This window comes from Haliotis rubra, unplaced genomic scaffold, assembly GCF_003918875.1.
Source record: "Haliotis rubra isolate DU_JTF1 unplaced genomic scaffold, ASM391887v1 Scf212, whole genome shotgun sequence".
NCBI classification, from domain to species: domain Eukaryota; kingdom Metazoa; phylum Mollusca; class Gastropoda; order Lepetellida; family Haliotidae; genus Haliotis; species Haliotis rubra.
In genome coordinates this window covers 466,670-590,408 of record NW_025766137.1, presented here as the reverse complement: position 1 = coordinate 590,408, position 123,739 = coordinate 466,670, and the positions used below count along the sequence as shown (strand labels likewise).

Genomic DNA, 123,739 nt, shown 5'->3' with positions numbered 1-123,739 from the left:
GATAGGCTCTATGCGTCGTCGATGCACTGCTGTTCTCAATGCCGATGGTGGACATACCCGTTATTGAGCTTGTGACATGGTCGTTTGACCCCTGTCCCGCTTGTGGACTCGTGGCGTCATTGTGATTGACTTTTCAATTGAAATTCTCCCGACTTGTTATGGTCTCATGATCCCTCCATTAAAGTTTATATGTACCTTTGACATTGTTATCGTACTTATCAACTGGGATAATATTTTGACAATGCACAGTTTCTTTATGTGGCTAGTATAGACGAGCCAGCGCTTTAACCCTAGGCTACCCCACCGCCCCCAGTTGGTTTGGAGATATGCGTTGGGTGAGGAGAGAGTCAGAGGAGGATCTGAGACTTACAACTCATATCTGGCGAGATTCTCATGTGTGACTCAGTACCATGGATTCGTTGAGTGAAGAAGAAATACTAGCATTAATGTCAGTTTATATATCGTTTCTTCTCTGGTAAGGCCAGACCAATTTTATTTCTTGTTTTACGGATTTTTGTCCCCAGAAAACCTAAAGGCAGGAGGAAAAAAAATCACCAATCAAAGTAATATTCCTTCTAAATACTAAAAGTATTTTAATTTTGGCAATTTATGAAGTGCATATGGGGCAAAAATCAATCTTAAAAAATTCTTGTAAGTTTACATTTTTGGCCAATAAAAACATTACCATTTTATATTTTGAGCGGGGAAAATTAATTATTTATTTTTTTCATTTTCTTGAAAAAATACGACGGGCAGATCCGTAAAACAAGAAATAAAACTGATCTGACCTAAGGTTGATTTTTTTTCAGTTGTTTCTCCGACATGATGTCAACATGAACAAGTGTTTGCCACTGATATGGCAATGTCCCCCGCCGCTAAAGAATGGAATATCTATATTTACTACTTTTTATTTTGGGGTCACATACAAGATGCCTCAAATGACTGGTGTCTGCATAATCACAGAAAGTAGGCTGTCAACATACTTGAAACATTGGGTGCAATGTTTTATGATATATCGCCTTTAAAAAGCGGTCAAAGTATCGTGGTGACCTTGAAGATAAGGTCAAGGTCACCCAAATAAACTGGTGTCTGTGTAATACCCCAATGTAAACTGTCACCAAACTTGAAGACATTGGGTACAACAGTCCATGAGATATCGCATTAACAAGAGTTAAAAGTGTGAAAAGTGTTGTGGTGACCTTGAAGATAAGGTCAAGGTCACCCAAATCAACTCTGGTCTGCGTAATCCCCCAATGTATGCTGTCACCAACAGTCCATGAGATGCCGTGTTAAGAAGAGTTTGAAAAGTGTTCAAAGTGTCGTGGTGACCTTGAAAATAAGGTCAAGGTCACCTAAATGAACTGGTGTCTGCGTAATCCCCCAATGTAGGCTGTCACCAAATTTGAAGACATTGGGTACAACATTTCATGAGATATCACGTTAACAAGAGTTTGAAAAGTGGTCAAAGTGTCGTGGTGACCTTGAAAATAAGGTCAAGGTCACCCAAATCGACTGGTGTCTGCATAATCTCCCAATGTAGACTGTCACCAAATTTGAAGACATTGGGTACAACATTTCATGAGATATCACGTTAAAGAAAGTTTGAAAAGTGGTCAAAGCGTCGTGCTGACCTTGAAAATAAGGTCAAGGTCACCCAAATTGACTGGTGTCTGCGTAATCTCCCAATGTAGGCTGTCACCAAATTTGAAGACATTGGGTACATAATTTCATGAGATATCGCGTTAAAAGAATCGGGACGTACGTAACGGACGCCGCTGAATACATAGTCCCCCGGTGGGGGACAATAAAAGTTAGGTCTCTCTGAGATGGACAAAGATCTACCTGATTTGATTGGTCGAGAACTTGCGACTCGTAGCAATTAGGACAAATCCCACGTCTTACAACTCGGCTGCGACTAGTTGTATACGATCTTAAATCGTTACGATTTGGGTGTTCTCACTTTGCAACTGTGTTGGTTTCTGCATGGTTTCCTAAACCGAAGCAGAAGGCACTGCCATCACCACTGCCAGCTAAAGTTTATGTGCTCCTTGACATATATGATCAAGCCTCTGCTGGCTCTACCGGGATGATCTGTGTGTTTTACCATTCTGGCAGCCTTCATGTCAGTGTTTCAAAGGCTTAAGCATGGTCTTGGTTATGATTTTATTACAGAAAATGTAGATTGAACACATGCAGTCATTTAAGCAGATTCAAACAGCTCCATTTTATACTTTCAGATGTACTTTTTGGTATATTGTATCACAAATCATAGGCAACAAAGACATAATATAGAGGAAGAAGTGGTATAGAAAGTGTGTAGATTATTATGTAAAATATTGCTACTGTCTCTGTAACTCACCTGAATTTTCCTGAATAATAATCAGATAAGACAAGTTATACAAGGTTAAAGAGTGATAAAGAACAAAACACTTCTAAACAACAAACATACTCACTGGCGCCCGTAACTGGCTATGCAGAGAGTCAATAATGCATATTCATCACCAGTCAATATGACTGTCGGTCAACACATGACAAAGTATTCTCATATAACAAAATTACTCTGCATAACTCTAATTCAGAATTGGATAAACTATGGTCAAAATTGATTTTTTATGATAGTCATGGGATCACAATAATTTTTCATAAGACCAAAGGTTTCTGAGGAAATGTCAAAGCAGTCACAATAGACAGATTAGGGTATGTCAATGCAGTCACAATAGACAGATGAGGGTATGTCAAAGCAGTCACAATAGACAGATGAGGGTATGTCAAAGCAGTCACAATAGACAGATGAGGGTATGTCAATACAGTCACAATAGACAGATTAGGGTATGTCAATGCAGTCACAATAGACAGATGAGGGTATGTCAATGCAGTCACAATAGACAGATGAGGGCATGTCAATGCAGTCACAATAGACAGATGAGGGTATGTCAAAGCAGTCACAATAGACAGATGAGGGTATGTCAAAGCAGTCACAATAGACAGATGAGGGTATGTCAAAGCAGTCACAATAGACAGATGAGGGTATGTCAATGCAGTAGATGAATGTTAATTTGAAAAGCAAACAAAATGATACTTGCAAAAATGCCTCCATAATAGGGTAAAACGTATTACCTTCTATCATTCTGACTATTACTAAAAATACAAGGCCAATGAAGCTGTAACTTTGCATGAATAATCCCAGGTATCATTTGCACAAAGCTATAGCTTTATGATCATCGTCATATCATATAAGCCAGGTAGTTTTAGTCGTAACTGACAATGTAAAAGGGTCACTACTGGGTGGAAGCACAATGGAGGATGGACAAGATGCCACAGCATACACTCACTTGACTTTCAGTCAGGTGATCTAGACAGATAAACATGTGTGCTCATTTTCATCTAACATACAGTTCAGTGGTACACCTGTATGTCTTGCACAAGACTCAGCACAAACAAATGTCTCAAATGATGATCAGAGCAAACACATATACATGTATATCACATGATGCTCAGCGCAAACATGTCTCAAATGATGATCAGAGCAAACAAATGTGTCTCAAATGATGATCACGGCAAACACAAATGTCTCAAATGATGATCAGAGCAAATATTTGTCTGACATAATAATGATGTTCAGAGCAAACGTATGTATGACATGATGTTCAGCACAAACACGTTTCACATGATGCTCCTTGCAAACAATAATGTTTCACATACAGCTCAGGGTTCAATTTTATGTCTTTCATAATGTGCAGAACAATCATTTCTGTCTCACATACAGCTCAGAGTTCAATATTGTCTTACATGATGTGCAGTGCAAACATTTATGTCTCACATAGGGCTGAGTGCACACTATTTCTTGAGATGTTTTCACATACACATCTCAGAACATGATCAGTGCTTCCATTTTGTCTCGCATGAACTTCCATGAGTCCTGCTTGACCACCGTTGTGTGACACTGTGTCTAGGTAACATGTTTGGTAAAATACATCCACAGATGGTCACATTTTCTGTGTAATCAAGTTATAATCTTGGTTAGATACACAATAAAGCTATGTCTCTATAGTTGACCTTGTAGTGACCAAGCTGCCTACTTAACAAATGGCTGATATCTTACAAATATCTTGTGGAATATTGCAGGTAAAATGCTGAGATGAACAAATGCAGCATTACAGCTGCCAACTAATGGTGTGTTGCCATCAGATGCCATCTGTCTCATAACGACGTGGACTCAGAATGGGGAAACAGGTCACTGTAGTCTGGAGGCTCCACTGTCTGTCCACATTCATATATCAACTTCTCCCCACCTGAGATTGTTATTGCATTGTCCTGTAATCAATGGAAAAGGCATAATTAACTTTGTGAAAAATAATGTATTATTTATTATCACATTTGTGATTGTTGTTTAATGCCATGGTCACACCCAGGTAACTAAATATCACAGCCAACTAACAGTGGCCCCTAATATCCCAGCTAAATACCCAGAGGCACCTAATATCCCAGCTAAATAACAGAGGCACCTAATATCCCAGATAAATAACAGAGGCACCTAATATCCCAGCCAACTAACAGCGGCCCCTAATATCAGAGCCAACTAACAGTGGCCCCTAATATCCCAGATAAATAACCAGAGGCACCTAATATCTCAGCTAAATAACAGAGGCACCTAATATCCCAGCTAAATAACCAGAGGCACCTAATATACCAGCTAAATAACAGAGGCACCTAATATCACAGCCAACTAACAGAGGCACCTAATATCCCAGATAAATAACCAGAGGCACCTAATATCCCAGCTAAATAACACAGGCACCTAATATCACAGCCAACTAACAGCGGCCCCTAATATCACAGCTAAATAACAGAGGCACCTAATACCACAGCTAAATAACAGAGGCACCCAATATCCCAGATAAATAACACAGGCACCTAATATCCCAGCTAAATAACAGAGGCACCTAATATCCCAGCAAAATAACAGAGGCACCTAATATCTCAGCTAAATAACAGAGGCACCTAATACCACAGCTAAATAACAGAGGCACCTAATATCCCAGCTAAATAACAGAGGCACCTAATATCCCAGCTAAATAACAGAGGTACCTAATATCACAGCTAAATAACAGAGGCCCCTAATATCACAGCAAAATAACAGAGGCACCTAATACCACAGCTAAATAACAGAGGCACCTAATATCTTACCTAAATAACAGAGGCACCTAATATCCCAGCTAAATAACAGTGGTACCTAATATCCCAGCTAAATAACAGAGGCCCCTAATATCACAGCTAAATAACCAGAGGCACCTAATATCCCAGATAAATAACAGAGGCACCTAATATCACAGCCAACTAACAGCGGCCCCTAATATCCCAGCTAAATAACAGAGGCACCTAATATCCCAGCTAAATAACAGAGGCACCTAATATCCCAGCAAAATAACAGAGGCACCTAATATCTCAGCTAAATAACAGAGGCACCTAATACCACAGCTAAATAACAGAGGTACCTAATATCCCAGCTAAATAACAGTGGTACCTTATATCCCAGCTAAATAACAGAGGCCCCTAATATCACAGCAAAATAACAGAGGCACCTAATATCACTTAGGAGGTGTGGTGAAAGGGGTTTAATGTCATACTTGAGAATATTTCGCTCATATGACGACGTGCATGCGTGTGTGTGTGTGTGGCTGCTTGTACTAGCCCAGGCTTAAGCTGGTTTTATAGTGCTAGCTCACTGAGATACCATGCCGCATTTAAGCATGAATACCCCACTCAGACACATTATACTCCGAGCCGACCAGTCCTTGTTGTACCCATTAATGCCGAGTGCCAGGCAGGGACCAAGAACCATGTTTTATTGTCTTTCTCCGGGAAGATGCTCTAACCACTACATCACGGAAGTGGTCATATACTGTATCACTTAAGAGAAAAAGTGCTGTGTTTGAAAATTAGAGTAATGTTAGAGCAAATTGATATGCTCTAAATTTCATTTGAAACCGAAAGTGTAGCAGTGTTCAGATTTGACAGTCAGTCCAGTATCTTCCTCCACTGTCGCTTTCAGTTTCATTTGTGCAAAATGTAAAAATTAACTAGTTCAAATTGCCAATCGCGCCATGCCGGATTATGCAGTGTCTTCTGCGGAACAAAATAAGCACAATTTCGAAGCAGTTATGGTAGAATGGAGATAAACTTACTGTATTTGAAAATTAGAGTAATGTTAGGCCGAGTTGATAGTCTCCAAATTTCATTTGAAACCTTAGGCGTAGGTGAATTGAACAATCAAAAACGACAGAAACGACCAGTCTACTGTCGTGGTACTTTACCCTCCTACCATCACAATAATGGAATGGTCTGACCTACTTATTTTCTTGGAAGTAGTTGTTTACAGTTAAGCAACAGTAGTCAGTTTTTACATTTTGCACAAGGTTGAAATTTGAAGTGACAGTGAGGATACTGGACCGACTGTCAAATCTGAACCCAGGAGAATTGAAGAATAGTACTTTTCCTGATCAACAAACAAGTCAGTGATGTAACTCATAAAAGACTATTGATTCTTATGACCAGTGAGTTTCATGATTTCACGTGCCTGAGACGAAAGCGTGACAGTGGTGAGTGACAGTGGTGGCTCTAACGCAATGATTTGTGTAAATGCGACTTCTAATTCCCTGGAATTTATTTTTCATAATTTTACTAACATTTTGCAGTTAATTTTGTATAAAAGGGATGCATTTTTTGCGGCAGTGTTGTATACGTGCACAGTGAAGTAGTGCGGCAGTGTTGTATACGTGCACAGTGAAGTAGTGAGACAGTGTTGTATACGTGCACAGTGAAGTAGTGCGGCAGCATTGTATACGTGCACAGTGAAGTAGTGCGGCAGTGTTGTATACGTGCACAGTGAAGTAGTGCGGCAGCATTGTAAACGTGCACAGTGAAGTAGTGCGGCAGTGTTGTATACGTGCACAGTGAAGTAGTGCGACAGTGTTGTATACGTGCACAGTGAAGTAGTGCGGCAGCATTGTATACATGCACAGTGAAGTAGTGCGGCAGTGTTGTATATGTGCACAGTGAAGTAGTGCGGCAGTGTTGTATACGTGCACAGTGAAGTAGTGCGGCAGTGTTGTATACGTGCACAGTGAATTAGTGCGGCAATGTTGTATACGTGCACAGTGAAGTAGTGCGGGAGCGTTGTATACGTGCACAGTGAAGTAGTGCGGCAGAGTTGTATACGTGCACAGTGAAGTAGTGCGGCAGCGTTGTATACGTGCACAGTGAAGTAGTGCGGCAGTGTTGTATACGTGCACAGTGAAGTAGTGCGGCAGTGTTGTATACGTGCACAGTGAAGTAGTGCGGCAGAGTTGTATACGTGCACAGTGAAGTAGTGCGGCAGTGTTGTATACGTGCACAGTGAAGTAGTGCGGCAGTGTTGTATACGTGCACAGTGAAGTGAAGCGGCAGTGTGTTGTATACGTGCACAGTGAAGTAGTGCGGGAGCGTTGTATACGTGCACAGGGAAGTAGTGCGGCAGTGTTGTATACGTGCACAGTGAAGTAGTGCAGCAATGTTGTATACGTGCACAGTGAAGCAGTCATAAACTCAGACACATTTTCACATTTACACTTAATTGATTGTCCAATCAAATTTGAGTGTTTCACTTTGTTATGGTAGAATGCTAAATAACAGTGGCCCCTAATATTACTGCTAAAAAACAAAGGCACCATCTGTATAACAAGTGCCTGTAGTCAGCAGTATCACAGCTGTATAACAACTGCCTGTAGTCAGCAGTATCACAGCTGTATAACAACTGACTGTAGTCAACAGTATCACAGCTGTATAACAACTGACTGTAGTCAACAGTATCACAGCTGTATAACAAGTGCCTGTAGTCAACAGTATCACAGCTGTATAACAAGTGCCTGTAGTCAGCAGTATCACAGCTGTATAACAAGTGCCTGTAGTCAACAGTATCACAGCTGTATAACAACTGCCTGTAGTCAACACTATCACAGCTGTATAACAAGTGCCTGTAGTCAACAGTATCACAGCTGTATAACAACTGACTGTAGTCAACAGTATCACAGCTGTATAACAACTGACTGTAGTCAACAGTATCACAGCTGTATAACAACTGACTGTAGTCAACAGTATCACAGCTGTATAACAACTGACTGTAGTCAACAGTATCACAGCTGTATAACAACTGACTGTAGTCAACAGTATCACAGCTGTATAACAACTGACTGTAGTCAACAGTATCACAGCTGTATAACAACTGACTGTAGTCAACAGTATCACAGCTGTATAACAACTGACTGTAGTCAACAGTATCACAGCTGTATAACAAGTGCCTGTAGTCAACAGTATCACAGCTGTATAACAACTGACTGTAGTCAACAGTATCACAGCTGTATAACAACTGACTGTAGTCAGCAGTATCACAGTTGTATAACAAGTGCCTGTAGTCAACAGTATCACAGTTGTATAACAACTGACTGTAGTCAGCAGTATCACAGCTGTATAACAAGTGCCTGTTGTCAGCAGTATCACAGCTGTATAACAACTGACTGTAGTCAACAGTATCACAGCTGTATGACAAGTGCCTGTAGTCAGCAGTATCAGAGCTGTATAACAACTGACTGTAGTCAGGAGTTTCAAAGCTGTATAACAAGTGCCTGTAGTCAGCAGTATCACAGCTGTATAACAAGTGCCTGTAGTCAGCAGTATCACAGCTGTATAACAAGTGCCTGTAGTCAGCAGTATCACAGCTGTATAACAAGTGCCTGTAGTCAGCAGTATCACAGCTGTATGACAAGTGCCTGTAGTCAGCAGTATCACAGCTGTATAACAACCGCCTGTAGTCAGCAGTATCACAGTTGTATAACAACCGCCTGTAGTCAACAGTATCACAGTTGTATAACAACTGACTGTAGTCAGCAGTATCACAGCTGTATAACAACTGACTGTAGTCAGCAGTATCACAGCTGTATAACAACCGCCTGTAGTCAACAGTATCACAGCTGTATAACAAGTGCCTGTAGTCAGCAGTATCAGTTGTATAACAAGTGCCTGTAGTCAGCAGTATCACAGCTGTATAACAAGTGCCTGTAGTCAGCAGTATCACAGCTGTATAACAACTGACTGTAGTCAACAGTATCACAGCTGTATAACAAGTGCCTGTAGTCAACAGTATCACAGCTGTATAACAAGTGCCTGTAGTCAGCAGTATCACAGCTGTATAACAAGTGCCTGTAGTCAGCAGTATCACAGCTGTATAACAACTGACTGTAGTCAACAGTATCACAGCTGTATAACAAGTGCCTGTAGTCAACAGTATCACAGCTGTATAACAAGTGCCTGTAGTCAACAGTATCACAGCTGTATAACAAGTGCCTGTAGTCAACAGTATCACAGTTGTATAACAACTGACTGTAGTCAGCAGTATCACAGTTGTATAACAAGTGCCTGTAGTCAACAGTATCACAGCTGTATAACACAGTCTGTATATCACAACAAGTGCCAACCGCCTGTAGTCAACAGTATCACAGCTGTATAACAAGATGGTTGTTGATGTTTGATAACAGAGGCTTTATGAAGGTTTGAAGTTGCGTAAAAACTGGAGCCTGCCTAAAGGACTTGGGTTGCCTGTAAGCGGTGGTGTCTTGCGAAACGGAAAGTGTGGTAGTCTTCTGAGATGCCTGCATGCATTTCTCGATGTCATCTTATATTGAAGAAGTGTCCATGAACCATGTTATGGATGTTGCCAACAGCTTCATGGATGACTCCTAGTCTTCTTCAACTCATGGCATCTGCACAAAGAACTAAGGCTGTACACTTCTTTTTCCTTACCTCTTCTCCCCATCGCCAAAAGAAACATTTTCATATTTTTATCCCAGTCAACTGAGTATACTTCAACTCATTCAACATAGCCTTGTTAATAGCACAAGACATGGCCAGTCAAAACAATGCTTTGTCTGGAAGTAGTATCTAGTGATCTTCTACCCTATAAGCCCTAGACTTCATATCTCTCATGAGTGAGTAGTCTTCATCAAGCTCTGGTGCTTTGCAGGAAGCTTCCATGTTATGTAGCGGAAACTTCTTTGGGCTGAAATGATGTGTAGGCATCAATTGAGCCTTTGTGGTCTTAGTGAAGGATGCTTCAAGATTCCTCACAATCTGTGAATTCGGCTTCATCAGAGGTAAAGTCAGTGTCTCAGTGTCTTCACCTTTGATATGGTAGATAATCCCTTGAAGGCGAAGCTATGGGTAAACCATCCGCAATCCATGTCAGTAGCTCATGGTCATTTTAAATGGGAAAGATTATCTTCCTCCTGTGAAGAATTTCTGTTGAATGACAATTCAATATTAGGTTCATCTTGAATGAAACAGGATGCATTTAAATTCCATGCCATCAAACACTCACGAAGCCGGTGAAGACTGCGTTTTATGGTTCGTCAGCCCTTGCTGCTTATGCTGTTGTTGTTGACTTAGAAGATAAAGCTACTCTCTTTTCAATTTGGAGGTCCTTTATCGTTGATTTAAAATGGCTAAATGTAATTTAAAAAACGAACGCATTAGCGTGAAGGGGCCTTTTTCCTCAAAATCGCTTGGAATCGTCCAGTCGAGGGACAGGTTGTGTAATGTACAAAATAAGACATAAATGCTTTATTTCAGGAACCAATATGCTTGTATTTGTAACAAGTAGCATACATAGATAAAAAATACAGTTTATATTGTGAGCAATTACAATTATTTGATTTTTCTCAAGCGAATTATTGCTCTCCCCTACTGTATGACAATTGACTCGCCCCAACTCGCTAAATTTAGTCGCTGCTAACTTTATTCGTGGAAATAATTGTTGGTAACCACCCTATTCATAATTTGGAAAAGACCTGACATGCCAGCTTTTATGTGGGAAACATGGACAGTGGAAGTGGAAGCACTGAGATTTTACGGCTGGGACGGAAACAGACAAGTAAGGACATGTGGGCCGACGTGTGTTGTCGACGTCATGCCCGCTAGATCTAGACCCAGTTTGAAGTATGGCAGAATACTGCCTCTTTTGTGCTGCTGACAAATTTTCCAGCTTCGTAGTATCTTCACTGGGATTAGGGTCAAGAAATTCTTCAAACCAGTCGCTTTTTACTTAAAAAACATCAAAGATGCTGCCGAGGTAGAAATCGCTGATGTCCAACATGTTTGTTGACAAACAAAAGTGTCAACGAGTTCATTGTATTCATACGTGGTGAATTGGTCACTTTTATTAGTACAGAGTTTTCATGAGCTCTTAGCCAATCAGAATCGGGTATCACACAATGTCGTGCTAGAATAGCAAGTAGTGTTTGCCTAGTGACACTTGCTATTCATCGGGTTGATTAGCAAACTGTAAACCTCCTTGTGTAATGCATAACAGCTGCACAAAGGCATAAGATTGCATGAAGGTCTGATCCTGCATGAAGGTCTGAGGCTGCATGAAGGTCTGAGGCTGTGTGGAGGTCTGAGGCTGTTTGGAGGTCTGAGGCTGCATGAAGGTCTGTGAGGTCTGCACGAAGGTCTGAGGCTGCATGAAGGTCTGATCCTGCATGGAGGTCTGATCCTGCATGGAGGTCTGATCCTGCATGAAGGTCTGAGGCTGCTTGAAGGTTTGAGGCTGCGTGAAGGCCTGAGGCTGTGTGGAGGTCTGAGGCTGCATGAAGGTCTGAGGCTGTGTGGAGGTCTGAGGCTGCTTGAAGGTCTGAGACTGCTTGAAGGTCTGAGGCTGCTTGAAGGTCTGAGGCTGTGTGGAGGTCTGAGGCTGCTTGAAGGTCTGAGGCTGCTTGAAGGTCTGAGGCTGCATGGAGGTCTGAGGCTGCATGAAGGTCTGAGGCTGCATGAAGGTCTGAGGCTGTTTGAAGGTCTGAGGCTGCATGGAGGCTTGAGGCTGCTTGAAGGTCTGAGGCTGCTTGAAGGTCTGAGGCTGTGTGGAGGTCTGAGGCTGCTTGAAGGTCTGAGGCTGTGTGGAGGTCTGAGGCTGTTTGGAGGTCAGAGACTGCTTGAAGGTCTGAGGCTGCTTGAAGGTCTGAGGCTGTGTGGAGGTCTGAGGCTGCTTGAAGGTCTGAGGCTGCATGAAGGTCTGAGGCTGCATGAAGGTCTGAGGCTGCGTGGAGGTCTGAGGCTGTGTGGAGGTCTGAGGCTGCATGAAGGTCTGAGGCTGCATGAAGGTCTGAGGCTGCTTGAAGGTTTGAGGCTGTTTGGAGGTCTGAGGTTGTGTGGAGGTCTGAGGCTGCTTGAAGGTCTGAGGCTGTGTGGAGGTCTGAGGCTGTTTGGAGGTCTGAGACTGCTTGAAGGTCTGAGGCTGCATGAAGGTCTGAGGCTGTGTGGAGGTCTGAGGCTGCTTGAAGGTCTGAGGCTGCTTGAAGGTCTGAGGCTGTGTGGAGGTCTGAGGCTGCTTGAAGGTCTGAGGCTGTGTGGAGGTCTGAGGCTGTTTGGAGGTCTGAGACTGCTTGAAGGTCTGAGGCTGCTTGAAAGTCTGAGGCTGTGTGGAGGTCTGAGGCTGCATGAAGGTCTGAGGCTGCTTGAAGGTCTGAGGCTGCATGAATGTCTGAGGCTGCATGGAGGTCTGAGGCTGCTTGAAGGTCTGAGGCTGCTTGAAGGTCTGAGACTGCTTGAAGGTCTGAGGCTGATTGAAGGTCTGAGGCTGTGTGGAGGTCTGAGGCTGCTTGAAGGTCTGAGGCTGTGTGGAGGTCTGAGGCTGCTTGAAGGTCTGAGGCTGTGTGGAGGTCTGAGGCTGTTTGGAGGTCTGAGACTGCTTGAAGGTCTGAGGCTGCTTGAAGGTCTGAGGCTGTGTGGAGGTCTGAGGCTGCTTGAAGGTCTGAGGCTGCATGAATGTCTGAGGCTGCATGGAGGTCTGAGGCTGCTTGAAGGTCTGAGGCTGTGTGGAGGTCTGAGGCTGCTTGAAGGTCTGAGGCTGCATGAAGGTCTAAGGCTGCTTGAAGGTCTGAGGTTGCATGGAGGTCTGAGGCTGCATGAAGGTCTGAGGCTGCATGAAGGTTTGAGGCTGCTGGAAGGTCTGAGGCTGTGTGGAGGTCTGAGGCTGCTTGAAGGTCTGAGGCTGCATGAAGGTTTGAGGCTGCATGAAGGTCTGAGGCTGTGTGGAGGTCTGAGGCTGCATGAAGGTTTGAGACTGCTTGAAGGTCTGAGGCTGCTTGAAGGTCTGAAGCTGTGTGGAGGTCGGAGGCTGCTTGAAGGTCTGAGGCTGCATGGAGGTTTGAGGCTGCATGAAGGTCTGAGGCTGCTTGAAGGTCTGAGGCTGTGTGGAGGTCTGAGGCTGCTTGAAGGTCTGAGGCTGTGTGGAGGTCTGAGGCTGTTTGGAGGTCTGAGACTGTGTGGAGGTCTGAGGCTGCTTGAAGGTCTGAGGCTGTGTGGAGGTCTGAGGCTGCTTGAAGGTCTGAGGCTGCATGAAGGTCTGAGGCTCTGATGAACAGCATAGATAGCTGGCATGATGATGCTAACAATGAATAACCTTCTATTATTTCTGGTTGTAAAACCACAATTGGAGTCTTTATGCAGGATATATCTTCTGCATCTGGTGATGCAATAATCTTCTTAGAATCCTGCCTGCTGGTGTCAAAGTCAAAGTAACAGTTGCAGACAGCTTCACAGAAGCAGATCTTTTCTTCTCCATTGTTCTTCAACTTTGCTTGTTTCTGAAGATTCTTCTGTTCTTTGGTTGATGATTTCCTCTTGTTATGTATGATGTGACTGCCGCAGTAGCCTTTTAGGAGTCATCATGACTCCCTGGCGAGTCATGGACATGTTCTGGGGATTCAACTTCAGTTTGGAACTTTCATCAAGACATCAACTGTGATAGTTTAATAGCGACAAAAAACAAGGCAGCACTGAGCAGTTACCTGGCCAACATTTAGTTTTAGAAACTTAGATTATCTGAAAAAAGGGCCCAGTAGCATTGCATCAAGAATGACACAAGCGTCTAAATTCACTGTGTATTTCAGATAATTTGTGCATCATATACACAGGTTTTCTGCGTCACGGCAAACACTGCTCCCACCCCCGCAAATTTAAAAGAACAAATCATCTGACAGTTACTTAAAAGTCCAACTAAATGAGAGAATTTCTGTCTAATCTGTCTGCCTGTATACAAGAGTGGTTATTGAGCTATCAAAACAGTAACATGGAATTGGGATACCTAACTTTGTACTACTGTGTCAGGTACACACCAATATCAAAATCAAAGGAAAAAATATAAATTTTAAAAATCCCTTACAGCAAAATGCAGCAATTGACAATATTTGGTTTGTTTGCGCACAGTCTTGTGAAAGAATACCATAGAGATATGGTCCTGACAAACACAACACTATGAATCAAAATCAAACTTACAGCCATGGAAACAGTGAGTGATTGAGTGAGTTTAGTTTTACGTTGCTGAAGTAATATTCCAGAAATATCACGGCGGGGGACACCAGAAATGGGTTTCACACATTGTACCCATGTGGGGATCTTTGGCGTGACGAGCGCACACTTTAACCACTAGGCTACCCCACCGCCCCACCATGGAAACAGATAAAACATAACCCGGTCTTTGCGTGTGCATAGTTTCATGAAAGAATACCTATTAGTTTTAGAGATATGGTCCGGACAAACACACCACTAAAAACAAAGTCAAAGTCAAACTTGTTGCCATGGAAACAGAAACAAATTCATTTTCCTAAATAGCATAAGTCACCACTTCAGCCCTTGGTTAATACTGTACCCAGTTTGGATGAAAGGTGTCTCATGGTTCTTGAGTGGTGCTCTGGAAACGAAATCCACCCTCCTCCCTCCAAATCGTTTCCCATGGAAATCGAGAAAAAATAAATGCCCCAAATCCGCAAATAGCAAAAGGCACCACCGCAGGATCTATTTCATATGGTTTCTGAGTTATGCCCCAGAAACGAAATCCACCCTTTTTTGTGACTAAGTTCAAATTGTTTCAATGAAAATTGACAAAAATATGAATGCCCAAAATCTAGGAACGACACCTACTTCCATTTTAAGTCTAACTTGTTGCCATGTAACAGGGAAAAATCAAATTTTGAAAAATTCCTAAATAGCAAAAGGCACCACTTCAGCCCTTGGTTAATACATGTACCAGGTTTGGAAGAAAAATCTTTCATGGTTTTCAAGTTGTGCTCCGGAAACGAAATCCACCCCCTCCTTTTGAAACCAAGTGCACATTGTTTCCTTGGAAATCAAGAAAAAGAAAAATGCTAAAAATCTGAAAGTATCAGAGGCAATACTTCAGGGTCTGTTTGATATATCTGCCAAGTTCTGTTGATAGATATTGAGCGGTTTTTTTAGTTATCCTCCGGAAACGAAATCCACCCCTTTTTGAGACTAAGTCCAAATTGTTTCCATGAAAATCGAGAAAAATATAAATGCCATAAATCTGTAAATAGTAAAATGCATCACTTTAGGTTCTGTTCGATATATGTACCAATTCTTCTTGAAAAATATTGAATGGTTTCTCAGTTATGCTTTGGAAATTAAATGATTACGGATGGATAGGCAGACGGACATACAGACAGACGGGAAGATGAACGAGGCATTGACTATATCCCCTGCATTTTGTGCCAGGGGCATAAATATAATCTATAGATGCATAAATGGACGAAAAAGATAATCCAAGCTGACATTTATTTTTAAATGTTAAATCTTGATAAGATGGCTTGGATTAAAAACATAGACAATTTCACCAACCATCACGTTCGGCAGAAATAGATGACGGGTGACGTGGAGAGACGGTGCTCATGCGCAGTGGAGGGGGGTTTGGGTGAGATGTTTTTACTGTTGTTGGTGAACATATGAGTGAGTGAGTGAGTTTAGTTTTACGCCCAACTCAGCAATATTCCAGCTATATGGCGGCGGTCTGTAAAATAATCGAGTCTGGACCAGAAAATCCAGTGATCAACAGCATGAGCATCGATCTGCACAATTGGGAACCGATGACAGGTGTCAACTAAGCCAGCGAGCCTGACCACCCGATCCCGTTAGTTGTCTCTTACGACAAGCATGGGTTACTGAAGGCTCATTCTAACCCGAAACCTTCACGGGTGAACATATCACAGAGTGTTTCCACCATGTCTCGGGCTAAGGAGAGCGAAGCCATTAATATGAGCAAGGATAAGAAAACTATGGAGTCTTAACGTAGTAATCCAGTGACCGATATTGTGAACAACAATCCACTCTATTTGGGAATGAGTCGAGTAACTTAGTCAGATGACCCTATCTTTTCTACCTCTTATAAGGGGACCTATTCTAACACTGAACCCCCATATTTTAAATCATAATCCCAGATGACTTTGATGTCGGAGAGAAAATTTGTGCCTCAAGATGTGCAACCTCTCAAGCCATTTCTCTCATCTGTATGATGAGTCAAAGAAGACTCCAACTAACTGTTCTTACCTTGTGGAAACCAACGAGATCTGCCAGTGATGAATGCTGGATCTGGCTTGCCCCAAGAAACTGGTAGCCTCCATCGGTAGTGTCCACCAGGAAGTGTTTCACACGGTCCTCCCCACGATATGAAATGGTGTAACCCCAAACCCGCTCGCTAACACGCACAAGGAAGCTGCCTACTGGCCTGTCACTCAACTGTCTCTCAGAGTCTGACCTAGTTATTATCCCTACAATAGATAGTAAGTGGGTTAAACAAGGTTATATAGTAGTTCATTGTCAAAGGGTGTAAATATAAGAAAGAGAAATTTTTTTTGAATGAACATCATCATTATCAAATGACTTGAACATTATATAGTGCTAAAATAAGTGGTTGAAATAAACACGATACTTTAACTCTCAAAAGTGCAAAACTAGATATGTTAACTTAGCACAGTACACTGTCATCGGCATCTGTAGGTGCCAATATCTACAGATATTTTAGTATTGCTAAAACTGCTGCTTTTGTATGGACATGACTTCTTGTTTCATATGATCTGATTTGATCTTGTAGAAATTGACAGGATTTCTTGGGCTATTCTGTTCACTTACTGGTAGGTGTCAGAAGCTCATTATCATTTAGAAAAAAGTCAGTTTGAGGTTAGCTATTACATCTCTTGCCTTTAGGAGAGCTATGATAGATAATTGATCAAACTGCAATTCTGGCTTTAACAGAGACCAGGCTAGCTATTCTCGAAATGTTTTAACCCTACAAACTTCTTAAACCCATTCTTAACACATTGGCTACGATCAAAGTTAAGAATTCTTAGGGCTACGAACATTTCGAGAATAAGGGCCCAGGCTTGGGCAAGTGAACACTGGATTCAGTCTGACTGCAAGATATACACACTGGGTGTCCTCTACATTGTTACAACTTTTCACAGGCATAGCTTCATGACTACATGAATCAGAACAAGTCAACATATTTTAAATGCAGACAGTTCCTGTTGGTAACCGAGCTGCAGCAAAATTGTATTTTTTATGATAAAATTGATATTTCATGCTCATCCTGACTCATACGTTATTGCTTTATCTCCCTTTCTTCCGAGGAACAGTGGAAACCTCTGTACTATTGTTCACTAATGAACAGTCTAAAAATAGCTCACCCCAAATGGGCATCTCCAACCTCCCACGCCAGTGTCCCACGTGACCACAGACTGCATGTCACTCTCTCCATTATAATGCCAAAGTTATCTTGACCGAAGCCAAATAGTGGAGAGTGGGGACGGCTGGGAGGGCCCTTAAGACTATGAGTAGGGAAAAGTATAAAATATCAATTTTATCATAAAAATTACATATTTTTCCTTATCCTGGCTCATATGTTATTGCTTGAATCCAACAGATAGGTGGTGGGTCAGCCATTAATTTGGATTCTGATAACTGTTTGATCCACCCCCTGGGAACTCTTCAATCTTCTGACACTGTGGCTATAAGATGGGGGACCACCTTCTTTTAATTAAAAAAGAAGTAAATCATGAGATTTTGAGAATTTTAAGACTCGAAGAAAATTAGATTCTCACTTGCCTTGGTTTGATCCATATGTTAAGAATAGGTTGTAAACTTAACTGAATCATATCACTCATGCACGGCTTTATCTTGTAAAGCAGGGGAACATGGACTCTCAGTCGGTGGTTATGGAGCAATAACCTGGTGTCTATGAGTCTATGTGATTATGAGTGGGTAATTAATGCCCTGCTGGAACTGTCAACTGCTGTGCCACAACTAGAGGGCCGAACTGAAGGATACAAGAAACATTTTCCATGGCAACGTCCCTGAGATAGTGGTTGGCGAAGATAGAGTCCGATCTCCAGAAGCATCCTTCTATAATGGACAAAATGGAGCAGTTGACATGTAGAGCTCATGTGGACGCAATGGCTCTAACTTCATGATGATTGGAGGCTCTGGGTGGATCCAGTACTGTTGCCTTGTAAGCCCTCAGGATTTCTGCTTTAGCCAGAAGGAGATACTGTAAATCAAAATGTTTGCGAGCATGATATTTTCACGAAAATTGTGAATGACTTGAGCTTGCTGGTCAAACGCAATAAACAATCAACAAATAACGTGTCTCATTATCTCTTTATTATTCACCAGTTCATATAATCAACAACAGATTAGACAATACATCAATTAAGCAATGACAACTTGGGGGGAAGACTAATTACTAGTACTCACATGTCACATGTCAAACAAGGGATACTCGAACAAAAGTTACTCAATCAGTACGTCTGATAGTCCAGACAGGCGCTAACAATGCAACCACTCTTTAGAGACCGTTTGATAGGCTGACACCATCAAACGGGCGTCTGTAGCTTTCATCACTGTTAACCGGAGATCAACAGCTTTGGTGATGTCATTGTCAACAATTTAATAGAAGCATTCCAATTAATATAATCCCTTTGAACTGTTTTAAGCTTATCTGGCATGTGCAGCGTGTGCTGTTCTAAGGAAAACATCACTGACTGCACACACACAGAAGTTCTCTACTGAGCTCAGTTCAAGATTAGTGGCAACCTTTAAATATGTGATTGGATTTACTTTAGGTAGAACTTTCGGATGCAAATTTTTTAGAATTGGGCAAGTCGCAAAAATATCCTGACGCAAAAACGTCTGTTGGTCACCACTCGCAAAAATATTGTGACGCAAACATTTCGTGATTTACAGTAGTCGTTCTGGAGACTTCGGTAGATGTAGCGGGTGATAATGGGATGAAGAGTCTCCTAATTCTTCTTCTCCTCACAGCAGTTTTGTGCAGATAGATCTTACTGGGCATAAGGACAAGTCCTCAGTGTTGTCCGATCCAAGGATGGATGATAACGCAGCGATGTGGAACTGTCTATCTGGGCCCGGTTGTTCAATACTTGGTTATCTTAACAGCCAGTTAACTCCTAATGGCTGATTAAATCCTTAACCAGTCGTTAGCTAACCAAACGTTAAATATGTGTTGTTCAAAACATGGTTAGTCATGCCGTTAGCTAACCGTCACCGTCAAAGTTTAACAGTATGGTTAACGTCACTGGTTAGCTTCCATATATCCATATTGACATGATGCGTGACTGGGTAAGTTTTGAAGGTGTAATTTTCAATAAATCATCAAACAATAAAAGATGAATTTTACTTTGACAAAAATACAGTTTTTGTCAATTTATATAGCATTTTTAAAAGATGATTTGATTCAATAGAAAATCAAAGAATCATAAAGAAATTAAGGTCTATTGCTGAAATGATTAGTAAAAATATAATTAAAATCCATCCATGGGAAGGGATGCCAGACGAACATATCAAAACAAAATCGGATAATTACTCGGAGTATTGAATATCAGAAATAGCTTATTAATTATCACTGATATCCGTTTTTCATGAAATCACTAGTGATAATTCTGAAACGTTGCCAATGAATCTGGAATAGTGTTTAGATGTTTTCATAAAATACACTAACACGAACGCCCTAGTGCGCTTTGCTCCATATTGTATAGGTTACAAAATCATGTTTTGCAAAGGCTGGTATTGATACGCCAATTACATCACTTATATTTCATATTCAGCGGCGACAGATGCATCACTGAATTCCTTATACATATTAGAATCTAATTACAACTGGTCTTTGTCACCAATACCAAGTGTCTAGATAAACTGAAACAAAAGATACTGGGGTGGAAACGAACGCTGTGCTTGAAAGACAAAACCTGTTCGAAAGGTAAACAAAGAAAAATTCAGACTTTACACTGTGTAGCATTTTCTCAAATTTTCAAACACCTATTTGCATGGAAAGAGCATCGTGGCAAGAAATAGCAAATTGAAAATAGATACAATACAGGAATGTGATGTGTTTATACAAAACTGTCAAGTTTCTGTGCAGCGTGATGCCAGCGTGACGCCATGGTCAGCTGAATAAGAGTAATGATCAGCATTTCTGGCTTCTTCTTTTTCTTACAATGAAAACGATAAAAACATATAACAATACACAGATAGTCAGAATCATTCTGATTACTTACATCACATATTTATGTACAAACGATCCCTGATTCAAGGGAAGGGTCATCGCAAAATCCTGCGTACCAATGTCAGCCGCCATTTTTTAAGAAATTGGTCATCGGTAGTGATGTCATACGTCAACATTGTTGTACATATTTGGCAATTTCTCTGAGGTGAAGGTCAGTTGAATAAGAGTAAACACAATCACCATATCAAGCAGATTACACCTTCAGTATTATTATGTAATCCTTCGGATATTTTTCATGAAACTAATTTAATTATCTACATTTAGCCTTGTTCAATATCATATCGTACGTGGGTATAGGGTGTACATGTTTTATTCTTTGAAAGTGTTTGTTTGAATGATATTTACAGAAGAAATTGACATATTTAGTGTAGTAAATCTTTACACAAGTGTACTTCTACAACATGTATTTTAGTTCTTATGATGTGTAATATTTAATATTGGGACCAATATTACAGTTTTATATGTACCTCTTCGCCAGAATAATTCCCAATATCAAAGTCTAGTCCATGATACACCCTAACTAGCATCATGAAAGTAGCGTTAGCCAAGAATGCCATTTGCGAGTTAACCACACTGTTAAAAAGTTAGTGGTGGTCCTTAGGTGTGTAAACTTAACGTCACGTTAACAACCTCTTGAAAGTTTTGAACAACAAGATAACCCTATGTTATTAGTTAACAGTCAATTAAATGTACTAAACGGCTGGTTAAAAGATAACTGAGTTTTGAACAACTGGGCCCTGGTTGTCCTGTTTGCTGGTTCTTCATGATGAAGTCCCATCTAAGCCCGAGATGAAATGCTGGATGGTCACCTGTATCGAACCTAGTTCGACTGTAGTCCAAGGCATGGATTTCTGACATCCTAGCATCTGTAGCAATTGCAAGGAGGAACAGCTTCTTCTGAGTGAGCAGCTCAAAGTCTTCTTGAAGTAATGTTTTATATTCATTGCTGGTCTTCTAGATTAAAAGATCTCAGCAGTGTGACGAGTTCTGGAACCTTGGTTAGGGCCGAGCTGATGGCTGTTAGGTACGTAGACAAGGTAGACCCCTTTAAATGTCAGGTAGCTCTCATATGATACAATCATTCCACCACTTGAGGATGCGTAGCCTTGGTTGCTGCAAACCCTTTCTGAGGTGCAAACTGGTCAAAGCTCTTTAACTTGTGATCATAGAGATTTCTAAGGTCCAAGAGCTAAGGTGACGGCCCTGGCTGCTTGAGCAGAGTACCCTCTTCTGGTGAGGCAATTCGTAATACGTTCCATGCGTGTAACTGGAAGCCCTCATGAGTGGCGTGAGACTGTCTTGTGTGCGGATGAATCAGTAGATTGGGCCAGTTTGGAAGTTTTAGACTTGGCTCTCTGATGAGTTTTGGAAACCATGTTCTCGATGGCCAGTACGCCGCTACCAAAATCAATTGCAGGATCTTCGTCTGGGCGATCTTCCGTATGACTTGTGGCAGCAGTAGGGGAGGCGGGAATGCGTATGCGTGGAGACCTTCCCAAGATATTGACAGGGTGTCTAGGGATCCGGCTAGCGGATCTGGAACCAGTGAGACGAAGGTGGTTATGTGATCATTTAATCTCGTAGCCAACAAGTCTATTGCAGGCAGCCCTGGTTCCGGTTTGCCAATTGGAACGCTTCTGGATGTAACATCCATTCTGTTGGGGATGGTTTCTTTGGCCTGAACAACACATCTGCTGGCACGTTTGTGGCTCCTGGCATGTGTTTTGCCTTATTCTAGGTTGAGATTCTCCGTCGACGCGCAGAGTCGAAATGACAGCTCTAGCAGGGATGCTGAACTTGACGTGCCTTGCAGGTTCATGTAGAAGGCCACTGCTGCATTGTCTGTGTGTATCATCAAAAACTTGTTTCTGAGTAGATGGGACCAGTGAGTTATGGCTCTTGTGACTGCCTCCAGTTGGTTGATGTGAAGAAATTCTTCTTCTTGAGCAGAAATCTTCTTATTGAAGAAATCTGGACTCGACAGAGAAAATCTGAAGAACTATAGACCATGTCTTTCAGTGGCATTTAGAAGTTGTACATTGATGTCCAAGATATTTTTATGGATTAAACTTCTTTTTTAATTTCTCTCACAACATTTCGAGACCATTCCAGGTCCCTTCATCACCTGATGAAGGGACCTGGAATGGTCTCGAAACGTTGTGAGAGAAATTAAAAAAGAAGTTTAATCCATAAAAATATCTTGGACAACTATAGACCAGTCTCCAATCTGTCTTTTGTATCAAAACTTGTTGAGAAGGCTGTGAGCTGTCGTCTGTCTGAACATCTCAGCAAGCACAATCTCCATGAACCCTTTCAGTCGGCTTATAGACCTCGCCATAGCACTGAAACTGCCTTGTTGAAAGTTCTGAATGACATACGTTGTGGTGTGGACAATGGTGATGTTGCTCTTCTAATTCTTCTTGATCTATGTGCAGCTTTTGACACGATTGATCATAACAACCTTTTGACACGTCTTAACTCAGAATTCGGAATTAGGGGATCGGCACTGAAGTGGATTCAATCCTACTTGACAGATAGAACACAGAAAGTAGTCATCAATGGAATTTCATCTAGTCCTGTTCAACTTCAATGCGGTGTCCTGCAAGGATCGGTTTTGGGACCAACACTGTTCAGTCTTTACACCAGACCTCTAGGCAACATCAGCAGCAAACGTAATCTCCTACACCACTTGTATGCTGATGACACTCAGCTGTGTAATCTTTTCACACCAAGTCTTTCTGCAGCTGCCATGGCTATCTCCCAAACATCCGATTGTTGTGAAGAAATCAAACTTTGGATGACCAACAATAAGCTACAGCTGAACGCTGAGAAAACTGAAGCAATTCTCATTGGTCCATCACAGAGGCGTCAGAAATGCCAAATTCACTCGATGAAAGTGAACAATTCTACCATACCTCTGTCATCCCATGTGAAAGACCTTGGGGTTGTCATCGATTCTGATCTTAGCCTGGACAAGCAAATCAGTCAACTCTCTAAAGTCTGCCACCTACAATTAAGGAACATTGGCAAGATCAGACCCTGTCTCACCAAAGAAGCTACAAAATCGCTGACTTTCTCTCTTATCATTTCTCGCCTTGACTATTGTAATAGTCTTCTCGCCAACTCTCCAAATATCAACCTAAACAGACTCCAGAGGATTCAAAATAAAGCTGCTCGCCTTGTCTCTCTGTCACCATGTCGAACTACATCACACCAATCCTCCAAGAACTCCACTGGCTTCCAGTAAAACAACGAATCGACTTTAAGCTCCTTTATCTGGCATTCCAATGCTACTCTCAAACAGCCCCACAGTATCTCTGTGACTTACTTCCATTGTACTGTCCCAGCAGAACCCTTCGGTCTGAATTCAAACATCTGTTTATTGTTCCAAAAGTGAAACTCTCTAGTTATGGGAAGAAATCATTTGCATATGCTGCAGCCACTGCCTGGAACAATCTTCCCCTTGATGTTCGCCAGTGTCAAACCTCTTCTGCCTTCAAAACAGCTATCAAAACCCATCTTTTCCGTCAAGCTTTCTTCTGATCAAATCTCACTGCGCTTTGAGCATAATATCCAAGTATGGAAAAGCGCAATACAAATCCACTATTATTATTATTATTATTATTATTATTCAGACCAGGTCCCTGCTGTTACTTCTGAGTTGAAGTGACCTCCCCAGCCTTGGTGTGAGGCATCTATAAACAGATGCAGATTGTACTCTGGCTCTTGTCTTCTGATGAATGGGTATGTGTAGATTCGCATCTTGTAGATCATTGCTTGCCAGATGGTCCATGCCAATAGCGTCTCTCATGCTGGTGGACCACTTCAGAATTCTAAACTACTTCTGTAATTGATGAGAAAGCAGTTTATGGCCGATGCCCATTTGCCGTAGAGTAACAACATGCTAAGGCAGGGTCACTGTCTTGCTGTCTCGTTATAATACTGCCTGGCTCCAGCTTCACTGCTCTCTTCATAAGTATAGTTGCCCTCTGTTGAAGTTTAACATCAATGAAGAGGAGATGAAAACTATGTGTGGGATGTCAATATGTCGTGATGATGCACCATTCTTCTCTTTTTGTAAGCCATCAATCTCTGTTCGATCCGGGAAGACCACCTGTGTATACTTCCATTGCAGCGAAGCTATAGTTTGGCATGAAATGCATATGGACCCGTTTTTTTGTAAATATCTCTTCATCCAATGATCCAATCGATCTCAAACTGTGCAAGTGGATGTTTTGTCAGACAACCTAATCACATTGTAAATCACCGATTTTATGCATTTGTATTAAAGAATCTGTCTATGTAACTGTCAACAAAATAAATAGCAGAACGCAGACTGCTTGCAGAGGGAGTGACCTGTAACAGCGGCAGTTGTTCAACATTAACCACAAAACCCATTAGTGAGAATTATTCTGTAGGTTAAAATCTTTAAATTTGTAATGTTAATGTCATATTTTGTTTATGCAGTACCTAAGTGGAAATGCATTTAAAGAACACAGAAAGTATATTTACACTAAATCATTAATCGGACCACCTATGGTTAGAACTCAACAACTGTTAAAGCCCCATTCCCTCGGACACAAGCACACACAATCATGCACACTCACTGAAGAAAAGATAGAATGAAGACAAAAGTGTTATGTTTTGATGTCGTTCACATTCCAAATTAAGCAATGCATTTCTAATAGCTTTAAGCATATAGATAGTTAACATTTATATTTTCATGATAATTTAATGTGAAATGAGTGTTTCATGTTACACTATAAGTCGTTGGAATTAGTCAGTGCTGTCATTGTTAAAAGAAGTTATATTTCTTTGAGCATATCTGCCTGGATACTATTATTATCTGTAAATATAATAACAGAATTAAACTTCATCAAGTTCACTCCATTCTTCCACAGAGGAGTCATCAGTGTCCAGACGAATGACAACTGGATTAACTGTTTGCTCCTTCAAGCCATCTTTGAGCCAGTACTCTTTCTCCACCTTCTTGACATGTTCAACACATGCATGCCAGCGTGCAATGTCAATGTCACATATAGCAGTGTTGACAATGTGGTTGACATCATTCAACTTTAATGATTGATTTTTCCGGGCCACTGTACTTTTAAGGTCTCCCCAGATAAGTTCGATTGGGTTGAGATCACAGTGGTACGGTGGTAATCTCAAGACCTTATGGCCGTGTTGGCGTAGCATGTTGTCAATGTTGTTTGTGGGTGGAGGTTTGTTAGGTTTAATCAAAGAGTACAACTGTGGTTTAGTGGCCTTAATTGAAAATTGTATATTGTTATTTGTTAGCCATTGCTGCATATCTGACTTCTTTGTATTGGAAGTTGGGCACCTATTGTTTGGATCTCGAACACTGTGATAGGGAGCATTGTCCATGACAAGAAGACTTTTGTAAGGCAGAGCTGGCAACAATTGTTCCTCAACAAACTGTGTGAAAACCGTTGTGTTCATTTCTGTATGATAGTCCCTACCATCTGTGCTCTTTGACCGAAATACCAGATCACACCCAGGTAGGAAGCCTCGGTGGGAACCAGCATGAAGAACGATTAAACGTTCACCTTTGCCTGTTGTTTTTTTCCTACCATCACTGGGATCAGTGGGTAGCCACTGTCTGGCAGCAGTATGGTTTGCATTGACCCTGGTCTCATCCAGATATATAAGTTCGAACCCATCCTCTCTTGCCTGCTTCATTTCTCTCAGATAGTTACACCTTATTTTCACAATATCAGATCTCTCACACATTACAAGTTTCTGGTTTGCTACCTTCTTGTACTTGTATCCAAATTTGAGCAGTAGTTTGCTTAGCATACACCTAGAAACATTAATGTCGTGATCCTCCGCAAGGATTTGTTTTAACTTTCTTGTGGACAGGTTTTCATTTCTAGCAAATAGCCGGCGAATGACATCTCTGATGACCCTGATGTCAAAAGAATCTAACCTTGGATGCCTACCTTTTTGTACAAGGTTTTGTTTCTTGGTTGTTGGTTTATTTTTCACAATTTTTAGCAGGATGTTCTTTTCATGCCAAGAGCAAAAGCTGTACGTTTCATGTAATCCGACACCTTATAAATCGGTTTGCTACGTTTGCTCTCTTTTTTCAAAAAATTCAACACATTTCTAATTAAACGTTTAGCATCATCTGAATAAGCTTTCATGATGACAGCTAGAAGTAGTCAATGTGAATGATCCAAACGGTCTATCACTGTGCAGTGCACAGGTAACTATCATGAACTGCACGTGCATTGACCTTTATGACCCAACACTGCCGCTGTTACAGGTCATTGGCTCCTTCCCTCTGCAAGCAGTCTGCGGAGGTTCCAGATAATGTTTGTTGAACCGAGACAGATTGTGGATCATCCTGAACTTGTTGGAGTCCTTTATGGGAACCAAAAACACTGGGGAATAAAAACCTGGTGTCAATGTCAGCCCCTGAACCACCTCTATGGCATTCTTTTGGAACAAAATGTTTATATTGTTCAATAAGAAGTGATGTTGGTTGGGGGGGTAGACATCCGTTCGGGGTGAGATGGTTAATGGTGGATTGTCTATCAGAGGAAGTCGATAACCACGCCGGAGAATATTGGTGATGAACGGGTCCCCTAGTAAACGCCAATTCATCCAATAACAGCCCAGTCTCCGACCTACTGGGGTGTCTGTGACCGGAACGACTGGGGTTGGGAGTTCCCAGTCGTCGAGGTCCCGCACTTCATTGCTTGCCCCTCTGGTACCTCCCCCTACCGAAACCCTTGTCACGGCGGGGCTGGTAATTCCCAGACTGTCTCCCTCTTTCACGACCTCTACCCCGAAAGGGCTGGCTGGACTGGGGCTTGAGAGAGGCACGCCAAGGTTGGTAGTTTCCTACCCGAAGATTATTTAACGCTGAATTCTTGGAAACCTGTTCCAGGGCCTTGAGGGTCGTGTCATCACGGGTGAAAGCAAAGACACGGGAGTGTGTACTAGAAACTTCATCATTAAATAGGGAGGAAGCAGACCACGGCTGACGTAACAAACGGCGTTTAAATTCAGAGTCCCAGTCTGAAAGAGCCAAATATCCCAGGCGTCTAGTAGATGTGATTTCAACTAAAGCCGCCTTCAAATGATTACTCATATGCTCAATCTGCCTCTGTTTAAAAGTCATCACAGTGCGGAGATGGTCAATACGATTCGGATCGTTTTCTGATAAATCCTGAGTAATCGCCCTCGAAGAGGAAACCAATGCTGACAAAGGTTTAAGGGAGCGACGAATTTCCGTCTCAACAAAGGCTAAATGAGTGTCCAGCATACAAAGCGTTGCAGGTTTAGAGGAGCCCGTCATACGATGTAAGTCCTCATCAAGCGAGTGAGGCAAAACTGCCACCTCAAGCGCATGAACAGGAAAAACATGCCTATGAAAATGTGGCGCCTTAATGGATGGAGTGCCGTTATCAAATCCTTAATCAGCAGATCCGGAGGGATAGAAGTTGGGTCTGACCAAATAGTGTCCCTCTTGTCAATGCCCGGACCTGGGGAGGAGCCACTTCAGACAATCGATCCGCCATCCAATCCGCAACTTGTCGAAGTCCTAAATGAGTATTTAATTCCAGAGATGAGTCCTCAGAGTCCGGAATGAACGCGCCTTCCGATGAATCCGTAAGACCTCCGGACTGGAGAACGACTCCTTGATCGGCGCTTCTGTTTAGAGGATTTCCTGCTATGGCGTGAACTGGTGCCTGGTGAAGCCCAATCGCGATAAGAGGTAGCCCTAGAAGTAGAGCCTCGCTAACCGTAACTGTTGAAGGCACCACATGCGTCGGTGGAGTCGAAGGAGACCCAGATGAAGGAGGCGCCGGAAGTACCAATGGCATGGCAGGTACAAGTGGTGCTGACTGTGTAGTTGGTAATAGAGGTACGGCATGCCGTAGGAAGAGGCACCCCAGTCGCCAGAGGCAGTACAACCGCCAAATGTGGAGTAAATGGAGGGATCCCCGAAGGCGCCATCCTCTGTTGAAACATAGACTGTATAAAAGACTGCATCCAACCTGGATCCATGTAAGGGGTCGTAGGCGCACCCTGGTCGGCAGGTAAAGTAGGAGGCGCCACAGACGCTGAAGTAGACATCACAGATGACACCAAGGGCCCCGGGAACGTAGACGGAGTCAGAGTAACCAGTGTCGATGCCATAGCAGACGGAGTCACAGACGCAGTGGAAGGTGTCGACAATCCCCTAAAAGACGCTGAGGAAGACAAACCAGACATTGCCGTGAGTCGGGGTGGGGGTGGGGGTTTGGGGTGTTGTTGTGTTGTTTTTTTTGGTGACGTCTCCTGTGAAGAACCCTGCACTTCCACAGGAGCAGGGGAAATAGTCCTGAGAAGCCGACATCCTACGCCAATATGCCTGTAGCGTGAGTCGTTTCCTAGCAATCTACCTAAAAGAAATAATTCCTCAGTTCGTGGGTTCCAGGAGTCAATATAATCTAAGAAATTCAGGCAATATCTGCTTGCCAAGAACAAGAATAAAACATTCTCATGAGTTGTTCTTCCCATCGACTATAAGATTGTTGAACAATTTATCTACAGATGTAAGAAATTGTACTTCACTATCAAAGTTTAAATCGAGCATAATAACATCATATAACTCAGCTCCACTGTACTTTTCTTACGGTATTAGAAAATTTAACATATTACATACTCAACTACATCATGAAGCTAGTAGATTAAGTTACGATCTGTACAGAGTAGGGCTAATCATTGATCCATCCTGCACATGTGGAAACCCGTACGAAAATGCTCACCACTATTTCTTAGAATGTTCTTTATACAATCAACATAGAAAGATCATGCTTAAAGCTATTCAAGATGTATGTGGTAGTAATTCTGTGATTACATTATCTGTTATTTTAAACGGCATTGCAGATCTGACAAATCATAAAAATGAAATTATATTCAAAAATGTACACCAATATATATGCAAATCTAAACTATTCCAGTAGTCTTCTCTCTATACACCTTTTGTATTATAGCATTTCCCCCTGTTATCTTTCAGTCTTTCTCTGTCTCTGTTTCTAATAATTGCTTGTGATGTAATTAGTTATTGTAAATATCTTTGGAGAGGGGTTTAATAAGTTGTAAGAACTTGTCCCCGATGCTCTTCACATTGTGAATAAAATATGTTTAAACTAAAAAACTACAACGTAGCATAAATCTGCAACCTAAGCAGAAGCCCAAAACCAATAAAATGTGTAAGAAAAACACACACAAATAAAGAGACAACCATTATTTCCCGCCTACCAAACACATGGGTAAGGGAAAACTACATGCTTGTAACAATATACTAAATAAGTTAAAAATACAATGTAGTAACTAATATTGTAGTATATAAACAGAACATAGGTAAAGTAGCTTTATAAAAAGACTACCAAGGAATAAAACCTGCAAAACCAGAGCGGAACACGAGGCCGTGTTCGCGTGCACTGAATGCAACATGGTTAAATGGAACAATCAGAAGCACGATATAAACATGAAGCAAATAAATAACGTGCAGACCAGGGAAAGACACAATTACACTTCTCTTCAAATAAATAGTCACAAACCGTTTCTTGAAGAAACTATCAAAAAGGAAAAAACGACAAAAGAAAAACACAGAAAAACGTGTTAAGTTGCAAGTTAAATCCCAGCAAAAAAATCGCACAGCCTGTCAGGCTGGTGACAAGCAGTAATGTGAAGATATGTGACGTCAGCACTTTCCGGGTCATGTGGGCACAGTGCAATGGCAGTATGGCGACTCGCTTAGTTGGAACAACTCCTCTTCGATGATTCCATCGCACAGCTTCGTCTTGTCAAAGGAAAGCAGTAAATGCATTAAGGAGTAATGCAGGATAAGGTACAAAATATGTCTATGTATGGGCGTTGCATTCTGTCTTAGTCCAATGAGCTCCCTGGATGCCTGTGATGTCACTGGTGCACTATGTGGTTGGCCCCCATGATATTTGGCGCAATGGACGATTTTACGCCGCTTCCACAATCTTCCAACACCGCTTGATTTCTATCCTCCACTCAGTAAAATTTCGTCTTCTGAGCCACTTGCATTGAAGGTTGCGGCTGTGTGAAGGTCTGCAGTTGAGTGAAGGTCTGGGCCTGCTGCAGGTCGTCTCCTGAGTCGTCAGCATTGAAGGCTGCGGCTGTGTTAAGGTCTGCGGCTGTGTTAAGGTCTGTGGCTGTGTTAAGGTCTGCGGCTGAGTGCAGGTCATCTTCTGAACAGTCTGTGTTGAGGCTGCGGTTGTGTGAAGGTCTGCAGTTGAGTGAAGGTCAGGGCCTGCTGCAGGTCGTCAGCGTTGAAGGCTGCGGCTGTGTTAACGTCTGCGGCTGAGTGCAGGTCATCTTCTGAACAGTCTGTGTTGAGGCTGCGGTTGTGTGAAGGTCTGCAGTTGAGTGAAGGTCTGGGCCTGCTGCAGGTCGTCAGCATTGAAGGCTGCGGCTGTGTTAAGGTCTGCTGCTGAGTGCAGGTCATCTTCTGAACAGTCTGTGTTGAGGCTGCGGTTGTGTGAAGGTCTGCAGTTGAGTGAAGGTCTGGGCCTGCTGCAGGTCATCAGCGTTGAAGGCTGCGGCAGTGTTAAGGTCTGCGGCTGAGTGCAGGTCATCTTCTGAACACTCTGTGTTGATGCTGCGGTTGTGTGAAGGTCTGCAGTTGAGTGAAGGTCTGGGCCTGCTGCAGGTCGCCAGCGTTGAAGGCTGCGGCTGTGTTAAGGTCTGGGCCTGGTGCAGGTCGTCTTCTGAGTCGTCTGCGTTGAAAGTTGTGCCTGTGTGAAGGTCTGGGTCTGCATCTGCATGCAGGTCATCTTCTGAGCTGTCTGATTTGAGGCTGTGGTTGAGTGAAGGTCTGCAGTTGAATGAAGGTCTGGGTCACTCGCGCCAGTCATCTTCTGAGCCATCTGCGTTGGAGGCGACTGTAGTACCACCACTTCAGGTTTTAAAACCGATGGACTCTCGGTGAATGATAGATCATCTGCTTCATATGAAGAAATCTTCGACTTCCACACAGGCAGCAGTAACCTTCCCCAAGGACTTCCTAATGGACGTCTTCTTCTGCTTAGCAAGCTTCAGCAGGCTGGATATCTCCCCGAAGGGAACTTTCTCTACAATTAGCTGCACTTTGTTACAACATCTTTGTTGACAAAATCAACATGAGAATCCCGTGAGGGAAACACAACAGTCAACTAAAAATAATCCACATTAATATTAAGTGAAAGTATATTGTCTTCAGGGGACTCTAAAGGAACGAACTCATGTTCAGCCACGTGCTTGATTGCCTTAACTTTAGGTGAGACAGCCTGGGACAACTTCCTGGATTTTCCTGCCTTTTTCGCCCATCATTTACACTGTAAGGCCAGTACACAATTGGTAAATTCTAAATCCCCTAAGTGGGCACAGAACTTACACCTAAAGTTTGATTGCAATTATGTTTAACACATGAAAAGCACACAAGGTGTGGGTAATGAACAGAGATTCTGTATCTATACACAGAACACACTGCTCTGACAAAGTCGGAATTAAGAATTAAATAGCCGCACTTTAATAATGATAACCCATGGTTATGATGTAAAAAGGATATAGGAAGAATATACAAGCATAAATTTGGATATATGGCCGAAGAAAACCGAGCGGTAGCTTGTGTAAGGATGAGAGGAAATCCACCCAACTGTCCGGTTGGGCGAAAATAGAGAGAGTGACATGCAGTCTGTGGTCATGTGGGACATTGGCGCCAGAGGCTGGACAGGCCCATTGGGGATGAGCTATTTTTAGACTGTTCATTAGGGAACAGAGGTTTCCACTGAACCTCGAAAGAAAGGGAGATAAAGCAATAACATTGAGTCAGGATAAGGAAAAATCTATTAAATCTGGTCCCTGTGATCCCATCAAGTTTTGGTGCCGATTAATGTTCGTACTGACCATGAAACCATGTTGCTACTCTGTTGTTTGTGTCAAGACCTGCACCACGGGGCTTTTCCTCCTGCTGGAACCAGGCAACAACTGCTGCACGACCAGGTGGTCGAGAGGGTCGGTTGGTCCATCTCTTTATAGACGATCTGTTTGTTAGGTGCTTTCTGTAACATCATACAAAAGCAAATACATCTTATCTAGTACCCATATAACATATAGGGCATGCTGCTGTAGGAAATGTCCTGTTGTTGTATTTCTTGACATGCCAAGTGGAAACCTGTTACTTTCCAAACATGTCCATAACACTGTTATTTAAATTATATCATGAATGAGTCATGAGGAGGTATTGTCATTATGTTTGTCATTTTGTTTTCAAAATGTAAACAGTGACCTATACAAATAAGTCTTAAGCCTGATGAGGTAGCTAGCTATCTGTAATATTGTTTCTTCAACCGAAACAATTGTGAGACTACACTCAACTTTGTCACTTACACTAGTCAACATTACCTGTTGCACTGCATAGACAGTCTAAATAAACTTAGTATTATTTGTTACACTGCTATACTGAGTCTTACAAACCCTAGTAGAAGGTCGCTTCAGCTAACCTTTGAGCGACCTATGACCGTCCAATCAAACACAAGATGTCCGAACTGGTTTAACCAATCAGACGACTACTTGCTAGGGTTCGGCGGGACTTACAAAACGTCTTTTTGATTTTCTCTTCCCTGGTCGCTTACACTGATATATCAACAAACGAAAATCCGCGAAAAAACCACACATATTTGACCTGCAGTATATATGCTTTGGGGTTTCTAATGACATGGTTACTATTAGCTTATATTTCCATAAGACATCCTTGAATATTGACAAAAACGCTATTTTCAGTGACTGTTTACTCATTGTGTCCTCCATGCGTATCACTCGGAAGCGATCGTGCAGAAAATAGTATTCAGAATCGTTCGAGTTTTCTAGGTAAAGGCTCAAACAGTATGCGCGAATGTTAAGTTTCGCGATTTGGTAAGCTGTGTTCTGACTCCGTATAGCAGTGTAACGAATACTCCTGAGCCTAAGTTTACTTAGACTGCTGCATAGAGAACATATAAACTTGTCTCATAACATTCCCGTGCTTTGTGTCTGTAAGTTCATGGTTAGTGCGACCAATTAATGTGTGAAATACTCTGCAGATGGACCCTGTTTCACAAATAAAACCACTGTAGTGATTCATTTCCCATGTTTAGTGTTTACAACAAACTGCAGACTGCAAGGGTCTGTTGAAATATAAACCTATCAGCCACGGAACATATCTGCCAGCCTTGGGCCCACTCAATGGTGGTAAAGTAGCTAAAAGCAACAGCAGAAGGCACCATTGCAGCAGTGTGAGGCAATGAAGTTGCCATAGAAAAATAGGTGACTTCATTGTGTAGGCTTAGCAGTGGTGACTGCCATCAGGAAGGTGAAAATGGTCCAGATGACAGCAACTTGATAAAGCTCTGTGCAAATACTGGATGAACATCCACTAGTCACCACAGTGGCGTGGAACAGCTATGGTTCTAACTATTCTTCTTCACTTTTATAACTTAGTCTTCTGGAAATGTGAAAATGTGAAAATGTTGACATTGCAAAGGGGAAAAAAATAAGACAGAAAACCATGTTTTGGGCTCTGTGTTAATGTGATCATACAAAGGCAGGGAATTGGCAATTTGTAGAACAAGAATAAGTGGCATTTACTTTGGAGGTACAGGTGGTCTTTCAGTGTGACTGACTGCTTTACCACTTTCTGAAAATGCTCTTGCTGCCTGTAAGAGTTGATTTGTCCTCTTCAATGATTCCTTATATTCTTGACGAGCCTTGCGTGCTAATTCACGCATCTTTTGTTCAGCCTCTTTTGATTTTTTTTCTGAAACAAACAATAATAAATGGCATGATGTGTCAAATATATCCAATCAGGACAATACACAAAAAGTAAACTAGACTGGCACTGCTCTTATGTCAACAATTTGACATCCCAGTCAAAAACAGTCCTCAAAGTAATGCTACAACTATTATACTACAATAACTTTGTCTTCATCTTGCGCCTCTCAGAACCATCACACATTAACAGGACCTATAATAAGGCATCAACACGTACTATTTATATATATATCCATTTTTGAAGTGCTACTAAATTTTACCAAACCCAAACTTATAATGACACAATCTTCACATCAGTTACCATTTACTTACTGAAGCTAAAGTCTTTAACCCAGTTGATGCCCATTTTTTTTTTCTAATGTCATGAAATTACTGATCAAATGACACCAGTTTAAATGATGTCATGGCTTGTTTAAAGACATAAGTCAGACTAAGATGACATTAGTATGCCGGTTACTATACATCTATCCTAATGTTTTTTTCCGTTCAAAATATACAAAATCTCAATTTGTCAGTCAAATTTTGAGGCTCCTTTGACAGAGCATGAAATGACTGGTTTTACCACTTGAATAATGACCTGAACAGATAAACAATTATGTAGTTTTACTGCGTATCTAAATTTGGACAACACATGCATTTGTTGGGCATTAGTATAACTAACGTAAACCAAAAAGACTATTTCAAAACAAGCAAATATATTGCAAGCATAGGACTTTTCCCTGCTCACTATTATCTGACTATTTCTCTTGATAATTATACAATGAAAGATGAAAATAAATTGCTGCTTTTATACAGAACAATCAGATTAATGGTGTATGGTTTCACCAAAGAAGGAGATTGTATGGGTTAGATTTTTTGGTGTATTTCCTGCAGAAATAACGTTAACAGTTTAATGCTCTGTCACCACAATATATAATTTTTGTTAATATAAATTTATTTTATCATAGAAGAAAAGACGAGTAAATCATTAAATGTGTATGAAAAACATGCACCTAGCAAATATTCTATGATGAAGACAATTCTTAATAATAATGTGTGCATATACATTTAATAATAAATACATGTATTTATCACTTTCTGAAAGTGTCTTTTTTTACTCTGAGCTGTGTGTGGATTCTCAAGTTGACAGTTTGTGCAAGACCTGTTTTTATCATCCCAGATGTGTTAGTCAACTTTGTCATCTGATATCACTTGATGCAGCCAAGACATTAGTACAGAATCGTTACACATGCTTCAAAGTACTCTCACATTACGCCGATACTGAAGTCTTTACACTGGCTTCCAGTTGAGGTGAGGACAGTGTTTAAAGCCACTACTTCACACACTTCTCTAAAAATAAATAATGCATTTCTCTCAATAATACTAAATGTCAGCCCTCAGGGAAGCTACCATATAATTTATTCGCCCCTAAAATATGAAGTTTGAATGAATTAATGAAACATCGCATTAAATCGACTCTCGTGCCTTCTACCGACCGAACATTATTTCAAGAGAGCCCCATAGAGTTATGTCCCTTGGAGCCCTCTTTACGAATATCCTATGACTCCTTTGGAGACAGAACTCAGTCCTAGACAAAATGGCGCCGAATGTTTACAAATACGGTAGAGGTAGGCCTGCTTTACTTTCACATACACGCGCAACTTGTGATTGAAACCAATTCGGCAAACACCTACAACACCACGTGCAACAGTTTTCGATGTACGGAGCAACTGGTTACATTCCATATAAGGCAAGTGTAATCTCTTTGGAAGCTGTTTGCCACAAAGTTTTAATTATCAATTTCAGGCAAGTCGTAAGGGATAATAAGTCTTTTATTTCATCAACAGGAAGCTGAAGTGAGTGCATATGCCCAATATATATAATATAGGCCAAAATATTATCGAAAATGTGTGACATTGTGCCTTTTAAGTACTCTGTATCACATACAAGATTCTAAAGAGCATGACACCAGAATATCTAAGTGAACTGCTAACCACTCTCAACCACCCAGACAACTGCGATCTAAAAGCAAATTCTTATTGAAAACTCATTCTTATAGACTGGCCTCTTATGGAAAGCGTTCTTTCAGTGCTTGTGCTCCATCGCTGTGGAATGAACTGCCCCTTGCCTTAAAACTGTCTCCATCTTTTGCTGTGTTCAAATCCAACTCCAAATTCAACATTACTTTGGATAAGCGTTTTGAGTACCCATTTAGTGGTTGCATTAAGCGCCATATTAATTCTCATTATTATTAATGTCGTGCTTGATTTTGCATCAGTGTTGTCACAACCCCTAGTGTACGGTACACAATCCTGAGCACTTAAAAGAACCCACGAATCCGTTGGTATATGACCAGATGGTGGCCACATGAATACGTGCAAACACCCAGTTGCGGGTACAGCAACGTGCAGTAAACATGGACAAAGTACTGTGACTATGTGTCCCAGTCCACCCAGCTGTAAATGGGTACCTCGTAAGGATGGGAATGCCACACTAACTCGGTGCGCCTAGAGGCTGCAAGAGTTGTATGATCCCCAGGGAGTTGAGATTGACAATACGATGTGCCGTTGAGATTGACATCCAGTGAACGAGGGAAAAACAAAGCGCCTTTGAGCAGCTGAGCTGAGCTGGATATCGGCACTATACAAATGTTAGTATGTATGTATGTATGTATCAGACATGGCATCACACAGTACAGAAACTGTGACAATTTCATTTGAATTGTTCCAAATCATTGTATTGTATCTCATATAAAATTCCTAATTTATGCTACAATACTCTTTCCATGCATATTCTAAAAGTATTGAGCCAATGTCTGTAACAAATGGATAAATGGCTCTCTAAAAATTTGATAAAATGCTACTGTCTTAAATCTCAAGTATTCTTCGTTTACATTTCAAACAAGTGCAGTCTTCTTAACACAGCACTTGTTTTCAAACCTAATATCTTTTGTTTCACCTAGACACTTGACACTGGAGACAAAAAAACATTTGCTATTTTATTGAAAAATTCATGTGCTGATGCTGTACACGAAATGTGAAGGTCATTTATGCAACATATGAATTTTGTCAAGTCATACTTATCGGGATTTTTTACAACAAATGTGTAGCAGGTTATACTGAGAAACAAGGTTCAACTACATTGTAATTGTGAAATAAACAGTCACGGACAAATTATGTCAATTATCCCCTACATATAATATTTACTGTGTTCAAATACGATTTAAAGAGTGGAAATCACTGTAATCTATCTGTTTGGGTATCTGTAAGGGTTTATGGTGCATTATGTATAAAATGATTGTATGGATGAATGGTGGATACCTATTGCAAACTTCTACAATGACTGGATTTTAATTACGATAAAGTAAGGATATATACTATTTATAAAAAGGTGAACTTCATTTTTAATTTACTTTTGAAAAAATTAGGATATACATTAGAGTCAATCAATGTTGATATGATAATAATGAATGCTTTGAGAGTGCATCGCCACTTGTACTTCCTTATGACCATAGTTGTTTGTACAGTAATCGCTCTTGAAAGTGGTTGGTGTATGACGTGAAAATTTGCATGTGTACGATTTTAATTTCCAAACAAAAAAATGGCTAGAAACAAACACTAACAACTGTGTGAGGAAAGATGATTGTCAAAATTAATAGTCTACAGCAATTTATCGACCTTCTTGAAAAACGTCAAAATCAAGAATGACACCCCATGGGCTACTGCTTACAGCACATGCATCCCATGCGATGTGTTAAAGAGTGGTGATAAAGAGAAATGGTGGTGCATTCATAAGATGTCAGTCTTCGAAAAGTTTGTTAACACTTATTCTTCCTATCCAAATTGAAAGTTCATGCTCCACTACTTTTTTTTAAAATTTATAAAATTTGAATAGAAGAAAATATGTAATTTTCTGAATAAAATTGATATTTTATACTTATCCGGACTCATGCTTATTTGCTTGTCTCCTTCCTCTTGCGAACGTTAGTGGAACACTTGCATCTCCTATTGAAGCTCCCCTTCAATAAAAAAGAGACGCAAAATCACCACTCACCAAGAGTTATCTGTCTGGCCGTTTTGGCGGGAAAGCGGCACCACCGTACTCCCATGCTTCACTCTCTCCGAATTATGAGCCCGACACTTGAATTTACAGGGAAATCCAAAGTGTCTAGCGGGGAGGTTGGGAGGGCTTACTTCATGAGTCAGGATAACTATAAAATATCAATTTTATTCAGAAAATTACATATTTTCCCTTATCCTGACTCATGCTTATTTGCTTGTAGAATCCGACGGATTTGGTGGTGGGTCAAGCCACTTCTGGATTCCATGTAGTGATTTACGTCTTACATACCCCCTATGGGAACTTCCTGGTAGCACTTCTTTTACTGCTAGGCTCTGCTGCTGCTGTAACCCTTCACTTCCAGCTTTCTCTGATGGGGGGACCACAATTGTTAACTTTTGGTCCTTGCTTCTGTTAATATTTTATGTGGATTTTGCAACTCCATCTCTTGATGCGCGAGCACCAAGTGGAGAAGTTTACCCTTTCCTGTAAAGTATGTCCTTACAAGTACTGAGTCATATCACTTATGCTAGTCTGTCCTAGACGCGTGCATGACTCTAAAGCTGAACTCTCCTGAGTGTAGGCTTTTGCAAGTCATGTGATAAAGGGCTTAGACTGCCTCAGCTTTGTCGGACTGTCAATTGTTGTGCTACAACAAGTGGGCCAAATGGTGAATGCCAGAGACGCCCTCGGTGACGATGTCCCTCAGGTAGTGGTTGGCAAACAGTATGTCCCATTTCCAGAAGCAGCCCTCCATTATGTCCTGATAGAGCAATTCCCATGTAGAGCGAAAGTGTTGACGCCAGAGCTCTAACTTCATGTGGGTTGGAGGCTCTTGGAGGATCAAGTTCTGCTGCTTTGTAGGCCCGTAGTATGACAGTTCTGATCCAGATTGATATCTTAGTGCGGAAGACCTCCGTCTGTGTCGCTGTCGATATCGGGACGAAAAGACGCTTGAATTTCCGTCTCCTGGACCTGGATCTTGTAGGCAGACTTGCAATGCTCTCACTGGGCACAAGGATAGGTCCTGTGTATCCTGTGGTCCAAGGACTGATGATAGTATTGGGACGTGGAACTGTCTGTCTGGATGACCTGGCAGTTGATTCTTGCTATGAAGTCCCATCTCAGTCCCATATGCACAATGTTTTGATTTCCATCAAATCGTGTTCTCTCGAAGTCCAGAGCATAGATTTCCGACTTCCTTGCTGCTGTTGCTAAGGCGATCAGGCACAGCGTCTTCTGCGTCAAGAACTCGAAGGATGTCCTCTCTAATGGTTTGTAGATGTCACTGGTGAGATGTTGTAGAACTACGTTGAGGTCCCACACCGGAGCTTTAAATCTCTATTGTTGGTCCTCCAATTTATAAGAGCGTAGTAAGGCCAGTAACTCTGGTACTTTCGTCAGTTGCACTCGTCCTCATGACGATAACTGAGCTCGATGCCGCTAGGTATGTTGGGAGTGTTGACCCTTTTCGTTTGTCTAGGTGACAAAAGTAGTCCGCCACTTGAGGATGTGTCGCTTTTATGGCTGTGAAGCCGGTCCTCGAAGCGTACGTCTCGAAGCGTCGCCACTTGTCGTTGTACAAGTTGCGTGTAGACTTGCGTAAAGCTAGTGTGACTGCTTTCGCTGCCCTGGCGGAATATCCTCTCTTGTTCAAGCCTGCCTTGATACAGTCCACACGTGTAACCGGAACACCTCTGGGTTGCCGTGCACCTGCTTTGTGTGAGGGTGTACTAGTAGATTCGTCCACTCTGGTAGTTGCAGTTGAGGCAGTCCTAGGTCTTGTATGAGAATAGGGAATCATATTCTCGCTGGCCAGTAAGGCGCGACCAAAATCAGTTGTAGGTCCTTCGTCTGACTGATTTTCTGCAACACCCTCGGTATTAGAGCTGGTGGTGGAAACGCGTAAGCATTTAGTCCTTGCCAGGAGATGCTTAGAGCGTCCGATGCCCATGCTCGTGGATCTGGAATTGGTGAGACGAATGTTATCAGTTGACCCTTGTGGCGAAGAGGTCTATTAGTGGTGCTCACATCTCTGGTATGATCTGCTTGAAGATCTCTGGATGTAGCATCCATTCTGTTGAGGATGGCTGCGTTGGACGGGATAGTGCATCTGCTATCACATTCTTGGCTCCTGTAATGTGGCATGCTCTTATGTGGATGTTCAGGTTGTCTGTTATGCTGTCCAGTTGAAAGCAGAGGTCCAGAAAGTTCGCCGATCTTGTTGATCCTTCTGTGTATGTAGAACGCCACTGTGAAGTTGACTGTATGTACCGTCAGATGAGCATTCTTCAAAATGCTGGTCCAGTAGAGTATGGCGTTTATCACTGCTTTCATTTCCAGCATGTTGATGTGCAGATCTTTCTCTTCTATGGTCCATATCCCAGCTGACACTTTGTTGTCGAGGTGTGCTCCCCAACCTTGGAGAGATGCGTCCACATAGAGATGCGTCTTGCACTCCGGCTCTGCTAAATAGGTGCGTCTGCGACCATCCGATCAATGAGTCCACCATATTAGATATGGTTTTAGTCTGTCCGGGAGTCCGAAGGGGTCCGGATCGTACAGTTGTACATTCACGAAGACCTGTAGTAGGCGTAGTTGTAGACTCCCTCTGCGTATCATGTCCTGTGCTGACGTGAGAAGACCCAACAGACTCTGCCACTTCGTAGTAATAACGGAGAGAGTAGTGCTTGTCCGACTCTGTCACTGCCATCGTTGTGAAGTCGATATAAGGTAGTCTGGCTGCCGTCACCCAAAGTCTGTTCAACGTATGAATGATGAATCGTCTTCAATGTTGACAGGGAAGGTATCTAACCCCGTGAAGGCAGCCAAATCACGTAGGTCCCGTCTAACTGGACTGTAATTGAGGCCTTCCTCTCTCGTTGACACGTTGTTGTCACTTGTAACCCATTTCCTGACATGTGAAATACGTCCGACCTCTGCGCAGGGCGTTGTCTCTCATGGTCCAATCAAAATAAAGCATTTTGATTCCTTTGGCTTGCCGCGATGTGACGTCACCGGTGTAGCAGGAAAAAGGTCTTTGTAGAATCTAGTGCCGCCGTTGATATCTTATCACCACTCGGTCTTGTCCGTAGCCTTCCGGAGTTACACAAGTGACCACGTGTATCGAGGGTTGAATGGTAAACGCGCGAAATATTTCGCCGCGTAATACCGATGTAGGTAGGCTGTTTTCCTGGCTGCTGTGACTGTTACTTCGGTCCTGAAGATAATGCAGTCGCCCTTTTATACAGATGATCAGCTGAAATCTTCACGTCCTCAGTGCTGCTATTGTAGACTGCATACATCGCTTTTATCTCAATCAAGCGTCGTAATTGTAGAGTTGATGCTGAACTTTGTTGTAAATTCTACCCAGGGTCGTTGACGATTTTGTAGTTTCCTAGCCTTAGCAAGGCTGCTGCTGAACCACGCCAGTGTGAATATCTGCAGATCTGTACGGAAGTGAAGATCTCTATATGGCTATGAGTCTTCTGATGTAGATATATCAATCTATGTGAATCCCGTCGTGGATTCAGTCTGAAGGTCTGTGCCGGTGATGAATTCGACAAGAGTACCCCTCTTGAACTTCATTACATGTCCCTCAGTCTTTGTGCCGGGCGAAGATCTTTCCCTTCTAGGGTGACGCTTAGGTCCAGTCCGCCATCGCGGTCCTGGTTGAATATCCTTGGAGATCTGCGAAGCGATCTGCATGGCGGTCTGCGTGGTGCGTCTGTATGGCGCCCTGTGTGTAGGTGATCGTCTTGTAGTCCGGGATTGCCTTCCTGGCAATGTATTCCTAAGTGGGGATTCCCGTGATGATCTGCGAGGCGTTGTTGATGCCCTTGAGGTAGGTAGTCGGCGTGAAGGTCCTTTATTAGGCTCATCATCTCTTGACAGTCTCTGAAGATTGCGCCGTCCTGCGCGCAGGTTGCTGACGGCATGTAGCGTTCTGTTGAGAGACTAAGTACTGCGACGTCTCTGCGTTGTAGATGGCCTGCACGAATGCCTTCGCGCAAGCTTGTTGACGGCATGTAGCGTTCAGTTGAGAGACTAAGTACTGCGATGTCTCTGCTTCGCTGGGGATCTGCATGGAGACCTGCGTGGAGACCTGCGTGAAGACCTTCATGGATACCTGCGCGGAGGTGAGCGTCTCTTGGTTCACGAATGTCTCGGTGAATCCCTCGACGATCTATGCGATGTTGAAGATGTCTTTGAGGCTGTGTCCGAAGTCCTTCGCGAGTGCCTTCGCGAATGCTGATCATCTGATTCGGCAACTGGGAATAGGTATGTCGTCCTTCGCAAGTGCCTTCGCGAATGCTGATCATCTGATTCGGCATCTGGGGATAGGCGTGTCGGCCTTCGCGCAGGCTGGTTGACGTCCTGAAGCGTAGATCTGTTCCCGGTCGTCACGTAGCTGGAGTGCCTCTCTGAAGCATAGTCTGCGTTGGAACCTTCGCGAAGGTCCGGGTCCGTTCTGCGGGCTGGTTGTTGATCATGCGATGCCCTTTCCAGTGTGAAGCGCCTCTCCATCATCTCCAGGATCTGCTGTGAGAACTGCTGCATGAAGTCCCCCGGGTTGAATGTCTGCGGTGAGAGATGAGCTGCCCACTCTGCGTTGGTAGCGATATGGCCCAGGGATCGCTCATCTGCCGTCAGTGTAGATACCTCGGACTGCGTAGACAACTGCGCTGACGTTACCGCTGCTGAGGCCCGCTTCTACCCGGTGATATATTCGGGATGATGAGCAGCGCTCATCATAGAGTCCTCTTTCCGTCATCGGGACAATCTCGGCCGAGAAAGTCCTTGTAGTCTGCGCAGACGTCCCCGTAGAGATGGTCGTCATCTTAGGGGTGTGTAGCCTTCTCTGGGTAGAGGATGGCTTCTTTTTCTTCGTCTGCGATGATTGTAGAGCTGCCCTCTCTGCGTTGATAGCGATTTTTGGTCCAGGGATCGCTCATCTGCCGCCCTCGGACTGCATGCTGTATCTCTGGGATGATCAGCAGCTGATCATCATGAAGTCATCTCACTTCCATCGGGACGATGTCTGCCGAAAGGTCCCTGTAGTCTGCGCAGAAGTCCCCGTAGAGCTGCTAGGCGTCTTAGGGGTGTGAGGCTTCATTCTGCTTAGAGGATGGCTTCTTCTTCTACATCTGCGTTGAGGGGTTGTCCGATGTAGAAGCCAACTTCTTCGAAGTAATGGCGGACAACATCCCATGCCCATCCTCCGAGGACACCTCCGGCAGGTCACTGGATGGTAGTAAGTCGTCTGACAGCAGTAGACAGCTCGTGAGGGACTCAGCCAGTTTATCCATGACTTGTAAAGTCACTTGGATTGTCGGTAGTACGTCTAAGTACAGAGAAAAATTATTTATTAAATTGAATTTCTGTTAAATGCTGATAAAGATTACATCGATAGCTGGAAGTACATGTTGTTGTGCAGCTAGGGCACAGTCAATGCGGGTTTGCAGCAGCGAACCTAAACCTACAACGAAAATAGGTTTTCATTAAATGTAAACAACTGAACAAACACGGACAAACCGTGAATAAACAGTGCAAAATACGAATAATTTTTAACCCATATTGTTGTAAGAAACTTCCTAAACCTCTATAAAAGTAAAATAGAGGGTAATAACTAATTAATAAAAGGATATAGTGCCGTATAGGAGACACAGGCGTTCTACCAACCGCTCACTAGGGCGAAGAAGGAGAGAGTGAAGAATGGGAGTACGGTGGCGCCGCTTTCCCGCCAAAACGGCCAGACAGATAACTCTTGGTGAGTGGTGATTTTACGTTTCTTTTTTATTGAAGGGAGCTTCAATAGGAGATACAAGTGTTCCACTAACGTTCGCAAGAGGAAGGAGACAAGCAAATAAGCATGAGTTTAGGATAAGGGAAAATAATATTTTTTCAGACACTGAATAAGCTATACTAGTTTAAGTACATACTCAAGGCTACTTTCCGACTTCACTTTTCATCATATAAATCAACAGAATACATTACTAATTTCACTCTCTAAACTGCCACTGTTAAGCATTGTAAGCATCAAATGAGCTACATTTTACTGACTTGCAGTGTCTATTGCAGTTTGCCTTCACAATGATCAGATAAATATAACTGTCATGAAAAAGGGATATTTTTATTAGACCTAGCTTTTTATGTTTCCTTGATGTAAACTGAATTTTCAAATTCTCACACACAAAATAAATCAATAATGTCTTTGTTTCTCTTTACATTAATAGATATCTGCATTGTACTATGTTGTAGTTTTATCTGTATGATAGTGCATGTGTACACATGTACTTTTATATTACATTACACATGCATTTTAATTTTTAGCAATCGATATATATAATGATAATCTGTTAGATGTGTAAAAAATATAAATAAATGCATAAGCATATCTACATGGAATGATTATGGGGTAAAATTTAAATCACACAATTTGATTTGGAACAAAATTTCTTTGGCATAGGTTGCCCTAACAAACAGACATAATGCTAATTGTCTTTGAATATTGTTGAAACAAATTCAGGATATTAAAAGTTACCATGTGTTCGCAAGTTTGATATGATGAGTGAGTGAGTGAGTGTAGTTTTACGCCACTTTTAGCAATATTCCAGGAATATCTGGGCAGGGGACACCACACACCCATGTGGGGAATCAAACCCGGGTCTTAGGCGTGACAATTTTATATCGTAAACTGAAATAAGGTCTAAATACAATGATTCTCTAAGTTCTGGAAGTTAACAGCCTTTCAACGTAGTCTCGCGAGAAAAAACGAGATCTCGTCCTCATTTCTCTGGCTTCCAAAAGTGTTACACTTCCGTTTTAGCCTATACGAAGGTTTTATTTCGTATTTACGTAAGTTTTTAGGTTTTTTCTTGTTGGGGAAGTGTCCCTTTACAGTTTTGGGTACTTGGTTTGCTCGTACCGTTAGTGTTCGCTGTTGGTCGAACTGTGATTATGCCTAAACCCAGACGGGCTAAGTTGGACAGCCAAAATGGCGACCGACCTGGGGAAAGCCAAATGGCGGGCTACCCTGATCATGAAACTAGCCAAGAGGCACCACAATCTAGCCAAGAGGCAGAACAATCAAGCCAAGAGGCAGAAAACAGTGTTCAAATCACGGCAGATGATTCCTTTGAGGAAGAATCGAACCGCGGTCGTAAGAGAAAACGAGAGGACTGGAAAGGTTTCACGATACCGAAGAAACATGATCAGGCGTAGTCCGTTTCGAGGTCATCTAGCAGTGATGATTCAGATTCATACGATTCGAGCAGTGTTTTGTCAGATTTGTCGAGTACTTTATTTTCCAGTGATTCAGACTCTAGTGTTGAAATCATCGAAAAGAAATCAGAATCGAAAAAGAAGAAAAAGCGACACTCTCGGAAAACATCACGTGACACGAGATCCAAAATGGCGGATGAGTCCGTCAACTACGAAAGTGAGTCCTACCATTGCTGATGACATGGTTGATTATGCTTCGAAACTATTTACTACCTATGAGAAAGACGAGGTGTTAGAAACCTCGATTCTTGAGGAAAACCCAGTGCCCAAAGGTTTTCGGGTCCAGAAATTGGACGATGAATGGCAAGACATGCTAGAAGAAGGCAAATGCTTTCCTGTCAAGGCCACTGAAGCTGCCCTAAAGCATATTCAGACGCAAATCATGAACGTCATGGGGCCCCTAACTAAAATATGGGCTATTATGGAGAATGTTAGGAAACATGGAAGTGAGAAATTAGAAGTCCATGATTTTCTGGCCCTAATACAGAAATCTGTGTGTTTGCTCGGACAAGCAAATGTTGTGACTGTTTTTCACAGGAGACTTAACAACTTGGCTAAAATAATGAAGAATCAGAAGAAAGCCCAGCGATTCTTGACTAAGAATGCTAAACATCTGTCTTCAAAGAAATTGTTTGGGAAGACATTCTACAAGAAATTGGATAAAGTATCCAAAGAACGCAAGAAGCGAAAGTCGACTGAAAACCAGTTCACCTTTTCTCATAAGAGACCGAAGCCAGACAGAGAGGTGACCTTTCAAGCACCCTTTCAAGGGAGGCCTCCCTTCAAGAACAGAGGCGGAGGCTGATTTCCTTATGCCACCCAAGTCACTTACAGAGGACAGCGCAGCAGAGACCGCCTCAACAGTTATAACAGAGGCAGAAGTTCAGGAAACAACGCCATGCCCAACAGCAATCAAACCAAAAGGTATGTAACTTTCATTATCAAATCCACAAATACTGCAAGCTCAGCCTCTGAAAAATCACATGAATGTCCCAATGTCCCAGATCCACCCTCAAATAGATCAGTTAACCCTTCTAGACATACACGCAACAGAAATGGGGGGGGGGAGGGCGCATCAGACATTTTGTAACATTAACATAGAGCAGAATACCTCCCAGGTAAGGAGAATCAGATGGCAGACTGGGAATCCAGGCATTTCACGGATACCAGCAACTGGATGCTGAAGAAGTCAGTCTTCGATCAGATCAATCAGTTATGGGGACCGTTGCAAATCGATCTATTTGCAGACAAATTATATTACCAACTCGACATTTACGCCAGTTGGAGACCAGACCCCCACTCTGCCATAGTAGATGCTTCTTTGATTCCTTGGATAGACAAGCAAGCCTATGCTTTCCCTCCATTTTGCATGATAGGGAGATGCTTAGCGAAGGTATGCAAAGAAAAATCAACAAGAAGACAGTCATCAATACCCCCCGCAATGGCAAAATACTCTTCATGATTATGTCTCCGAGTTATGATTATGTCAAATATTTAGGTGTGTATATAGAAAAGTGGAAGGAGAGTATTGAAAGGTTTTTAAAGTTCTGCTCCAGAAAGGAGCACTGTCACCAATTTCAAACTTGTTGCCATTAATGCCAAAAATATTTTATTCCGAAATCCAAAACTACCAACAGGCACCAGTACACCACCAGATCTATGTATGTGCAATGTCTAATATGCATTTGTGTCCTATGCATTTGTGTCCTGTGAAGAAACATTTAACGGTTTTAGAGATCTGCTCCGGAAAAGTGCACTACCGCTAATAACTGTTTTAGTCAAACTTGTTGCCACGGAAAATCCAAAAATATTCTATTCAGAATTCCAAAACTAAGAAAAGGCACCAGTACACCACCAGATCTATCTATGTGCCAAGTTTGGTGAAGAAATAGTGAACAGTTTTAGAGTTCTGCTCCGGAAAAGAGCACTACCACCAATTTCAGGCTAAGTCAAACTTGTTGCCCCGGAAACGCCAATTTTTTTTATTCAGAATTCCCAAACTACCAAAAGGCACCAGTACACCACCAGATCTATCTATGTGCCAAGTTTGAGGAAGAAATAGTGAACGGTTTTAGAGTTCTGCTCCGGAAAAGAGCACTACCACTAATTTCAGTCTAAGTCGAACTTGTTGCCATGGAAACGCCAAAAATATTCTACTGTCATAAACATCATTTTAATTGTATTATTTGTTTGCATGATAATACATGATGGCAGAGATATGGATATTAATCAAACTTTCTGCCTCTTTCCAGTTAAGACGTGGATGCTCCTTCCACAGAGAAAACTAACTGGACCCTTGCCAGGCCGGCAACAAACAGATATAAGTGTCATTCATGGAGCTAGTACCCAGATGATCCTTCAGTTGAGTATGCCTTCAGTGCCATTCTGTGACGACCCTGCAGTCGTTGTTTGAGAGACTATGTCAAGTGCCCACTTAACGGACTTTCAATTAACTGCAATACTTTTTGGTGATTTAGTATCTAGTCATATCTCAGTTTGAGCATATATGTCTTTATATTCAAGATTATGCTTTGTTTGAGATTTAGTAAACTGTTGATTGTGAGTAAAATTCTTGTGTTATTTTTTGTCAGAAATGAGGACAAGATCTCGTTTTTTCTCGCGAGACTACGTTGAAAGGCTGTTAACTTCCGGAAGTTAGAGAAACATCGTATTTAGACTTTATTTCAGTTTACTCACAAAATTATAATATCATTTCGCATGCTTATAAAATTCTGAATTAAAAGCCTTAACCATTAGGCTACCCCACTGCCCCAGTTTGATATAGAGATTTATCATGTGTCCGAGTTATACGTATATCAAACGAGAACAAAGTTTGACATTTAACTCGGACACATGATAAATCTCCATATCAAACTCACTGACACATGCTAACGAATTTATCCTGACAAGCACCCTCACTAAATGCTTTACATCTGGACTGAAAGAATGAGACAGTCAAAATGGTTGCTGAGTGTGTTCGTATAACTTTTTTACTTGTGAACTTCCAATTTCTTAGTTCATACCATTGCATTCAGCAGAAAAATAAATGATTAGCACCGTGAAACAGACTGAAATAAAGGATTTATACAAATTAAGCAGAACAGTAGCTGAAATGGTGAGTTCTTATATGCATTGGAGTGAGTGAGTGAGTTTAGTTTTACGCCGCCCTCAGCAACATTCCAGCTATATGTCGGTTGTCTGTAAATAATCGAGTCTGGACCAGAAAATCCAGTGATCAACAGCATGAGCATCGTTCTGCGCAATTGGGAACTGATGACATGTGTAAACCAAGCTAGCAAGCCTGACCACCGGATCCCGTTAGTCACCTCTTACAACAAGCATGGGTTACTGAAGGTGCATTCTAACCCGGTCCTTCACGGGTTATATGCATTGGAATGGTCATGTGACATCATGCAGACATTCCAGCTCAGAAACTCTACAATCAAACATATGAAATCCACGCTGTCATTCATTGTCAAACTTTTTATCTTTCAAGAACTTTTTAATAACACAGAACAACGTAAGCAATTGCAACTCTATTACCATGAAACTTTTATCAACTTGGAGGTAAGGTCAGCATAACCTGTATTGGAATGCACTAGCCTCGTAGAGGACACTGGCATTAGACTAAGCTACTGTAGATGTGTTGATGCTCTACACAAGGTCAACACCTGGACAATATGTACTTGTTGTAGTGAATGTGGAGATTGTTTATGGTACACTGGTATAGAATAGGCATTTGTGGCCTAGAAGTTACAGCATTTTTGTTGCTGAATTCTCTAAAGAGATCTTCCATGCTGAGAACGTGAGACGTTTTGGGACACTGGCATCAAAGCAGGGAGGATTTGTGCTAAGTTTATTCAGGATGGCTTTTCCCATACATTCTTTCTCAGAATTGCCAACTCGCTGATAAACAGAAAGAGACGATACACTTCTGGCCAGTGATGGTCAAAATTTGAGGTGCCCCGAAGTGACACCTCGGCCCCTGTGGCACGGATAGAGTGATTTTTGTACACTGTGGATAGATTGCAGCTCTTGCTTAGTGATGGCATGAATTGCTGGAGGGTATTGACTCAAACGCATCACTGTCAATATCCCTTTGATCTAGATCTAGCGTAGCCGACATTGCTGTGCAAGTCAAGATAAAAAGCTATAGCCAGATAGTAGATGGTCTGTAAGGGAAAACATATTGTCAACATACTGTTACCGAAACAGATACACATGTCATTTAATTCTTCAATTTTATAACATTGAGGTCAGTGGTAGTATGAGATCTATTTGTTTGATTTGAATACGTCAATAGTTGAGGAATTGTGGAAATAACACAAAGGCTGATATAAAGAGTGTGTTTTCATTATTTCATCAATGCTATGTTACCCAAGACTTACACTGCCTCCTGTTCTGTTGTAGGAAATGCTGTGACAATACACTGATTTTTCATGGGTTTTTCCCCGTTATCTCCCATCATATCAATTCCTATTGCACTTGGAGATTAAGCAAACGATACTGTTTTAAACATGTGTCAGTTGAAGGTATTTAATTGTCAACGATCGTTTTTCAATAAGGTGCAGGAAAGCAATGTGTAAGCTTGGCTCTGTCTTTAATTGTGCACATTGATTCAGGAACGAGAAATGAGAAGCTGGAACATCGCTTACATCATTTCAAAAGGAGAGTTATCGCCCTTTGGAACAAAAACATTATCCATTATATAATTTTCACATTTCAACGAATACATGACATAACTACGTGAATCGTGATTTTGAAAAGATGTTAAAAATGGTGACATTTATGATGAACCCAATTTTCAGATGTTTTTTTCAGCACTTTTGCTTTGCCTAAGATGATAGATGATGGAAATTGGAAATTTCTCACAGAATTACAAACTGTGAAGTGTATTTGTGAGTGTAATAAATCATTCATCTTCAAAGTGAAGGTTGAAGAGGAGGGACAACATGTCAGTAGTGCCCAAATCAAAATATTTCCTGTATTCCAAAGGCACCTCCCAAACCTAATAAGAGTCATCAGAAGACGATGAATCCCCCCCCAGCCCCCACATATTTGAAAGAACAAATCATCTAACAGTTACTTAAAGTTCAAAACATTTCCGTGGAAATCATGAAAAATACAAATGCCAAAAATCTGCAAATAGCAAAAGGCACCACTTTGGTATCTGCCTCATATATCTGCCAAGTTTTGTTGAAAGATATTGAACGTTTTTCGAGTTGTGCTCCGGAAATGAAGGTCCCCCCTTCCCTTATTGAGACAGTTACTTAAACTTCAAATCATTTCCATGGAAACCAAGAAAAACAGAAATGACAAAAATCTGTAAATAGCAAAAGGCACCACTTTAGGTTCTGTTTGATATATCTACAAATATTTGTTGAAAATATTGAACAATTTTTTAGTTATGCTCCGGAAACAAAATGATTACTGACGGACAGACAGACGAGGCATCAACTATATCCCCCTGCATTACCAGCCGGGGGGGGATAAAAATGAGTCCACAAAATATCTCTAAGACTAACTTCATGACTTTGTATCTAAATACCCATCTTCTGAGTTGATCATGTATCTAGAAACACATCTCCCAAGTGGACTTTGTGTCCAGATACATATCTCATATGTGTATTTTGTGTCCAGATATATATCTCGAGAGTGCATTTTGTGTCCAGATAAATATCTCATGAGTGCATTTTGTGTCGGGGCAGTGGGGTAGCCTCATGGCTAAAGCGTTTGCCTGTCATGCTGAAAACCCGGGTTATATATCTCAAGAGTGCACTAGATGCACCAGTGTCCAGATACACATCTGACCCAAACATGTGTCTGAATAAACGTCTCCAGACTTGACTGTGTGCCCAGATACACATCTCTTGACTGGACTGTGTGTCCAGATACACATCTCCTGATTGGACCATGTGTCCAGATACATATCTCCCGACTGGACTGTGTGTCCAGAAACACATCTCCAGACTGGACTGTGTGTCCAGATACACGTCTCCTGATTGGACCGTGTGTCCAGATACACATCTCCTGACTGGTCCATGTATCCATATACACATTTCCTGACTGGACCATGTGTCCAGATTCATGTCTCCTGACTAGACCATCTGTCCAGATACATGTCTCCTGACTGGACCATGTGTCCACATACACATCTCCTGACTGAACAGTGTGTCCAGATACACTTCTCCTTACTAGACCATGTGTCCAGATACATGTCTCCTGACTGGACTGTGTGTCCAGAAACACGTCTCCAGATCGGACTGTGTCCAGATACACATCTCCTGACTGGACTGTGTGTCCAGATACACATCTCCTGATTGGACCATGGTTTTCATATACGTATCTCCTGACTGGACCATGTGTCCAGATACACATCTCCAGATCGGACTGTGTGTCCAGATACACATCTCCTGACTAGACCATGTTTTTCAGATACATATCTCCTGACAGGACCGTGTGCCCAGGTACACGTCTCCTGACTGGACCGTGTGTCCAGATACACATCTCCTGACTAGACCATGTGTCCAGATACACTTCTCCTGACTGGACCATGTGTCCAGATACATATCTCCTGACTGGACCATGTGTCCAGATACATATCTCCTGACTGGACCATGTGTCCAGATACATGTCTCCTGACTGGACCATGTGTCCAGATACATGTCTCCTGACTGGACCATGTGTCCACATACACATCTCCTGCCGGGACAGTGTGTCCAGATACACATCTCCTGACTGGACTGTATGTCCAGAAACATGTCTCCAGATCGGACCATGTGTCCAGATACACGTCTCCTGACTGGAATGTGTGTCCACATACACATCTCCTGACTAGACCATGGTTTTCATATACATATCTCCTGACTGAACCATGTGTCCAGATACATGTCTCCTGACTGGACTGTGTGTCCAGAAACACATCTCCTGATTGGACCATGTGTCCAGATACACAACTCCAGATCGGACAATGTGTCCAGATGCACATCTCCTGACTGGACTGTGTGTCCAGATACACATCTCCTGACTGGACTGTGTGTCCAGATACACATCTCCTGACTGGACCGTGTGTCCAGATACACATCTCCTGATTGGACCGTGTGTCCAGATACACTTCTCCTTCCTGGACCGAGTGTCAAGGTACATGTCTCCTGACTGGACCGTGTTTTTCAGATACATGTCTCCTGACTGGACCGTGTGTTCAGATACATGTCTCCTGACTGAACTGTGTGCCCAAATTGTGGTTCTAGGTACTCACCTTGTTCCTGCCAACTGGCCTCCACCTCCTGACTGCTTTCTTCTGCTGTTCTTTCCAGAGCATTCCTCATCTCCTTCCATCGAATATAGATCTCACTGCTTCGTCTGTGACGCATATTGTCATAGTTCTGTACAGACTTTCGCCTCACTCGTTCAGTCACAGCCTGTAGTCAAACAATTTATGATTTTTAAGGCGGGTATGCCTAGAGAAAATATAAATATGAGTGCAAATGACAGGTTAATACCATGAGCAAATAGCTCTACTTTTAAACCCTTTTCATCATTCTTTTTGGTGAAACTAAACCTACTACTGATACACTCAGAATATTAACTTGTGCTCAATCAGTATCTTTTCATTCAATGGCTTGGATTTTTAATTATCTTAAAGATTTTCAAACAAACGTGCGAGGAAATTAAGCTCAGTGTGATTTATGTCTCATTCTGGTTGAATATGTGTTTTACAAAGTAAAAATATATTACACTTATTGTGACTCATTTTAAAAGCTCAACTCTTCATTTTCAAAGAATAAAGTTAAAACCTTCAGTGCTGTTGAGCTAAGAAGAGACAAAACATCTCAGTCTGCCAACAGTATGGAAGATCCATTTTGCTTCAGGTGCACCGAAGCAAAATGGATTTTCCATTCTGTTGGCAAATGGTTTGGCTGGCCTGAATAGGGCATCTGTTAACACACTTGATACTCCTTGAATGTGTCTTGCTTTTATCTCTCAATTGAGGCAGTGTGTGAGATTATACAGTTGAGAAGCTAACCTCAGAAGGGTTACCAACCTTAGAGTGCACTGGAGATTAAAAAAAGTTGATTGGAGATGACTCGCTTCCAAGTTTAGTAGTCTACGATTTGAGGTGTTTAGACTCCACTATGTGCAGAAAAGAGGTTTTCTAGGATCACAACAATCAACCTTAGGTCCTAGATTAATGTGGACTCATCCTAGGTGATGACTGCTATCTGCCATTTCCTGACGTCTCTTCTCAAAAGACAAACATGATAGGTTTCAGGCGTAAACACGCCCTCAATCAGGAAATCAAAATAGCCTAGATACAACGTAAATGGTGTTACTGGGCATTAATGCCTGTCAGGTAAACCTCTGTCTATCGTTGGAGCCAGGGAAGGGATAATAAACTCCACTTGTTGTCCTAGAGGTTCCAATGCAGGCTTCTAATTCTTGGCCTGGAACTCAGGTAATGCTCTGATTGAGCGGGATTGGGTGGTCAGGCTCGCTGGCTTGGTTGACACATGTCATCGGTTCCCAATTGCGCAGATCGATGCTCATGCTGTTGATCACTGGACTGTCTGGTCCAGACTTGATTATTTACAGAAGGCCGAAATAAAGCTGGAATATTGCTGAGTGCGGCATAAAACTAAACTTGCTCACTCTGATTGAGACTCTGGAGGAACTCTTGAGGAACGTAATGGACCTGACATCTAGTGCATGTGGCCCTGACACCCTTGAGGCTGTGGCAATGGCCATAAATAATGTAGTCTTCCAAGCAAAATGGGGATGTGTTGCCTTGTCCATGGCTTTGAACGGACTGGGTAGCAGTGCTGATAAATCCCATAACCACTGACAAATCCCATTCCGTAGTTATTCACTGTTTTCATATAAGCTCCAGTTCAAAGGAATGTAGCATGCTGGTATCATGGAATAATAATTCATACAAAATTCATTATTCATTATTACCACTACAAGCAATATATTAGGATTCAGATATTAGGAAAATATAAATATAGAATATTAGTAATAGCTTAGAGAAAGACTCCAGTCAAAAGTTGTAAAACTCATCTCACAGACATATTATTGAAAAAGGTATAAATTACGGCTACACAATTTCACAGATATTCAAGATAAAATCCTAGCCTAAGGTATTGAGGACTCAAGCTGTTAGCAATCCTTTCAGGAATTCAGAGTTATCACCAGACGATTAAATGCATCTATGGTAATCCAAGCACCTGTAATTGACACATCAGATTAGGCTCGTTAAGATCTAGCCCAGGGTAGGCATCCAAGCATCCAGTAAAAGTGCCATCGAGATTAGTGCCAGTTAAAATAGGATTAAGAGTAATTGCCCTGTCTGGTCATTGAAGGACACACCCCATTTTGTATATTCTGTATTTGATAGGCTAATTTAGGTTACACCCATTTTTGTATCAGTCAACTAATCATAATCTCTTTATTGTTTTAATTGTAGATAAAAAGTCTCTAACTACATTTGTCCATCAGTAGGGTTTAGACTCCCAACACAGGTCAGCTCTAGCCCTCAGTCCAGAGTCTGTGGCCACCCCATGTTACTTTGTTCTTGTAAATAAAAGTGTGATTAGTTTCTTGTGACTTCGGACTCTTTTGCTGAGTTAATTCCCCCAAACAGACCAGCACGCCAGTTAGATAAGGTGTTTCACCGGAACCATCACTTGGACCCAAGACCCCTATCATAATAGTTGGCGGAGAATCAACGATTTTCGGAACCTCGGAGCCCAGGAACTAACTACAACCAGCTACAAGAACACATGGAATAACAAGCGACTGCATCCACGTCTGATCTCAACACTGGATTAAGGACCACCAACTCCTGTAAAGACACCAGCCAAGGAAGAAAAAGTCTTCAAGGAATAATAATTCATACAAAATTCATTATTCATTATTACCACTACAAGCAATATATTAGGATTCATATATTAGGAAAATATAAATATAGAATATTAGTAATAGCATAGAGAAAGACTCCAGTCAAAAGTTGTAAAACTCATCTCACAGACATATTATTGAAAAAGGTATAAATTACGGCTGCACAATTTCACAGATATTCAAGATAAAATCCTAGCCTAAGGTATTGAGGACTCAAGCTGTTAGCAATCCTTTCAGTAATTCAGAGTTATGACCAGACGATTAAATGCATCTATTGTAATCCAAGCACCTGTAATTGACACATCAGATTAGGCTCGTTAAGATCTAGCCCAGGGTAAGCATCCAAGCATCCAGTAAAAGTGCCATCGAGATTAGTGCCAGTTAAAATAGGATTAACAGGATTAAGAGTAATTGCCCTGTCTGGTCATTAGAAGGACACACCCCATTTTGTATATTCTGTATTTGATAGGCTAATTTAGGTTACACCCATTTTTGTATCAGTCAACCAATCATAATCTCTTTATTGTTTTAATTGTAGATAAAAAGTCTCTAACTACATTTGTCCATCAGTAGGGTTTAGACTCCCAACACAGGTCAGCTCTAGCCCTCAGTCCAGAGGGTTGTACCGACTCTCTGTGGCCACCCCATGTTACTTTGTTCTTGTAAATAAAAGTGTGATTAGTTTCTTGTGACTTCGGACTCTTTTGCTGAGTTAATTCCCCCAAGCAGACCAGCACGCCAGTTAGATAAGGTGTTTCACCGGAACCATCACTTGGACCCAAGACCCCTATCATAATAGTTGGCGGAGAATCAACGATTTTCGGAACCTCGGAGCCCAGGAACTAACTACAACCAGCTACAAGAACACATGGAATAACAAGCGACTGCATCCACGTCTGATCTCAACACTGGATTAAGGACCACCAACTCCTGTAAAGACACCAACCAAGGAAGAAAAAGTCTTCAAGGAATAATAATTCATACAAAATTCATTATTCATTATTACCACTACAAGCAATATATTAGCATTCATATATTAGGAAAATATAAATATAGAATATTAGTAATAGCTTAGAGAAAGACTCCAGTCAAAAGTTGTAAGTACTACTTTACATTGTTGATTTCTTGTCTTTTCTTAATTATAGTACGGTACATACTATAAGGTGTCATGGCCAATATGGAGTCTGGTATGGAAAGTAACTGTGGAAGTGAAATTCCAACTGTGTCCTTAGTTACCCCCCTTGCCATAAGTGTAGTTCAGGTAACATTTGGCACTGAAACAACAACTTGTTTAATAGATACAGGGGCATCCATTTGCTGCATTTCGTCTGCTTTTCTAAACAAAGCTTTCAACAACCCTGTACTTGGAAACTCACCCTTTCCACAAATTCAAGGTGTTGTTGGCATATTGCACAAGGTGTTGGGTTCAGTTGTGTTAGATTTTGTCATTGAAGATCAAGAATTTTCACAAACATTCTATGTCCTGCCCTCATTACCTAAGTCAGTCCTACTAGGTGAGAACTTCCTCAATGACAATGATGCAGTCATAGATTATAGCTGCCATTCCCTCATAATCGGCAACAGCACCTCAGATAGGCAATATATCAATTTCATTGCCAATCCAGATCAAGAAATTTGTGGATTAGCAAAAACAATAGATCAGATATATATTCCCCCTCAGAGTGAAATTCATTTCAACGTAAGACTGCCTGAGGCAAACAATGATTCCCTCATCCTCATTGAACCAATTGCCGCCCTCGATGCTCATTCTGAAGTAGCAGGTGGTAGGACCCTCTCGAAAGCGCATAAGAAAACTGCTACATTTAGGCTTATGAATCCTTCCCAAGAAGAAAAAGTTTTAGACAAGGGTACAGTTGTAGGAAAATTTAGTTACATTGACAGTCACTCTATCTTTGAAATTGACTGTGACCAACCTTTAATAAATTCAGTTAACACTGACATGAAGACAACAGACAATGACACTAGGGATTATGTCAAAATTGCTCAAGATTTAGGATTTGACTTGACCAAGACACAACTGACACCAGACCAACAACAAAGACTACTCAGGTTTTTAGGACAAAACAGAGACATGTTTTCTACAAGCCTTGCAGATTTAGGAAAAACTGACATGCATAGGCATGTCACTGACACGGGCAACCATCCCCCTGTTAAGTGTAGGCCTTATCGTCAGTCTCCTCATCTCCAAAAAGTCACTGAAGAACTTGTAGAAGATTTTCTCAAATATGATTTAATGGAGGAGTCCACTTCAATGTATTCAGCCCCCATCATCTTAGTTAAAAAACGTGACGGCTCATATAGATTTGTTTGTGACTACAGAAAATTAAATTCTGTCACATTACCCATGTCATGGCCACTCCCTGTTTTTGACGATGTTGTTGATCACATCGGCAATAGCCAAGCTACATTTTTTCCACGTTAGATCTTGCCAATGGCTTCTTCCAAGTGCCATTACACGAAGACTCAAAGCATAAAACTGCTTTTGTCACCCATCAAGGCCTTTATCAATTCAAACGTTTGCCCCAGGGTTTGTCTAATTCTCCACTTTGTTTTCAGCAACTCATGAGCAAAGTTCTAAGAAAATTGCTTTTCAAAGTTGCATTGATTTACATTGATGATTTGATAATCTACAGCAAAAACTTAGAAGAGCATCTCCAACATTTGGAGCAAGTCTTCTACTATCTCAAACAGGCAAAATTAACACTAAAGCCATCAAAATGCAATTTTGCAACAGACAAGGTTTCATTTCTGGGTCATGTTTTATCATGTGGAGGTGTTCAAGTTGATGACAAAAAGGTTGAAGCAATTAAAACCTTCCCAATACCTAAATCACAAAAACAGGTTCGCTCATTTTTAGGCATCACAAACTTTTACAGAAAGTATGTGAAAGATTATGCGAAAATAGCACTGCCATTGAATGCATTGTTAAAAAAGCATTCAGAGGCAGAAACTGGTAAGAAACCAAAGTTCCAGTGGTCACTTGAGTGTGATCAGGCTTTCAACACACTCAAAGATGCTATGTGTAACACACCTGTTCTGGCTTATCCAGACTTTGACAAAGAATTTTTTCTCGCAACTGATGCCAGCAATATGAGCATAGGGTTTGTCTTGAGTCAAAAAGATGAGAAGGATAATGAACATCCTATAGCTTTTGGAGGCAGAGCTCTTCACGGCAGCGAGAAGAATTGGAGCATTACAGAAAAAGACTGACTGACTGAGTTAGGTTTTACGCCGCTTTTAGCAATATTCCAGCAACATCACGGAGGGGGACACCAGAAAAGGGCTTCACACATTGTACCCATGTGGGGATTCGAACCCGGGTCTTCGGCGTGACGAGCCAATGCTTTAACCACTAGGCTACCCCACCGCCCCTACAGAAAAAGAAGGTTTAGCTTTAGTTGAAGCCATTAGATCATTTCATCCATACCTTGCAAATTCCAAATTCACTGTCTACACAGACCACATCGCCTTAAAATGGCTCAAATCCATCAAGGATGCCACAGGTAGGTTAGGGCGATGGTCTTTAGAACTGTCTACCTATACATTTGATATTGTTCATCGAAGCGGCAAAGCCAACGGGAATGCTGATGCGCTCTCACGCAGGGAATATGAGAAAAATATTAACTGTCAGAGTCAAACAGAAGAAGATGCTGAGAAAACAGTCTTTACAGTAACTTCACTTGGGCAAAGAAGCCATACCAACATTTCAGCAAGCCCACAATTATCCTCACAGGTCACGCAATCAACTCAGACTGAGGATGATTGCATACCAAGTATTAATCACTTAGATAGTGAATCACAGACAACTCATTTGTCTGTCACCTTTGAATATGAAGAGGTCTACCAAACAGTACCAGTAAACGTTGTTGCAGCATTACACGCTACAAGTGATGATGTCACACAAGCCACAATCGTTGAGGTAAATATTAATGCACATCCCAACTTACGTCATCTACAAAGAATTTGTCCAGATCTTACCAAAATTTTTGACTACAAAGAAGATGATGTCCTTCCAGAAATGAAAAGGACCGCCAAAAGATCCTTATTGAAGCAGGCGACTTTGAAATAGATGAAGGAATCCTATACAGATTTGTTCCACAGAGACAGAAGGCTCATGCGGACAAATTCATTAAACAGCTGGCAGTTCCAAAAACTCTCAGGAACCAGGTCCTGAGATCCTACCACGATTCCGAGTTTGGCGGTTGTCACCATGGAAAGGAAAGGATGCACAACACCATGAGACCAAAATACTACTGGCCAAAGATGTACACCGAAATTGCAACGTATGTCCAGACATGTGAAGTATGTCAACAGACGAAGAGGCATTACCACAGCAAGAAAGCACCCCTACGTCCACTACCTGTGGAAGAGGTCTTCACCAGGTGGCATGTTGACATCCTTGGTCCCTTGCCAACAACACCAGACTAGTACAAGCACATTTTGGTCATCACCGATGCAGCATCTAGATGGTGTGAAGCCTTTCCCCTAAGAACTCAAGAAGCCACAGAGGTCAGAACTTCATGTCCAAATTAATCAAAGCTATTGTGAACTTTTGGCTATCAAATTCACTCATACTAGCCCATACCATCCCCAAACAAACAGCTGTGTAGAAAGGCTCAATTCCTACATCAATCAATCACTAAGAGCCTACTGTAACAAAACTCAAAATGATTGGCCCCTGTTTCTTCCAGGCATCATGATGGCCTATCGGATGGCCCCAAATTCATCAACTCAAAAGTCCCCCTTTGTTATGCTTTTCGGCCGAGAAATGAGAGCTCCACAAGATGTTTCGTTAATTCCAAAGGAAAATTTAGGCCACAACAACAAAAGCTGTCTTTCAAATTTGCTTGAGGAGCTAGAAATTACAAGGACTATTGCAGCTGAAAACACTGCTCGAGCGAAGGAGGTGTATTCCAAGCAATACAATCGTAAGGCTAAAGAGACAGATTTCTCCCCAGGTCAAAGAGTTTGGCTATATTGTCAAAAAGTAGAAAAAGGCCTCTGCAACAAGTTAACCAAAAAGTGGTATGGCAGTTATTTCATTGTTCATTTAGGTCCAAATTTCACCTACAAACTACGCCGAAGTTCTGACGACAAAGTGCACAAACCATTGGTCCATGCCAACCGTCTGAAGCCATATTTTGATCCAGCTCATCGTCCACAGTATCCACCAGAACCATACCTCAACAACAGCAACAATATGGATTCAGACGTCATAGATGACAATGAGGAACCAGTGAGCGATCCACAACTTGACAGCAACAATGCAGAGTCAACAAGTTCAACCCAGGATCAATCACCTAAAGGTAAGGAAGTCAATTCAAACACTAAGGCAGGAAATCCAAGGAATCCAACTCAAGAGAAGAAAGGCGTTCAGGAAAGCTCAGCAGGACCCTGTACAACAATTACAAACCACAAACAGAGCACCCCAGGTCCAAGTAACCCCACCAAGAAGAAAGGAAATACAAACAAGGGAAAAAGAGTAGTAAACAGCAAACATCATCAGCCAAACTCAAGGCCACAATCAGAATCAAGTCAGGCACAACAACCAGCGTCAAGCAATGACGCCAAGGTTTTCAATCCTGATGACATTCACTCAATTCCTGCTTCCAAGAGAGCAAACAACAAAATCTACTACAGAGTGAAATGGACAGATCCAGAAAGAGGAAACACGTGGGAATATGGCAGCACCATTCCAGACTCAATTCGGAGAGAATTTCATGTCAAGAGAAATATGTCAGGAAAACGACGAAAATGGCCACTGAAGAATCACAAATTTTTCAACCAAAGAGAATCAACACAAAACGATAAATCGGTCAATGTACTGTCCAAAAGTTTCAGACAGCAACCAATCATTACAGACCCAGTATTGGACGTTGAACCATACCCGATTGAACCTATACACCTACGAGAAATCATTCCAGATATAAAGAGAGTTTTGGGCATTGAAATAGTTCAAGGAGACTGCTATGTCAAAGTCTCATATAACTATGACAAAAGTGATCATAGCTATCATACAGCGTATTTTGAAGCTGTTCCTCTCCACCTCATACAGGATTACCTCAATGAGAGCTGGTTGGATCTCTATGAATGGTTTGATACTGACACCCCAGAGGATTATGATTCTCCTGGTGTATTACCCATCTATAAATCCAAACGCTCTCCTGTACACAAAGAAGGCATCGGAACTGTTGGCTCCTTTGAATATTGTGCAGTGAACAAGGGTTACAGACCCACCATACCATACCAATATTGCCACCGTGATATATACCTGTGGTCACCAGATAGTCATATTCCTGCAAAAGGTACAGCACCTCGTTAATAAATGGATCTGTTAGCTCTGGGGAACGTATATTTGTCCTGTCATTTCACTTTGTGTTACCTGATAACACTAGTTGTGAACAAATGGCATCAGCCTGATCATCTGAGCTATTTGCATCACAACAACTTTTGAGCATTGATCTGATCAACCAATCTCAAAAGCAAAGTGAACTTACCCAACGCGAAACGAAACCGAAATACACCGTACGGAACAAACTTAACCAACGCGAAACAAAAGCGACATAAATCTTACCGAAGCAACGAAAGCGAAATAAATCGTGCCGAAGCAAAACAAACTTAATCAGCACGAAATGAGAGCGAAATAAACCGTAACAAGGCGGAACGAACAAACCAACGCAAAACAGAAGCGAATTAAACCGAACCTCAGCCAAACGTACAGGCTGAGCTGAATTAAAATGAACCAAAACTGAGTTTGGTAAACTCAGACTAATAAATCAAGGTAAACCTAAAGCTAAAATAAAATAAAATAAAACAAAATAAAAATCCCTAAACAAATTAAGATGTTTAAAACACTAACACAATCAATCAAATTAACAAGGTGCCTAACAAATGGTTCTTAACACAATATGTATATGTATGGATTCAATGAACTAACGCACCTGTTAAAAGCATAGGCACATGTGTATATATTTGCTCATACATGACATTTATGTGTTTATTACCCCATGTACGTTGTATTATTAACTGCCCATGCATTATTCCAGGTCATGACTTCAATACATAAAAGTCACCTCTTACAATGCACTAATAGACAATTTATTTGCAGGGAAAAGTATCTTTATGTACGTATTCCGCACAAACCAAAATAGTTACATGTATATTGTTGGCAGCAAGCTAACTCTCTTTTGTTTTGAATTTTTCATGTAAATCATCTGTCTGCATGGGATAATGGAGAAGTCAACTCCAAAATCAGGATGTGGAACCATCACAAGGCCTCCTGGAAACATAAAGAACCAGTACACAGAGCCATGACAAGCCCGATTCCACATCCAGACGACCAGATGACAGCAGAAGGAACTTGTGCCTCAATACCAAAGAGACAATCTAATTACCATTTAAATATTCTACCATTGTCCATCTAAGAAATTTTTTTTGTCCGAGTTTGGGGACCAAACTTTTTCAGACAGCGGGGAAGTTATCATGGAATAATAATTCATACAAAATTCATTATTCATTATTACCACTACAAGCAATATATTAGGATTCAGATATTAGGAAAATATAAATATAGAATATTAGTAATAGCTTAGAGAAAGACTCCAGTCAAAAGTTGTAAAACTCATCTCACAGACATATTATTGAAAAAGGTATAAATTACGGCTGCACAATTTCACAGATATTCAAGATAAAATCCTAGCCTAAGGTATTGAGGACTCAAGCGATTAGCACTCCTTTCAGTAATTCAGAGTTATGACCAGACGATTAAATGCATCTATTGTAATCCAAGCACCTGTAATTGACACATCAGATTAGGCTCGTTAAGATCTAGCCCAGGGTAAGCATCCAAGCATCCAGTAAAAGTGCCATCGAGATTAGTAGTATATACAATGGGGGGTTCTGGACCACTTTCAACCAAAGCCTCTGCAAAGCCTTATTTCACAAGTAAGGCTTTGGTCGGGCCCTTAGCTCTTGCTACCATTACCCCTACTATGAAAAAGTTTGGGCCGATAGCGGGACCTCCTAGCCGCGCCGGGGGTATGGCTGGAGTGTGTTGGTATCCTGAGGTTGCACCATCCAATACTGGGCTGCGTCTAACGTGCCGCTATGGCACTATTGTGCCGCTATGCCATGTTTACCTCGATGAAACAGTTTAATGTGAATCGCCTATGATCTCTTTGGTGTTTGTAATAAGGGCTTGCCGGGCTTTTTTCACCCCTTGTTCTATGTACTTTTTTTTTCTCGTCCTCGCTGATAGTAGACTTACGAGACTTGGATCGAATCTCTTGTTTCATTTTGTTATATTTTGTGAGTTCAGAGAGGATTGAACTAAACTCATCCTCTGAGATCTTACTGTCAGTAAGTGCCGTGGAAATACGCTCACTTACTGTGTTCAGTTTTGCTTCGGCCAGAACCCTGATCTCGTCGTGTTTCAATGCCTTACGATGCAGTCTGCGTGATGCCAACTTAAGCGCCAACCCTAACACCCCTGCCACCCCAGCTGTTATTTCGATACCTAGTACTATAGGTGCAGCCACGATGGTAGCTAACAACCCAACACCTGCCGCTCCCAGCCCCATGCTGGTTGCCATAAGGGCAGTATCAGCCCGTCCACGATATTGAAAGCTCTATGGTACTTTTACATAGTGCTTTCCGCTGCGTGTCGCGGTCTTGCTCTAGTTGACGTTTTACATCACATAACTGTTCTCAAACGGAACCCGCCTCACGGTTCCAGGGTCTTCGCTACTTCCTCTACGACTGGGTATAGCCCCATCCTATAATATATATTACAAAAGATATTTTAATTGGGTTTCATTTAGTAGTCGGTCAACGTACCTGAGGTTTATAAAACTGAGATTCTCGTATGTGTAGATAAGGGAAGGGTCAATAGGTAACTTTTGGTATATCTCAACGCCAAAGCAGTATATTATTGGGGGTAGTAATCTCTGTTGGGAGCGTCCAAATCGTATAACGAATCTGCAACGTGTAAAACCTTTTCCTACAGTTAAGTCACCCCAACGTATTGTTACACCGGGTAAAATCTGCAAGTTTGGGGATGGGTTAAATTCGTCCGAATCAAACCTACCCTTGTGAGCGACTTCTACGATGAGTGTGGAGCCTGGTTCCATAGCCCTAACCCCTACTATGTTATGATGGTGGGTGGCTATTAACTGGGATTGCCTGGGTGAAATTAACAGGGTGTCCCTAGGTAAATATTCGGAGTTAGAAAGTATCACCTTTCCAGTTGGAATGAAAGACGTGATCAAGGCACCGTTGTTCTTAATTTCAGAGACATAACCATCTTTGTCTAATGAGATATAAGGTGAGGCGAGGGTTAAGTTGAGTAACCATTCAGGCTCTTTAAAATCTGTTAACGACACCCGCCTATACACGCGTTGTCTTTCAAGTGTAGGAGGTATAAGCCGTCCTCACCAGGTTGATCAAATCCCTCCGCGGTCCCTTAGGCCCTCGAGTGTGGGCTTGGGTAGATGATCGCCATTGCTGCCCCGCCTATACACGTTGTCTTTCAAGTGTAGGACGTATGAGCCTTCCTCACCAGGCTGGTCGAATCCCTCCGTGTCCCCTAGGTCGTTAAGTGTAGTGTTGGGACGATGACTGGTCATTGCTATAATACTATTACGATATAATTTCCAACTGGTTTTCTGATAATAGTTCAGGGGTGAACTTAATCCCCATGAAGTGTATGTTGTCAGGTAGGAAGATCTTGGTTAGTGATATCGTGTTTTCCACGCATCACGGTGACACCCTGCAGACTGGTGTTGGAGCCGACACCCATCCGCGACGTAAACTGTGCAAACGCGTGATACTGGTGTCGCTTCACCCACCCGAAGTTTGACCCCTTCACGATCTCGACATCATTCCCCGATGGTTCCCCTAGGTAGACTTTGATGATCAGTGTTGAGTTCGGCCGGTAGACTCTCTAGTATCCTGACCACGCCTTCAAATTCAGACACCAACTGCAATGTCACGCTTTGCATGCCCGCTTTACTCGATAGCATGTGGGCTGCCATACTGGCGACTGGGCTGATGACTACGCCACGCCTCTGAGTCGGGACGTAAGCCACAAGCAGGGTTCCGTTGTTAACCACTTTGTTTAGGTGGTTGTCTTTGTTATCCGTGAACACATAGGGGAGCCGAGCCTAATATTGAGAAACCAGTCGCCTTTATCGGGTAACAACACCCACTTGTCATCTTCGGTGAAGACGGTATGATATGGCTTGTTTCGGCGACGGTAGTGCTCTCAACATCGCCTAAGTCGAACAGTTTGCCCCGAACGATGGGTATATTATCCAATTATCATTACCGGTGGTGACTAGGGTGTACTTAGTGTTGACTACCGCCTTTGAGGTATCTACTATATCACCTAGGGCTCCACCGGAGGGGACTTCAACGCGTTTGTAAATGTTGTTTTCAGTTGTAAAGCATGCATAATTTACCATCTACTCCGAGCGCCGAAACCGCTGCGGTGTCCCCGAGGAGGTCGGAGATCCCCACATTGACGCATTTTTCACCCTGGGCCCTTGTGCGCTGGTCATTTTATGTGAAGCGTTAAGCTGAGGTATCCTATATTCACGGGATTGTGATTTATATCTAACACCGATATTATCAGCTCAGGTATGTTGCCCTGAGTCAACCTCTTATACTGTCAGCGGTGAAAACGACTTCGGTTCTACCGCCGTTGTATTTCTCCGCTTTCACCGCACGGCTCTCAGTATAGTGGAAGGGTGACCCCTTGAATGTTGTATGTTGTGCTCACCTGACCTAGATGAATGTACAGCTCTCGCACGGTACTAGGTCGGGTAACTTCGCGGCCTGTGACGGTTGTTGTTGGTTTTATCTCGCCAGGTGACATACCGAAAGTGTCCTCGCCAATGGCCGGCCGAGCCTCAAGGAGTTTCTTCCGTTGTTGATTAACACCACTGTACCGTTTGAGTCGTTCATCTTGAGTTCGGCTCCCAGGGGTTTGAAGACCTCGCCGCTAAACAGTTAGCACACGCTGTAGTAGCCGCCAGTTATCTGGCTGCGAGCTCCACTGACGAACAGCTTATTGTTGCTGGCGTTGATGTTAGTCCATTCGCGGTAGGTAGGTGATATCGCAGAGCGCTAACTTCGAAGTTGACCCGACGATATCGATCGCGTAGGCCAGCTGAATGGCCTCGCCGCTCGTTATTCCTGGAAGTGTTATGTACATGTTAGAGTATATATGCTCATTATATAATAGTTTTAAAATGTATTCCCAAGGAGGAGCATCCCCGCAAGGAGTGTCTTACTCCCCTGGAGTGTTTTACCCTAAACTGGACATAGATTTCTCACCCATGAAGATCGCGGTTGCTGATGGGATGTATTTCAACGCCCAGCTTTTAGATGTGTTCAGCCTGTATAAATTTTCGGTGACTAAGGCTAAGGTAGTTCATGCTTGGTTCAACAACCCAATGCAGTTCTAGCAGAATCAACTCAACTTCGCCGTGTGGTGCGCTACAACGGGGTGTGGTGTGACATTGACCGACACACGGCGTGGACCGCTGAGTCAGTCTGTGTTCAAGTTCCACGGTACTACCAGGTCAGGCGTATCCTTAAAGAAATCAGCCCCGGCCCCACAGGACAATGCATGGAACCCATTAAACAACAAGTACGATAGGGCGGGCCTACTGAACGATTTGCAACTTAATTCGAACTGAACCGAAGACGGATTGGCGTTTGCCGGGGCGAACCACGGGTTGGGTATCCCCATCGTTCACAACATGCACCTCGTGGATGCCAGCGAAGTTGAAAGAATGGGGATACAAGTCGTATCATCACCTCACAACCAACGAAAGTGGGATGACCGCTACATGGCTTTCAACAACAGCAAGGATTACCGAAGTCTGGAGGTTTGAGCAGGGGCAGCGGATGACTGGAAAAAGTTCATGCTGGACACGCCGAAAAGGGTTTACTCGCGCCGGGTAATCAGGTTGAACGACTCGATTCAACGCACGCGGTGGGCGGTGTTGGGTGCGCAGACGCAAACGCGCTCCAGTATTATCGGTAAGGGGACTGCTTTACGACGCCAGAAACAGTTCGCTGCCAACGTTGAGGATGCTATCAATGCTCCAGTTGATCTCCCGAAAGTGCCATCAAACGCTACCAAGACGCGTGTTGGAATATGCCAGGTCGAAAGTCGACTACGTGTTCGACGTGGGACTGTACATGGCTCCGAGCGATATGCAATTGAGAGTAAAAAAAGTGGTGGGCTACAACAACGAAATAGTTATAGCCACGGCGGACCAAAAGTTGGGCATCAACCCCGATGTCAACGTCCCCCACGTCCCACCACCCACGACCGGTGAAACGGGTATAGTAGCGCCACCCCCGGAGCCTAGGGTTCAACACACACACCTACAGCCCCAGCCTGCAGCCTCCAATCAGCAGCGCATCGATCGTAAAACAGCTATAGTGGTTGGCGGGGTAGCTTTGGGACTTATTTGGTTAAACATTCCTTAGCCGCTACGTACACCAAACCCACCACGGCTACGATGGCTGCCCACAGGTTTTGACTAAGCCACGTGGCAGTTTTAGCAAGAGCGCCCAACAACCACGAGACGATGCTACCCAGGATGCCGGGCAGGGCTTCGGCAGCCTTACCAGCCAGTTTAGCCAGGGCTTCCCCTAGTTTTTTTATCCACTCTTTGACACCACCTGTGGGTGTTGGTGTGCCACTGCCGCCGGCAGGCGTACCCCCACTCAGTGACACCACCAGGGTTGATATGATGAAACCCAATGCAGTCAGAATGCTGGCGATGGTGATGCCTTGCTCCCGGAACAGTATCCTAATCCTGTTAGCTAGCGTGATATCTTCATTTAGGACTCGATCGATGGTTTCCGTGACTCGACTGATCTGGGATCGGAGGGCTTCCCGGTTAGAGGAAGCGGATTCCAACCGAGTCCGTCTCTCGCCTTCCAAGTTTTTATTCTATCCTCGATCACGACGTTTCGTATCACCATCCGCGGCCGGTGAGTTTTATTTTCTCGCGGCGATGTGCTCATCGATTTCGTTAAGTTTCCCCATGTTGTTCACGAAGTTCTCCGCGCATATGTTTGAAGTTGTTGCCGCCTAGGCCTCGCAGTTCCCTCAGGGGAAATTCGAGACCCGCAAGGGTTTGTCATGGTACGTGGTCAATATTTTCTCGATACTGTCCGACGTTTCTTCTTTAGCACGTTGGGGGTCATCGTCTTTGGGTCTGGCTGCTTGCAGATCTTGGACGGCCTTAGGGGGAAGCTTTGGCCGCGTGCCACCGTAATCTATGAAGCCTAGTTCATCACGGATCAGCTGGCCCCCACCAGGGCGACTGGTGAGTGTTGACAAAGCATACGGCTTCCCGTCTTTTTTTATGATATCGACCCCCGGGTGAGCCTTCAATCGCAGCGTGCCCTTCTTATCGACGGTAAACTTGGCATAGTCCCTTCCCAACGGCTTGATGTTGTCTCTATTTTCAACTGCGTTGTAATAATCGTCGACAGCCGGCTGTATAAGTTTAGTACTTAAGGGGTTAGTGAATGAGGTCTCCTGCTCATCGAATGCCTGGGCACTATCATCCCACATATCATCCATAGGTATGTACTCGGCCATTATTTAGTATTAAAATATATTTCATTTATATAACAATGTATGGTAGAAAACTAGATCCTTTCAGAAGATCAAGAGAGCCAGTAGGTGCCAGAGCCGTGCGCCAGTCGGTGACCATCACCAACAATCCCAGCAAGATAGACCAGAACCAAACGCTGCTGGTTAGATTTCCAAACCTTGGCGAGAATGACCTCATTGTACCAGGCACGGTTCGACTGGCGTTCAACCTCACATTGACCTCCACCAACGACAAACGTGAGCTAGTTCGGAACGTAGGTCGAGCCATCATCAAGAAAACCACCATCAAGATCAGCGGTAATGAGGTGCTGAGCATCGACGACAGCTTACGTGTTTCACTGCTACGGGATCTCTGGAAAAGCGAGGAGAACGGTCAATGACATGTACCAGGGTATCAGCAAATCGACCGTCGCCAGCATAGGGTATGCCTTCACGCAAGACCAGCTAGACAAGATCACGGACGGTGAAAAGGCCATCGCCAAGCCGCACGGGAACAGGTTCTGCGTGCGTACACTCGACTTCGAAGTTGCTCACGGGCACGCACGCCGCTTTACCAGGCGCGCTGGGTGATAGGCTTGAATACGAAGCTCACATTTAACGACTACAGCAAAGTAGTGCGTGCGCCCGAACGGTGATGAGGCCAGTTACGCCATAGACAACATCTCTCTGGAGTTCGACATGGTCACTAGCCCGGAGCTGGCCAGGCAGGTTCGGAAGCCAGTACTCGGGAAGATGGCCATCCTGTACGACGCATACTGAGGCATAGATCAGTCGCGGGCGAGATAAGAGCGACACTGTGTGGAATATCAACCTGAACGTGCTGTAGCGATCGATGAAAGGCATCCTGGTCGTCCCAGTGGAGGATTACGAGCGTTCCGGAGGGACAGCGAGAAGTTTTTCAACCCCGAGATTGAAAAGGTGGAAGTGACCATAGAGGGCGTGCCCAACCAGCTGTTCAGTCATGGTATGAGGCCATACCAGCAGTGGGATGAGATAAAAAAGCTACCAGCCAAACAACACCACATAACCAAGGACCTGGACCTATCCTCCGTGAAGATCGGTGAATACCTGACCACCAAGTACGCCCTATGGTTGGACATGCGATCCACGGATGACGATAAACTACACGGTAGCGGACGCCGTATAGATAACGGTAGTGAGGGTATAACCATCCAGATTACCAAGAAGGCTCAACCCGCTGGTAAGCTGAAATTATATCTGTACGTTATTATGGACGCGCAACTTAATATAGACAATGGGAGATTCGTGCAAGCCATCTATTGATGGCGGTAAGCCATCTACTGAAGGCAGTAGACCACTGCCTACTGATTTACCCCGCGACCCACACTGCGCCATAGTGTGCGGGCAGACTGGCTGTGGGAAGACCGTTTTCGTGTTGGATATGTTGGAGGGGTACTACAAGGATGTGTTCGACCACATCGTTATCATGTGCCCTACTCTAAGCATGAATAAACGCATTACGGAAAGACCTTTGGTGATGACGGACCCGACGCATTACAAAGTCGACCGGGAACACGCCTGCAGGACTGGTTGAAAGCTCTTCACGAAATTTAAAGGGGAGTCTACACTGTTCATACTGGACGACCGCAGATGCTTAATCGCGAGATAACAAAAAGAGAGACATGCTATCGTACCTGGCCTTCTCCGGCCGACACGCAAATCACAGCGTATGGGTACTGACGCAGAAGTTCAACTCGGTGTTGAAAGACCTAAGGGAGCAGACGCGATGGGTGGCCTTATTTCACTGCAAGGACAGGGATTCTTTCGAAGAGTGTTTGAGAGAGAACGATGTGATGAGTAAATTAGAACGGGAACGGGTGAAGAAACAGCTCGCTGAAACTAAACACGCTAAGCTCGTGCTCAAGACCGATCAACCAGTAGCCTATAGGGTGTTTTAGCTTAGCAATGCTCAGCAATGCTTAGCAATGCTTAGTAAATGCTTAGCAAAGCTTAGCAAATGCTTAGCAATGCTTAGCAATGCTTAGCAATGCTTAGCAATGCTTAGCATTTAGTTATAGCTATGATATTTGAAGTGTGCGTCGTGTGCAACTTAACCTTCATTTCGCTGTGTTTTGCCTGCATTGGGTATTATATTGTTAAAACTAAAACTTACTTGTTACATTATAAGATGGAGTGTGAGGAATTGCTTGAACAATTGTTGGTACCCCAGTCACCCCAGGTGGATGATGATAAGCGAGAGAAACTGGTGGCGTTGGCTGTTGGTGGCAAAGCCAAACATTACTTTGGAGACTACACTCATGATAAAATTCACAAAATGTCAGCCGAAGAAATCGATAAGCTGTACTAGATACGAGTCCCGGCTCGGAGCAGAAATGACAAAGACAATAGGATCGACTATGACCCAGATATACACTGGTATTGCGTCGTACTTCCTTCCCATCCCCCCAGAGCGCCGACTTTACTTGTGGGAAGACCTCGAGAAAGACCCTTTTATCGAACACGCCTTGAGCTCTATTAGCTGCGAGCTGTACCACAAATACGGTATGTTGTTAGCCCCAGTGACGGCGGCGATTATTACAGCAAAGCATTGTCAATTTGAGAGGAAAAATAATAATAATAGTATAGATGGATGCTGCACAGGAGACACCACAACTGGAGGAAACCCCCACGTTGGGGAAGCCCCAACAACTGGAGGAAACCCCCACGTTGGGGAAACCCCAACTGGAGGCGACCCCTTCACAGGTGGCGGTGGAGACCCCAAAGTTGGGGGAAACAGTAACCAGGCAGAAGAATCCTAAGAGAGTAGCTGCCGGTAAAAAAACGGTGGTGTAACCAACATAAAATTATCAGGGTGACTCACCCGGAGCGACTCTTGTTAGTTGTATGCGCAACTGCTGCCGTGGCTATCTCATGGTTATATACACGACACAGGAATCCCAGGGAGGGAGACCCACACAGTGAGGGAACCCCTCACAGGGAGGGAAACCCTCACCCACAATTAGAGGTCGACCCGCATATCATGTTATAATTTAATATTTTTATATCATATACATAATGTCTGAGGGGAAAACGCTCATCAACGACGCGATACCACGCCACAGTGGTCGCCAGTCTAGCCAGAGGGTACGCCGGTTGACCAAAATGGTGCTTAAACAACCAACTATCAAGCTAGATTTCAACCTACAGGATATGGGTATGCTCATAATGAACCTTGGTATGGCGATGGCCACAAAAGACATCCTAGTAAAACAAGGGATAATACCTGAAAATATTATGAAGTAAAGATGGCCACGATAGCTATGATGGTCGGTGGTGCGTTAGTGAATGCCCTGGCATTTTCCGGGAGTAATTTCCTCTTCTCGAAACTACGAGAGTCACACGCGGCTGAAATACAGGCAGAGAGGAAGCGGCACGATCTCGCTATTGAGAACTTACAAACAGCACAGGCTGAGTACGCTAAAAAACGCCTCCAGAGGATCGATTACATTAACGAACAACTCAGGCGTGAAAACCATGCCGTTCAAACATTCCACGATGTCGACGACGCAGCGAAAGAATACTACTTACTAACTGGTAAACGGTTGGAACCACTCAATAAACCCACACTCGCCAGTACTACACACCATCCAAGGGCAAATGGACCGTGAACTGGGCTTCATAGCGCTGGGTATAGCAGCGACCGCGCTTGGTTGTAAACAATTAGACTAAATACCCATATAAGTATGCTAAACATGAGACCTGCTCCATACCGATGCTAATACATACTTATGGGGAAGACCGAGGCCTGTGGTAGGAAATGCAGGACTCAGGGTACTGTTGTTTCCACATGGGAAGCCCTAACTACGTGTGTTCTGTGTGCGGTATAGGGGTTAAAGGGCACTACTGTCTATGTAAAGCTCACGGGCTTAACGAGTCAGACATCACCTCATCTACGAGAATAAAAAGGCCTCCATAAAAGAACGAGGCTTAACTTCTCAAGATAGCAGTGTAGTGTCCCAATTAGAGATTATACACACCTACGATAGCTATGTTTGTGGAAATTGAGCCCAGGGAAGGTTGCCTGAGCAGCTGGCAGATGGATGTGGGGAAAAGTATAGATATTAGTGTCCTCAAACCCATGATTGTTAGTGAACTATATAGGGGTGCTCGTTTACAATCATTGTAAAGTAGGGTTTGATGTGCCATGGGCTGGGCACACTTGGAATTACTTTGATGGGGCGCAGTAGATGTGCATGGGGATATAGATATACTTGTTGACGCACTTCGCTGCAAGTAATACAAAACACCCTACTATGCTGCGCATATTCCGGTGGGTTGAGGGAATAATCGATAAGGTGTATCTTGATTTTTACCCACGATGGGCCAATTAGACATTGGTTCTCTTAGGTGTATGCGCAATTATGACCACTGTTGGTGAACTTTGCCGGTCGCCAGGCAGCGAGGTGTGATCGGTATTCTCGAACGCGAAGCCAGCATTGTTGAGATTACTAGGTTTAGAAGCCCTCCCACGGTAAAACAATTAAAAGCTCAAGCAAAACAGCTTGGATTCACGGGTTATTCAAACCTGGGGAGAGCCGGGTTAATCGCATTGTTATCACATACCCCCGTAGCAAAACCTCCCACTGTAAAACAATTACAAGTCGAGGCACGTAATTTGGGTTTAGGTGGGTATTCCCGAATGAGGAAACCACAGCTTGTAGAACTATTACGGCAGAATAGAGCTATTGACCTACAGTTCATACCCACTGAGCGCGCTGTAGGCAACTATTTGAGAGGCTGGCGCATGCATATTGATAGGAATATAAACATTACTGATATCAAGCCTCTGATAGCTGATAAAATAAACCAGGAACTAAACAGTCTAGGAAGTATCAAATTTCAAATCACAGTGAAAATGTCGCCGATAAGCAAGTGGGGAGGTGTCACTGAGTAATGCTCAGCCTTACTCCGTGGCAAACAACAGGTCGCGGACCCATATAGAGACCATTGACGATCAATCGATACTAGTTTTCAGCAGATGCGGAATACCTAGAACGCCTACACACACCTGGGGTCTGGGTGGACTGTAGATAAAATCGATAATGTCTATCTAGACATAGCTAACTACGTGCCGCTCAGAGGCGGGTCATACCTAGACTTGCCTCCCTACTATAGGAAAAACATGCCATGGTCAATGTCAAGAATAGAGGAGACGATTGCCTGAGGGTAGCTATCAGGTCAGCCTTGTTTCCAGCTGACACTCATTCAGACAGGCCTTCTAGCTATCCCCAAGACGATGGGCTCAACTGGGATGGTATAGATGAACCAAACCCCATATCCCAGATCACTAAAATCGAAAACAGAATAATCTAGCTATAAATGTTTTGGGCACGAAGGTAACACAACAATAGTACACAGGGTCAGTCCGTTGGGGGGGCCCCAAGGGGGGAAACCCCTTATCAATATATTCATGATTCAGCGAGGTGACAAGTATCACTACACATGGATAAAACACTTTAGCAGGCTGTTGTATGACCAATCAGCACACAGAGAAAAGACCCACTTCTGCTTAACGGTGCCTACATGGCTTCACACGAGCTGATTTATTAGAATCCCACCGAGGATTGCCAAGGTGTGGGGCAGACGGCTATATGAAGTCGACATGCCTAAAGAAGGTGACAATATCCTAAAATTCGGTAACCACAAGAACCAAATGTCTGTGCCTTATATCATATACCGACTTTGAAGCCTTGGTCAAACCAGTTGAGGCTGCCGGGCGGGCTCCCACAGGCGGGTTGTTGGGGTACCCCAACCACACTCAAAACACAAGAGCATGAAGCCTGTGGGTTTGGATACATTGTCGTCCGCTGTGATGGGGAAACGAAAAGCTCCGGTAGTGTATAGGGCCCTGACGCCGCTGAAAGGTTTCTAAAGTGTTTGCAGGAAGAAGAAAAATTATTAGGAATGCACTGTATAGAGTCGCCCCATGCATGACCCGAGCCGACAGGCTAGCTCACGCCTGTAGCACTAACTGTCACGCGTGTGTGACTCACCACTGAATGGTGATTCTGTGAGAGATCACTGCCACGTAACCGTAAGTATAGAGGCGCCACACAGCAGCTGTAACCTCCAGCTTAGAATCATCCCTAAGACAATAAACATCCCCGTGGTCTTTCACAACTTGAGAGGGTACGACTCTCACTTAATCATGCAGGCCATCGCGAAAATCGATGGTAATATAACGTGCATCCCCAACAACATGGAGAGATACATCTCCTTCAGCTTAAACGGCCTTAGGTTCATAGATTCAGTGCAATTTCTATTGTCTTCATTAGACAGTCTGGTCAAGGCCAACGATACCTTCCCTATCACCGAATCGATACACAGACGCCGAGACTAGACCCCTGCTTATGAGGAAGGGTGTGTACCCCTATGAGTACATGGATAGTTGGGTCAAGTTCGCCGAGACCAGACTACCCCCCATCAGAGAATTTTACAGCAATCTGACCGACTCAGCAATATCCCAAGATGATTACTCACACGCTATTAATGTATGGAATAAACTGGGTTGTAAGAACCTGGGGGATTATCACGACCTGTACTTGAGGACAGATGTACTGCTGTTAGCCGACGTGTTTGAAACGCTTAGGCGGACGCGGTTTCAAGCAGTATAAACTCGACCCGCGATGGTATTACACCAGCCCAGGTCTGTCGTGGGATGCCTTGCTTAAAAAGACCGGAGTTAAATTGGAATTGCTTACAGATTATGACATGCACCTATTCATTGAGAAAGGCTTGCGAGGTGGGATCTCCATGGCAACCAAGCGATACGCGAAAGCAAATAATCAATACGTGAAGGGCTATGACCCTAGCAAGCCAACCAATCACATTCTCTACCTCGACGCCAACAACCTGTATGGCTGGGCCATGAGCCAGTATCTACCCACAGGGGGTTCGAATGGGCCACAGGAGGTCGATGTTATGAGCATCGCACCAGATTCAATAAAGGTTATATCCTCGAGGTTGACTTTGAATACCCCAAGGCATTACACACATCACACAACAGCTACCCCTGGCCCCGAACGTATGAGGGTTAACCCAGACTGGATGTCTGAGTACCAACATAACTTATTAGGTGGGCGGGTGGCAGACGTTGAAAAACTCGCGGCCTAACTTAATGAATAAGACCAAGTACATCGCTCACTATCGCAACCTACAGCTGTACCTGTCGTTGGGTATGAGGCTGACCAAAATACACAGGGTGCTCGTGTTCAACCAGAGCCCTTGGATGGAGCCTTACATCAGAATGAACACAGACCTCCCAAAAGCTTGCAACCAGTGACTTTGAGAAAAATCTCTACAAGCTCATGAACAACTCGGTGTTTGGTAAGACTATGGAAAACCTGAGGAAACGCGTGACCGTGAAGCTGGTTCGGTCGAATGAGGAAGACAAGCTCAGGAAACTGATAGCCAGTCCGCTTTCAACCGTAGCAAGATATTCACCGATGACCTAGTTGCCCTACACATGAAGAAAAGCCACATAAAATTCAACCGCCTGTTTACGTGGGGATGAGCATCCTCGATTTATCCAAACACCTGATGTACGACTTTTACTACAACGAGCTTAAGAAACAGTACGACGACAGGTGTGAAGTGCTGTACACTGACACGGATTCCCTGCTGATGGAGATTCGAACCGAGGACGTGTACGAGGACATGAAAAAACACCTCGATTTGTATGACACCAGCGACTACCCCAAGGACCATGCCATACACAGTACGGTAAATAAAAAGGTCCTAGGTAAGATGAAGGATGAGTGTGCTGGCACGCCCATAGCCGAGTACATAGGGTTGAGGCCTAAGATGTACTCCATACTGAAGGCTTTGCAGAGGCTTTGGTTGAAAGTGGTCCAGAACCCCCATTGTATATACTACTAAATTAGTGCCAGTTAAAATAGGATTAATAGTAATTGCCCTGTCTGGTCATTGAAGGACACACCCCATTTTGTATATTCTGTATTTGATAGGCTAATTTAGGTTACACCCATTTTTGTATCAGTCAACTAATCATAATCTCTTTATTGTTTTAATTGTAGATAAAAAGTCTCTAACTACATTTGTACATCAGTAGGGTTTAGACTCCCAACACAGGTCAGCTCTAGCCCTCAGTCCAGAGGGTTGTACCGACTCTCTGTGGCCACCCCATGTTACTTTGTTCTTGTAAATAAAAGTGTGATTAGTTTCTTGTGACTTCGGACTCTTTTGCTGAGTTAATTCCCCCAAGCAGACCAGCACGCCAGTTAGATAATGTGTTTCACCGGAACCATCACTTGGACCCAAGACCCCTATCATAATACTGGTAAGAATAGGGTCTTTCCCAATATATATTCCTTGCTTACTGATTACTGTTGCAAGTTCTGAGCAATAACCTGTTTTAGTTCCATGCCGAAGATGTAAGTCGTTTCTAAGATGTATTAGATGTATCATTGGGACAGTTATATATTCTCCACGGCTGGGATTGATCCCATGTGTAATCACAGAGATCGGATGTATAAGGTCTGAGTGATTGCATAACAGCTGAAGAAACTCTTGTTTAAAATCCTGCTGACGAGAGATGTCTTTGATCCATACATGTAGGTGGAGCTGTTGTAGATTGCAATGGATGGAACTTGTCTGACTTAAGCTGTCTGAGAAGTATAGGTCACTGGGGAAGAAGTAATGGTAGATCTATCTGTAGCGACAGTAGGTATGGTAACTCGATTGGTCAGCCATGCTGTGCCATTAGGAGCATTGTCATGTGATGGTTCCAGATCTTGGTTAGGCCTTGCCAAACATGTGCTGTTGGTAGAAACACATAGACAATCATTCCCTCACCAGATATTGACTAAGCATCTACTGCATTAGCTTGAGGATCTGGGACTGGATATATGTTACAGTCAATGTGTAAAATCAGGCAATTTGTAAATTGCACTGTTTGGTACTGATGCCAAAGTTGGTCTTCGAGCAACATCTCCTCCAAATGAGATCCTTGAGAGTGAGTGAGTGAGTTTAGTTTTATGCTGCTTTTAGCAATATTCCAGCAATATCTCAGCAGGGGACACCAGAAATGGGCTTCACATATTGTACCCATGTGGGGAATTGAACCCGGTTCTTTGGCATTATGAGCGAACAATTTATCCACTGAGCTACGCCACCACCCCAGATCCTTGAGAGACTTGTGACTGACAATGACCTGTAAGTGGCCCACCAGTCATGTCCAGACCTCTAACGCATTGGAGTCCGTTCTGGTGTGTGGAAGGGACGTTATTGCCGCAATCTGTTCGATCTCTGTACACAAAAACCTTACACTATGGATGACATCTCTCGTGAGAAGGAAATTGTCTACGATTAGCTGTTCAAGGAGAATCCAAATGTGGTTGGTAGGGTTTCACCAAATGCAACTGTTCTAGGAGTGGCAAGTAGTGTGCAACCAACAAATGCAAGTGCTTTAAACCTGGAGTCAAATGCAACAGCAAGTGCCATGAAAGCCTCACTTGTGCTGTAGGGAAACTGGGTTGAACTGTAGTGTAAGTAGGGGGCAGGGCGTTCATAACAGGATATTTAGACAAAATTTACCATTTATAGAATAACTGTGTACCAGACAGTCTTGTAGCGCATTGTTTTACTTGCTCTACTACGGGACAATCTTTTGTCCAGGGTTACTGTTCATCGTAGCGTTAGATATACTGGGTAGGAGGCCACATGGGTGCCACTAACTATGTTGGGTAGGCACTGATTGGCGGAGAACTCTGACCCGTGTCAAAAGTTCTAGAGCGCTATAAAAGTGACCTGGTTTTCTGGATTCAGTTGTCTAGCTTTCAGTCATCTGAGCAACATCAGGTAATATCTCCTAGTAGTACCGATGTCCCGAGGTCCTGTTACAAGATCCTTCCTCCCTGTTATAAAGAGGGATGCTAGGCATTATAAAGGGATGTTAGGTTTCTTATACTAGTGTTAGGTCGGGTTGGGGGAAAATTAGCAGTAGGAAATGGAGTAGGATTTAGGTTGTACATTGGGGGTAATCTTCGGCTAAAAACAGGGTTGGTTTGGGTGGTTTTATATGAGAAGTTTAAGGGATTCATTTGCCCGAATCGATTGTTATAGAGGTATGTGAGAGAGAAAATTGTGGGTGGCATTTACAAGTTGTTGAGTTTTTGTTTGTATTTTTTCTACCTCTTTCTTTGTAATAAACTACTATTGTTCAGTTTGTCTTTGTTATTTCCCAATAGGCTTTATGCCCGATTTATGAAGTGGTCACTGAGTTTTGAGTAGAGAACAAGTCAACCCGAACGCACACCTATAAAATAAAAGTACACAACACAAAGTCCAAGAAAGGTTGATTCAACATCATGTCCCTACATATTACTTAGCTTAACTCAGCTGTCACTGGGCGAGGGTAGTTTATTGAGAACCACGCCTATTACAGTGCAAACAAAATGTGAGCAAACAATGTTACCCAATGCTTTTTTTATATTTTGAAAGATTGTAGACCTTACTGGTATATGTCTGGCTGCTATGCTGCACTGCAGACTGTCCACCAGATCATAAAGTTCCTCGTAAGATCCATAAGGTCTTGAGAATGGGTGTTGATATAGGCCAATACTGTTGTGTATTCATGGCAACTAAGAGTGAGGAATTCCTGAGCATCGATTTCCAGTGGCTGATTGCTAATATTACTGCTCTCACTTCCAGTATGTTGATATAAACCCAGTGACCTGATACCTTCATGATGGGCTTCCCGTGGAGGGACAGGGATCTGGTGACTGCATTCTGATTGGCGCCCTGTGTATGACATTTCCATGAACACTGGGTCTGTAGGTGTGATGACAGTATCTAGTTGTTGATGATTTATCCAATTCTGAAAGTGCCTGAGATGCAGACATCCTCTGAATGTGAGATCCTGCATAGATGTTAGCTTTCTAACCCTGGGTTGCAGTTCAGATGTTAAAAACGATGCCCTAGGAACCCCAATTTTCTGAAGACATCCTTCAAATAAAGGGAGTCATCTAAAACCTCCCCTATGTTGATGATTGGAGGTGGTCATCTCGGGTATTCCCAGTTGAGGATCTTCAGGTCAATAAACATCCTGCACTCTGTTGAATCCTTCTTTGGTACCAGAAATTGCGGAGAGAAGAAACCACTGTCATCGCCGATAAAAGCTTGGGCTCATGAAGGTGATATCAAACCCCCACTGGGTATGTCATCAAAGGGGGTCTCTTGGAGAATTGAATGACCTTTAGAATCCACTGGTCTTATGATCTTCCAATTTCAACAGGACCTTAAACACCTTCACTGGAAAGCCTGGCATCTGTTTCTGATATGTCGCTGCTGTTGCTGATATCAGGAGATCTAGAGCAGCAATGAGACCTGGGACCAGACTTGGAAACTCTTGCTGGGATGGACTTTTTATATCGTCTGGCTGGTGACTTGGCCTAGCCATCAGTGTTTAGTCTGAGGTTGATGCCTCAAAACCTCTTCTGCAGGCCTTGTGTGGCCTGTTCCCTATGAGGCCCCTGATAGTAATCTCAAGTGTGAAGAGGACCCCTGATTGTAATCTCAAGTGTGAAGAGGACCCCTGATTGTAATCTCAAGTGTGAAGAGGACCCCTGATTGTTATCTCAAGTGTGAAGAGGACCCCTGATTGTTATCTCAAGTGTGAAGAGGACCCCTGATTGTTATCTCAAGTGTGAAGAGGACCCCTGATTGTTATCTGAAGTGTGAAGAGGACCCCTGACTGTAATCTCAAGTGTGAAGAGGACCCTTGACTGCAATCTCAAGTGTGAAGAGGACCCCTGACTGTAATCTCAAGTGTGAAGAGGACCCCTGATTGTAATCTCAAGTGTGAAGAGGACCCCTGATTGTAATCTCAAGTGTGAAGAGGACCCCTGATTGTAATCTCAAGTGAGAAGAGGACACTGAGAGTAAGACTCTGTGAAATCTCCTGTCCTTGGCAGAACTTCCAATAAAAAGTTGGCTCTCCAGAGGCTGGGAGTAGAGCATGTTGCATATGCCAGATGATAAGAGCAAATCTGTTGTCAATAACACAAATGTCCATCTCTTGCAGAGACTTTACTCTCCCTAGGCTTAATTTTCCCCACCCTTGAATCAACTTTAAAGGCTACTCCCACCCTTGTTCTTTTATCAAAAGGGGGAGATTCTGGACTAGCTAGGCTATTTCTTCCTCAACCTTGTTTTCATGTTTATGTTCGTCTTGAAAAAGTCAGAAACGAAAAAAAGACATAGCTATTCACATGAACACATTGATAATATATTCATGTTGATGTCAAGTTCCATTAACAATTTACAGGTCATCTTCATCTATAACATGTACATGGTTCACATTTTGTTTCAGTAGCCTTATATGAGGTTAGATTAAAAAGAAGAGCAAGGATAAAAGCAAAGTATCAAAAGTATGTAAGAGCATGTATATATAGTTAATGATGCAGATGTTGTCATGAAACAAAGTATGAGTCGTTGCATCATTGATCTTCCTATATATCAATAATGATCAAATAATCATGAGCTAGAACTTACTGAGATTACAAAGTTGCTTGCACCAGGTGCAACCTGCTGGGACAGGTACAGAAATGATACATGTCCTGGAGATGAAAATGAAACAATCCACCTGTCAAAATATTTTACACAGGCACAATGATTTCACAGTTTTTGATATAAGAGTAAGGGTGGGGAAGATGTAGCCTAGGTAGGCCAGAATCTCCCCCTTTTGATATAAGAACAAGGGTGGGGATTGGCGCTGATTGGCGGAGACGTCCGTCATCAGTAGATGAACTCTGACCCGTGTCAAAAGTTCTAGAGCGCTATATACCCATGGAGCTAGACCTAGAACTAATGCTAATGGTAACGTTAGTGAGCCAATGTACCCCCTCCCCTTCCGTTAAGTTAACGTGGTCTTAACGGGCCGTTAAAGGTTAACGGCACTTTGAGCAACAGGCTTTCGCTCTCTTAACGTTAATGGAACGTTAAGGACTAGTTAACGGTCCGTTAAAATTTAACAGGCTTTTGAATAACCTGGCCCTGGAAGTGAACGAGTTGCTATGCTAACGGTGAGTTTGTTTTATGCATTCAGTGTAGCATTTTGTGTCAAAAACAAATTATTATAGACATTTGAGATATTATATTTCAGGCTGTAAAAATGTAGACACTGAAGATATCAAGTGTATATTTATAGCTCTTGATTTGATCTATGAGGAATACATGGGCGACTTTTAGACAACATCCCTTCTAAAAAATAGCAAAAATGTTAAACAAAATTATATACAATTATTATAAAACGAAACAAACAATATGAACAAATGTACATTTTAAAAGATAAATATATGTTTTGATTATATCCAAAATTTGAAAAGATTATAGCATATGTTTTTAGAGATATAAGCATTTGAAAACAAGTGGTATGATTGTCATGGTGAACGCATTACGCAACAACTGTTTTAGCGTTGGTGAACGATTTACGTCATCGGCAGTGAACGCATTACGCCACAAATTTTTTGGTGTTTAGGTGTTTGCTTTTTTACGTTTCAGATAAACCTCTACAATGCAACCATACGCATGTAACTATTGTGTGCTTCTCAAACTTTTTGTGATGTCATTACGCATATGAAAGACGACACATTCATCAGAAAGAATCATTATGACTGACTGAGTTTAGTTTTACGCCGCTTTTAGCAATATTCCAGCAATATCACGGTGGGGGACACCAGAAATGGGCTTAACACATTGTGCCCATGAGGGGAATCGAACCCGGGTCTTCGGCGTGACGAGCCAACGCTTTAACCACTAGGCTACCCCACCGCCCCAGAATCATTATGAGAAAATTGAAGCTTTGTGAGGTAACTGATGCACTAAAGTATGTGAGGAACAATTACAAACATGTCCAATTTGAGCGTTCATTGATTCGTAAGGAAATAACTGTTACTGACATCCCAGAGACATTGAAAATTGTCAAATAAATACAATGTTGCCAGAGGTTTTGAGAGAATTGAATAAACATGGTTTGTCAGAACTTTATGTCAAGTTTAACGAACTGGTTGCACTGAATCAATTTCCATTGACAAATATTGCCTTTTTGCTTTTCATGGATGTTGTCAGTTTCCTTAGTACAGATGACATTCACCAAATGTGACATTGTGAGCAAATCAAAATGTTCTGGTTGACAGGGTATAGGGTAAGCTATTTCATGGCACATATATCTGTTTCATGGGTGGAACAACAAAGTCAAAATTCTGACAGGACAGAAACAAGTGATATGTCACTTACACCCCAAAATTCTGCCTTAAATTTCATGGTTCCTGACATAAATCTTTTAGAGACTGGCAGTAACAGTATACTTTCAAGTGAGATTTCACCTGGAATTCTGTCAGATTCTTTGGATATGGTCTAAGAACTATGAAAATAAAAAGCCTATGAAGTTGTGTTTTGATGGTAAGAAGATCAACAGCTGCATCACTGAAGATGAAGGAGATGTTGACCCCTTTGGGTGAGAACCATCACCAACAGTTGCAGAAATAAGGCAGAGTAGGGAGGAAGAACAGGATCTTTTACAGAATATCATAGAGAGAACCCAGTCGGCTTTGGACAATACTCAGGACAAGCATCAATTTGGTACATGTGTCACAGAGTTACAAGAAGTAATTCGCCTGCTAAGTATGAGAATTAAAGATACAGTCAAATCCCGATGAGTCGAATCGCTGGGGACCAAGTAATACATTCGACTTATCGATGTATTCGAGACATAGGTATGTCTATGAGGGTAGAAAAAAACATGAGCCACTCCTAATTCCTCCACCTAAGCATTTGTTTACCTACTGATTTCCCTATCACTAATAGGGGCACCTTATCAGTTCCAGTCTGATTAGCACACACAGTGATTTCCGTAAAATCACTAATCTGCCTTTTGAACTCACCCGTCAAAAGGTGGCGGAAAGGTGTGAGCCGAGCTGGTTTGTTAATTGGATCAGTTTGCTGCACCAGTCAACTTTTCATTGACTGACTTCGGCTTATGTATACAAGATTGCTGTTGTTTGAATCTGATGGGACCCAATTTCCTTCTCGAGTCATCGTGTGTATTTATGAGACGAATTCATGCAACCGGTATTCAAATGATGACAACTATAACAGGGAATGGTCGGGACCGACAGGTACTTCGAGTTATGCATAATATTCGAGACACTGGCATTCGGCTCATCGGGATTTGACTGTATAAGGGAAACATTAGTCACAAAAAAGCTCTGTTTGGAGAAGTTCAAGATGCTTGACGAACCGGATTTGCAAACATCTAAGTATCAGTTTGTTATAACAAGTATCCGGAGCCAAATATAACAAATCAATGAATGCATTAACAATTACTTGAACACTGTTCTAGACCAAAAGTTGTCCTAAATAAACAGGAAAACTATGTTTGCATAAATGCTGATGAATCCCTGCACACTGTCAAGAAGAGTTCAACAGGTATTGAGCAGCATATCTTGAAGCAAAGGTCACAGAAGTGGTTTTCAGAACGGGAGAAAGCCAAAGCTACAGGCAGTACCGTCTGTAAAGCGATTGGATTGGACACACTGAAGTCAACAGATCCAACACTTCGATAGAGTTATCAACCATTATCAAAGGAGGAGATTCCGCTTTCAGACACAAAAAAGAAGTTTGCAATAAGGTACAGACCACAGGCAGGATGCTTGTGCAACAACAGTTGGTGTAGTAATGCCAATATATTATCCACATCTATCTTTCATTGAGGAGGGGTGCTAGAGTGTTCAACACAACGAGAAGAGCTTCCTAGTCGTGAGTCCCGACGGGTCTATTTGGAAAAGTCACAATGATAAAGCAGTTTTGGGTATTGATATCAAATGCCCTTACCCTGACAAGAAATTTACTACTCAGCAAATGTATTCCCTACTAAAGTACTATGTGACACAAGCTCTTTGTGAAATGTTTGTTCTTGGTTGTACAGAACTTTTGTTCATATGCTACACTGAGCCACGTCAGCCATTTTGAAAATAAAGTTTTCACAGAAATGGTGGGATATCATATGGGATGAACTCATCAGTTTGTATGGAGGTTCAGATTAAGAGTTTATGTGGCGTTCTTTCACCTTTCCAGATGTCTACATTTTTACAGCCTGAAATATAATACCTTAAATGTCTATAATAATTTGTTTTTAACACAAAGTGCTATACTGAATGCATGAAACAAACTCACTATTAGCATAGCAACTCGTTCACTTCCTGGTGCGTAACGATGTCCAGGCGTACACATTCCTGCGGTGTGAACCTGGGAAATTTAGAAAACATTTAACAGGGAACAAGCTGGCACATGTGATCATGTGTGCCACAGGAAAAACTATGAAGATTTCCACGCTTGTCAGGGGAGACAACTCCTTTGGGAAGTGCTTGGGAAGATCCCTAGGAGGAAAGTCAGAAGGACATATTTGTAAGAATTGTTGAGAAACCATCAGACAATGGTTCCCACTTGCCATTCAACATCACAACTTCCTAAAGCATCTGTGAATTTTAGTGGCTGCACCTGTTTAGTAAGATGTACTGTACCACTTGTGACTTGACAGGACACAAAAGAAGTCTCCATTATGGGTTGTTATTCGTACTCAAGCAGAACACGCGCCAGTCTGTGCAACAAGGCAAAACAACAGGGGAGAGTTAGGGAAGGGAGATAACTCTCTTTCCTCATAACACTGCCAAACAAACATGCATTGGCGCTGGAACAACTGTTTGAGTTCTATGTAGACACATTGTCTGAAATCAACAGTGTCTGAAATCAACATATGCAGAGGTGAATAGATGCGTCTTGAGTCCACTTTTAAAATTTGACAGTTCTATTTCAGGACAGCAGGTAAATTGTTCCAGAGGAAGGGTCCTATTCTAAAGAATGACCTGTTCCCACATGACTTGGTTCTAGTTTGTGGTATTTCAAGGAGAGACTGGTCCCTTGAGCGGAGTGATCTAGTTGGGTGATATGGTGTCTGGTATTTTGGAGCTAGATCGTTTAAACACCTGAAAACAAGGAGCAGGATTTTGTAGTCGATTCTGAAGCAAACTGGAAGACAGTGTAGAGTTTTGAGGGCAGGAGAGATGTGTTCAGTCCTTTTAGTTTGACAGATTAATCGTGCGGATGAATTTTGTGCTTTTGCAGCCTGTAGAGGACTTGTTTTGGCACACCAGACACTATATAACATTAAAGTACATGATAAGTTGACAGCTTTTAATCCTGATACCGTGAGCACTGATCCATACTGTTGCAGACAGTGGTCCGGTGTCACAAGACTTTGCTTGCAACATCAGTGATCTTGGGTCCTGATAATATTGTATGCTCTTCTGTGTAACATCCAGATATCTCATTATCTGCATATACGTTGTCTTTCATGTCCTTTGCTACTGGTCTGTCATACCCATCAAGGTGAACAAGCAGTGTTGTGTTGTGAATGAATAGAGACTTAGTAGCCCCAAATAGTACTGGTCTAAAACTGAGAAGTTATTTTCTGTATTGGTTGGATCTAATAAAATCTCGGTCCAGTTCATTCAGCTGAACATGTAAGATGGCTTTTTCAGTGTCAGTAGATAATCCAAACTTGTGAGATTGGAATCTTAAAAGAATTGAGCTTATGTCATCTAATACAGGTGATCCTCTTTACTGGCATTCATTTAGGCTGGGTGATTCTTGTGACTGTTTACAGCTACATGGCATGGCTGATATGAATTCTGGCGCTGTGACTGGTTCGTCTACTTCAATGGTTCAGATATCCTACGCCAAATTTGACAGAGTACATCCACACCTGGTAGACTGAGGATCCTGCTGCATCTTCAGAATGTGACCTGAGGTATTGTGAATGTAACCCAACCAGTAAAGTTTCTTATCCACTGGATTGTCAACAGGTAAGCCTGAATAAACATATGTGATGCGTGGTACTACATGTCAGATTTCTGTTGTGAACTGGTTCATGTACATGCTCACATTCGTCATCTGATTACTTACTGCATATACGTCCCTGAATTTGTTCATAGGAAATTGCATTTTGAATTAGGAAGATTATACACATTCATAAAAATCATCATCAGTCATAGGACATGGTGGGAGAGACCAGCTATATATCTTGTACATGGACTTGTTCATTTAAACTCTGTCCTCCATTGCTTAGGATCTACAGGCCTTGGGAATATGTTTTGTCTCTAGATACATGGACTTACTGTAGGTTATATAAATATGAGCATCTTCTGACATTTCTTTTGTCACAGGAACTGATGAAATGTCCCTTGCTTTTGTAAGATAATTGCCAATCTATCACCTATCACTGAAGAGAAGTCAGGTACAGCTGGCATCTTATGTCATCGTGTTAAATAATTTGTAACTTGCAGTATGATAAAGTATGCAAAACTGTGCTCAAGATGTTTTATATTTATTCCTGCACACAGAGGAAAGAAGGTACATTTCACTCCCCAAGACTGCACAACTATATGAGCATGAGAATAGAGGTTTTCTCAAAACTAATTATAGAAGTCTTGCCAACAAGGAAGACCCTTGTGAATATGTAAAAAAATTAATGTGTGATCAGTGCCAAAATGGGCAATTTATTGCTGTGATGCAATAGAGCTTGGTTATTCAATCAAATCAAAAGTTTACTTAACTTACTCATTAAAATTCAAGTGTGCTTGTGATAGCATGTTTATCCATTTTACATCATAAACTTCTTGTATCAGAAACCACTGGATAAATGTAGATTATATTTCACATACTGGGGCACTTTGAACATATTGATTCTTCCTAATGTGATGCCTTTGTTAAAGCTTAGATGCAAAAAAAATAAATAAACATAATTTAAACACAATTATCATTTATTCATGACATATGATATACATTGCTGATTATGAAACAAATAAACAAAATTAAATGTGTACAATCGCAAATCAAAAGTGCAATATTTTGTACTTGGGTTTACTTCCCTAGAAACAAAGCACCTGGGATACCGAACCCAGTCAGAGCGGGTGGGCGTGCACTTAAGTGTAACGAAGTCTTTCATTGGCTGGTTCATTTGCTGATACACTAAGGGCTCTTTGTGTGTGTATAGAGATGTTGGGTTTTGTAAATACATGCTCATTTTTTTGTGTATAACATTTTGCAACCAACAGACACCATAACATGTCATGTGTATAAGTATCACACCTGCCTGTCTGTGTAATTACATAATGTGACAGAGACAGAACTCGGGTGCACAAGCCATAAATCAATGCATCTTATTTATGGTGTATAGCCTGATCGGTGTTACGTTCAAATCGCATGTGGTCAGTGATCGAAGTTGTGTATTGCATATTGTCATTAGCAGACAGGCAGGCAGGCACATAGGTGTCAATAAAACAGACACTGAGTTTTGTCTGTGACAGAGGCATAGCTATATCACAGTTAGAAATTCTGACAATGCTTAATAATGACGTTGCTTTTAAGTATCGAACTGGGAAAGTGACTCAGTAAGAAGAACATGTGGTGAAATAGTCAAATGAAAGTTATATAAACAGTTAAATTGGCAAATATCAACAAAACATTAGAAAAATAGCTCACATCAAAGCCACGCTACTCCGAGTACTCACCGCCAGCGAAGGTTTTCCGTCTGGTTGACACATAGCTGAGTAGATCTAGATCCTTAACAAGGTTCTTCTATGTAATGAGTAGATTATTTACTATTTGTTGTTTGTGTACACATCCAGGATTAGACTACACCTGCTCACAATCTTATAATTCAGGCATCCCGCCTCAAGCTGCTCGAACCTATTCACTGTGCATGCGCTATCAGCGCAGCACAGCACAGCTGTTGAAACCACTTTTCACACCTGCTGGAATGAATTTAGTGAATCGTTTGAACTCCGATTTCACAGTGGGGTTTTCATCGCGTTATTTTTCAACTTTATAAGTTGAATTTGCATTTTTGATAATTTGTTACTGTAAGTCCATACCAAAAGGTATCAGAATCTGCAAAGTTGTGTTTGCGTTGCATGTGACCTTTAAATTTATTGTGGGACATCAATATACCAACTCAGTTCCCCAGAGGTTGAGGGACTAAAAACTATGAAAGATTTTCTAAGGCAAATTATAAATACCTTCAATTCTTCCAACTTTTTCTTCTCTTGCAAAATTTTCTCATCTTGTAGTTTCTGGGCCAGTTGTTGGGATTCTTTTAAACTTTGATATAATTCTGCTTCTTGTTGTTTGCGTCTGCATGACAAATCAACATTGTCAACAATGAATAATAAACTAAGAATACAGTTATAACCAAAGCATCATTTGCCATGGAGGTGTAGCAATACAGAACCACAATATCATACATAGACTGACAATATGTAAGCAATACAATTCTTATCCCAATATTTACTTCCCATTTTCCCATTTTTGTAGGTGACCCACAACCGTCAATCATTTGTTTTTACATTGCAGACACTAATGTTTAGGGGATACTGTAAAGATTCTGCTATAAATATCAAAATGAAGAATACTAGAGAATCAGTGTAAGCTGGTTTCTTGAACGTTTCTCTAATCATTTACCTTTTTACAGGTGGACATGTTGAAACTTAATGTATCATATGTATTGCCATATGGGGGTTGTATATCAATATATTGTACAGTTACATCACAAGGCATTACTGTATTGGCATTCTGCATCTCACTACAAAGGATGTATGGTAAACTGTTAACAGTTTGCATGCATTTAGCAACAATACTTTCCATGCTGACAGGCTGAGCTTGAACCAACTATACACCCATATTTCAACAACAGCATATTTCAACAGTAATCTAAATGACATTCTCTGTTGATGAAAATAGACAAAACTGACTGCCTCTTTGTCATCAGTATCTCCAACTGAAATGTCAACAGCAATCCATGCGGTCATGGAGACAACTGAAGAGGATGGTGATCCTTTATCTTTGTACAGTGGCATTCAAGAGGGTATTAGAAGACATAAAGATGATCAAAGACAAGGAAGACCCTCAACTGCCACAATTAAAGGAAATATTGATGAAATATACTAACAGAAAAAAGTAACTGTGCATAACATGAAACTGCATAAAATAAAAGTTATTTGAAAAGTTATAAAAATAACCCTAAATAAATAGGTAGCAAAGCACTTTGCATGAAATTTGATGTCACGTAATGTGGCACTTGCACTTTGTGCACAGTGAGCTTAACCACTTCTTGCATGCTTTTTGACACCTGTTCACACACCTGATATTGAAAATTGAACAATGGTTGATTACTCTCTAGCCTTTAAAAATGTTGAGGAAAACCCGTTAATTTCAACCTACACTGCGCATACGTCATGCCAAGGCTTACAGAAAATCAGCGTCTCTACGCCATGGGTATGCTGGAAACTGAAATGTCCCAAAATGAAGTGGCCAGACATTTTGGTGTCCATCGAAACACAATCTCATGTCTATGGAGACGTTTTCAAAATATTGGGAACATGAGAGATTTCCGTTGGACCAGCCATCCACGCATGACGATGAAATGGAACAATGTTTACATCAAGCACAGAATCAGCCATTGATGTTAGCAGAATTGGGACATGTGGTGGTACAGACAGGGAACAACATTCCCAAAGCTTTCTTCAATCATTTAGCGCGCCATCTCTGCGTCGTTGTTGTCAAGCCTGCATCAACGCCAATGGAGGACACACAAAATACTGAATTTGTGAACTGACTTTTGACACCACATCTCTTCAAGGGCCTGTCATGATGCCTAGGGTCAAATCATACAGATATTGATATTATCCTCTCAACTGTTAAACAGTGATAAAAGAATACACCACAGATCATGTTATTAATTATCTTTTTGAATTAAAAAATGGCATAACATCAAATAATGCACAGTTACTTTATTCCAGTAGTATACAGGTACTTTTTCATGAGAGAATTGAGAACATTCTGAGGTGAAGTGAAAATGAACAGCATCAAAATGCAAAGAACTGGAGACATACATAGTGAAAATACCTGACAAGATCCTCAAACTATTACTTAATTATATTATGTCATCTTAGTGTTCAGTAGATCTCTGCACTGAGTCTACTTGTGTACCTTGTAGTGCCTGCAGAGCACCATGCTGTGATTCAGATAGCCAGCCTGTTTCTCGAATGAGTTACCAGCCCCTGCTGACTTTTTACACAGTCCAAATACACCCACCAACTCACCAAGTTTACGGACCATTACTTGAACATTTATCTTGTCAACAGTTTCTTATTTGAAACACTACCAGTGCATTTACAACTTTATTATGTTGTTTTTGGGTGGTGTTCAACGACACATTCTTCATTTATCTTTTGTCTTATTGTTTAAAAAGTAAGGAAAATGGTAGTTTCACTTGTATCCCTTTAGATTTGTTTTGGGTAATCTTTATGGTTACTGAGCAATGGCCTATTCTGGTCACCATCTTTGTATCTATGACATATCTGAAATGGGCAAACATTTGCATGAACCCTGTACTATTTCACCTCACCGTATCAATAATTCTGTTTCCTCTCTCTGTTTCTCCAACTTCATCTTTTCTTCTTCAAGCTGCCTCTTCCACTTGTCTTCTTCTTTCTTTCTGCAAAATTGGCAAGTCATTCTCCTTAACAGTAAGTATAATGTACTTACATCTTCCACTTTGATACCTTCATGAAATAAAAAGGCATCAAATAATGTAATTTTCTGAATAAAATTGATATTTTATACTTATCCTGACTCATGCTCTTTTGCTTGTCTTCTTCTTCTTGCGAACATAGTGGAACACTTGTATCTCCTATTGAAGCTCCTTTCAATAAAGAATAGACGTAAAATCACTCCTACCAAGAGTTATCTCTCCAGCCGTTTTAGGCGGGAAACTGTGACGCCACCATGCCGACATGCCTCACTCTCTCCTGATTATGAGCCCGACACTTGAATTTGCAGGGAAATCCAAAGTGTCTAGTGGGGAGGCTGGGTGGGCTTACCTCATGAGTCAGGATAAGTATAAAATATCAATTTTATTCAGAACATTACATATTTTTCCTTATCCTGACTCATGCTCTTTTGCTTGTAGAATCCGATGGCAAAGGTGGTGGGAAAGCACTTTAGGATTTCTTTAGTGAATTTTACGTCATTATATACCCCCCTACGGGAACTTCGTAATGGCACTGTATTTACTGGTAAACTCTGCTGCTGTTGCGACCCTGACGATCCAGCTGCCTCTAAATGGGGGACCACAATAGTTAACTTTTTGGTCCTTTTCTCTGTTAACATTTAATGTGGATTTTGCGACTCTATCTCTTGATGCAAGCATCAAGTGGAGAAGCGACCCATTCCGGTACAAGTATCCTTACAAGTACTGGGTCATCTCACTTATGCTAGTTGTTAGACGAGCATTGTGATTTAAGCAGAACTCCGCTGAGTGTAAGCTTAGTAAGTCATGCGATACAAAGGTTGAGACTCCGTCTCAGCGCCTTAGTGGGACTGTCAATTGTTGTGTTACAATAAGATGGCCGAAATGGTGAATGTAAGAGCCGTCCTCAGGGGCGATGTTCTTCAAATGATGGTTGGCAACCACCATGTCCCATTTCCAGAAGCAGCCCTCCATTATCGTCCTGATAGAGCGATTCCCAAGTATAGAGAGCGTTGCGTTAGAGCTCTCACTTCATGTGGGTTGGAGGTTCTTGGAGATTCCAGTCCTGCTGCTTTGTAGGCCCGTAGGATGACAGTTCTGATCCAGCTTGATATCTTAGTGCGGAAGACCTTCGTCTGTGCCGCTGTTGATATCGAGACGAAAAGACACTTGAATTTCCGTCTCATGTACCTGGAACGTTGTAGGTAAACTTTCCATGCTCGCCCTGGGCACAAGGATAAGACCTGCGTATCCTGTGGTCCAAGGTCTGAAGATAGTGTTGGGACGTGGAACTGTCTGTCTGGATGACCTGACAGTAGATTCTTTGCTATGAAGTCTCATCTCAGTCCCATATGCACGATATTTGATTTGTATCAAATCGTGTTCTCTCAAATCCAGAACATGTATTTCCGACTTCCTTGCTGCTGTTACTAAGGTTATCAGGAACAGCGCCTTCTGCGTCAAGAACTCTAATGATGTTCTCTGTAATGGTTCGTAGATGTCACTAGTGAGATGTCGTAGAACAACGCTGAGGTCCCATACCGGAGCTTTAAATCTCTGATGTTGGTCCTCCAAATAAAAAGGGGGTAGTAAGGCCAGTAACTCTGGTACTTTTGTCAGTTGCACTCGTCCTCATGACGATAACTGATCTCAATGCCGCTAGGTATGTTGAGAGTGTTGACCCTTTTAACCGCTTCCTTTGTCTAGGTGACAAAGGTAGTCCGCCACTTGAGGATGTGTCACTTTCATGGCTGTGAAGCCGATCCTCGAAACGTATTTTTTGTCTCGAAGCGTCACTACTTGTCGTCAGACAAGTTGTTGAAGACTTGTGTAAAGCTAGTGTGACTGCTTTCGCTGCTCTGACGAAATATCCTCTCTTGATCAAACATGCCTGATACCGTCCACACGTGCAGCCGGAACACCTCCGGGTTGCCGTGCGCCTGCTTTGTGTGAGGATGTACTAGTAGATTCGTACAGTCTGGTAGTTGCAGTAGAGACAGTCCTAGGTCTTGTATGAGAATAGGAATTCATATTCTCGCTGTTCAAAAGGCGTGCCCCAATTAGTTGTGGGTCTCTCGTCTGATTTCTGCAATACCCTAGGTATTAGAGCTGGTGGAGAAACACGTAAGTGTTAAGTCCTAGGCAGGAGATGCTTCGCATGTCCGTTGCCCCTGTCCGCGGATCTGGTATTGGTGAGATGAATGTTATCAGTTGACCCTTGTGGAGAAGAGTTCTCTTAAAGGTTCAACCATCTCTTATATGATCTGTTTGAAGATCTCTGAATGTAGCATCCAGTCTGTTGAGAATGGCTGCGTTGGACAGGATAGTGTATCTGCTAACACATTCTTGGTTCTTGGAATGTGGCATACTCTGCTGTGGACAGTCAGGTTGACTGTTATGCTGATCAACTGAAAGCAGAGGCCCAGAAAGTTCGCCAACTTTGTTGATCCTTCTGTGGATGTAAACGTCACTGTGGAGGTGACTGTGTGTACCGTTAGATGAGCATTTTATAAAAAAGCTGATCCGGTGGAGTATGGCGTTTATCGCTGCTTTCATTTCCAGCATATGGAAGTGCAGATCGTCTCTGCTATGGTCCATATCCCAGCTGACACATTGTTGACAAGGTGTGCTCCCACTCTGGAAGAGATGCGTCCCCATAGAGATGCATCTTGTACTGTGACCCCGCTAATTAGGTGCGTCTGCAACCCTCCTCGCACGGAGTTCACCATATATAGATATGGGTTATAACCTGTCCGGATCATCCGGTTGTACATTCATGAAGACCAGTAGTGGAAGTGAAGTTGTAATTTTCTCTGCATGTCATGTGTCTTGTGCTGACGTCGCGAAAAACCAACAGATTCGCTGCCATCAGAGTAAAAATGGAGAGAGTAGTGCTTGAGATACAAGAACTTGTATCTATATCCCTCGATCTTGACACCCTTTACCGCGTCTGTAAGGAAATGAAGCGATGGCCGACTCTGTGACTGCCATCGCTAAGCGGTAACTCTATGTAAAATCGCCTGGCTGCCATGCCCTCGCCTTCAATGATGACAGGGGGTCTCTAACCCCATGAAGGCAGCCAAATCACGAAAGGTCCAGTCTAACTGGACTGCAATGGAGGCGCTGCTCACTTTCGCTGACATGTTGTTGTCACTTGTAACCCATTTCTTGATCTGTGAACTACGTCCGACCTCTGCGCAGGGCGTTGTCCCCCGTGGTCCAATCAAACCAAAGCATTTTGATTTTTTAGGCTAGCCGGGCTGTGATGTCACCGGTGTAGCAGGAAAAAGATCCTTGTAGAATCTAGTGCCATCGTTGATATCTGATCAATCGTCGGTCTTGTCCGTAGCTTTCCGAAGTTACACGAGTGACCACGTGTGTCGAGGATTAAATGGTAAACGCGCGAATATTTCGCTGCGTAATATCGATGCTGGGTAGTTTGTTTTCCTGGTTACTGTGACTCTTACTTCAGTTTTGAAGATAATGTCGTCGTCCTTATACATAGGCTCAATTGAACTTTCACATTGTCAGCTTGTAGACTGCATACATCAATGAAGCGTCGTAATTGTAGAATTACTGCTGAACTTGTGATAAATTTTACTCAGGGAATCGGTGACGAGTATGTAATTTCCCAGCTGTAGCAAGGCTTCTGTTGAACTCTGCCAGTGAGAATGTCTGCAGATCTGTACGAAGGTGAAGATCTCTATAAGGCCATGAATCTTCTAATGTAGATATATCAATCTATGTGAATCCCGCCTGGATTCCGTCTGAAGATCTGAGCTAGTGATGAAATCTGACAAGAGTACCTCTCTTGTACTGTATGACTTATCTTCAGTCTGTGTACCGACGAAGATCTTTTCCCTTCTAGGATGACGCTACTTTGTGTCCTAGTTGAATAACCTCGACGATCTGCATAGTGATCTGCGTGGTGATCAGTTTGGTGTGACTGTATGGCGCCTTGCATGTAGATAATCGTCTCGTAGTCCGGGATTGCCTACCTGGCAATATATACGGAAATGGTGATTCCCATGATGATCTGCGAAGCGTCGTTGATGCCCTTGATGTAGGTAGTCAACCTGAAGATCCTTTATTAGGCTCTTCATCTGTTGACCGTCTCTGAAGATAGCGCCGTCCTTCGCGCAAGTTAAGTAATGCGACATCTCTGCCTTGTTGATGGCCTACGCGAATGCCTTCGCGCAGGCTTGTAGACGGCATGTGGCGTACAATAGAGAGACGAAGTACTGCGATGTCTCTGCTTCGCTGGAAACCTGTGTGGGGATCTGCGTGGAAGTCGGCGAGGAGATCGACGTGGTAAATAACCCGACGAACTGTGCCTGTAGGGTGACCTGTAGGTACGCGAAGGTCCTGGTGAATCCCTCGACGATCTATGGGACGAAGATGCTTGTATACTGTAGCTGACGTCCTTCGTGAAGGGCTTCGCAAAGGCTCATCTGAGTCCGCACTTGGGAAGTGGCGACTGTTGCTTCGTGAACGCTGGTCGTCCGATTCTGTATCCGGGGATTAAAGAACTTTCCTTCGCGAATGCCTTCGCGAACGCTGCTGTGGCGCTGATTCTGTATCTGGGGGGATGGCGACTGGTCCTTCGCGAATTCCTTCGAAGCTTCATCCGAGTCCGCATCTCATCTGAGTCCGGGATGGCGATTCCTCCTTCGCGAACGCGCCTTCACTTAATGCTGATAGTTCGCGGTCCGCCGCAGGGAATGGTTGAGTCGACCTTCGCGAAGGATGGCATGTAGTGTAGATCTGCTGCCAGATGTCACGTTGATGGAGGGTCCCTCAGAGACGACGTCTGCGTTGGAACCTTCGCGAAGGCTCGGGACCTCGTTGTGGGATGTGACTCCTTCTCCAGGCCGTAAAGCTGTTCATCTCCTGCATAAGGTCCCCCCGGTTTGAAGGTCTGCGGTGGTAGTAGCGCTGCCCTTTCTGCGTTGATAGCGACGTGGCCCACAGGACGCTCATCTGTTGTCATCGTAGATACCTCGGGTACCGTGGAGATCTGCGCTGTATGATGAACCTCTGGGAAGATGATCGATCGTTCGCTGACATGTTGTCACTTGTAACCCATTTCTTGATCTGTGAACTACGTCCGACCTCTGCGCAGGGCGTTGTCCCCCGTGGTCCAATCAAACCAAAGCATTTTGATTTTTTAGGCTAGCCGAGCTGTGATGTCACCGGTGTAGCAGGAAAAAGATCCTTGTAGAATCTAGTGCCGTCGTTGATATCTGATCAATCGTCGGTCTTGTCCGTAGCTTTCCGAAGTTACACGAGTGACCACGTGTGTCGAGGATTAAATGGTAAACGCGCGAATATTTCGGCGCGAAATATTTCGCTGCGTAATATCGATGCTGGGTAGTTTGTTTTCCTGGTTACTGTGACTCTTACTTCAGTTTTGAAGATAATGTCGTCGTCCTTATACATAGGCTCAATTGAACTTTCACATTGTCAGCTTGTAGACTGCATACATCAATGAAGCGTCGTAATTGTAGAATTACTGCTGAACTTGTGATAAATTTTACTCAGGGAATCGGTGACGAGTATGTAATTTCCCAGCTGTAGCAAGGCTTCTGTTGAACTCTGCCAGTGAGAATGTCTGCAGATCTGTACGAAGGTGAAGATCTCTATAAGGCCATGAATCTTCTAATGTAGATATATCAATCTATGTGAATCCTGCCTGGATTCCGTCTGAAGATCTGAGCTAGTGATGAAATCTGACAAGAGTACCTCTCTTGTACTGTATGACTTATCTTCAGTCTGTGTACCGACGAAGATCTTTTCCCTTCTAGGATGACGCTACTTTGTGTCCTAGTTGAATAACCTCGACGATCTGCATAGTGATCTGCGTGGTGATCAGTTTGGTGTGACTGTATGGCGCCTTGCATGTAGATAATCGTCTCGTAGTCCGGGATTGCCTACCTGGCAATATATACGGAAATGGTGATTCCCGTGATGATCTGCGAAGCGTCGTTGATGCCCTTGATGTAGGTAGTCAACCTGAAGATCCTTTATTAGGCTCTTCATCTGTTGACCGTCTCTGAAGATAGCGCCGTCCTTCGCGCAAGTTAAGTAATGCGACATCTCTGCCTTGTGGATGGCCTGTGCGAATGCCTTCGCGCAGGCTCGGTGATGACAATGTAAGTACGGCGGCGTTTCTGAGTTTTTGACGGCATGTGGCGTACAGTAGAGAGACGAAGTACTGCGATGTCTCTGCTTCGCTGGAAACCTGTGTGGGGATCTGCGTGGAAGTCGGCGAGGAGATCGACGTGGTAAATAACCCGACGAACTGTGCCTGTAGGGTGACCTGTAGGTACGCGAAGGTCCTGGTGAATCCCTCGACGATCTATGGGACGAAGATGCTTGTATACTGTAGCTGACGTCCTTCGTGAAGGGCTTCGCAAAGGCTCATCTGAGTCCGCACTTGGGAAGTGGCGACTGTTGCTTCGTGAACGCTGGTCGTCCGATTCTGTATCCGGGGATTAAAGAACTTTCCTTCGCGAATGCCTTCGCGAACGCTGCTGTGGCGCTGATTCTGTATCTGGGGGGATGGCGACTGGTCCTTCGCGAATTCCTTCACAAAGCTTCATCCGAGTCCGCATCTCATCTGAGTCCGGGGATGGCGATTCCTCCTTCGCGAACGCCTTCACGAATGCTGATAGTTCGTGTCCGCCGCAGGGGATGGTTGAGTCGACCTTCGCGAAGGATGGCATGTAGTGTAGATCTGCTGCCAGATGTCACGTTGATGGAGGGTCCCTCAGAGACGACGTCTGCGTTGGAACCTTCGCGAAGGCTCGGGACCTCGTTGTGGGATGTGACTCCTTCTCCAGGCCGTAAAGCTGTTCATCTCCTGCATAAGGTCCCCCCGGTTTGAAGGTCTGCGGTGGTAGTAGCGCTGCCCTTTCTGCGTTGATAGCGACGTGGCCCACAGGACGCTCATCTGTTGTCATCGTAGATACCTCGGGTACCGTGGAGATCTGCGCTGTATGATGAACCTCTGGGAATATGATCGGTTGATCATCGGAGAGTCCCTGTACCGTCAACGGAACAATCTCGGCAGAGAAAGTCCTTGTAGTCTGCGCAGACGTCCCCGTAGAGTTGTCGTCATCTAAGGGGTGTGTAGCCTTCTGTGGGTAGTGGATGGCATCTATACATCGTCTGCGATGATTGTAGAGCTGCCCTCTCTGCGTTGATAGCGATATGGTCCGGAGATCGCTCATCTGTGGCCCTCGGACTGCGTGCTGTATCTCTTGGATGATCAGCAGTGGCTTATCAAGAAGCCCTCTCACTGGCATCAGGATGAGGCTTCATTCTGCGTAGAGGATGGCGTCTTCTACATCCGCGTTGAGGGGTTGTCCGATGTAGAAGCCAACGTCTTCGAAGTAAGGCGGACAACATCCCACGCCTATCCTCCGAGGACACCTCCGGCAGCTCACTTGATGGTAGTAAGTCGTCTAACCGCAGTAGACAGCTCATGAGGGACTCAGCCAGTTTACCCATGACTTGGAAGTCACCTGGATAGTTGCTAGTACGTCTAAGTACGGAGAAAAATTATATATTAATTTGAATATCAATTAAAAGCTGATAAAGATTACAGCTATAGCAGGAAGTACATATTGTTGTGCAGCTAGGGCACAATCAACGTGGGTCTGCAGCAGCGAACCTAAACCAACAACGAAAATAGGTTATCATGAAATGTAAACAACTGAACAAATGCGGATAATACCGTGAATAAACAGTGCTAAATACGATTAAATATCCAACCATATTGTAGTAGGATATTAACTAAACCTCTATAAAAGTAGAATAGAGGAGAATAACTAATTAATTAAAGGATATAGTGTCGTATAGGAGACACAGGTGCTCTCACAACCTGCCCACAGGGCGAAGAAGGAGAGAGAGAGGCATGTGGGCATGGTGGCGCCACAGTTTCCCGCCTAAAACGGCTGGAGAGATAACTCTTGGTAGGAGTGATTTTACGTCTATTCTTTATTGAAGGGAGCTTCAATAGGAGATACAAGTGTTCCACTATGTTCGCAAGAATAAGAAGACAAGCAAAAGAGCATGAGTCAGGATAAGGAAAAATAATCAATTTCTGTTCTTCATCAACCTGTAAGCAAAGCTTTCACTGAAAATGACCTAAACCTAAACAGTGCAAAAATGTTACAAAGTTTCTCCTTGCTTGGATACCTAACAGAACAAAGATCTCCAAAAAATGTCAGAACAATATTTAATCTTGTTTTCTCTCTCTACAAGTAGGAAATACTCAGATAGCAAACACATATCTGAAACAAGTCTCCAACTTCATGGACATCTTACCCCAACACATACTAGTTGTCACCCATAAACTGACTGACTGACTGAGTTTTGGTTTTACGTCGCTTTTAGCAATATTCCAGCAACATCACGGCAGGGGGACACCAGAAATGGGCTTCACACATTGTACCCATGTGGGGATTTGAACCCGGGTCTTCATCATGACGAGCCAACGCTTTAACCACTAGGCTACCCCACCGCCCCTGTCACCCATAAACAATGGGTCAACAACCACCTGAATAATGTCCAATCTGATCACATGACTTACTCAGTAAACTCTTCTCTTTCTAGAGTATACAGATTGGAGTAACTGTCCCCGGAGAACAGGTGAGTAGGGTTTTTTCATGTGAGATAGGTTGAGTATATGAATACACAAGTTATTATACAAAAAATAACTCTTAAAAATCTCATCCACCTTACACCTAATTCATGTGTTCTGTTTTTATGCAGGACAGTGCTCTAATGAACAACCACACAGCTTAAAAACCAGGGGAAACCCCATTCAGCTGCGACTTGTAACATACCTTCTTTGTAAGTCCCACAAGATGTCACTCACATGATACATCCAGTTTATCATCTCTTTCATCACATTGTTAAAGCTAAAAAGGCTGAGCATGCTTTAAATAAGAGGAAACTACCAAACGTACAGAGGTTAACAGAGATTCAGGACACCATTTAGACAAATGACTGATGACTTCCATGATGTCTCCACAGACAGTTTATGGTCAATCCTGTCTGAAACCCCAAATACAACAAATGACAAGTGTTTGCCACTAATATGGCAATGTCCCCACCGCTAAAGAAGAATGAAAAATTTATAACATATTTACTACTTTGTATTTTTTGGTCACATACTAGATGCCTGAAATAACTGGTGTCTGCATAATCCCCCAATGTAGGCTGTCACCAAATTTGAAGACATTGGGTACAACTGTTCATGGGATATTGCGTTAACAAGAGTTTGAAAAGTGTTCAGTGTCGTGGTGACCTTGAAGATAAGGTCAAGGTTACGAAAAAAGAACTGGTGTCAGCATAATCCCTCAATGTAGGCTGTCACCAAATTTGAAGACATTGGGTACAACAGTTCATGAGATATCGCGTTAACAAGAGTTTGAAAAGTATTAAGAGTGTCGTGGTGACCTTGAAGATAAGGTCAAGGCTACGCAAATTGACTGGTGTCTGCGTAATCCCTCAATGTAGGTTGTCACTTAATTTGAAGACATTTGGTACAACAGTTCATGAGATATCGCGTTAACAAGAATCGGGACGGACGGACGCTGCTGAATACATAGTCCCCTGTTCCGCGTTGCGGCAGGGGACAACAAGAGTGACCAGAAGATGACAAATCAGCCCGGCCCCCACATATTTGAAAGAACAAATCATCTCAGTTACTTAAAGTCGAACTTGATTTTATTAGACAAAGTCCAAAGTCTGCCAAGTCTTGTAGAAAGATATTGAAAGGTTTTCAAGTTGTGCTCCGGAAACGAAACCCACCCCTCCCTTTTGAGACTAAATCCGAATCATTTCCATGGAAACCAAGATAAATAAAACTGACAAAAATCTGTAAATAACAAAAGGCACCACTTTGGGATCTGTCTCATATATCTGCCAAGTTTTGCTGAAAAATATTCAACGGTTTTTGACTTATGCTCCATAAACAAAATGACTACCGACGGACAGACGGACAAGGCATAGACTATATCTCCCCGCATTAATTGGTGGGGGAATAATAACAAAATGAATTAGATTCTATCATATATTTACATGAACAACAAGATACGACCCATGATTCAGAAGCACAAAGTACACAAATGAGTGTGTAAGAGCCACGACAGTGACTCTACTGTTGCACACAGGAGTAGAGGTGCGTGAAATCTTTAAATTGACAGGGCACTAAAAATTAACAGTATCTAAATTCGTACAACAAAGAAATTTGGCAAGGTACCAATATTTAGATATCAAAGAATCTATCTCAGTCATACAGTCAGGTTAACCTTGCACAAACTGTCAGAAGTTCTCCTCTCGAATCTTTACAAATTTCCAGTATATGTCAAGGTAAACAATGACTTCCGAGAAACAGTCAAGGCCATGAAGTTGCTGCGATTATTGGGTGTGTGGAAAAGGTCTACAGTGGAATTTTAAATGTGAACCAAGCTTTTTAAACATATTTGATATATGTTTTCCAATTTATCAGTTAATGATTGGTGAGTAATGCAGTGAAAAAACAAAACATTATTTGTCATTACCTAACCCGGTGTTCGTTAGTTACTGAGGGTCTTACCACCAATCACCCCATTTGGAGTGATACCACTTCAGATTGGAATGCGAGGCTGCTTCACGTATTGATTCGTAACCAAAGATGAAATTGATCATAAAATTGTCATGGTAGAATGGAGATAAACCTACTGTGTTTTGAAGTTAAAGGTAGTATACTTGATTATAATAGCTCTGAATTTAATTTAAAACCTCACGCTGAAACTCTAACTTTAATTTCAAATCGAATACCTCAGCATGAGGTTTTAAATTAAATTCAGAGCTATCATAATTCTGTTATACTACCTCTAATTTCAGAACACAGAAAGTTTATCTCCAAATTGAAAATGTTCATGCTGAAAATCATCTGCATTTTCTTGCTGTTATTATTTTGAACAAGGAAGATCACAGAGTAGAACTCTCAGTGATTGAGTTTGGACCTAAACATTTTATCGCATGCTAGCAATTTTGTACATCAAACTGTTAAAATATTATAGTTAACAATTATGGGAGCGAGAGGGGCATTGATTTTGTACATGACATGAGGGAGGTCACTTACTTTGTACATAAATTTTAGGTGGTGGTCATTCAAATTGTACATGCTTCTCCATAAAAATCATCGCCCCTCTTAGCCATAAATTATGAACGGTCCGTAAGACGAATAACATCTGGGGCATGCACCTCCATAGAAAATGAGCCTGTGTTATAGTCATATAGTCAGTAGACTCTGATGCTGAGAGGAAATTGAAAATAAGAAGGAGCTGTACCCCCGTACTGTGCAATCCAACTTAGATAACTAGGCTTCCTCTTTAAAATAATGACATGGATGTCATCATTAAGATGCGGGGAACAAGCAATGGAAGATATGCAATGAATTCCACAATGTGATAAACTAATTCTTGTTCCTTGAAGCTGAAAACTTGTTTCAGATAATTTAACCTCAAACTAGCAATATCATTTGAATTAACTTCTTGTCATAATGCCATTATTCTTCATATCAGTCCAGCAGTTCCACATATATGAAATAAGTGTAATATATGGTAAAGGAGGAAATACTCAAGATCCTAATTATATATAAAACACATGGTGTAAGCCCAGTAACGGAGTTATACATGTCAAAGTCCATTACCATTTACATGTTTACAAAGTTGAGTTTACAACAAAAAGTAGCAGTGACAAAATTTCCACTTGACAAGAAGGATATACTACCTCATTTCCTGTGCCTCCTTCTCAGCCTGTTGTAAAGCTTTGGCTTGAGCTTCTTCATCCAGTAGCTGCTGTATTGGCTTATCATGGACATGATCTCCCATCACCCATACCCATTCTTGTCCATCACGACCTTGCAAAAACTTCACCTTTTTCCTACCTACAGAAACAGAAAGGTAGAACACATCATATATAGTATTTGCAACTTGAAAGTGATCATCACTGGAACCAGACATGTGAGGGACTAAGAGAATGAGATGTTGGGAAAATGACTTCAATGTTTTTGCTAATGCTAACAAAATGTGGTAGGAACACTGTAATCAGAATGTTGATAATGAGGATTTGAAGATATAGTGACATGCCACATGTATTGCAACAACACACGTTTGCAGATATCAAACAGACAGTGTTTGCTAAAAACAAATCATTCATTTTTATAAACCAGACATTGGGACGTGATATTTTGTCATATTTCACTTGACACTGCTCTGATGATGTTACGAGCTGTGTATTTACACCAGTCCCCCAGTCCCATATGAAGCAGACAATTGCTTGCTTGGCAAAAGAATTAATGGAAGAGGAAAAGGAATTAATACTTGAAAAACTGTGGGATAGCTACTTTAGTAGGAAATCATAGATGTACAGTTGGACGAATTTTGAATAAATTTTCTGATCTGGAAGACTTTGAAAACAGACCTTGTAGTGGAAGAACAAAACTGGTAGGACCAAGTGGAAATCCGATTGTTTATTCTGGTTAGAAACAACAGGTGAAATCTTTATCAGATCTAACAACGTCAATCAAGTCTGTGCATCACATTAAAGCATCTACACAGACAATTTATCAAAGATTTAAGAAAGGGTGAGGTTATAAGAAAAGAACAATTTCGAAAATAACCAGGAATTGTGTGTCAGTTGGTGCAGGGGGAACTTGACATGGGGCATTAAAGGTCACATAAACCCTAGGGGGTACAAATACATAAATCACTAACTGGCATCGTTATAAATGAAACCCCGTCATTAAAACTACTCATTTCGACCTTTAATTGACTTAAATCGACCTTTTTGACAACAGTGCACAATTCTCACCCGCGAACGAAATTTCAACCAATCAGAGCGTCGCGTCTCTGTGACGTCATATGAGGAATAGCTTTGAGGGCCGATGCAGAATTCATCTACATTTTAGGGGGTAAATTATCTTGTTTACAGGCTTGTATAAACCTGAAATCGTGACAATTGTTGTGGAAAATGAAAGCTATATGTTCTCACAATCTACTGTCATTTAATTTTGTCTCCTGCTTTGCCTAGTTTCCGAGTTACAACTTGTTTTCATAGACGATTCTGTCAAAATCGATTGGTGTCGTTAGGCCCTATTTGTATAATGACTGATCTAAATTGATCCCATTTCTGTGTTTTTTTACCTCGATATTTAATCATGTCATGTAAACATCTGTTTGTATTCTCAAAACAGTGTCGGCCCATAAATTTTCACATGCAATACAGCAATTAATACTCCCTTGTTGTAACCCGTGTTAGGTGGTATAAACCTACACATGTTATTTGTCATCATTCACTTGATGGTCAGGTAATGAATTTATAACAGGTATAATTAGTGGTAACACACTTAGATTACCCGACAAAGGTTCCCATTTGGCATTTCTTGTGTCCGAGTAAATATTCAACATTATAAACATCGATCAAAGGATTAACCGATAACACGCTGATTGATTAATTACTTTTATCTTACACAGCGGAATTGTCAAAAGGTAGTGTTTATGTATGTAGATTTACTAATCTATACTGAATACACTCTGTCGTGGTCGGTGTTCGCGTAAAAACAACGCGTGCTTCGTTCAAAGGATTAACCGGCAATACATTGATTGATTGCCCATTATTGGCTAACAAAATTACTGTTTTAAAGAAAGGCGGACATTATGCAATTAGTTGCCAGGTGTGCTATCTTGGGTGACCAATGAGACTATACACCAATACCTGAAAAGATTGATCACTTTTTCGTATATTAAACTGTTAAAAGACACATCACTTGGAACAGTTTTGTGGATATTGATGGATACATTCCTTGAACAAGGTAATGGCCTGATATTGTTCCTATAACTTTAATCTGTTTTAATTTTAATATTTGCATTTTGTTTTTATTCATTTGTCGTAGCATTCAACAGAATCATTGTTTTCGCCGTGAAGTGTAATGAGACAGACAACATACACTAGGGTGTGTAAAGCGGATTATGATTCACATTGGCAAACTATAAAATGTCTAGCTATTACAGTTCTGTTATAAATTCACTATAAGTATCAGCAGATCGTCTGCTTTTATTTAGTTTCAAAATGCATACAAGTATGATCACAAACTAATAAGGATTATAAGACCAAATATAAAGACGCATTATTGACTAGTATCTACATACTGGTGAGTGGACATTAACCATGTGAATGTAGCAAGAAATTTATCGCGCAGTATTGTAACTTCGACCCCACCTCGCCTCCGTGGAAGAAATCGTTATGTTATAAGTTGTGTCATGCAAAATCCGTTTGGTTATGATTCCAATACATATTTTAACTTCTGAGTAGAAAGTAGTTTTGATTTTCTAACTTGATGAAAACAAACTATAATCTCATTAATTCTAACAGACTTTACGATTTTCAAAATGGCGGCGCCTGTCGGGAACATCCGCCAGTCTGAGGATAAATGCTATTTAGATTTGTTTTCACCGAAGTTACAAAATCAAAACTATTTTTCTACTGGTAGTAAAATATTTATTTTATTGATGGCCAATAGGATTTTGCATGACATAGCGTGATAACATAACAATTTCTCTCCTGGCAGCGAGGTGGGTGTCAATATAATACTACTTACAATATTATTGTTACTTCGACCACAACCTCACTTCCGAGGAAGAAATCGTTATGTTACAAGTTGTGTCATGGAAAATCTTTATGGTCATCAATCATATACATATTTTACTACAACTAGTAAGTAGTTTTGATTCTTTAACTTCCGTGAAGCGATCTGAACACAAGTAAGATATCGTTTCAGGCTTCCCAACGCCGCGCCGCGACTCACAAACATAACCCATTTAGCACGAACTGCGGGTCCTGTGGGAATCTGTGCATGGTGACACCATCGCCCGACCCCTAGGAGCAATTGGCGACAAAGCAACGATTGACATGTCGCCGTTGATGTCGAAATCATCAAAATGATGAGCATGCTACACACTTTCTATACAACTAACTGAAAATCGTTCCTCATATGACGTCACTGCAGTGCTCTGGCGACAGAGTTACATAACCTGTCTGTGGTTTCGTTAGCGGGGAGAGAGAAGCAGGCGACTTTTGGCCACTTTTAATCGCTCGGTATTAATTAACCACAAGTTTTTAAAGAATAAATTTGGTGTTCCGGATAGGACTAACCACAAATCTTTCATATGTAATAGTTAAAAGAGTAACAAAAAACAAAGTTTAGTGGTTCTTTAAAGGATTTTTAAAAAGGTTAAACACTATGCATTTATATTACATAATGCCATTCAAACATGAATATATACATCTGCACCATCCGTTTACGAAAAATAGTCATAAAAATTATAAATATGCACCAAAACTAAAACCACTTTAGCCCCGCCCACTCGTATGCATATTTTTATTTTTAGCGGTCTGCCGTCTGTGGGTGTGACGTCATACCCGAGAGTCCGCTCAGTGTGTTGGCATTTCAGTAGTGTATTTGCCATCGAGTTGAAAGTGACACGAAGCGCAATATTTTGAATGAAGCGTTGTTGTGATTATGTATTGGAAACTGACAATTGCACTTCGAGTTTTGATGATTATCCAATTGCGTAAACAGCACGGATGTATCGATACATTACCTGAGAAATTCTATTTGACAAGAGGAAGGGCATAGATTGTTTACTGTGGTCGTGCAGATTTTGTGAACCCCTCCACACATGGTCATCTGTGTTCGTTACACTTTTCAAGAAGTGCTATGAAAGAGACCTAACCTCTGGCGAAATATGGATACAAATAGGCAAAAGTTCGGGTATCGGGTATTCCTTTCGACATTCCAAACAAACACAGAGGCCGAAATGTCAACTTGGGACTGAGACTGAGAGAGTTGCATTCCGGAAGCGACGTTGGTTGCAGGTGAGTTTTAAGATGTAGTTGTTTTGGAGCAACATAAACACTCCAGTAGCTAGCTATATAAAGCAATAGTTGATGAACAAGTACATCATAATTTCCGCTCATGTCCTATTTTCGATCAGAGATATATTTTCACAGCCACTGTCACTGTTACTCAGTAGGGTGTGTACTGTCTAGGGTGTGAACTGAAACCAGTTGTGCCTGATGTCTTAAGGTCTATTGTATTCGTCTGTTTGAATCCTGGGACTTGTTCAGATGGTAAATGTTTCCAAATTGCAGTCACCACTGTGTCACATGGTCTTATTGGAGAGCAGGGTTATCTCCCAATTGACAGACACCCAATTGACAGACACCCAATTGACAGACACTGAACTAGAAGGTTAATTAGGGTCACACCTACGGGTATAATGGAACAGTCCACTGTCTAGTGAGTAGAGCAGGGTGAGTCTTAAACAGGTTCGTTACTGAGAAGTTTCATTGTGGGTAAATAGAACTTTGTTGTGATTAAATGATAAATGATTTCTCTTCTCAAAATTGATTTTACTATCAATTACTATCGAATATAAAAACCGGTTTGTCACTGAGAGGTTTGATTGTGTTTATTGATAGAAAAGACCCCTCCCAATAATAGCATATGTGAAACAGAAGTTACCGGAGAAAACGTTTTGTTGGAGAGATATAGTATAGATTTGTACATGTTTGAAAACATTCTAATTTGCAGTAAATGAGACACCTGCATTGCCATGTGAGATACGATTAATACCAATCAGTGTTCTAAATTTAACAATACTTTCTAAAGATTGTAACAGTGTATGTCTTTGAGTAGTATACAATGGACATTCAAGGAAATAATGAAAAAGACTCTCACATCCATGGTCACATTGACATGATGCGTCATATTTTAAATATTTATTCTAAATATATTGTAATTAAGTGCACTCGTCATATATCTTAATATTGTGTGCAAAACATATAACTTCTTTATTCCATATGAATAATATTTAGGTTCACATTTGTCTTTATTTGATGTATATGATACAACAGTGTCGCAATTTCTAATAGCCAAGCTAATGGTTCTATATGATGATGCCGACTCCCGTTAGACCAGAAGGTTAAACCGAAATGTTTATGAAAATATACTATTTTTATATTGCAGCAATAAAAAATCAAATTTTCGTCCATCTTTCAAAATAAATAATATAGCTTCAGTTTGTTACTGTGTTTTTATTTGGACTATTCCATTATAATGTGTAGGTAACAGGTAGTAGATAATCTGTTCACTGAACCATAAATGTTGTTGTTTTAAGGTGTTTTCGAACTGGCTGTCTGCGTAATGGGAGGACACCGAGAGCAGTCTTGTTTTCTTAGGCTTTTACCAGTCCATCCAGTTAATTTACACGCAAGCCTTTGCCTTCATGATGTTGGTGTACACATTGTATTAATTATTTTGTCATAAACAGTTTGTATGCAAATAAATTATTTGCTTTAATTTTTGTGTGCTGGTTTCTGGATTTGATCGATGGTCTTTCTTTGGGACTGATCACACTTTACACATTACTACTAGAACACAATGAAGAATTTTCTTTTTCACTAGCTGACAGTTAAAGAGAAAGATAAAGTAGTATATACAATGGGGGTTCTGGATCACTTTCAACCAAAGCCTCTGCAAAGCCTTATTTCACAAGTAAGGCTTTGGTCGGACCCTTAGCTCTTGCTACCATTACCCCTACTATAAAAAAGTTTGGGACGCTAGCGGGATACGAACGCACCTCACAATCGAGCTACTGAGCTACCGGGGGCATGGCTGGAGTGTGTTGGTATCCTGGGATTGCACCATCCAATACTGGGCTGTGTCTAACGTGCCGCTATGACACTATTGTGCCGCTATGCCATGTTTACCTCGATGAAACAGTTTAATGTGAATCGCGTATGATCTCTTTGGTGTTTGTAATAAAGGCTTGCCGGGCTTTTTTCACCCCTTGTTCTATGTACATTTTTTTCTCGTCCTCGCTGATAGTAGACTTACGAGACTTGGATCGAATCTCTTGTTTCATTTTGTTATATTTTGTGAGTTCAGAGAGGATTGAACGAAACTCCTCCTCGGAGATCTTACTGTCAGTGAGTGCCGTGGAAATACGCTCACTTACTGTGTTCAGCTTTGCTTCGGCCAGAACTCTGATCTCGTCGTGTTTCAATGCCTTACGATGCAGTCTGCGGGATGCAAACTTAAGCACCAACCCTAACACCCCTGCCACCCCAGCTGTTATTTCAATGCCTAGCACTACGGGGGTAGCCACGATGGTAGCTAACAACCCAACACGGGCAGTGTCAGCCCCGTCCACGATATTGAAAGCTCTATGGTACTTCTTACATAGTGCTTTACGCGTGTCGCGGTCTTGTTCTAGTTGGCGTTTCACATCACATAACTGGCTCAAACGGAACCCGTCTACGGTTTCCAGTGTCTTCGCTACTTCCTGTACGACTGGGTACAGACCCATCCTATAATATATATTACAAAAGATATTTTAATTGGGTTTCATTTAACAGTCGATCAACGTACTTGAGGCTTATAAGGTATAAATCCTCATGTAGTAGAATAGGTGAGAATTTAATAAGTAACTCTGCAGCCACAATAGCCCCCTCGTCAGGGTTTATTGAGTGGGTTATAGAACCCGTTGAGGGGTCCAGTTGTATGATGATACGGTAACGTTTACTATGGGTTCGGGGATACCAGAGTACTCTGACCCCAGGTAAAAGTTGTTGTAATTCCTTATTACTATTAACTCTGTTGATATAGACGTCTATGATAAGTGTGGAGCCTGGTACCATAGATGGAATCCCTATGTGCCTATAGCAGTCATACCTTAACTCGCCCCCGTGGAATGCCAGTAACATATTCGGTAAAACCGGCCTTAGTATCATCCTTGTATTAGGCCCCGGAACGAAACACGCGGGTAAGATACCGCTGTTCTTAATTTCAGAGATATGACTTTGTTCCTTTAATGTGATATAAGGTGAGGTGAGGGTTAAGTTGACTAACCATTCAGGCTCTTTAAAATCTGATAACGACACCCGCCTATACACGTTGTCTTTCAAGTGCAGGATGTATAAGGTGTCTTCCTCACCAGGCTGATCGAATCCCTCCGTGTCCCCTAGGTCGTTAAGCGTAGTGTTGGGACGATGACTGGCCATTGCTATAATACTACTACGATATAGTTTCCAACTGGTTTTCTGATAATAGTTCAGGGGTGAACTTCACCCCCATGAAGTGTATGTTGTCAGGTAGGAAGATCTTGGTTAGTGATATCGTGTTTTCCACGATCACGGTGACACCCTGCAGACTGGTGTTGGAGCCGACACCCACCGGCACGTAAACTGTGCAAACGTGATACTGGTGTCGTTTCACCCACCCGAGTTTGACCCCCTTCACGATCTCGACCTCATTCCCTGATGGTTCCCCTAGGTAGACTTTGATGATCAGTGTTGAGTTCGCCGGTAGACTCTCCAGTATCCTGACCACGCCTTCAAATTCAGACACCAACTGCAATACCACGTTTTGCATTCCCGGTTTACCTGATAGCATATGGGCTGCCATACTGGCGACTGGGCTGATGGCTACGCTACGTCTCTGAGTCGGAACGTAAGCCACGAGCAGGATTCCGTTGTTCACGACTTTGTTTAGGTGGTTGTCTTTGTTATCCGTGAACACGTAAGGGGAGCCGAGCCTAATATTGAGAAACCAGTCGTCTTTATCGGGTAACAACACCCACTTGTCATCTTCGGTGAAGACGAGCATATATGGCTTGTTTCGGCGACGGTAGTGCTCTCAACATCGGTTAAGTCGAACAGCTTACCCCGAACGATGGGTATATTATCCATTTATCATCCCCCGGTGGTGACTAGGGTGTACCGAGTGTTGACTGTCGCTCTTGTGGTATCTACTATATCACCTAGGGCGCCGAGGGGACTTCAACGCGTTTGTAAATGTTGTTTTCAGTTGTGGCATGCATAATTTACCATCTACTCGGGGCGTCCGAATCCGCGGTGTCCCTCGAGGTCGGAGATCCCCACATTGACGATTTTTTCACCCCGGGCCCCTTGTGCGCTGGTCATTTTATGTGCAGCGTTAAGCTGAGGTATCCTATATTCACGGAATATGATTTATATCTAACACCGATATTATCAGCTCAGGTATGTTACCCTGGGTTAACCTCTTATACGTCAGCGGTGAAAACGACTCGGTTCTACCGTCGTTGTATTTCTCCGCTTTCACCGGCACGGCTCTCAGTATAGTGGAAGGGTGACCCCTTGAATGTTGTACGCGTTGTGCTCACCTGACTGAGATGAATGTACAGCTCTCGCACGGTACTAGGTCGGGTAACTTCGTTGCCTGTGACGGTTGTTGTTGGTTTTATCTCGTCAGGCGTCATACCGAAAGTGTCCTCGCCAATGGTCGACCGAGTCTCAAGGAGTTTCTTCCGTTGTTGATTAACACCACTGTACCGTTTGAGTCGTTCATCTTGAGTTCGCTCCCAGGGTTTGAAGACCTCATTAGCTAGCGAGCACACGCTGTAGTAGCTGTCAGTTATCTGGCTCGCGAGCTCCACTAACGAACAGCTTATTGTTGCTGGCGTTGATGTTAGTCCATTGGCGGTAGGTAGGTGATATCGCGCAGAGTGCGACTTCGAGTTGACCGGTATTATCGATCGCGGCGTCGCCAGCTGAATGGCCTCACCGCCGTTATTCCTGGAAGTGTTATGTACATGTTAGAGTATATATGCTCATTATATAATAGTTTTAAAATGTATTCCCCTGGAGTGTTTTACCCTAAACTGGACGTAGATTTCTCACCCATGAAGATCGCGGTCGCTGATGGGATGTATTTCAACGCCCAGCTTTTAGATGTGTTCAGCCTGTATAAATTTTCGGTGACTAACGCTAAGGTAGTTCATGCTTGGTTCAACAACCCGATGCAGTTCTGGCAGAATCAACTCAACTTCGCCGTGTGGTGCGCTACAACGGGGTGTGGTGTGACATTAACCGACACTCGGCGTGGACCGCTGAGTCAGTCTGTGTTCACGTTCCAGAATGGGGATACAAGTCGTATCATCACCTCACAACCAACGAGTGGGATGACTGTTACATGGCTTTCAACAACAGCAAGGATTACCGAGTCTGGAGGTTCGAGCAGGGGGCAGCGGATGACTGGAAAAAGTTCATGCTGGACACGTCGAAAGGATTCACTCGTGCCGGGGTAATCAGGTTAAACGACTCGATTGAACGCACGCGGTGGGCTGTTGTGCGCCAGACGCAAACGCTGCTCCAACATCCTCGGTAAGGGGACTGCTTACGACGCTCAGAAACAGTTCGTTGTTAACGTTGAGGATGCTATCAATGCTCCAGTTGATCTACCGAGTGCCATCAAACGCTACCAAGACGTGTTGGAATATGTCAGGTCGAAAGTCGACTACGTGTTCGACGTGGGACTGTACATGGCTCCGAGCGATATGCAACTGAGAGTAAAAAAAGTGGTGGGCTACAACAACGAAATAGTCATAGCCACGGCGGACCAAAAGTTGGGCGTCAACCTCGATGTCAACGTCCCCCACGTCCCACCACCCACGACCGGTGAAACGGGTATAGTGGCGCCACCACCGGAGCCTAGGGTTCAACCAACACACCCACAGCCCCAGCCTGCAGCGTCCAATCAGCAGTACATCGATCGTAAAACAGCCCTGGTGGTTGGTGGGGTAGCTTTGGGGCTCATTTGGTTAAAAACTCCTTAGCTGCTACGTACACCAAACCCGCCACGGCGGCGATGGCTGCCCACAGGTTTTGACTAAGCCACGTGGCAGTTTTAGCCAGAGCGCTCAGCAGCCACGAAACAATGCTACCCAGGATGCCGGGTAGGGCTTCGGCGGCCTTACCAGCCAGTTTAGCCAGGGCTTCCCCTAGGGATTTCAGGTGTTTTTTTATCCACTCTTTAACACCACCTGTGGGTGTTGGTGTTGGTGTAGGCGTGGGGGTACCCCCACTCAATGACACCACCAGGGTTGATATGATGAAGCCCAATGCAGTCAGAATGCTGGCGATGGTGATGCCTTGCTCTCGGAAGAGGATCCGAATCCTGTTAGCTAGCGTGGTGTCCTCATTTAGGACTCGATCGATGGTTTCCCGTACTCTACTGATCTGTGATCGGAGGGCTTCCCGGTTAGAGGAAGCGGATTCCAACCGAGTCTGTCTCTCGTCTTCCAAGTTTTTATTCTATCCTCGATCACGACGCTTCATATCACCATCCGCCCGGTGAGTTTTATTTTCTCGCATGAGCGATGTGCTCGTCGATTTGGTTAAGTTTCCCCATGTTGTTCACGAAGTTCTCTCGCGCACATGTTTCAAGGCTTCGTCTAGGCCTCGCGCAGTTCCCTCAGGGAAATTCGAGACCGGCAAGGGTTTGTCATGGCACGTGGTCAATATTTTCTCGATACTGTCCGGACGTTTCTTTAGCACGCTGGGGTATATCACCTTCATCGCCTTTGGGTCTGGCTGCTTGCAGATCTTGGGCGACCTTCGGGAAGCTTTGGCCAGCGCTACCGTAATCTATGAAGCCTAGTTCATCACGGATCAGCTGACCCCACCAGGGGCGACTGGTGAGTGTTGACAAAGCATAACGGCTTCCGCCTTTTTATGATATCGACCCGGGTGAACCTTCAATCGCAGCGTGCCCTTCTTATCGACGGTAAACTTGGCATAGTCCCTTCCCAACGGCTTGATGTTGTCTCTATTTTCAACTGCGTCGTAATAATCGCCGACAGCAGGCTGTACAAGTTCAGTACTTAAGGGGTAGTGAATGTGGTGTCATCCTCGAATGCCTGGGCACTATCATCCCACATATCATCCATAGGTATGTACTCTGCCATTATTTAGTATTAAAACTTATATATTTCATTTATATAACAATGTACGGTAGAAAACTAGATCCTTTCAGAAGATCGAGAGAGCCTCTAGGCGCCAGAGCCGTCGCGCCAGTCGGTGACCATCACCAACAATCCCAGCAAGATAGACCAGAACCAAACGCTGCTGGTTAGATTTCCAAACCTGGGCGAATGACCTCATTGTACCAGGCACGGTTCGACTGGCGCTCAACCTCACGTTGACCTCCACCAACGACAAAAACGGAGCTAGTGCGGAACGCGAGGTCGAGCCATCATCAAGAAAACCACCATAAAGATCAGCGGTAACTAGGTGCTGAGCATCGACGACAGCGACGTGTTTCACTGCTACGGGGACCTATGGAAAACTGAGGGAGAACGTGTCAATGACGTGTACCAGGGTATCAGCAAATCGACCCGGTTGCGCGTGGGGTATGGCTTCACGCAAGACCAGTTAGACAAGATCACGGACGGTGAAAAGGCCATCGCCAAGCCGCACGGGAACCGGTTCTGCGCGTGCCGCTTCGACTTCGAAGTTGCTCACGGACACGCCGCTTTACCAGGCCAGCGCTGGGTGATAGGCTTGAATACGAAGCTAACGCTTAACGACTACAGCAAAGTAGTGCGCGTCGCCCGAACGGTGATGAGGCCAGTTACGCCCATAGACAACATCTCTCTGGAGTTCGACATGGTCACTAGCCCGAGCTGGCCAGGCAGGTTGAAGCCAGTACTCTGGGAAGATGGCCATCCTGTAACGATCGCATACTGAGGCATAGATCAGTCGCGGGCGAGATAAGAGCGACACTGTGTGGAATATCAACCTGAACGCGTGCGGCGCCGATCGATGAAAGGTATCCTGGTCGCCCCAGTGGAGGATTACGAGCGCTCCGAGGGACAGCGCAGAAGTTTTTCAACCCGAGATTGAAAAGGTGGAAGTGACCATAGAGGCGTGCCCAACCAGTTGTTCAGTCATGGTATGAGGGCATACCAGCAGTGGGATGAGATAAATAAGCTACCGCCATCAAACAACACCCATACATAACCAAGGACCTGGACCTATCCTCCGTGAAGATCGGCGAGTACCTGACCACCAAGTACGCCCTGTGGTTGGACATGCGATCCACGGATGACGATAAACTGCACGGTAGCGGTCGCCACATAGACAACGGCAGCGAGGGAATAACAATCCAGACTACCAAGAAGGCTCAACCCGCTGGCAAGTTGAAATTATATCTGTACGTTATTATGGACGCGCAACTTAATATAGACAATGGGAGATTCGTGCAAGCCATCTATTGATGGCGGTAAGCCATCATCTAGTAGGCAACTGCCTACTGATTTGCCTACTGATTTACCACGCGACCCACACTGCGCCATAGTGTGCGGGCAGACTGGCTGTGGGAAGACCGTTTTCGTGTTGGATATGTTGGAGGGTTACTACAAGGATGTGTTTGATAACATCGTTATCATGTGCCCTACTCTGAGCATGAATAAACGCATTAACGGAAAGACCTTGGGTGATGACGGACCGGACGCATTACACAGAGTCGACCGGGACACGCCTGCAGGACTGGTTGAAAGCTTACCATATGAAATTTAAAGGGGAGTCGACACTGTTCATACTGGATGACTGCAGCGCTAATCGCGAGATAACAAAAAAGAGAGATATGCTATCGTACCTGGCCTTCTCTGGCCAGCATGCAAATCACAGCGTCTGGGTGCTAACGCAGAAGTTCAACTCGGTGTTGAAAGACCTAAGGGAGCAGACGCGATGGGTGGCCTTATTTCACTGCAAGGACAGGGATTCATTCGAGGAGTGTTTGAGAGAGAACGATGTGATGAGCAAACATGATAGGGAACGTGTGAAGAAACAGCTTGCTGAAACTAAACACGCTAAGCTCGTGCTCAAGACCGACCAACCCGTGGCCTATAGGGTGTTTTAGCTTAGCAATGCTTAGCAAAGCTTAGTAAATGCTTAGTATAAATACTTAGCATTTAGTTATAGCTATGGTATTTGAAGTGTTTGTCGTGTGCAACTTAACCTTCATTTCTCTCTGTTTCGTCTATATCGTATATTATATAGTTAAAACTAAATCTTACTTGTTACATTATAAGATGGAGTGTGAGGAATTGCTAGAGCAACTGTTGGTACCCCAATCACCACAGGTGGACGATGACAAGTGAGAGAAACTGGTGGCGTTGGCTGTTGGCGGCAAAGCCAAACATTACTTTGGGGAGTACACTCCAGATAAAATTCACAAAATGTCAGCCGAAGAAATCGATAAGCTGTATGCTAGATACGAGACCCGGCTCGGAGCAGAGATGACAAAGACAATAGGATCGGCTATGACCCAGATATACACTGGTATTGCGGCATACTTCCTTCCCATTCCCCAGGAACGCCGACTTCACTTGTGGGAAGACCTTGAGAAAGACCCTTTTATCGAACACGCTTTGAGCTCTATTAGCTGCGAGCTGTACCACAAATACGGTATGTTGTTAGCCCCGGTGACGGCGGCGATTATCACAGCAAAGCATTGTCAATTTGAGAGGAAAAATAATAATAATAGTATAGATGGATGCTGCACAGGAGGAGATGGGGGAAACCCCCAAGGAGGAGACCCCACCCCAGACCCCTTCAGAGGTGACGGGGAAACCCCAACAACTGGGGGAAACCCCCAGGGAGGTGACCCCTACAGTAACCAGGCAGAAGAATCCTAAGAGAGTAGCTGCCGGTAAAAAACGGTGGTGTAACCAACATAAAATTATCACGGTGACTCACCCGACCCGACTCTTGTTGGCTGTAGGCGTAACTGCTGCCGTGGTTATCTCGTGGTTATATACACGCCACAGGGATCCCAGGGAGGGAAACCCTTCCCCACAATTAGAGGTCAACCCGCATATCATGTTATAATTTAATATTTTTATATCATATACATAATGTCTGAGGGGAAAACGTTCGTCAACGACGCATACCACGCCACAGTGGTCGCCAGTCTAGCCGTAGGATACGCTCGGTAACCTGCAGGATATGGGTATGCTTATAATGAACCTTGGTATGGCTACAAAAGACATCCTAGTAAAACAAGGGATACTACCTGAAAGTATTATGAAGTAAATATAGGATGGCTACGATTGCCATGATGGTTGGTGGGGCGTTAGTAAATGCCCTAGCATTTTCCGGGAGTAATTTCCTCTTCTCGAAATTACGAGAGTCACACGCGGCTGAAATACAGGAAGAAAGAAAGCGGCATAATCTCGCTATTGAGAAATTAACGGCCGCACAATCTGAGTACGCTAAAAGACGCCTCCAGAGGATCGATTACATTAACGAACAACTCAGGCGTGAAAACCATGCCGTCAGACATTCCACGATGTCGACGACGCAGCGAGAGAATACTTCTTATTAACAGGTAAACGGTTGGAACCACTGAATAAACCCACACTCGCTCAGTACTACACACCATCCAAGGGACAAATGGACTGTGAACTGGTCTTCATAGCGCTGGGTATAGCAGCTTACTGCGTTGGTTTAAGTAAACAATTAGACTAAATACTCATATAAGTATGCTAAACATGAGACCTGCTCCATACCGATGCGAATACATACTTATGGGGAAGACCGAGACCTGTGGTAGGAAATGCAGGACTAGGGGGTACTGTTGGTTCCACATAGGAAGTCCTAACCACGCTGTTGTGTGTGTGGCATAGGGTTAAAGGGCACTACTGTCATGTAAAGCTCACGGGCTTAATGTAGTCAGGCATCACCCTCATCTACTTAGAATAAAAAGGCCTACATAAAAGAACGAGGGCTTAATTTCTCAAGATAGCAGTGTAAGGCTGGTCCCTTGCCAGTGGCCCAGTTAGAGATTATACACACCCACACGATAGCTATGTTTGTGGAAATTGAGCCCAGGGAAGGTTGCCTGAGAAGCTGGCAGATGGATGTGGGGAAAAGTATAGATATCAGTGTCCTCAAACCCATGATTGTTAGTGAACTATACAAAGGGTGCTCGTTTACAATCATGGTAAAAGTAGGGTTTGATGTGCCATGGGCTGGGCACACTTGGAATTACTTTGATGGGGGCGAAGTAGATGTGCATGGGGATATAGATATACTTGTTGACTCCACTCGCTGCAAGTATTACAAAACACCCTACTATACTCGGCGAGATGTTCCGGTGGGTCGAGGGAATAATCGATAAGGTGTATCTAGATTTTACCTTTACGGGCGCCCAATTAGACATTGATCTTCTTAGGTGTAATGAACTATGACTACTGTTGGTGAACTTCAGCCGGTCGCCAGGCAGAGAGGTGTGATTGGTATTCTCGAATGCCCAAACCAGCATTGTTGAAATTACTAGGTTTAGAAACCCCTCCTACGGTAAAACAATTAAAAGCTCAAGCAAAACAGCTTGGATTCACGGGTTATTCAAACCAGGGAGAGCCGGTTAATCGCATTGTTATCACATGCCCCAAGCAAAACCTCCCACTGTAAAACAACTGAAAGTTCAGGCACGGATTTGGGGTTAGGGGATATTCCCGCATGAGGAAACCACAGCTTGTAGAACTATTACGGCAGAATAGAGCTATTGACTCTACAGTTCGCGGCGCACTGAGCGCCGCTGTAGGTAATTATTTAAGAGGCTGGCGATGCATGTTGATAGGAACATAGATATTATAGATATGAAGCCTCTGATAGTTGATAAAATAAACCAGGAACTAAACAGTCTAGGAAGTATCAAATTTCAAATCACAGTGAAAAATGTCGCCGATAAGCAGGCAGGGGAGGGGTCACTGAGTACGCTCAGCCTTACTTCAGAGGTAAACAGCAGGTCGTGACTCATATAGAGACCATAGACGATCAATCGATACCAGTTTTCAGCAGATACGGAATACCTAGAACGCTACACACACTTGGGGTCTGGGTGGACTGTAGATAAAATCGATAATGTCTATCTAGACATAGCTAACTACGTGCCGCTCAGAGGCGGGTCATACCTAGACTTGCCTCCCTACTATAGGAAAAACATGCCATGGTCAACGCCAGGAATAGAGGAGACGATTGCTTGAGGTTAGCTATCAGGTCAGCCTTGTTTCCAGCTGACACTAATTCGAACAGGCCTTCTAGTTATCCCCAAGATGATGGGCTCAACTGGGATGGTATAGATGAACCCACCCCCATATCCCAGATAACTAAAATAGAAAACAGAATAATCTAGCTATAAATGTCTTTGGGCAACGAAGGTAACACAACAATAGTGCACAGAGTAAGCTCAGTGTTGGGGCCCGAACTGGGGACAGGGGAACCGCTCGCTAACAATATATTCATGATCCCGCGAGGTGACAAGTACCACTACACATGGATAAAACACTTTAGCAGGCTGTTGTATGACCAATCGCACACAGAGAAAAGACCCACTTCTGCGAACGGTGCCTACATGGCTTCACACGAGCTGATTTATTAGAATCCCACCGAGGATTGCCAAGGTGTGGGGCAGACGGCTATACGGAAGTCCACATGCCTAAGGAAGGTGACAATATCCTAAAATTCGGTAACCACAAGAACCAAATGTCTGTGCCTTATATCATATATGCCGACTTTGAAGCCTTGGTTAAACCTGTTACAGGTGGGGTTGTTGGGGGTACCCAAACCACACTCAAAACACAGGAGCATGAAGCCTGTGGGTTTGGATACATTGTCGTCCGTTGTGATGGGGAAACGAAAGCTCCCGTAGTGTATAGGGGCCCTGACACGGCTGAAAGGTTTCTAAAGTGTTTGCAGGAGGAAGAAAAATTATTAGGACCAGAGCCCTTGGATGGAGCCTTACATCAGAATGAACACAGACCTCCAAAGCTTGCAACCAGTGACTTTGAGAAAAATCTCTACAAGCTCATGAACAACTCGGTGTTTGGTAAGACTATGGAAAACCTGAGGAAACGCGCGTGACCGTGAAGCTGGTTCGGTCGAATGAGGAAGACAAGCTCAGGAAACTGATAGCCAGTCCGCATTCAACCGTAGCAAGATATTCACCGATGACCTAGTTGCCCTACACATGAAGAAAAGCCACATAAAATTCAACCGCCTGTTTACGGGGATGAGCATCCTCGATTTATCCAAACACCTGATGTACGACTTTTACTACAACGAGCTTAAGAAACAGTACGATGACAGGTGTGAAGTGCTGTACACTGACACGGATTCCCTGCTGATGGAGATTCGAACCGAGGACGTGTACGAGGACATGAAAAAACACCTTGATTTGTATGACACTAGCGACTACCCCAAGGACCATGCCATACACAGTACGGTAAATAAAAAGGTCCTGGGTAAGATGAAGGACGAGTGTGCCGGCACGCCCATAGCCGAGTACATAGGGTTGAGGCCTAAGATGTATTCCATACTGAAGGCCGACAATGGTGAGATCCGGAAGGCTAAGGGTGTTAAGAAGTACGTGGTTAAACAACACATCAAACACGCCAGATTCAAGGAAGCCCTGTTCAAGACCCGTACATTTAGGCATAAAATGAACACACTTAGAAGTGATGGCCATAGGATATACGGACTGACAATAAACAAGACGTCCCTGTCGCCTATGGACACTAAACGTTGGATAGCTATTGATGGGATAAACACGTACGCGTATGGACATGAGAAAATTGAACCAGAGAAAGTTTGAGGCTATTTACTATAGCCCGCGTGGGTACTGGAAAGGAGCTAGCGCTGTAGATAAGCTGGCTAAAATGGCGCGAGTACCCCCGGAGGAGGCCAAAGCGTGGCTTGAAAAACAAGCCCTGTGGCAGATCTATTTGCCGGCACCACGCTACGTGCCTAGAAGGAGGTTCGGTATTAACATACCTAATAGCGTTCACCAGGCAGACCTACTGTTCCTACCCCACGACAAGAGGTACAAGTATGCCTTAACCGTAGTGGACGTAGCCAGTCGCTACAAGGAAGCCGAGCCCTTGACCGCGCAAAGATTCGCCCAGGTAGCCAGAGGATTTGAACGCGATATACAAACGCGAGTCCGCTGACGGGCCAACAGAGCTGCAAGTTGACCCCGGGCGGAGTTCATGGGTGACGGTCACAACTGCTAACCAAACACGATACAAAGGTCAGGCGTGGCACGGCTGGAGCCCATCGCAGCCAAGCCATAGTTGAGAGATTTAATAGGACTTTGGCTGAGCTTATTCGGACATCAGTATGCTAGGGAGATGGCAACCCCGGAAAACGATCGACTGAATGGGTCGCGAGGTTACCCAAGGTGGTGTCGGCAATCAACCATGAAGTCACCCGGCTCACTGATAAGAAACCGGCAGACGCTATCAAACTAAAATCAATAGTTGCAGAGCCGGCTGCTCCATTGCGTGGGAAGGAGAAACAGATACCAGATAGGGCCCTAGTGAGGTATCTATACCAGCCGGGGGAACACGAGGGTGATAGCCGTAAGCGAGCCACTGATCCTATATGGTCAGTCAAAACTTACAACATAGATAAAGTGGACATCAAAGCAGACGAGCCTAACTTGTACTACTTGAGGGATGGGCCAGGTAGGGGGTTTGTAAGAGCGGAATTATTGATCGTACCGTACGGCACAGTGTTACCTCCAGCATAGCGGCAATCCCAGGATACCAACACACTCCAGCCATACCCCCGGCGCGGCTAGGAGGTCCCCCAAACTTTTTCATAGTAGGGGTAATGGTAGCAAGAGCTAAGTGCCCGACCAAAGCCTTACTTGTGAAATAAGGCTTTGCAGAGGCTTTGGTTGAAAGTGGTCCAGAACCCCCATTGTATATACTACTATATTTGATACAATGATTCTTCCAATTGTTTGTTATGGAGCTGAAGTTTGGGGCACACATTATTGTAAAACCATCGAAAGAGTACACACTAGTTTTTGTAAGAGAATATTATGGCTACACAAGAATACATGTGATGTTATGGCACTTGGTGAAAGTGGTAGAGAAACACTTCAATACAATTATATGTTGAAACCAATAAAGAATTGGTGTAGAATAATCCAATTAGATTACAATAGATTACCTTATATTTAATGCTCAAAAATTTGAATGATGTGGGTAGAAACAACTGGGCTTCTCATGTGAGAAATATTTTGTTTCAATTTGGTTTTGGAGTCGTGTGGATAAGTCATGGCATTGGTAATGTTAAAATGTTTATCTCTCTTCAAACAGAGATTACTTGATTCGTTGAGTCAAGAATGGCACTGTATTACGTCACAGTTGAGCAAGTGTCAAACGAATTGTCAATTTAAAACTAAGTTGTCTTCTTTGGACTACCCAGATGCTTGTATTACAAAATCACTTGATTCTGATTGCGAAAAAATTCATTCACAATAACAGTATTAACTCAAATAAGCTTTGCTTTGACTCGTTTGTAAAAACAGTCAAGGATATAATGAATATTGAAAAATACATTGCAAATATGAATCTGAAAGTTAACACTTTCAATAAGAAATGGCAACCTTTGACAAACATTGATACACCAGCTACCATTGATTGAACTTACAATACAAACCATTCTTACAAACATCACTATCATAAGTATCATTACAACTTGATACTAACTGTAATGTGACTTCTGTACCATATATTGTGTAACAGTATTATTACATTATCCTTTGATAAACATTGGTACACCAACTGCCACTAAATGTCTTATGAGATATTTGCTTCAATGTGATCTTTTTCTCCTGCTCTTGAAAAGCACTGACAATTCATCAAGTAGCCATTACGATATTAACTTTTTAATATTTTTGTTATCATTATTTGCCATGTGTGATATTTGTCTTCTCTATTAATACAGCATTCTACCCACAGATTATAAGTTGCCATCAACATGTTCTTTCTGAAGGTAAACATTATACCCTGTTCACTGGTATAGCTACCGTGTATGAACTGTATCATTTGTTTGTCCATAACATGTCTGTCCATTAATATAGCTGCACTGTCTGAACTGTATGAACTTGTATGCTACTGTACAAACATGTAACCCTGGTGTACTGAAATAAAAAATGGAAAAAATAAATAAAAAAATGTAAAACTATGTCACATGTTAA

At 42.8% G+C, this 123,739-nt stretch overlaps 1 protein-coding gene and 1 long non-coding RNA gene across 2 annotated transcripts; one reads left to right on the top strand and one right to left on the bottom strand.

Moving 5' to 3' along the window:
- Positions 1-2,149: 2,149 nt before the first annotated feature.
- Positions 2,150-103,744, bottom strand: LOC124276728 (SH2 domain-containing protein 4A-like). Its single transcript, XM_046712370.1, has 8 exons — positions 103,591-103,744; positions 91,678-91,767; positions 89,291-89,405; positions 52,872-53,034; positions 34,109-34,277; positions 32,390-32,544; positions 16,426-16,646; positions 2,150-4,314 (listed from the first exon to the last, which is right to left on the bottom strand). The coding sequence occupies exons 1-8, from the start codon at positions 103,689-103,691 to the stop codon at positions 4,201-4,203; spliced, it is 1,128 nt and encodes a 375-aa protein (XP_046568326.1). The 5' UTR covers positions 103,692-103,744; the 3' UTR covers positions 2,150-4,200.
- Positions 58,964-78,022, top strand: LOC124276729. Its single transcript, XR_006898635.1, has 3 exons — positions 58,964-59,264; positions 75,841-75,847; positions 78,012-78,022. It is a non-coding gene; the product is annotated as an uncharacterized LOC124276729 (long non-coding RNA).
- Positions 103,745-123,739: the final 19,995 nt, after the last annotated feature.

Bases quoted from the DNA above. Each gene is read 5' to 3' on its own strand.
- LOC124276728 (XM_046712370.1), bottom strand. From the start codon at position 103,691: ATGGGAGATCATGTCCATGATAAGCCAATACAGCAGCTACTGGATGAA. The intron at 91,768-103,590 runs GTAGTATATCCT...CCAATTTTGCAG, and splicing joins AAGGAGGCACAGGAAATGAG to AAAGAAAGAAGAAGACAAGT. The intron at 16,647-32,389 runs GTCAGTACGAAC...TATCTATTGTAG, and splicing joins AGTAGCAACATGGTTTCATG to GGATAATAACTAGGTCAGAC.